The following is a 121325-nucleotide window of genomic DNA, read 5'->3' as shown; positions in this document are numbered from 1 at the left end:
GAGGGGCTGCCACGACACTGCTCTCCTGGCAGGGTGTCATTAACTCTTCTTCTCAGGGAAGCCTCTTTTGTCTTTACAGTTCTTGCTCTGAGTGTTTTTGATCTGGTGTCACTATAAGCATGTTTAGACACTTTCTTGTTTCTCATGCCAAACTCCCAGCCCAATTACAACTGTATTCACAGATTTTCAGTGTGTTACACTAAGTCTATTAAGACCCACCATACAAATGTTGACTTTCGGCACATTTGGTCACTTAGTAGATTCTTGCTTCATTTTGAACCTGTGTACAGTTACCATCTCCATTGCCTTCTCAAAGGAGATTCACTCCTTCCATGAGCAGATGGGCAAACATACTTTGGTCTGAGCCCTTGGGATGCTAATGAACTTTCTCTCCAGGGAGCCTTCCTGTACAGGAAAAGCACACCTTGACAAAGGGATTTTAACACAGATCTCATCTGGTTATAAACCAACAAACACCAAAGTGGAAGGAGTACAATAATTTGCTACACTAGCGTTTTTTCCTCCTTCCAGCCACCTTCCACAATAGTGCTCCACTGGCCCAAATCACGGGGTGCACCTTGGCTGGGTTGTTCTAGAGTGCCCCAGAGGCAGCCTCCAGGTGTTTACCCCCACCCCTGAAGGCTCATCACACCAGAATGAAGAAGAACCCTGCCATGGATTTCAGCAGGAGAAAGACAACACCCCAACATCCTTCCCTTCTGCTGGAGGTAACCACAGGCAGTGTGGAAGAGCAACTTCACAGGGATCTGGTAAAGTACATTCCCTCATTCTTCCATGCCCACTTCCTGCACAGCATAAAGCTGTGAAAAATACCTAAGTATTTTTGGTCAGTCAGTCAGTCTGCTGTTTCCCAGACGCAAGCCATCAGGTCTTGTTGGTACTTTTAACAAACCACCCAGCTACAGCTACAGAGAAAGGACCATACCTGATTCCAGAGGCACTCTTGCCCTTACATACAGTGTAAAGATCTTTTGGTGTGGAGTTTGGATTTACCACAGCTTCAAGCTCTCTCTTCTGGCCTTCGTGCCACAGCTGATGCTCCTCTGCCTGCGGTGAGCTTCTCTGGACACAATCTGCCAACAACTCTTTCTGTTTTTCAGTAGAGCTTGTTTTCTCCTGGATTATCTCCCTAGCCTGGCTCTTAGGTGCAGAAACAACAGGGTTGCAACATGCAGCTGAAAGTATGGCAATAGCATGGGACAGTGGCTCGGATCAGCCAAACTACTGGGAATGTTTCCCAGGCCAAGAAGCCTGCACACTTCTGCCACGCCACCTTGGGCTCTCAAACAAGGACCTGAGCATTGTTTACTTCCTCTGAGCTCAGGGGTGCTCAGCACTCCTGGGAGGAAAGTACTCAGCACTCAGCTGGCTTGGGACTGAGGTGACAGCAGACTGGCAGCAGCAGCTGGAACCTGCACACTGAGACACACAGAATAACTTCATTAAGGGTTTATGCATATGTAGAAACTGCAGTGAGGCGCAGGGACAGCCAGCAGGTGGAGAAGAGCTGCCCCATAAACTGCATTTGCAATGTATATATTTTTTAATTGGCTCAGTGCAGTCCCCTCTCTCAACCTTTTCCCCAATACAGAAACAAACAAAATCCTGGAAATGCTGCAGTACTGTAGTCTGATGTTATCTTCCATTAATCAAAGTGTTTATACTCTGGGTCGATACAATAAGTATCGGACCAAGAATAACTGAACAGAAAGAAAATGTCTCCTAGGTTACCACTCTCTATGTTTGAATCTACAAAGGAATCTCTCAGAGGTAGCTTTTTGTTAGAGTCTGTCATGCTTATCATGACAAACCCACTGTTCTGCAGCTATTTGTTTAGCAACAGGCATGAAATATGGTCTCCTTTCATCCCTGTATAAGTTACCTTAATTCTGCTGTTACAACAGGAAACAGGCAAATAATTTCTTCCTCTTTTCCTCTCTATGTTTGCAATGAGGAAACGAATATTGGAAATAAAATAAATGAAAAACAATGCAAGTCAGAGGCTAGCTAGCATTTGGACATACTCTGAATACACCATGCTACAGATACCTATTTATTTTTGCTGTGAAAGATTGCAGCCCTTTCCTTTGTATTTGCATTCTCAGCTTGTTAACAGTGTGGTCTCTCCTCTTATCTACAATTTATCCCAAGGAACTATTAAAAAGAAGGATTGGAGGAGGCTTCCTGCTGCTCCTGCCCCATTTCATCTCACAGAGACATAAGGAATTGCTGGTCAGGGAGAGGCCACTTGGCCAAAGCAGCCTGTGCCCCATCGGTTTATCTCGGCGCTGCCAGCGCAGCTCCCTCCAGCGCACTGCCCTGTCACGGGAGAGCGATCGCCTCTCAGGAGTGTGAAGATAAACAGATTTGAAGCCTTCAAGGCATGTTCCCAGCACCTCCTCCCCCTCACATGCACACAGGCTCGGCCTGCAAACGCCCCCGTGCACAACATGGCTTTGGGGATGAGACCGGGATGTTTGAAGGGCCACACGAAGCTGTGACTTGCACCAAAACTTTACCAAGAATTCGGGCTGACCCGCTAAAGGCAACACCCCGGTGCAAGGAGAGAGCCGAGGGGGGGTGAACCGAGGGGAGCCAAAAGCTGGGCAGTGCAGGGGGGATTTCTTTTGATGCCCAAATGAGTCCCTCCATCAGCTGCAGTCGCTGGGGTTTTATCTCAGTTGGGCTTCGGGAGTCACTTGGGAGCCCATGGGGGTTTCCCCTCTTTTAAAGGCTCTGGAAGAGCTGTCTGCCCAGTGCTGGGCAGGATCTGAAGGAGACATGGCTGGATCATAGTGTCCTGTGCAGCCCAGGGGACTGTGGGGAATCAGAACAGCCCACACAAACTCCCCCCTGCCCTGCATTGTCACTAACCTGGCTCCCATCTCTACCTGGCCCCTGCCCAGGTGTACCAGAGCAGGAGGAGATCACAGGCTCTGCTGGAAGCACATCCACAGGCACCCTCAGTTTGATGCAGTTCAGCATTTAATGCCAACCCAGCATAGGCACTGGAAGATGCAAAGAGCTTGTGTGGCCATGCAAGGAATCAGAGAATAAATCCTGATGGAAATAACTTGTGGGGTAAAAAACAATTTTTTTCCCCTGGAATAAGTTCCCTGGTTCAATTTAGTATATGGCATACACAGATGTGCCTGCATAATACATCAGGAGACCAACTAGCAGTTAAAGCTGCTCATAGCATAACTTGGTTTCAGCTGTGCTGTTATCCAGCTATCTATGCTGCTGTTCATTAGCCTGGGATTACATTTGCTAAATGCTGAATAACATGTTGCTGTCATTTATGCTCAGATACCTCTATAAGATCACAGTGGCAAACGGCAGCACATGGCAGAACATGTATTGTTTAAATAGTACCCATATGGAATACATACCAGAATGTTCATCCTAAGTAACTAAAGTATGTGGGGGGGCTGGGGGGTGCATGACAAGTCAGTGAGTTAAATTGTCCCAATGTGCTCAACTGAGGACCCAACCAGTGCATGTCACTGAGTGGAAATCCCACCTGGATTGGCTGGGGTAGCATCCCATTCAGCTTCAGCAAGGTGCTGCAGCACTGAGAGATGTTTTGGCCTGGAGAAAACCTTCACCATGCAGACAGCAGACCTGAGTATTAAAATTCCTGTTGGCTTCAGGAAGGGCAGAGATGGACAAATGCCCGTTCCAAGGCATCCCGAGTGAGCTGCAGGCCCCCCGCCCCCCGTTAACACCTCTGGAGCAGGACATCCCGAGTCACATCCTGCAGCTCAGCTCCCCACAGCCCAGCCCTGCTGCAGCTGCAGCCCCAGAGCAACAGATTTCGCTGCTCAGTCTTCAGTTAGATACAGCCTCATCAGGATTAATTTTTTTCTACAGTGAGAGATCAACTGATCCAGCCTGTTTGCACCTTAAGAGTTCATTAGACTTTTTCCAGTAAAAAAATGCATTTACATGACTGAAATGGTTTTCACTTTTCTAATTCAGGTTTATCTAAGTGTGCAAAATTTCAACTTCGCCTCTTACCTTCACACAAGTACGTTTACAGAAATGAAAGTTTGATCTTAGAACGGTTTACAGTCAGACTTTGAATTCTCAGTGTGGAGAATAGCAAAATTAATTATTTTGTAAAATAGGAATTTTTAGCTACATGTTAATAGAGCTCAATTTTATTATTTTTGCCTTGGATGAAGCAGCACCTCATGTTTTGATAGCTAACTTCTAATTATACTATGAAGAGCACTTGTAATATCCTGATAAAGCACAGATAATTACTTTTTACTAACCTGAGAAGTAATTATTCTGCCAGTCTTCAGCACAGGATATAGGATATACATGACTGATTAATACTTCTTGCACAGGATACCTGTAACCATAGGATTAAGACCCAACAAAGGGATGAACAGCCTCTCAGCCCCCTGGTTTTTGGTCCTTTTCTGTTGTCTACATGGAAAGAGAGGCATTTATTTAAAACTCTGCATTACAGCAAGCAATAGTGCATGAACAACTAACTAGGAATAAATCTGTTAAGGATGGACAACTAATTGCTGGGCAGGAATACATATAATAGGGGGCTCATAACTCCATCAAAATTTTCTGAAACTGAATTTATTACAGAATGTATCATAACTAGAAAATAATGTGTTGCAGCTATTCAAAGTAAAGAAGATATTCACAGAAACCATGGCTTCAGCTAGAGAGTAATTTCTAATCTCTTCTATATAGAAACTCCATTACTTGGGCAAAGGAAGAAAGCAGATTTTCCAGACAAAGGGATGACATGGTCTGGCCAGGGTAACTTCTATTAAAGTGGCATAGTTTGTCATATCTGACAACCCACTGAAGAAAGTTATCACTAGTTAAGGGCCTGACCCTGCATTCCTTATGTGGACAAAAATCCCTTTGAAGTCAATGAAGCATCCTGCTCAGATAACTATATCAGGATTTGGCAATTAATGAAAACTTTTAATTTCTTAAGTAGATTATAAAGGGTTTTCCCTGAAAAGCAAACTATTACATGTTACTCACAGCGACTCCTTGGTAGTGAGGGTTTGTTTCCAGCAGCTCTTGCAGCACAGGAACTGTTTCTCACTAACTAGGAATTACAAAAAGTCAAAACCACATTGTTTTCTATTTGCATTGATCTGCCTAAAGTGTTCTTCTCTAGCTGATGTCTAGTTGAAGATTTTGACAGCTTTGCATTCAAAAGGTCAGTAAGCAGTCCTCAGGGCAATTTGATTTAAACCTTTAGCATTTTGCATACTCCTAAGCAGCAGTGCATAGGAGGACATGTGTGTTCACAGCCTCTGAAAGGTCAGGCTTCCCAGCCCTCAAAACAAAACCCCAATCAGACATATTTCAGCTTGTAGAAAATATCAGACAATTATGAAAACATTTTCCGTTAAATTAAACTCAAAAGGGTATAGAAAAACAAATTGTGATGTATGTTTTTAGACTGGTGTATTTCAACAGAAAGTTTTCCATTCTGACCCATTTGGGAAGGCTGCCTTATCTGTCTTTCCTCAAGAGGCAGGCTCACTTACTCAGTGTCTGTTCAGGTTTTCCAAGCAGACTGGCCTCCCCCCCTGCCCGAAATCCCAAGCCTCTCTCTGGGATGAAAACCTGAAACCTACAATGCAAAATTTGTTTGAAGTCTCATTAAGCAAGAAACCTCAAATTAAGGACAGTTCAGCAAACAAAACATTTTTCTACAGAATCACGTGGACATAAACCAAGCATTACATGGAAGTTCTCCCTCATTATCCCCTTTGTGAGCTGTTTGTATTCTGATTAGCGTGCTAATGATATATGTTCCACAGAGAAAAAGCAATTAAGTCTCCACTTCAAAGAAAAATGATTTAGTGTAAGAGTACCAAAGCTTGTGCTTGCATCTCCTACTGATTTTGTGATGCTGCAGAGCAACCTGGCAGCTATTAAATGCTGAATTCCTGTTTCAAACCATGGAAGACAGTAGGTGTTGTTTGCCTTTTAAATATATAGATGTTTCAATAACATGCTTCTGTGACACTACAAGTATGGGTTGGTGGTGCATATGGTTGAACTGCAGATGAATAAGTGAGCTCCTCTCGGTTCACATCACAAGAACTGCACATTGATTCCTTTAAAGAAATAGCTGATTAAAAGGGGGGACATATTAAAATAAACAAACTGCCTGGAAAAAAAGAATCTCATACAAAAAAAAAAAAAGATAAGGCCCTATGTGAAGAACCCCCACAACAAACTAATGAGAAACAGAAAGGAAAACACACAGGAACAGACCATGAAAAACAAGAGAAACAACAGACAGAAGAGTCTGTTCTTCTAACAAGTGACATTATTTTTGACCAGAAGAAATTAGTAAAATGAAAAAACTACACATATTCAGTTTTAGGTGCTTCATGTGTGTTTTAGCATGTTACCATTGCAATGATGCCTACCCTAGAGAATTGATGAGTATCATATATTTGCTAAGTAATGCCAAAGTTGCACCAAAAAAAGTACACAAGAAAAAAGAAAAGGAAATCTGTGCTGATCCAAGACACATTTCACATTGACAGTGTGCCAAAGGCAGCTGTGGATTTCAAGGAGACAAGTGCAGATTTCTGTAAAGACGACACCAATTAGTGAAATAGCACCAAACTGTGCTATAGATTTACAGAACAAATCAAATGTCAAGGCACCAGGCAGCTTAGAAAGTAAGTTTATGTATGAAACAATAGAATAGAAAAGGAAAACGAGCAGTTTACACTCATATATTTTGCTTGGGTTTGATGCAGAAGTACTCAACCCAGTCTCTAGTAAAAAAAAAAATCTGTTTAATATGCTACAGATGTGACTTATTAATAGTAATTAAAAAGAATTTAAGTCATGTGTCCTTCAAGAAGCGTAAGTGAAGACTCAGTTGCACTTTAAAGAAATTATTGGTTTTAACTTCCTCTTAACCCACAGCTCTGCCTCATGATGCAGCAAAAATGTTGAAGAATCAAATCACCTGCATCACCTTGAGAGACTTGATACAAATTAACACCCAACCTAAAAACCTGTCTCTTGAAAGAAATGAACTTTGAATGAAAAAACCACATCCCCCAGTGCCTCAAACCTCCAAATCAGTGTTGAATGTGTCTTGTTCGTGCCTGAAGTCTCATTTCCCTAACACCAGATGGGACAGCACTTCCACATACATGATAACCTTTGGAGTAAAGGAGAAATTTTAGAGAAAGGCGATTTCTTACCAAAACCCTTACCAAACCAAACCAAATTAGTGATATAGACTAAAAACCTAAGAAAGCCTCACCCACAGTAGTCAAAGAACTGAATCACAACTTATTAGAATAAACTTTTATTTACTGCTCTCAGGATCCTTATTTTATACTTTAAAGTATGCAACAAAACCTGCTACATTCAAATCTATACAGATTTACTGATATATATCATTCACGTTTTACAAAACTGCATATAGATTTGGGAAATTTGTATAAGTTACCTTTATTTACATGTAATATTCTCAGTCCTAATGACCTAGTCAAAGAATAAAACAAAAGTGGGATTTTAAATATCCCTTAAGACCCATTAACATTTGTTACATAATTTACATATCTTCAGAGAGAGATGTGCTACACTTTCTTCTTGCATATTTATAAAGACTGTGACTAACAGAAATTTGCTGGCCAAAGCTAGGTACTGTCATTTCCTCAGATCATAATAAAATGTTAATTGGCATCATAATAAAATGTTAAAATTTGAGCAAGCCAGGTATATTAACCAATTTTTTTCTTTTAGAACCAACTTTGCTAATCATTTTAACCAGCACTTGCTCAAAGAAAGTGTTAACATTAATACAAAAAATACCCACATTTACAAAAGAAATCAAACTCATATTTATACGACAAGTTGATCTACAATAAATTGCACATTGTTGGTTATGACTTTGGTTATACTGTATTAACAAATTTGGTTTCTAGACTAACAGTGGAGAAAAAAATATAAAAATGCAGCTGTAGAAACTAGCAACCTGTAAACATATCACAGAACCAAATTCTGCACCTGATCACGTGTGCATGACCTCCATGCAGTTCAGAGAAGTCTGCACACAACAGACTGCTGAATTTGGCCCAGAAAACCCTGTAAACATGTTCTTTATTGTTATGTAGTGCAATACTGCAAGAATGGATAATAAAGGCCTCTAACTATCAGTAACTAATACTGAGTGATATCCATACAAATTCCACTTTAAGATTGATTTGTTGCAAAAGGCTGAATTGAAAATATTATCCATCGTTGAACTACAAATTTATCAAAAAAAGTGATGAACACTCAATAAACCAGCATCAGTATACAAATTCAAACAAAAATTGGACATAATTTCTCATTAAAACTCAGAATTATGCTGCTTATCTGTTTTGTATAAAAATCTTGGGTTTGTTACACTGTTTTAACAAAAGCAAGTTAGAAACAGAAACCTAACAAATGGTCAGCAAGTCAGCGTTCTGCAAACTGATGGCTGATAATGCAAACAAATGCTTCCCAATGTTTTACCTAATATGCTGAATTGTAAAGTGCTTAGAGCAGATCTGTTGCAAACAGCCTGAAGCAGCACAGACTATGATATTGCATTATATGAAGTTTGTTGGGTTTGGTGGGGTTTTTTTGTTTGTTTGTTTGTTTGTTTTTTAAAACAGTTTAACAATTTCAGCTGTTCCTCTTAAAGCAGCAATTCAAATTTAAACCCTCTGCAAAGATTTCTTCACAGCTTTACTTCAGTAGTTTACTGCAGGACAGTCTCAAACATTGTACAAGAGGCAACTGCTTAAAAACATTTTAGTTTTTGACTTAACTTGGCACTGGCCTATCCAATGTGTATATTGTATTTATCAGCAAAGTACGGAAAACTGTGGAAATGACAAAATACATTTTCAAAAGTTAGTGAATTTTTAATACTTACTTATTTTACATGTGATACTATGAAGATTCAATAGCCATGTGACTAAATACAATGGTAGTCCCTGGAAAAGTCAACTTTGTTTGTAAACCCTTAAAATGAAATTGCAGCACTGGACCTATATAATTTCTGTGTCTTAATCGACCCCATCAAAACCCTGAGTGTTTTCAATCGCCAGAAGAAGTTTATCCCATAAATCTTCAAATGAGTCGTATGGAGGCAAATCCAAGCGATTAAAGCTGAAAAACAGATGAGAACTCTTAAGTGTTTTATCACTCTTACTAAAGGTCATGATTTATTTAAATTAAATACTCACCAGGTATGAGCTCTTGGCAGCTTTTCAGGGGTACCCCACTGTTCAACTGTGAACAACTGTGGTCCATTTGAACCTGCAGGAAAGAATACATCAATTTTCACTCTGTTATGAGATCCTTTTATAATCAGAAATTCAAATTAATAAGTATTTTGGTTCTTTCTAATCTAATTCTGAGATTAGTAGGAGCTATCTATACGAATGGAATCAATCTATACTCAGTAACTGTCAATAATCCAAAATCACTTGTATTTTAATTATTGCTTGCTATACCTTAATTTCAAGAGACTTTTACAGCTTAAGCTCAGAAGTCTATGCATATGCATAGTAGTTGGCATTGAAAATTTTATGGAGAAGACAATTTTATGCTGTATAAATTTTGCATGTAAAAAATTAGACATGTTTATCACCATGTGCCAAGTTATTTAACCTCGTAGAAAGTATTCAATGTCCACCTTTACCTACACAGCAACAAAGCTGAGTAACTGAGAACCTTTTGAAACCCAGTGATCATATGTGTGCATCAAGGACCTTCTTATGTACCTGAGAGAACATTTTTGGCTAGCAAGTGCAGCCCCAGCTACCTCTTGCCTTCAACACCTGTCACATCTGAAAGTTTCAGCATGTCATATCTGTAAGTTTCTTGGACTTCTCAACCCTCACCGAGTAGATGCAAAGGGCATTTTGTAACCATTTCCTTCAGCTGTATTTGTGTACGTCTGGAGAAGACTGTGTAGTTTAAAAAAGAAAAAAAAAAAATCACTATCTTGTCAGAGAATGTCTGTTGAGTGTCCCAGTTCTCCAGCTTGGGTGGATTTGCTCCCGGAGTCCAAGCACTGCCGCTTTAGGAGCAGAAATGCCTCTCTGTGCCACGAGAGGGAGATCTCCGCTAGGAAGTCAGATGCAGGGCTGCACAGCAGGGGTGGGAAGGGAACAGCCACGGGGACAGCCCGGCAGCAGCAAAGCACCGCGGACCTGCTCGGAGCACTGAAGAACCACCTACAGTTCTTCAAATAAAAGCTGGTACAGGAAAAGTGATTCTGATCCTCACTGGGGTTTAGTGAGGACGGTAAAACAGAAATAACCACAAGAGAAATAAAGAAAGCACTGTGCAAGACAACTGTTAATTGAATTTTTCATTCATGAGTAAGCCAATAGAATTACTGAAACTGGGACTTGGCCAGAACACTGCCCAAGGATATCCTAAACCCCAGGCAGAAAGAAGCCAAGAGCTTCAGCAGTTTCTTTCTCTGGATCATTCTTTAGTTCTACCTCTAGTAGTGTTTTTAGACAAAAGAGAACTCCTGAGGCAGCAGAATTCCGATTGGGTTTCCCTGTGATGAGCATGTGCTGTAACACCTGCAGTGCCAAGGTTCAGGTGCAAGGCTCAAGTTCACTGAGGGCACTGCCCTCCCCATTGGAACTCACAGCTTATTTACTGAGGGAACACAAAAAAATCAACCAAGTATTTACAACAAAAATGAGGACACAGAGAAATGGGAACACGTGGTGGGTGGTATTTGTTCACAATTCTTTTGTTTTATAAACAAATTAATGTGTTGTTTATAAAGAAGAAAATGCTTAATCACATAGGCAAATCAGGCTGTTCAGTCATTTGCACAGGATCTCAAGCACTTTTAGCCTTAATAAAGTAGTCTAGCAGAAAACATAATAGCTGATGGCAGCTGCAAACAGGCTTCCCATCAGCAGAGCATCCCCACCCTCCTGGGCTGTTCTCTCTGCCCACCCGTGGTCGTTCCACAGTGGCTTTTCTGGCTTTGCCATTGAAGTCACTCCCTGCTGTCATCTGCTTGTTTCAGTCTCTGCCTTGTAGGTTCACAGCTTTTCTTCTGGCATTGTGTTTAACTCGTGTCATTGCAGTGGTCCCCTCTGGAGTATATCCTTACAAACAACTGCATCTGTACAACCGTGGCTTGAGAGCAGATAAAAGCAGTCGGGGAACTGAAGTTAACTGCTGATGCCAGCACGTCTTTGTAATCAGATCTTGGATAACAGAATTTTCTTCAAGCTCAATCATGTGTTAAACAGGATTTTTGCAGCTCTTGAGAACTTGAAAAATCCACATTTGTTTGAGAAGTCCTATACATTTAGAAACTTCCAAAACCAGAATCAAAACAAAGTGTTTATAGAACACGGGACACACGTGTCATCTAAGTGACTCTTCTCTAACTTTGATTCTTCTAACTACCAATATATACTAATTTTCAAAGCAGAATTTGAAAAATAATTTGCCTCTGTCTGAAGTCAAACATCAGGACAATTTTGGTTTCAGGTTCTCTATTACTCAATTGTGAAGATAATCATAAGTACTCACCATACAGCTCAGCAAACCCATTCATGGGAACACGGGATGTGCCAGTGACAAATTGAAGTAATCTTATTCTCTTTTCAGAGTCCATCATTAAGACTGCCTATGTATGATAATGATTACAATTAAAGATTTATTTTTAAATTAGGGGTTTAAGCTAGTAGACTCATGCAACACAATACCTACCTCTAAATCATTTTCTGTGAGATATAAATACATATTTTTAGTGATACCCACAGTATACCTCTCTGCCTATGAAGTCAACAATTTTTTAATGGTACTGTAACAAGAGTATGGTTACTGGCTTAGCAGGCTGTTAAAATACTTCCCTTGAAGATCTGGCCCCTACTTTCTTTGAAGTTTCCTGATGTTATGAACTAGCAGCCAAATTCCTGTAATTTATTAAACAGAAGGGTTTAACACCTCTTTAGTGTAACCATGCCAGAAAAACCTACACGGAAATATTTTTAACCCCAGACAGACACAGATTTTTTTGAAAAAGTAAGCATCAGTATTGTATTTACACTCTTACCATGCATCTCATCTTTAGTTTTCTTACTTCCTCAGGAATTTTAATGGTCAAATAATATTTACCTAATCTATTGTTTAATCACACAATAAACTAGCAGAGCAGAAAGGCAGCAGCTTTTGAACAATTTTTAAGTGAAAAAATATTAGAACTTCATGATACCTTCCAGAACCACTGTATTACTTGATGGTTTATGTTGTAGCCATTTTTGTATTTTGTATGTAGTTTCCAATCAGCCACGTCCACATCTCCCAATCCACACATTAATAACTACAAAGATAGAAAAACCAAACAAACAATACCAAAGTTTAAGTCAGTAAAATTAAGTTTCACTGTGATTTGCTTTCTTTTCCATCATACACTTACCTCTAGCTCATTTTCATCAAAAAGTTTAATCAGATCCTGTGGTATTAGTTCAAAAAAGCCCTAAAAAGATGAGGGAAGTTTTTAAAAATCAAGTCAACATTTTTTAAGCATTTTTATTCATTAAGAATGATATTTAGGAGCTTTAGTAAACAGAGCCAAAGCAATACATCAAATACAGATGTTTGGACATCACTAGTCTGCAGTTTGGTTATAGTGCTTTTAACTCTTGACTTCTCACATCTTTATTGTGCAATACTGAGTGATGAATATGGAAGTCTGAATATCATGTATGTGATACAATTTATATAAATAAGGATAAGCAACCTAGTTTAAATCAAACTAATATACTTAAGTTTCATTTCTGCAAAGGTCATTAAGTAGTTTGCACTACAGCTAAAGCTATCAGCCATGACTGAGAAATCAGCAAGTTTTTCAATATGAATTCAACACCTCAGTAGAAACATATCAGAAAGATTTTTAAGTCTGAAATATTTCACAGCTGACACTACAAAAAGTATCACTGCCTTTTTTTTATACCTTACATTATATACATAACAAAATTATCTGTGGGTCTTCAGGATGTCCAAAAAAGCTTGATATTAGTTGTAACAAATTCTTAGAAGAATTTACTTTGTAATTAAAGCTATACCTCTTTAAAGGCTGTCATTTGTTTCTGTACTCTGCTCACAAATCTCCACTGAATTACAAGACTGTAGGGAAAAAATAAAAGTGATTTATATACAAAAAGCAACAACTTCCTTTTGTAAATCAAGCTAAACCACAGCCCCTGTAGAGGTGGATACAGTACTCACTGAATGTAGTCTCTCTTGTTCTTGTTGGTGACAACTATTTCTGATCCACCACTCTTCAGTTCATGTTGATGGGTCTAAATGGAACAAACAGAATGGGTGTGAAACGAGACAGAATTCCTGGGTTACTATCAGGTAATTCAGGGAACTCTGGAACACTGCAGAATTTGGAAACCATGAGAAACAGATCCAGTCTCCCAGGTCACGTGATAAAGAGAATTTGGTTGATTCTTTTTAGAAAAAATGTATTATTCAGAGATACTAGACTGCAATGGGGAAACCTCCATTTTTCTGACCTGCTACAATACAGCACTCAAGTCAGCACACAAGTTTCCAGTAATGTGGACTTGGCTAACTGCATATTCCATGACACAGCCTTCTTTCCAAATCTCATGGAAAAACAATTACAGAACCACTTCAGCAGTGGTCCCAGTAAGTAAGTGAATCAATATGCATCTCTATTATATAATGATTTATACTGATAGAACCTCAGTAAACAAATATCTGATTTTCAGTTGGTCATGGATGCACATTCTCATTGCTCCTACTTAGGATCACTGCAGTTACACAAGACCACAAAGGTTATTATCCTACTTACATCTAGTTGGTAGCTGTCATTTGGAATTTTTATGTAGAAACACCACAGGTTTTGTATGACTTACCTTCGATAGCTTTCTACAAAATAACAAACTTGTTTATTCTATAGGTTTCTAGTACATATTAGAGAAAAAAAACCTTATCTCCCAGTGATTCCAACCATTTCCAAAACAGCTCATCCTTTCCATCCACTCACATAAAAACAACCTCTACTCCAGATTAAGTAATGAGTCTATAGATACCTTAATCTTGGGTTGCCTTCACAGCAATAGCTACATTTCAATGCAAGTAATATTTAAGAAAAAAGTCTAAGCAGTTTTTTAAAACTCTGCTTATTTCCAAGTCCTTTATCACATCCCAGACAGGTTAAAAGCACTGAATGAGCAAAAAGCAGTTGAGTGAATGAAGGGGTTCTCTTACCACCACACAGGTAAAATCAGCTAATTTCACAGGTCAAATGTTTTCTTTGATGTTTTGTCTATTCTACTTTAAATAAACATACTAACCTGACCAAAAAGTTCTTCATCAACTATAAATCTGAGGTCCAGTTCTGTTGGATCATTTTCAAGAATCCATCTCAGAGAATTGTAATATTCACTATCCTGAGAAAGAATTACAAAATAGTAAATAGAAAATAGAGTAGCCACCTTTTAAGCTGCAAGAGGTTCCACTACAGTCCAGTGAATGCTGCTATCCAGGGTAACCCTCTAGTGGACACAGGGATTCTGGAATTGTACAAGGCTCTAAAGACATTTGAAACCTGAAGACTCAGCAATCTGTGTAAATGTCTCACACAGCAAAATGGTGATAAGATGCCACAGCATTATCTGAAGTAATACATTTTGTGTCTCATCCTTTTATCTTCCTTTTATTATTAGGCATTACTATCACAAGCCTTAGGAAATTAAACGAAAATTAAGATAAAGTCAACTGCATCCAAAGCAGCGTGACCAGCAGCTCAAGGGAGGTGATTCTCCCCTCATCTTCACTCTTGTGAGACCCCACCTGGAGCACTGCATCCAGTTCTGGGACCCGCAGCGTATGAAGGACGTGGACCTGCTGGAGCAAATGCAGAGGAGACCACAAAGATGCTCCCAGGGCTGGAACACCTCTGCTTATGGAGACAGGTTGAGGGAGCTGGGGCTGTTCAGCCTGAGAAGAAAAGGCTCTGGGGAGACCTTAGAGTACCTTCCAGTGCCTATAAAGGGGCTACAAAAAGTATGGCAAAGGGACTTTTTATCAAGGAGTATAGTGACAGGATGAGGGACAATGGTTTTAACCTGAAAGAGGGTATATTTATCTTAGATATTAAGAAGACATTCTTCCCTGTGAGGGTGGTGAGGCCCTGGCACAGGCTGCCCAGAGAGGCTGGGGATGCCCCACCCCTGGCAGTGCTCAAGGCCAGGCTGGATGGGGTTTTGAGCAACCTGGTCTGGTAGAAGATGTCCCTGCCCATGAGGGTTGGAATTGGATGAGCTTTAGGGCCCCTTCCCAACCCAACTATTCCATGATTCCAGAGTACTGAAGAAAAACAAAATCAAAACACAAAAAACCCCACCCCCAAAAAATCAGAACACATCTATTACTCAGAAACAGACATTCTGTAGTTTTAAAGGACAATGAAACCAGCAATAGATTAAAGAGATCAAGTAACAATCACTTTGCCCATGAGTACTCTAGATAAAAACCATTATCAGGCAACCAATCACCAAGAAAATTCTAAGGGCCATGTTTTCCTCTAAAAATGTTACACTGTATCACTCAAATATTTTCAGTCTCTGAAAGTATAAGAATACAACTATTTTGAATAATCAAAGACACAAACTAATTTAAAAAACAGGTTAAGACAAGGATCCTAAAGATATTTATATCCAATTTTAAGAACCCTAGTGTCTAGAAATACTTTAAGAAAACATCATAGAAAGTTTAGAGTCCAGTTTCCAGTACAGTTCAACTGACTTCAACCTGAGTCTAGGTCTTTGATACTCTCTGGAAGTTTCAATTCCTATACAACTTACAGACTTATAAGAGATGCAGCCTAAAATTTCTTTGAATCATGCTTTTTCAACCTTCACAGTGTATTAGACATATATATAGAGAGAAGAATTAAAATGAACATGAAATCTTAACATACATGATAAAGCAAATTACATACCACAGACTCCATGTCATGTAGTGTTATTGGTTTTTGGAGCATCATCTTGTAAAAAGGACGAATAAAAAAGGCTTTAAAGAAGAAGAAATAAATTCAACAGTATGTAACTTGAGATTCAAACCAGCCACAATAGTAATCTAAATATCATATTTCATAAAATTAATACTAACCATCCAAAAGTTTGCCATGGTAAACAGCCATGCCAGCCACACGACCTATAAACTTGAAATAAGAGAGATGATCTTCATTGCAAAGTCCAGAGTTTGGATTGATCTGCAGAGTATAGTTATCTCTGAAGTTGAGGGAGGGAACAGGGAAGAGAAAGAAAAACAATGTTGTACTATTGGAACAGTCTCATATCTGAAAATCTGAAAGACATCACTAGTTAAATCAGTTATTGCTTTTCATGATGTTAATATCTAATATTTAACAATACTCAACAGAAGACAATTAGCATATCAGAAACAACCACCCCAAAACACCTCTGTAAGTTAAAAACATACTAAAGAGAAGGGATTAACTGCTACTAATTTTAAAGTAGTCAGAATAACATACTCTGTATTATTTGTTAAGTGCTGCCTCTTCTGTTAAGCAGGAGATGGCTGCAAGCACACCCTTGTCCATGCAAGGAGGACATGGCTTATGTTAGACCACTGCAAAACCAAAATGCAGGTACTGCCTCCACAGTATTCTGCCCTCAAGCAACGAGATGCAGACTATTGCATTTATTAACAACTAAACCCTCCTGTACAGTTGCAGGTGAGGGGGCAGTAATTCCATTTTTAAAGAAGGTCTGAGAAATACATTTGATCTGCTTTCCACAGGCGAGTCTTCATGTCTTCCAGATCTGTATTACTTACGTAGCTGAATATTCGAACAATCCATAATAAGGATTAAACATTTCTTTAGAGAGAAGGAAGAACCATTCTCTGGCCACTCCTCCATAGTCTAAACCTTTTTCCCCATCAAATTCAATCCAAAGTCTTGCTTTAAGGAAATCTGCTCTCTTTACAGCTATAATTCTTCTATAAGAATCTTCAAGGATTGTTGTGCGATGAATTTTCATTTCAAATCTATTTGGAATATCACTCTACAAAAAAAGAGAATAGGAAAACATAGAATAATAGAACAAAACCCAGCATCTTATAGCAGAGTATGCAAATTCTGTAAAAAGACACTGAAGAGCACACAAATGTTTTTCTTAAACAACTTGGAAACATAACACAGTATGATTGAGAAGACACCCTATCTACCTACAGTTCAACTAGCAAGGGGAATTTCAGATTCTAAGTCCTATTTCATACTAAGAAAGTACAGTTAAAGTAAGTTTTTACCCATAACAGCATATGGGCAGTTGTTCTGCATGCAGCAAGGCATGCAGTCTTTTTTGACAGTGAACATTCATCATATTACAAACTTGATTAAAAAAACCTCACAGTTTTACTCACAATAAAAAAACTCACATAAAATTATTCTGAACCATTTTACCTGCCTTACTTCTCCTTCCAGTTCAATATTCTAACTACAGGGCTAAGTGTCCCATTCTTTTACGTACGACAAAATGTACAGCTGTATTTAATTCTTAAATTACCACAATTATATTGAGTGGCTGAGCTGTATATCATTTCTCAGATTAGCATAATGACATTTGAATGAATGCCAAGCTTGTTTGACTAGGAACACAAAAATGAGGTGCATATATATTTGTGTGCAACTTGCATGTGAGCTCAAAATGCATAGGCAGACCTGGTAGGTAAAAGGTGGATCTAAACTATTTTATTTATTATATATGTAAAATATCTCCCAAGGACACAAAATTTGATTGCACTTGTGCAGAGACTCATTGTTATCTGGCTGTCCAGATGCTATTTACAGTCTTTTATGTTATGTGTTATAAATACACCTGGCACTGCCACTTCAAACTACAATTTGCCAATGAGATTCATAAACTTCAGATTTTAAGGCTGTAACAAGTTATTTCAGTCATCCAGCCTGATCAAAATGGCAGTACAGATTTCTACATGGACAATTTATAATCTATTTGGAGAACTTCCATTTCCATATCCTGAGTTTCAAAAACTACTATATGCTCGATCAGCGATTTCCAACCTTCTCTATTGCCGGTCTACTTTCAGGTTCATGACTTTTGTAAACTTTTGGAACTCCTACTTTTTCAGTTAGATCGCTTGCAGTCTCATCACTGCATCAAGTCACAAACCCTGCTGTTAGATTCAATGCTAGTTGCTACCAAGTTGCTGCTTCACAAATGTATCTGTGATCAGACAGTAAATTTACCTTCCCTGTACCCTAAGTTTTCCCTTGTTCAGGGGTCTAAGTTTCTTAACCTTCTGCTGGACTCCTGCTGATAACTGACCTGTTTCTTTAATTTCTTTCTGAAGAATTCATACTTCCGCTTATAGTCCCTGGAGTAAGGCACGGCCTTGGAGGGGAATAAAAAAAGAAAAAAAAAAGAAAAAGTTTGAGATCATCTAACAATTAATGTCATATAAACTAGTCTACATTTGTGAAACACAGACAATACATTTAAGTTCTGAGATAACAGGAATACATGTTTTACTGAGTGGCAGGGGAGACTTTCAATTTATAAACATCTGGAATAAAAAGCACTTCTCTGCTCAGAGCAGTTCCATAGAGTTTATGCTGCACTTCACCATCAGCTGATGTAACAAGCTGAGATCCCTGCCTGGCCCAGATCAAAGTGACCCAAATGCCTTTGGTGACGTACAGAACGCGGAGTCTTTCCTGCTGTATCATGAGAGACCTGGCTACAAACCCCTCTATTTTCCATGAACAGGGAAGGTTGTTTACATACGTGGGCTATTAATAAACACACATATCAGCTGAACACTAAAACCCATCTATAATTATAATGTGTACCAGCTTTGCAATTAGTCCTGGTGATTTTGCACTTCAGATTAAGTATCAAGGTTAGATAATTATTTTTTCAGTTGGCAATTAATTTCATTCCTTTTAAAGAGATTTTTTTTCTTTTTTCTCGAGTTTAATTCTTGAACTGAGCTAGTGTGGATAAAAAAATATAGTTTTTTATCCACTTTAAATCCCTCCCCCTCAGGGGGAAACTTTTACTACCATGGGAACTGCTTTTTTTTTTTTCTGGTATTTAAAGATCATTTCCACAGAAAGCTTTTTAAATAGTCTTTAAGAAAAAATAAAAATGCTTTGTTCAAAGGCCCTGGAAGTTTCACCTTCTAGACTGAATAACTGATAAATGACAAGAGTTTATTTGGATGCTATTAACAGTATTCTTGAAAAACATGAAAATCTACATAAGGAATGCTTACTGGTCCAGTTATAGCCACATTCTGCAGTCGGGGATCCTCCCATTGTGTTCTCTTTGTATCTGCAAGACATTTCTTGATTAGTTCCATTAAGTTCCATTTAGATAATGTTCAGAAATAAAATGATGAGTGGGGGAGAATACAACGTTGTACATACTGTGGTTTATGAAGAATATTCTTCCATCTGTGTGAGTTCTCTCTTCCCACCCTGGCTGCAAGAATTATAAATTTCTGATTATACAGTTTGCACAGAACTCAACATGATCTGCAGTCGTGGGCATTCCCCCACCCCCAATCTACTGTCAGCACTGGAATTCAAAATAGGGTATTTTTTGTAGGAAAAAGCAGGCTGCATTTTCTCATGTGCAAATGTCAATAATACTAATTTAAATGATTACACTGTTTCATCTGAAAAACAAATACAAAACAGTTTACTTACTGGTAATGGGCCCAGGTCTACTGGATCTAGGGAAGTCTTTCTCCTCGGGTGAGCAGGAATTTTCAGTCTTGGATCTTCCTTTGAAAAGAAAACAAGCAGCATGTTAAAATCCTTTTGTTGTTTTGTTCTGCTTTTAATTTTTTCCTCTTTACTAATGATTGTGTAAATATGCCTAGCACCAACTAGGTAATTGTTGCATATTCTGCAGCCAGGGGAATCCTTGGGGATTCTCACTACTCCAGTAATTTACAATCATCTTCTAGTGTCCTCTCAGTTTATTCTGTTTACATATATATAACTAAAACTCCCTCATTCAACTCAATTTTTGTGTAATTGAGTCGAATTACTCTTTGCATACAGTTTCTGGCACACCTTGTGCATTTTAGGTTTGGTGGGGTTTTTTGTTGTTTAGTCGGGTGGTTGTGTTAAATGAGTTCTTTCCATAAACCTGGAGAAAAGAATCCTCATTTTGAATCCATTCAACGCATTTCTCTCTTTCCCTTTCACCTGTCAGTAATATTGACCTACTCCTGAAATGTTTAAGTCCATCTAATAGCACTGCCAAGTGGTGTGCAGTGCCACTCTGTGGAACTGCAGCTGTACAACTCCCTCATCCATATTGTAGCTGCACCTGGTCTGCTTTCCTAAATATCCACATTGTTCCCTGTGATAAATACAAGGTAATAGATTTCATCCTGAAGGTAAGTTTACAAAACTGATTTCTGTTAACAGCACATACAAGCTATCTCAGTTTTACAATGTCATCTAGGAGGTACTTTACATCTGCAAAACAGATTCGTATTTTCCTCCTTCCAAGCTAAACTTTCAAATACCAATACAAGTAGTAAAACTGATAATCTTCTACTCATTTCACGTATTTTACATTACTTGGCATTACATATGTTCCTTAACAGACACAGCTATCTTGGTACTAAAGATCTATACAGAAGCTTGCTGAAAGTAGCACAGTTTTGATTTGAGAGGAACTAGAATTTCAGTCCCTGAGAGCAGCTGCCCATTACCCATGTTGTGGTTTTGGTATTGTGGTCAATAAAGAATGGTCTCCCATTGGGGGCATGTCGGACTTCCCAGCCTTTAGGGAGGAATCCTTGCTCCACTTCAGGCTGCTGCTGAGAAGACTGTTGTGATGAGTCACTTGATGTTGCTTGTGGCTGTCTTCCTATAGAGACACTTTGTGCAGCCGACACCTGACTTGTTTCTGTAGCAATCTATGGTAAATGACCAAAAAAAAAAATCATATCAAATCAAAGCCCTGTAAAGCAATATAATTTTTCTATTAGCCTGTATTTTTGACTGATGAAAGCAGTTTCATAAAGCAAGTGCCAGACAGTACAGATTTGTTTAGTCTAATATCAACAACATTGACTAAAAATCACTGATCATGCTATCAAGGTTAAAAAAAGACTTTCAGCCTTCTCAGTCAGCTATCACTCCAGAAAACCTCCTTGGTACATTCATAGTAGAGTGACTTGCCATAAATATTACTGTTTCTAACTCTCCTTGAAGTCTCTCAGATATTTTATGCAGTACTTTACTAGCTTATGCCTTTCATAGGCTCTATGTCAAAGAGGTCTCTCAACTTCATTTCTATAACACGAGATGTTTAAAAGGTTAAATGAATAAAAACATCAATATATTAGACAAGACAGTACCTGTACAACTGGTTTTATCCAGGTAGTGGTTCTAGAATTGTGATCTATATAATATGATCTTCCTTTGTCATCTTGTCGTTCTTCCCAGCCTGGGGGTAATCCAGATGAAGTAGGCAGTAACTAAATATTAGTAACAACAGATGAAAAACAATTAAGAAAACCATGAAATTTACTGTGAAAAGGTTTTCCTCTGTCAAATTAAAACAACAAAACTATAATCCAGAAGGTTCATGACTTTTACAAACTGGATAAAATAGATAAGAAGTATTTAGGTCCTTAATGAATAGTTTGAAGTAAGAGGCTTTTATTTGTTTGTTTATTTAAAAGTCAAGCTCCTCATGTAAAATAATTCGTTTATAAACCTGCTTTAGGCATGGCTGATCCAGCCTAGTACTCCTGGCTAGCAGCTCATAGTTTGCAGTGTCACCATGAAAACATAATGTAATGTGGTATAGCTTTTAACTAAAAGTAAACAATTATAAGGCAAACAATCTGAAAAACAAAACTCGTATCTTCATGAGAGCCTTCCTTCTGCAGGTTCTATCCATGCATCAAGCTAATGCTAAACAAAGTTGGAACTTGAAAGCTTTACAACTGAACTAGAGTCATAACTGTCATTTTGTCAGGACAGCTGTTGGACATGGAAGGCCAAATCTCATTTGAAATGTCAGCACATAATACACATAAAAGCCTGTGTTTTTTGGAAAATGACATACCACTGGATGTGCAGGCTGCTCTTCAAGTCTGTATGTTTGCAAACTACCTCTTCTGCCGGAATGGTTCTTGAAGTAGTGAAGAGAAATGACACATTAGCTATTATTATTATTATTAGCAGCTTTAAGGATGGCAGCAAACAGTCAACAATGGTTATTACACTTCAAACTATTACAGTTTTCATCTGGAACAAACTGTTGTATTTGTTTTGAAACAGTGATTTAATATATTTTTGAAACTCCTGTTTTAACACTGCTAGAAACATTAAGTTCACACTGTCTATTATAATCTTAAAACAGAATAATAGAGGCTTGTGAAAGTTCAGAAAACCACAGCAATAGATGTTTTGGCATGTAAAACATTAGAGTTAATTACAACTAGTTACATCACAGTTGAATTTACAGCATAGAACTTACTGTGTTATCTTGTCAGTAGAGTAAAGCCTGTGATACATCACAGCTAACACAACTTTCCAGAGAATAGATTAAGTGAATAATGACAAGATGTGAGAGTCCAACACAGCCAGTTTGAGAAGAGTAATTCAATCCCTGGACTTTGCATAAGCGTTCATCTTTCTGTCTAGTGCCATACTTAGACCTAATTTGCTACAATTAAGCAACTGTAATTCATCTTGCTCCAGGATTTCCCTGATTATTTGAAGGATTTTTCCCTGTCTACATACCCTTTTAGAATACTTCAAAGAAAAACCACAATTAAGGTGTTTTTTTTTTTTTTGTGGGCAGTGGAGGTGAAGAGAGGCAGGAATGTCATTCTATCTGACTCCAGCAAATATTTTGAACATCAGCCTCTATCTTTGCTCAGGCCACCCAAGCAAGCTGAAATAAAAGTTTTCTTGCTACCCACTGGATGCTGAATAGCAGAGATCAAGTAAAGTCTTGTTACTCTCAGTTGGCTATTTCCAGCAACACCAGTGATGCATTTGTACAAACTCAGATGAACACAGTCAATCCCAAATTTACCTTTGGAATGGCATCCTCAACATCACAAAAGCTAATGATTACTTCACTACCCAAATCTAACAGACTGGTCTGGGTCACCTCTATGGGCTTTCCTCAATGGACAGTGGATTTCTCAGGTCATGTATCAGGTTACAGGGCTGTTTGTGGAGCTCGGGTTTCACAAGACAGCTGAGCTTAATTGCTTGCTACCACCAAAAAGACAAGTTTCATCTCTGGCTATGTACTCCTGCTGCTTTCCTTTGCCACCATAGTGTTTGTCAGACAACTCAGCATGCTGTTTCAGCTTGCTACAGCTGCAAAAAAACAGAGTTGGGGAAAAGAGAGAATAGTTTTCTGCTGGTTTAGCAAGCTGAACAGACTCAGCCAGAGGTCAGACAAGTTTCACAACTGGTACAAGGGCTGTGGAATTGTATGGCAAGCTCCCTTTTTCACTGCTATGGAATCAGCAGGTCTGCTCAGCCCAATCATAAAACCTTATCCCAATATTCACAAGGAAAAATTATCTATCTTAAGAGTTGTTGTAGTGGGAAAAATCACCCACATAGCACAACTCCTTTAGAAATAAGCTGTCAGGATATAGGCAGCTTTCTTCATCCCTCGTTTTCAGCAGCCCTATGACACTGGACTAAGAAGTAGATTTACAGACTGAAAAACAGTTCACACAAGCCTGCTTTAACCTCGGGCAGAAATTCATGTAAGCAAAGTAGGGAAGAATAAAATGCTTGTTTAGATGGGTTTCCATAGTAAAAAGACTACTCTTAAAATCTCTGCATTCGAGATAAAATTTAAAAATTGCTAAATGAAATATTTACGGATCTAAATCTACCAGTTGTAACATTTTGTGCAAAATACTGTAGATATTTCTACATTAGAACAACAAGAAAAATAATTTACAGTATAGGCTGCTGACTGGCCAGTAGCTGAACTTCCAGAGGTAGTAAGTCTGTTACTCAATTCTTCTGCAAGATGAGTCTGAATATCACAACTACTCTGCGAGAGAGGTATTTGAAGGTTCTGACTGCTATACATTGTTGCCTCGTCTTCAGTTATGATTTCCCAGCTCTTTAAAAAGAAAATAAAGAAAAAATGCTTTTAGAAAGTAGTTTCAAGTTACAATGAGTTAAGACAAGCTTTTTGAGTAGACTAGATTAAAAAGCCATTTGCATTTCAGGAACACTTAGAGATTTACTCTTTTACCTCAGGGGAATCTCTGTTGTCCACATTTTCTGTCTCCTCTGATATCTGTCGCCGGTGAGTGAACACGTGCTGGGCCTCCAGCTGCACACTGCCCATATCTGCCACAGCCACATTGTCCCTGGTGGGGTGGGAGGGGAGAACTCAGCACACAGCAGCCACATTTTATCTTTCAACAGTAAGCCAGGCTAACAGCTAAAACATACATCACAGTCGTTCTGGCAGAGGAAAAAGGAACAGTCTGGACTATAAAACTTCATGTAAGCTGTTTAAAATGAGCAAGCATTTGTGTCAACGTGAAGTGTAAGTTAAAATAAAGAAACAGGTAGCATTCCAGAGGAAAAAAATAAGGGAAATAATTTAATGAAGTCCCTGACGGGAAGGAAGAACCAGGCTTGAAACTGAAAAATTTCCTTTTCATTACTATAGGTCTTATCTCTTTAATTGCAACCAGTTTCTATCTGGACACATACTTTTAGAGCAAAGGAAGTGCATGGTGCAGTCAAAATGACCTCCAGCCAGTGACCATTACCCGCATAGGCTTGAAAGTTAAGCTACAGAAAGCCCTCCACTAATTCCCCTTGCTTTCAATGTAATTAGAGTGAACCAGCTACAAGACTTGAATTTCCAGGCCAAAACGCATACTGAGCAGTTGGTCTTTTCCACTGTGTCCTTCTGAATTCATGATTGACGTAGTAGGTCCTGCCGAGGATGTCCTGCCTTTCTTCCCAGCCTGCAGGCAGTGGAGGAGATTCCTGCTGCTGCTGTTGTGGCTGGCTAGCAGCATCTGGTTGGTCCAATATAATCCATCCAGGCTAAGAGATATCACATAAGTGCTTTTAATATTACCAAAGCTGAAAAAAGTATCTCAATTTATTAAGCCACTCTCCCCCTTTTTAAGGTGTAGTTCCATTATATCTCAAGCCAGTAAGTTTGGCTTGGCCTGCTCATTTCTCAAAAATGAACAGGGCAAATTATGCATGCAGAAATCTTATTTAAGAAATTTAGAAAACTTGGTTAAGTTCCTCAAACATATTAGTATCAGAAGTCGTTATTCCAGGAAAATAAACAGCATTCACAGAATACATTAAAAAAAGTGAACAAATGTCATTTCATACATATGCTGCCAATGTCCTAGGTGGATGAGGATACCCTTTTGTAACAAAGTTTAATTACAGCAAAGGTGGCGATGCTGAATAGAGGTAAGCCTTTAAAAGATATCCATTAATTTACATTGGATGTGCTTACAAAAGGTTACATATATACAGCAGTTAAAATCAAAATATCTCTACAAATTGGAGAGAGTTGAAATTCTAAAACCAGAAAGAGGTTGTGTCTGTTTGTGGTCAAACAGCATTAAACCTACAACAGAAACTTAGACTTACAATTTTATGCAAGATACAAGCAATCACTTTTAACTGGTTTGTTTCTAAAACACTATTTATAGCTCATTTATATTTAGAGTGATTCCTAACATTTGTTTTTCAGCAATAAACACATTTTTCTCCCACCTCTAATTCTTCAGCCTGTTCTGTGGTTTCTTCTTCCGACCCATTGTTTTTAGGTAAGTAAGTCATTTTTAATCTAAGGTGGCCTTTGACTCTTGATTTATGGCTGCAGAAGAGAAAATAAAATTATCTGATTGTGCACTTGTGAAATTGTTCCCAGGAAATAAAATAGCTGACTAGAGGATTATTATTAAGTTTCTCCACCCAAACTTGCCTTTTTATAATTAATTAATTGAGTTCTATTAATTAATTGAGTTCTATAATGGTATCGAGTTTTTAGATTTCCAGATGCATCTTGATATTATGCACCATAACTGGAAAACTTTCTTTGCAACTCTACTGAAAACTTCCCTAGTATCCAAGGCATAACAATAAAGAACAAGAACATAAAGACAAGTTAATTCATATATTTATAAGAATTCAACTGTGTGCAGATAATCTATCAAGCATTGTGTCAACCTGCAGAACTATTTTTCCTAACACTAAGTTACAGCAAGCTCACACACTTCAGCATCTGCCTCTCTGTATTTAGCATAATACAACATTAGAAGCCTGAAAAAAGCATTTCCCCATGTTGATTTTACTTAGTATTTTGAATTGGTAAAGAAATCTGCCAAATTTTCTCATTTATTTGACTGTTGGTGTAAAATAAAAAAGTAAGAGTCCTGAAAATATCACCAGTCAGTCAACTGGATACTCATCTTATCAAAATGGGAAAAAAACCCAAAAACGGATCACAAAGGTCTAATGTTTATCTAGGTCTGAGAAAAGTCCATATCCATTTGAAAGAGGAAGTCACCAACTCTCTTACTTTCCAATGCAAACAGTAAAAGTCATGCTTTTCAGGTATTGGGAAGGTAGTAACCTCACTATTAATATTCCTCTCTAAGTAAATGCAGATATGAGCAGAATTGAAGAACATGCATTAGCAGCACTAAAGCATCTAAAAATTACCATAAGATTTCAAGGCAGAGAAGTGCCTGAACCTGTGGCAGAACCTCTAACTGTAAAGCACTGCCAAACTCATGTGGCAGCCACTACGAGAAGAGGTCAGGTCCTCGACAAAAAAACAACTGAAGTTCATTCATGGAGAGACAATAAATATTCTTCATTCATTCATAGAATAGGAAATGTTAAATTCAGAAAAATAGGAGATCAAATTGAAGCTTGATATTCGATAACTCTTTTAAAACCATTGATCTACTAAAAATCAAAAAGTGTAAAATACTTTAAAAATACCTCTGGCTGAGGAAGATCTATAGATCCCACCTATTCTGCTGTTATTTCTAAATTGGAACCTACTAACTGAAAAATATTGATGTGTATTTCATGTATTTTATTTCTAAATTGCTAAAAATTGCTCAGATTTAGGTTAAGAAGCTGCCTTTTAAAAACAAACATGAAATGCTTAACATTAATATCAGTGTCCGAATGTTACCCATAATTTAGAAATTCCTTGTCTTTTTTAACATAGGCCTTCCTAAATGTTTAGTTGCTTTTCAGTGTAATTTTTTATAGGTTTATTATAAAGATCACATGAAACTGTTCACATGAAACAGATAAACAAAAGAGACAGGAAGGCAGGAAACAATTTTAAGTTGAAAAGGGATAAATGAGTTAATGCACAATATTGGCCTCCGTTTTCACTGTTAAGTGAAACAGTAAATTGGGCAGATGAAGTTACAATGCAAATTATATCGTGGTCTGAAGAAAAATGATTTATTTTTACCAAACAATCTAGAAGTATTTAAACAAATTCTGACTTTTTAGTAGAACCACAATATCTTACAAATGGACACTCAAATTTCTTTGATGAAAAGAGACAAATTTAGACAATATTTACATATATACAACTAATTACACAACAACACTGTTTAGATATGAAAGTTAGAATTTCCATGTGCTATTTACTAACCTTCTTGGATGAAGAACAAAATCCTTAAATGTATATGGTCTCTCCATACTCGGATTTTCTGTCTGGAATAAGACAAGTTTTTTCAACACAAATCTTTATCAAGCACTTGAAGTTAAAGACAACTATCATAAACTTACAATTAATTTCTTTATAACATTTTAAAATTTAAATTACAGGTTCAGGTACAGTAACAGCAATACCAGTTTTAATCTTAGTAATAAGCCTAACGCTCTGGTTTAAGAAAAAAAGTTACTTCTCAGTGTCTAGAGAACAAAACAACAACTGCTCTTGGAAAGGTTTTGCCATGATTACTATTCTGTCTTTAAAACACTTGCTGATAAACCTCTTAGTATCTACTAATGTTTTGAAACCTCAGAGGATAATGAAAAAAAGCTTATTTGTTTCAATGTTCTTGGTGATTTTTTTTAAAAAAACTAATCACGTGCTTTGCAAAAGGAATATAAAAAACAGAAAAAAAAACATATCCAAAGCAACACTAGCTCTATTTCCCACTTACCTTTTTTTGTATCTGGTTATATGAATAAGAAACATTAAAAGTAAATTTACAGACTTTGAAGAAAATATTTTAAGAAATTACAATAATTACAATCTCTTCTTATCTTTAAAACTGTTAATCTATGAGAAAGCTAAAAGCACTTTTAACTCTTGTAGCAGCAGAAACCAATATCTAAACCCAAGGTAACCTCCATTTTAAAATAAATATCAGCACTGAAAAACCCCTAACAAATCCACAAAATAAAACTAAGAACCCACAGAGCAGGAGAACCTAATCACGTGTATTATCAGTACAGTTAACCTCCTCAGATGACTAACACAGTGCATACAGAAATATTTATTCCCTGTCATAGTCGTAAAACACAAGCAAACAAAAATACAAACCGGTAGCTGATAAAGAGGAATATCCACTTGTCCAAGAAAGTCATCTCGAGTCTACAGAAAATAAAAACAAACAAAAACCACAGGAAGCTGAAAGCTGCAAAGTGTTTTAAAAACCATGTCCCAACACCCTGATAACACAGCAATGCTCTCTAAGAACCTGAAGGTACCTTGAAATTCTAGGCAATAAAAGTTGTTCTGTACAGAACAACTTCTGATTGACCCAACACTCAAAGCCTTGGACAGTTCTGCCTTCTTCAAAATGAATTTTGAGGGAGCTGGGGGTGGAGATTTAGATTGTTTATTAAATAAGACAGACTAATGTTAAGAAAAATGAGGAGAGTTGTTCAGCAGAAAGATCGTCCTAAAAGACCCTCCACCTAAGAGCACCTGACAATGTCTATTAGCCCAGGCAGCTGTTCAAAACAGGCATGTATAAACATGTTTTTCTTTTCCAAATAATACAGCTACTGTCAAAGATAACAAGAAGCAAAAATAAGTTTAATCTGTGATAAGTGCTTTGGAAGTTCCAGAAATTCTGGTGGTCCCAAGCCCGGCACGGGAGCTTCAAGTTTGGCATCAAAATCTGTTATAACTATGAAAAATTACCTCTTGTCTACACACGTGGCAGAGTTTAGTTTTAACAAGTACTATCTGAAAGATTCTGCCCTGACTTAGACATCTGGACTGTCTGACTCCAACCAGAGTATGAATGCAGCAGCTTCACAGCTTGATTCCCTCCAGCCTGTGCTGCTGGGCCAGGGCAGGGACTGACAATACACACTTGTCACTGTACAGTTTACTTCTGATCATTGATTCCTGCTTGCCAAAGAAATTAAGACTTCAGTAATCCACGTAGGTAATTTCAGTATTCAGCAATAACCACCATCAACAAAGTACTTGACTTGACTTCTTGCAGGATTACTGGAGCATGTGCTGAGTTGCTTCAGATCCATTCGTGATTTGAAAACCTTTGCAAACCTCCACAAAAGCAGGAAAATGTATTATATGGGTCATTTAACATGAAGACAAATCCCTGCCTGTGTGCTAAAATCAGGACAGCACACAATATTTTGAAGGTATATATAAACCTACAGTTTTAAAAAAACCTCCCTGTAACAAGACTACACTTTTTTGCATTGACTGAGTAAGGAGCTGTGAGAGTCTTCCACAGTATGGCCTGTGCAGCCTCTGGAATTTTAGGCTTCCTGATTTTTCCAGCTAACAAAAGATTTGGTGCCTATTCTGTCCTAAATGTGTTGCTGTACCACAAGCTTTTATTCAAACTCATCACCCCAGGTGATGGTGCTCGTTCACAAAACTTTCCCACCACAAGGCTCTGCATTTTGCCAACATCTATTCCCTTCACCTCAGGACAAAACCGTGTTTCACCTTCCTTCTAGCACAACTATATTTTAATTTTCAATGCCAGTGTTTTACGGTATTAACAACTCCAGTCCAATTCTATCCATTTTTTGGTCCCATTGACAGCATTCTCCATTCAAACAGCCCTGACATTAAAGGCTATAGGTATTTCCTGAAGCAGTTCTTTCTCCTTTAATGATTCTGGTACCTTTGTTCTTTAGCTCTGTTGCCCTAAGTTTGACCATTTCATCTTCAAATCACACATGTATATGGAGAATCAGTGCCTCATATTTGCCTCTAATTTTTACATCTCCAAAAAGCACAACTAGAGCTGCAGACTTGTCATAGGTGATATCATGCTAGAAATTTAGAGATACATAACTTCAAATTCAATTTGCTGCAGGTATGTCTTATGTTCAGATTTGAAGGGGAGGAAAGCAAAATTAAATACAAAACACCCAACTTTTTGCTTCACAAACTTCTTTGAGATAGAAAGTTACAACAGGTTTTCATACCTGAAGAGTCTGAGACTTCCCTGCACTACTGAAGTAAAGCTTTCTGTGCTATTATAGACCACGGGTTTCTGGAAAAAAATAGCTATCATTTTTGCCTATGAGGTTCTTTTTAAAATGGCACAGCACATACCTTAGACATGCTAAAAGGCTTAGTATTTGTAAAGTTCTTGGCAATCCTCAAGTGGAACATGCCTTCCAAATAAATTATTGGAATGTGGGACAAAAGTTTTCTCTATTTTAGAAAACCTCAGAACACTGTGTTTGTTACCAGCATAATTCGAGTACAGGTTCCTGTTATTCACTTTATTATTCTGCTGTCTTTCCTGCTATTTTTAGCAGAGCTAGCCTCGATAACCAACCCTTTAACACTACTTTCTCCTCCAGCTAGAGAGGAAAATTCTCCAGTGGAGATTTCTGCTGACCTCCGAACAACTAACAGATAAATCAGAGAGCAGGAACGATCTCCAGCAATGTGCCCCACTATGACAAGCTGAGAATCTGCCTTCAAAGAAGTGCCAAAGAAGTTTCAAAACAGACATGGCACACATGAACAACTAAATGCCAGTGGAGCTGAAACTGTTTGGATCTCTGTTTCATGAGAGCAGGCAAGACAGACAAGTGGGTCAGTTGTTCTTGTCAACTTCTGATTTCTTAACAGCCGCAGAACTCAAACTTTTGCTTGCCAAACCATAAGTGCATAAACCTCAATTAATGATACAGTACACTAACAGAGAGGCCTTGTATTTTACTGATTCACTGGTTTAGTCTATAGAAAGTTATTAAAAACATGTGAGGACAGACAGCCGCTGTACACAATACATTTAAAGAACTCCAGTGCAATGCCAAAGCGAGCATTCAGAGAAAAGCACCAAAAGAAAATAACCAAGTCCAAACCCCATTTTCATTTATTTTATTAAAATAGACTTAATAAGCTTTAACAGTTAAGATTTTGGACTTTTTTTTCTGCAATTCCCACCAGAAATTGGATAGAAGCAGATTTTAAACAGACACACTTATCTGGGCCAGATGCTTAAGAGCAGTACTGAGAACACTACCCATAATTTATCAGCTTTGAAGACAGTTAACTGAATTTAATGCCTTTCTTAATTGCTGGATTCACCACACAGCCTTTTGAAACAGTTCTTGCACAAGACCAGGGTGTTGAAATAACAGGTATTTTCCCTACCAACTTTAGTGACACACGTTATGTGGTATTAGTGCATGTATTAGAATTCAAGTATATTCCCAGCCTTTTTCTGACTAAACAGGCAGCTAGTTGTGCATATGTTGGTCTTTGCACAGAAATCTACAGCTGTACTGCAAAATGTGAAAGCACACAGCTTTTATTGGAGGGAATATAAGTATCAATTCAAACTGAAAAAACAAACAGTGATCTGGACTATTGCTGCTTAAGAAAACAAGAGTTCAATAGATCCCTTATAAGACCAACATTCTTCTTGCTTAAACACCCAAACATCAACATTAGTTACAAGTTTGATGAGAATGAAAAAAACTTGCCTGAGCTAGACTAGCAACTTCAAGTATTTTTCTTTTCATGTTGCTCTGAGTATATTATTTGGTTCTCTTGAACTCTAAATCGAGAGAAGTGAGCTTTTTTTCCTTCCAGAAAATACTGCCAGCATATGCTATTCATCATGGGAAAGCAACAGTTTCAAAAAAGCAAAATTCAATTATCACGTTAAGATTGTACCAAATTCGGAGATTCCAAAAGTAATGTTTTTTCTATCTTGCAAAGCAATAAATACTTGGTTGCATGCAATCCATCACAGTCCTAGTCTCTGGTATTTTTAAGGGGGAGAAGTACATGGTGAGGAGATTTATTTTTTTTATATTACACGTAGGCATTTCTTCTGAGTTGGCATCTATGACAATGAGATATAAGACCCCCAGCATTTTCAAAATAGAGAAAATACATACTGTTAGATCAAGGGTTATTATACAACATGTGTTTCTGCAGGACCTTCAGCCCTTCTGGCTGTTTCAACAGCAAGGTATCAGCACAACATGCCTCAGCATTTTTACCATCTGCTTAACAGAGAGAATTTAGAAATCACACTGAAGTTATTTTCACTAATTCTCCCTCATTTCCAAAGATATTTTCAGAGAACTGCTTATCTAAAGATCAGAGCAAAAGCGTCACCTGTTTCTCCATTTATGGCTTACACATTTTACACAGAACAAGAATCTTACAGCTTTCTTAAAAATTCATATTTAGTCTACAGTAGTTTTATAACAACATTCAAACATTCATATATTAGTCTGCTCAATGTGTGCTACTTTGAGAACTTGTGCATAAAAGTTCATTAACAAAGCAATTTAAGACAGCTTTTTTTTATACAAGAATTCATTTTCACATAGGCCACAGGAAGGCAAAAAGTTGTCTAACATAACCAAAGCATACTTCAGCATATTAACAAAGAACATGTCAAAAGTTAATAATGCATTGGTTTTATTCATCAGGAATTTGAGTTCCTTTGGTTTATGTACAGATGTGCCAAATAAGTTACCATATAAAAAGCAGAAATATAAAATTTTATGAAAAGTCAGGAGTCAACCCAGACTTGTCTTGTGTTAAATCTGCCAATACTCACCACAAAAAATTCAGAAAACAGTACCAAATATTTAATTAAGTACTATTTCAACAAGTCATTCCTGACATCAAGTCAGTTATCTTCACAGTAGTTGCATTTACTTGTGAAAGTTTTTGTACCAAATCTTAAGACTTCAAATAAAGTTTGAGAAACAAATTCTTGTAAGTAACAATTCCAGGTGCACTTTTACCTTCACCACTGAACACTGTAAGGCTTAATACACTCAAAAAAAAATGTAAAACCCTATTGAATGTTAAAACTGCATGTGTAATTTGCTTCCCTGAAAAAACAACTGGTAAACCACACTGGCTAATTAATACACTCAGCTGAAGGACTTGATACAGTCAGTCAGTGTTTTGCTTTTCAGAGCAAGAGGGAACAAACAGAATTAAAAAACCCAACAAACTACTTGTCCCCAAAAGGCAGACAGACAATTGCAGCATCTCTGCATCATGGTCTCATTCCTGTGAAGTTAGTTTGATCCGGTACATTGCCACCCAAAGGCACAAAGGTTGAGCTTGGAAGCTCCTTTCCAGCCCTAACTCAAATCAGTCGGCCAAAGTTAGTCCATCTGGTTTTAAAAACATTCTTAAGTCTACTGTTGATCCAAATTCAACATCAACACCAACTCAGGACTTCCCTGTACCCTTGCAGCATCACACACGCCGTGGCCACTGCCAGCCACGCTGCAGTTTTCCACACTCTGCAATAGTCCTCAGCCATCACTGATTGGAACAGGAGCCTCAAGTCCTACCTATTGACCTCTCCCAGCTCCAAGCCTAAACCTGCTGCTGCCAAGCCTAAATGTAGACACATGACCTGGCTAGAGCAGAACTTAGTGGTTTGGTTTGTCTTAAGCTCTGCTATGCCCAAGTTATAAATCCTACCTGTCCAAAACCAGTCTGCGTGAACTGACCTTGGAAGCTCAACCTCTAATGGCACAAGGCAACTACAACACAAATCATCCAACCACAATTACTTTTCCAACAAAACTGTATTACAATTTATTTCAGACATGCTCAATGACATTACTAAACTTACATTACACTTCCCACATTAGACATGGCTTTACTGGCCTATAATCTGCCAAATGTTAGCCACTTTAGTTTTCTCATTTATAAACTAAATATGTGTCCCAAATTGAGCTTACTAAAAACAATGATTAGTACAATAACTGCCTAAGGTAGAAACTCTATTAAAAAATAAGTAACATTCATAATAAATTCTGGAAACCCTTTTCCTTCAAAAAGCCCTTGTGCTTTCACACTACTGAACAGGGCCTTCTCCCTTATCTCAGAAAATCACTGATTGCCAGGGAAATCATCTAGGTCTAAAAGAATCCACATTCCTCTTACTGAGTAGCTGGAATGTGCCATTTGCATTTTAATATGCCCTAACTTCAATGACTGTTTGTATGTAATTTCAGCCAGGAACTTGCCGATGTCCTTCTCTAAATTCTGTTTGCTTACGTTACAGTTGATACAGCTGAAAGCAGCCCAAGGTCTTAAACAATAATTGCATCTATCTGTAGACTTTTCAATTTGTTGTAAACTATCATGACAAGAAAAAAAGAATTATGCATTCTCTTGAAACAGAGATGACTATACACCCATAAACTAACACTGAAATGAGCTACAAATATTTTGCTGGCTGCATTCCCAAATCGGCATGTTCTGTTTATCACAGAGAGTGAGGAAAAAAGTTCACTTGAAACAGAAGACACTTAACAGAAATAACCCCCAGTTTCTAATGAATAAGTGGTCATGGACCTTTTGATCCTGATGTTAAAATATATACTGAGAATGTAATACTCTTTGACAGACCTTCAACTTATCTAAGCTCTTCTTAAAATCCATTTCTTCTTTTGGTACACACATCTTGAGACAGTGAGCTGAGCAACACCTAAGAGCATACTTGTTTTTTAAGAGTGGAGTGAAATCTCTGTTCAAATTCACCTCCCCTGAACTATAGTTTTATAAACTCCCTTTACACCATTTTTTTTTTCAAAGCTGAAAAGCACCTGATCTACTTAGTGTCTCTCCTCACATAAAACTTATCCCAATCTTGTGACCCTTATTGGTATTTTTTGAGTTCTGTTATACATGCTTCCTGAAAAAGGATGACCAGAAATATGCATGCCATGCACCTCTGTGGGTTTGTACAATTCCATAACGGTGGTTTTAAATTTCTTAGTTTATTTCTTCACTAATAAATCCTAACCTTTTATTTGCCTTTCAACTGTCAACAAGATCTGAGCTGACATTTTCAGCGAGTCTCTCCCCACGACACAAACTATTTCCTGACCAGTTTAAGAGACCATCACCACACAAGCATCATCAGCTGTTTTTCCTGTGTGTAATGCTTGGCATTTTTCAACAGTGATTTTCAAATTTTCTACTGTTTAGTCACTCACTAGCATGAGATTTTGTGCAACTTTTGAGGTGACAATTTAATCCTCACTTGTGTTTCTTATAGTTTAGTTGCCACCAATGAGGAAGCCTTTTTCTGCACTCATGAGTGTTTTTCAGTACTTCTGCTAAGGGTTCTTGTAAAATAATTTTAAAAGTTAAGTGTCCTGCATTAATCAGCTCACCTATCTTCACATGTCATTGCTTAGTTTGATTTGTAAGACAAAATTTCCTTTTATAGAAGTAGTGCTCAGTCTCCTCCCTGTAGACATCAAACATGTCATTTACCTACTAGATCTATTCCAGGTACTCTTGCTTCCATACCAGCCTGTTGCAGTAGACTGTAGTTCCCCTTTTGGTCATTTTGAAATATTGCCATAACACTTACAATCTTCCTTCAGTAAGAGAATCTAATAGATTAAAAGATTATTTCTTGTAGTTAGTATTTCAAACATTTTATAGCTGAGCTTTGCAACAATTATTGGGAGAATGCCTGCAGGTACAATTACTTTTGTTAAGGGCTTCTGTTTTATGCTATAATGCCTACAAAGACTACGATTTCTACATCACCATAACATTTTCCAAGAAATGTTTTGTTTAACCTAAAGTGTTGATCTAATTTCTCACAGGAAGCAAAAAGAATGTACCATCCAAAGAAAAACCATCATAGTCTCATATCTGAAAGCCTGCAAGTCCTTTGGCTAGTCAGGAGTAAAGGAAAAATGTCTCTAGCCTGGCTTGTGAAAAAGTTTTACTTGAACACATTCTTATATCTATACTAAGTCTTAAGAGACAGAATAACTATAGCCTGTGGCTCCATTAAAGAAGCCACAGCATCAATGCTTCCCACTCTCTCGTGGTAGATTAAAAAGACATGAATCAGCCTGAAGGCTGGATAATTACATATTTACATAAGCTGTTTCAGGAGGTTTGCTCTGCATGGTTTTGCAGTTTTAGTTTCCCCATTTGCTGGCATGAGAAACGTACCCAGGCTTAGTTCAGCTGCACACTATAAACAGAATGAGGCTCATCATAATTTGTACAGAGCACAATCAAACAAAACTTCTCCTTATTATGTACATGCAGCGTTTCCTGGGGACTGCAAAGTGCTAGAGCATGGATAAGCTGGCTTATTCAAGTATCTGCTGCAGTCCAGACACTGCTCCTTAGAGCATGATCATATTCTGAAAGTTACTTATGGTTAACTATTGTTAAATACAACTTGCTAAAACTGACAATGAAAAATTTTAGGGACAAAACTATTACCAAATAATATTACTTGATTGCTTACTTTGCTAATCCAACCATTCACAGATGAGGTTGTAGAATTTATCACATCCTTTGTGTGCAATCTTTTTATTCCCTGAATAAGATCAAAAGCTAAAGCATGAAAAAAACTAGAGAGGAAGGTGTAACAGAAACTCTGCATTTAAGCAAGATGAAAAATATAAGAAATTACTACAAACTATTAAAGCACTACAGGTGATTGTTACAGAAAGGATGAAAGTAGGAAAGCACCTACAACTACCTATAAGTTGTTTATTATTGTGATTAACACTGTCTTCCCTTAAATGCTTTGATGGATATTTCAACTTGTAAAATTTGTCTGAGACACAACACATATACTCTTATGTGATTGAAGTCTAACATAGTTGTCACCACGATTCCTCAGGAAGATCCCACCTTCTTTTCAACCCCAAGTCTCCCTGAGTGAACTGACAGAGCATGACACAGCAATGTGCCAGAGACACAGTCCTGTAACAAGATCCTTTAAGATATGCAACACTGAACAATATGAGAGTTATAAATGGTGAGGTTATTACAGCACAGCAGCATAAAGCAGTGTCAGTTTGGGCTTTGCCTTGTATTGACTCCATAATCTTTTGCTTTACCAGCCCCTTTTCCACCTCACTTCCCTGCACAGATTTGGGACACTGATACACATGCAGCCCCTTTGCTCAATATGCAAAGATGGAGATAAGCCACAGCTGTCCTTCCCTTCTCTTGGCACTTCTCCCTGCTCAGATCACTATTTTCCATGAAGGAGTTTTGCTAGGAAGGAAGCTCTCAGAAGGTGCAAGAGAGAAGACAACCTCAGGCTACTCAGTGCTAGCTTGTGGTGCAGCATTTATCAAGGGAGTCACAATCTTCCAGACACAGCTTCTGGTCCCCTCAGCATGTTCACATCAGCTGGGAAGTCAGTCAGTCAAGAGAGAAATCTTTGCACAAAGCCCCCTCAAATTACTGTTTTACTAAATTTAAATTTAGTACAGCAAGGTTCAAATAGCACTTCCTTTTATGAATATAAAAGGCAAAGTTCCAGAATCTGGTGAAAAAAGCTCAAGAGTTCCAACTAAGGGTTTCCTTACTGTGGATCTGACAGTAGAAAAGCATTGGGTTGTTTTATACCACCTCTGAAAGTTTTGTTGCTTCAAAATGTGTATTTCAATAACTAGAGACAAAATTTGAGTAAAATTACTTGTCAACAGAAGGACAAGAACAAAACTGATTCCCTTAATTGTATAAGAAATTATTGTAAAGCCACACAGCTGCTGAAACAGATTTGCATATGCATTTACAATACTCACATTATCCAATCAGGAGTGATACTGTAGAGGAAGGAATAGCTGATGTCACCATAGATGTCAGCATGATATTGTACTTGTGGCAGACATTAACACAGCTTTATTTTTCAGAAGGTTGTTTACGGTCTACAAGAACTGGAACTGTAGTCACTGTTTCTGCCTTTCTCTGGACCTCACAGAGGTACATTTACAGATGTACAATGACAAGTAACCTGTTCCCTTGCTCACTCCTACCCTCCTGGGATTGTCAAAGTGCTTTAGCTGCAGATTTATTTCTACCCTAAGCAAGAGAGAGATGCATTTAAAAAAACCAACAAAACACATTAAAAACAGAAATACAAAGTCAAGGACAACCTTCAGTGCTGCAACCATGGACTACCTCTTCCTCCTGCTTCACATAAATGAAATTCCACTCTCTGCCGCAGAACCTATTCAACAAGTTTCCAATGAAGACCAGGAGCAGTACATGGGCCATCACCATTCCCCATTTTTCAACTTAATTAAAAATAATCCAAGGCCAGTTGTCATAGAAATGGTGTTATGATTTTTTTTTTAAGTCAGCCTTTAACAAGCTGTTGATTATGGAAAGCAGGAAATGTGACCCGAGGTGGCTGAAGGCTGGTAGCAAGGCACGTAAGAAAAGAATGCATAGACCTTTTGGCTGCTTCAGCCTCTGGAGGCCCTGACCACAGCACTGATTTGATTTCATGCCTGCTCTGCACAGATAGCTGACATTACTAAATGCTACTCCAGTATCAGCTTGTTAAATTTGAACCCAGACTCAGCATATCAATATACTAGGCCAGACTAACTGGAGTCAAGGGAAATATTTTGGGAGTTGTTTATTTTTAAATGAGTCACAATACACCATGATAATTAACTGCACTATGCAATTAAATGACTGCCATAGAATCTGTTATGTTGGTCACAAAGACTAATAGGAAATACAATGGTATTTCTCTGTTTTATTCCAGGGAATTGCTGAACTGCTATAAGGTCAACTATGGTTTTTGCTTGGTTTGGTGGGGGAAGCTTTTACATTTTTTATAACATATTTCATAGGATATTAAAAAAACTGAAAAAGGCCATTTGAGGACTGAAAGGCTCCTGTACCTGTTGTTGCATAAAAGAATCTCAAACAACTCTACTGCCGTAAAACCTTTAGTGCCCAGTTTCCTGAGGTCAGAGATCTTTTTTATTTGTATGTAGACATGGCATAAATCTAAATACTTACAAATACATGAGAAGTACAAGATAACTACAACAATTTTGGATTCAGACTCTTTTTTTTTTTTCTGTTTTTTATTTTTAAAATTGTCTCTCTCATCTTCTAGTCAAAAGATGAAATCTTAAAGAATTCAGGAGGCTTAAAATACGCTGCCACAATAACACAGTAAAAGTGCCACATGCTATCAAGTGTTTTAAAAAGACAAGTCTAAGATTTTGTGTCAATCCATTGCAAACATCACTCCTGGGAACCAAAACAAACTATTATCAACTCAGTGTCCTGGGAGATTTTCTGGAAATGTCAGCTAAGGTGTCTAATCCTGAACTTGAATTCTATCTGAACAGAATTTATTAAAATTCACCCAGTACTAAAATATAGAATATCTTTTATATCAACTGCCATTAAACATAGAGGCAGTGCAAGTTAATGAGAAATGTACTTGAAGTGCATGACTCAATATTTTTTTCCAACAATATACTTTAAAAATAGTCTTACTAGTTTAGAAGAGGACTGTCATAACTATAGATCTTTGTCATAAAGCCTTTTGCTTAAACAAGCAGGTTAGCTAAATGGTAGTAGTAGTGCCAAATCATAGAGAATGAGATCATCAAATACATTTAGTAACCATCAATTGCTGCACTTTTATCAGCATTCATAATTAAAACTAATATAATATTCAGATTATTTAAGTCTTCACAGTGTTATTTAAACGAGTCTTAAAATCCACCTTTCACGTGGCTTATGCTTTACTAACAAAATAAATTGCCTTAAGAGTTAATAAGAGCAAACACTTCTGTCATGTAGCTGGATATGAATTTCATTACAAAAAAATATGTATTTAATACAAGCCTTCTAGACCCAAGTACTACAATTTGAACAGCAATGTTGTTGGGAGAGGTATTAAGTTACAGTGTACTGCTCAGGCTGGGCTAGTGGTTGGAAGGAGGGAAAAAAAAAAAAAAAAGAGAGGAAACTCTGAAAATTCCTGTGGTTCAGGGTGTATACAGAAACAAATGGTATTTACAGTTTCTCTGCTGAAATATTACTTATCTTTAATTCTACATACAGCAAACTGTTCTGTAAAGTAAAGCCTATATGAAATAAATCTAAAACACTACAGTAATCCACTCATTTTATATGCAAACTTTAGTAATTACTATTCATTTACTGAGAAGTTATGTGTTTAAACCTACAAAACTTAATTTCAAGTTTCAGTAACTCCCACATCTAGGTAACCAGAAAAGAAATCCCTTTGAGTTCAAGTAAACAGGAAATTATTGTTTATCATGTATTAAATACAGGTATTTCACTGTAAGACCTAATCACCTATGCTACTGTATGTATCATATTCTAAGAAACAAATCTAAACCCCAATTTTTACAGATAATATGAAAATTAGCTTCATAATGGTGACAATTTGACACCGATAGGAAATTCTAAAATCATTGCATTTGAGTCTCAATTGCCAACTTTTATTATTTTCCAGCTAAATTTCAGCTGTAAAATTGTGTCACAGTTTCCTATAAACCAGAACACTCACCTTAAGGGGCCTCCACAAAGAAGTGCTAGACATTTCCTTCTTAGAGGTTCCATATCTTTTCCTAACACCAGTTGTTTTTCCTTCATTCCCAGGTTTGAACTGTATGTGCAACTGAGACGTCCTTGCACTGTGACACTTGTATTTAAGGCTGGTTAAGCAGCAAGAAACTTTTTGACGTGATCCTTCCAAGGAAACACTTCTTTGCAAAACATGGTGAGCTTTGCTCATCTGAACGTTCGGTCTTTCTAGTTCATTTATACTAATCTGATAGTCTGAATCTATTTTTGAGGGCAGACATGCAGATGTGCTACGTTCCAGTTTTAAATGAGGGTATTTTGCACCGGAGTTCAGATTTAACTCTGGACTGCAACAGCCATTAACCATTTCACTGCTCGATGCAAACGGCCTTTGATTGAGATGAACTGAAGCGCATGAGAAGCCATCAGACACCTCTTCACAAGCTGTCTGCTCAGAACCACTCAAAGTTTGACTTTTGTCCTGTAATGACGGATTCAAATAAAGTGGTCGGATGTCTCTGACTTCGCCAGAAGAGCAAACTGTTTTAGACAGTTTAAGTCCATTGACTGCTGTTGAAAGGAATCCCTTGGAAGTGGTTGGATCTTCTTTTTGTGCCAGCTCACTAGGAGAAATAATCAGTCTATGAGATGTTTGATACATGCCTCTATGTGGTAGCTGACCTGAGCTTACTGGAGAAGCTGGAGGAGTGCTGGAAGGACTCCTGGGGAAAATAACCAGTGATGAACAACGCCGCAATGGAATTTTAGATTTCTTCCTCACTGACAAAGCATCTTGGTCAAAAGTAGTGCTACTTCTACACAGAGTTTCCTGAGATGAGGTACTCCTGTAGGGGTTACATTTGTTTGCAGTGCTTCTATATGAAGAATCACCATGTACAACACCACTACAGAACGTGCTGTCACTTGTCCAAAGGGTGCCACTGCCACTGTCACTGATGACACTGTTACTATAGGAACCTCCATCACTTGTGGTACTTGCACATGATCCATAGTCACTGCCAGCACTGCTGAAGGATCCGCTGTCACTTGCTGCAATACTGCTGAGGCTGCCTTTGTAGAGAGCAGCACTGCTCAGGAGGCTGTCATTAGATCGGTGATCGACCACGATCCGAGCACAATTCCCTTCATTATCAATTCCAATGAATGGAGTGTCTTCTCCAGCAGCTAAGGCATCACCAAACCGAGAACATCCACTGTGCTTTCTAGACTGCAGGGAAATGTGCAGTGAACTGCTCTTTTTTATTTGCAATGAAGAAACAGTTGGTTTTTTCTCCTGATTAATGACTTGTTGCACTACAGGTGCATAAGCAACTCGCCTGGGAGTCAGCTTCACTTGGGTAACATTAGGTGCAGAATTCTGCGATTTTTTGAAGTATATACAACTATTACTGTCCAAAACATCTTCAGAGGTTTCTGATAATGGATCTGTGTTGCTTCTTTGGGTAGCAAAATGCAATCTTAACCGCCGTGCCATTTGTTCTTATTTCCACGCATGTTAGCAAACAAAAACCACAAAGATCCTTCACCAGAAAGGCTACAGCCAGCTGCACGGAACCCAGAGCTAGTACATCCCAACAGTAAAAGCCCATAAAAGTTGCAGTCTTTGTCCTAATTTCTACAAGATACTAGCATTCAAAAAAAAAAAAAAAAAAAGTACCTCTTGAAATGTCAGCCATTCCTTGAACTGCAGTTTCTGGACTGTCGTTGATTGCTGGCAGTCAGAGAGCACTCATTTAAAAAGCACTTACGTTCCAAGGACCTCAGCTGCGACACACTGACAAACACCACCGACCTTCTTTCAACTATACCTTCTGTAATTTGCATAAAGGAACACAAATAATAAGCTTCCAGAACTTCCAAGTTTAAAACAGCAACGCCTGCTGCGGCTGCATGAGCTGAGTCAATGTGTCCGTACTTTCCTAGCAGCGTATGACTACTAATATTTTTACCCATAGGTTTAGAATTACAGGAAGTTGGTAGGAATGAAGTCCCATATAATTGAGTATCAAGTCCAGGATTGAATTTCCAAATAGTAACCATGCTAGCAAACTGCTGAAGTCTGAATTATGCATAAACCAGCAAAATAAGCCTCCTCCTCCCCTTAAGAAAAAGTTTTTCTGCACTCTTTAAGTAAAACTCGAAAAGAATCTGGCATTATCTCACAATCCACATGCTGCTAAGCAATCGCACTTTCTACAGATTTGCACATAGCAGAACCCTCTCCTGTCTATTAACTCATAATTTTCAACGAGGTGCAACTGAACTGGAGCAACAAAAAGTTATTTTGGTTAATAATTTGGCATTTATTTTCAGCCAACCATGTTAACCTTCTCTTTCTATTTTGACCTTTTCAAACTACAGCTGTTAAAGGTAGAAAAAACCCAGTTACTCCTACAAAGTGAACTACCTCATCCTGTTTGCTGGAAGCCCACAATAAGGAGACATTCATTAGAGTTCAGTATGGTTTGCAGATATATGACCAGCTACACAAACTTTAGAACACTGAGCTAAGTATGCACAGAGATAAATAGCATTACCAAACACTATTACAGAAGAAAGTTATTCTGTATAATTATACACAAACTGTCTCAAACACTCATAGCTAATTAGTATTTTTTAATTTTTATTTTTTAAATAAAACGATCAGCATGTCAAGAAGTTAATATGTACTGTCAACTCTCACAGAAGTAATGGGATTGAGAATTCCTACAAAACGTTTCACTGGCTCACATAACTGAAAAGGTCCTTTGCTGGCACCTAGTGGGACTTTTGAAAAAAGACAAATCTCGAATCTTATTGTTGAGTGGGATTTTTTGTTGTGGGTTTTATTTTAAAAAACACAAACATTTGGCTATGAATGTACTTTTGAATCCATAAGCCACATATGATGCAGCACTGAACATGACTGCACTGACATGAAATTACTTAGTGCTGCTGAAAAAGTACAAACAGAAGAGAACAGTAGGCCATTTATACTTTTATAGGTCATACTACTTGGAGTTTTTTCTGCTTCATATTTATTTAACCTTTACTGTATTTTAAGCTAGAAGGCAGTAAAATTAACATTTATACCTCCTTCTCAAGAAAGAGCCAAGAATCAAATTCACAGTACCTTGTTTGCAAGCAACAAATTTGTTTTCTAATTATACCCCAGGGCTTACTTAACCTCCGTTACCTGAATTCCATTATTAGAATGCAGTAATAAATGAATACTGGCTTATTCATAAAAAGCCAACAAATACAACACTTCATTTATTTCATTATGCTTAACCAACAGGACTACTTCTAATATTATAGTTTGGTGGCAGACTGGGATGGGGAAAGAAGAGGAAAGGAAAAATCCATAAAAGATTCTTTTGATCAGTTTCAAAAAGTTACATTTTTACCTCAAGCAATATATTTAAACAAACAAACAAAAAAACCCCACAAAAAACAGCAAGAAGCCACCCTAAGATATGTGAGGGCATTTTACTGTAGAATTATACAGTGACTGATGAGGTCATGATGCTTTGACCTCTAAATACAATCATACATGGGAAACAAAGCACCATTTCCTAGCTGATGCCAAAAAAATGTTTAGTTGCTTCTTCTCCCATAAGGAAAACAGTCAAACAGCTTATCTACTCCAGATTAGAGGAAGAATGCAAAGGAGTTCTCCTGGTGGAAACCACAAAGTAAACAGTGCCCTTCTTCCAAAAAAAATGAGGAATCTGGCTTTCTAATCATGCCTTGTGGCTTCCAGGCAGTGGCAGTAACGTTCCAGAGAGGTGTCCCAATGGACAAAGCACTTGGACCTCCTGAGGGACACACTGCACCCCATAACGTCGAGATGAAAATCTGAGCATCCTGACAAATCATATTTAATCATCTGTGTAAGCCACAAATGCTGGTGATTCCTTTTAACATTGCTTTTAAATAAACCAAAGAGACACCATATTTGAAATATGTGGGACAGGTAATACCACCAGCTAAGAAGCAAAAGAGTTCGGGGACTGTGTAATGCCTATGAACGAGAAACAAGCCTCCTCTTTCTTGAATCTAATAATTCTAGACAGTTTGTACTTATGTTTACATACATTTTCACTCTTCCCAATTTTAGCAGAGCAGCACCTCCACAAAAGATACAATGGATTACTGAACATATGCAGAAAGCTTTAGGGAAAAAAATAATGTTTTTCATGGCCAACACACTACTCAAGCACAAAGCACAAAGAGACCCTTTATAACAGTTATTCAGAACGAAACTGTGTTAGGAGTGCAAGAGCACTCAATCCCTCCTATAAGTTTCAAACTACTGCAGAAGGAAAAGGAATATATTCCAGTGAGAAGCAATGCCTGTGAAATGGATACAAGTGTCATGATTGTACTGCTACAAGTTTAGTCATTAGCAATAAAACACACAGATAGAAGGACAGGTAAGTAGACACCTTCACAGAGAAAATGAGAGCTTGCTCAGAGGAGGAATTTGGATTTTGCTGAGATAAATGCCCAAGCTATTCCTGCCTCACCAACGTCCTGCCATTCAGAGACACCTATTCACAGGATTACAATCCACTTCTTGAGTATTCCAAAGAAAATACAGACATGTTTTCTCTTGTGCTACTCCTCACACACTGAAGAAGCTTCTCACACCATGCAGAGATACCTACATTACCAATACTGCTTTGTTTGTGGGGAAAAAATAAACATCTAAAGCGGAGCTTTCAATATCACCAACGAATTTGGCCATGCCAAGTGAACTACAACACACCATAACTATAAAAGAATGATGCTCTCATGAATTAAAACACATTAGAAGTTTAGAGTAATAATGTAACTGCTTCAGAACTGCACAAAGTGTGGTAACATCAGATAAGTAAATGAACCAGGTCTGCCTTCAGCATTAGGTTTCACTATAAAGGCTGTTTGGTGTGCGTTTTTTATCCATGTCAAAGCCTGGTGAACTTACTTTCATTCAAGTCTTTAATACATGGCAATATTAACATGAAAAGACCTACCAAACGGTTTTCATCAAATACTTCAAAAAGGAGTCTGTGTTTCTGAGGATTAACCTAGGAAAAAGAAGTACAGTAACAGTCAATATATATACTGAATTCCAGCATTTTTCTTCAGTAAAATCTCCGTGTTTATGCAGGAGGAAAGAAACACCTAAGACCAATATTAAACAGCAAATCTACACCTTGCTGCCATTTTACTGGGCAACACATTTCTATATCAGAACCAATAAACCATGACTGGTGTTATCCCAAACTCTTTCAACATTCCATGTTCAGGAAGAACACAACATTAGGACTGAAAATGTAACATTTTTATTAGTGCAAGAGTTAACAACTTTATTCCTAAGAAAAGTAGTTTGTGAGCCTTTTAGAACATTAATTACAGACTTATTTCTGAATTAGGGAAGGTGTTCTGAAGTAGGGAAAGTAGTTAGTAGTTTTTTCTCAATGTATTATTATAATATCCAACAGGTAAAAAGTCTGTAAACAAAATCACTTACTCTAAATAAGAGTTCTTCATTCCACTTTGGATTTATGGACTATGCAGGAAGGAAGAAAAAAGAAAAAAGGAAGAGAGCATTAGTTTCACTGACAATTCCATATTGCTGCCTGTTTTGATATTTTACACATTTTATCCCATGTAACAATCCAGTTTAGAAGAAAATACAAAAGCTTTAACTTTGATATTGCAGGTAAAAGTCAGAGGAGTCTTGTGCTGTTTAATACAGTGCAGAATGGAGCCACTTTATGCAAGTATTCTCAGATTTTTCCTATGCCATGGATGCACAAAAGGTGCATGAGACAGTCGAAAAAAAGTTAATTTATGGTATGTCCCTTCAGTAATAATCACTGCCTTCCTCTCAGTCCAATACCCACACTACTTACATGCAAACATACGTTAATCCTCAGATTATGAACTCTTAGCAAATGCCAAATCTCTACCCAATATAATCTAGACAGACCAGGCACAGGCAGGTCAAACACATCAGAATCTGCTCAACTAAACACATCTTTCAACTGTGATTATTTTTAAAAATACTAGAGCTAGTTTAGCTATGATGAGAGTTTAATGTAACCATTGTCAACGTGAAGGGAAAAATGTATGAGTGATCTCATTACATAAATCACAGACACTATACTAAAGCAACAATTTGGAAGAGTGCTTTTCCCCTCATGTATACAGATTTTCATTTTTAGTTAATCTAAGATAAATTAGTAGTACTAAGACTGACCGTTTTCCAGCAGCTTTGAATCAGTACTCACCTTATATTCCTTAGTTTTTCCTCTACCTTTCAACAAATTTATTAAAGAGAAAATACCACAACAATGCCACAAACAGAGAAACAGAGCAGGTCATGGAACATTTCTTTCCCTATGTCCATTCCCTTGAATGACATATTAATTCTCATATCTCCTGTAGTGTTAACTTCTCCTTTAGAGAGTGATTTAAAAAAAAAAACAACAACACAATATCACAAACCCCAAACCCACCACACCCACAAAAATAACTAACCTTTCTGATTGTTTTTGTCTGAACACTGGTAAGGACTCCATTCCCTGGTTCATAGGCTGTCACCTTCACATATGGGTCACTGAGAAGGGGGGGAAAGAAAAAAGATAAGCATGGTGCTGTATGTCCTTTTAGGTCAGCATTATTAGCAGTCAAGTTTTAAAAGGCTTAAATTAATAGAAGCTATGAAACTGTAGCTATGAAGCTACAATTACTTTATGAACACCATATGCATTTGTAATTACAATTATTTCCTAAACAGTTTTAGAGATAAAACTAATCTAAACACTGTTACTGCTTATAACTATACCAGCTATGCCATTTCATATTCTATATATCACTACAATTTGATTCTCTGTCCTCTTTCACAGTTATTTCAGGAGAACAGATTTAATAAATTTTTTTGCATTTCAACAAGACATGCACGAAAAAAATCAGTTGTGATTGAAAAAGTTTGAAGTATTAAATATCTTGTTTTTAACACTTTAGAACACCTGGAATTTGAGGTACTTCCTTGAACATGTAATATTTTTACTAAATGTTCTATCAGTTTCACAGAGCTTTTCTGTTACTGAAGATGTCCTAATATGATTGCTTAAATGTCATACTGCCTTTTCCCTTCCTGTGGTACAAAAAAACCAATAGATTATATGAATATCTACTTTTCATAAACAGAGTTAAGGCATAATTGCTCAAACAGACTAGTAACAAAAGGTGACCAAACTGTCTGCCATACAGCAAAAGAGCTGTATGGTTTTCACAGATTGAAGTTATGATGAGAAGACCTGACCTATTTTTGTTTGAAGTAAAAAAAAAAAAGAAAAAAAAAAAAAAAAGAGAAATTGCACATGAACAAAAAAAATTGGAGAGAGACTGTCTGGCTTTGAGGAAAATATGAATATCAGAAGAGACTTTTTTCTAATGCTAAACTGATGTCACACGTAGTAATTTTGTAAGTGCTAAAATAACAACATTCCTGCACATAGGCCAAAGCAGGGACAGAACTAGCACTAAACCCATCAGTACTTCTCCAGACCCTCTGTACAGGGGCCAGAAGCAAAAGTGGCTTTAGTACAAACTGCATTTTCCCACTTGCCAACTCTAAAAGATCAAGCATTTCAGCTCCCAGTTCAGAAGCCTGATCTTTCCTTTGCTAAATGTTAACCCACTTTATTTCTTTTCTTATATGGATTAACTTTTTAATCAGTGCATATCCAGAACCTGCAGTCAGTCCTGAGTCTACCACATCTCTAGAACTGGTGGATGCTGTTCCTCTGCACACAAATTGAGTTGAAATAGTCCTGTTGCTGCCAGTGTTTAGTGTTGTGCTCATTCCAAGTCTTTAAAACACAGCTGAGAAAATTCTGACTATAAACTCCTGTTATTTTAGCTGTAGTCCACATGAAGTAAAATACATACATGGATCCATCCTCCATGGCAAAACTGTTTTACCATGCAGAGAATGAAACATTCCCACACTTTGTTTTGCCAAAGCATAAGATCTGTCCAAACGACTCTTGGACAAGAAAATTGGTATCTTCATGTTTATATAATCTCCAATAATTTTATAAAGTTACCAGTTAAAACAGTTCTGATTTTTTTTTAAGAGGTACAGCAGGATTTACTAAGAACTAAAAAGCAGTAGAAAGAAAAGAAAGAAGCAGCTGTCCCTTAATACATTAACAAGATTTTCTTACCTGGCTCCTAAGAGATCCTTCTTGGCCAGGCCAATGCCAGCTATAACCTTCACTCTGACGATTCGTGTGTTCTCCTTAAACACAAAGTAACATATTCAAGTTGCATTCAGATTTATTTTTCAGATCTATTTTTAATTTATAAAGCTAAAAGCAACTATTGGTATAATTTTGAATTTGCACTGAAAACTATAGACTAAGTAATGCAGTTACTTTGTCTGATAGAAACAGCTTTATCAGTAGCAAATTTAGTCTGATCACCATCATATCCACACCTGATAGTAGACACAGAATTCAAAAAAATGTCAATACAGTAGGGTTTTGGGTTTTTTAAATAATTTAGCTTCTTGGCACTCTATAGGAGTGGGTTTTTGTTTTGAGTTAAAATCCCACAGGACAGCTGACCTAGCAAACAGCTGTTCCTGCCAGCCTTCTTTCCCAAACTCCCAATTGCTCCAGCAGTGGCAGCCATTCCTTTCCCCAGGGAGCCCTGCACTGGCTGCAGCATTCACACACTGCAGGGCACACCCAGGGCATTGGTAAGGACAAGCTGCTGTTGCCAAAGCCAGAGAGCCCAGCAACTTCCACTGCTCCAGGTGCCACCAGGAACGCGATCACTTGGGAACAATGAGCAGCTCCCATGTTTCTCAGCTGGCAATTCCTACCTGTCCTTTCTACAGAGCAAGCAAAGACCTTTGTGAGAACACACTCTGAACAGTGTAACAGCTTTTGGGGCATGACCTATGGGACTGCAAGGAACAGGCTGCCATTTACACCCCACCGGCCAGTCACGCCAGTGGCACTGAACACTCACACAAATGCACAGGGCCCAGGCAAGTTTGCAACTAATGGTACCTTGGCATCCATCAGAGAGTGGGAAATAGATTCTGACTATATTTATTTCCTGGGTAGAATGAAAAGGGTATTGAATTTATCAGAATAGATTAATAAAGAAATAAAGATCTCTGGCAGAAAAAAAAGGCATGAATAAAGAATTCTTGCATCTATTTTTCTTTAACACCACAGAGAGGTCACACTCAAAATATCAGGATTTCTAATATGACCTGTCAGTAGGGTATGAGATTTTTAAGGCACCAAAGAGTATTTCAATTACACATCATAGAAATTAGCCTCACAGGAGTGAGATAAGTGATTGCACTCCTCCTGTTAATTAATACAGCTGTACAGTCCTCCATGGCTCATCTGATAAGATACTGAATTCGGGGGGAGGGGGAGGGAATCCCAACAGCTGTGACCATGTCAAAGGAAGAAGACAAATGAGCACTGTTTCTCTGAAAAGCAAAAAGCTTCCCAGATGAAGGGCTGTTTGTAGGCCATGGAGAGCCAGAGGCACTTGTGAGGAAAGCTGATCCAGTCTGGGTGGTTAAGGAGTTAAACAGATACCAAGAGCAATGGCTGAAGCAGCAGATGTTGCCCCTGGGGCCTTCCTGAATTCCTCACACTACTGAAAGCCCTTTCTAAAGGAGACTCCTGGGAAGCACTAAGGATGCTTTATCTCTGGTCTCCTATTCAACCACAAGGCTGGATTCCCTAACCAATCCCAAGTGGAGTGGTTCTTAAACTAATGGAGGGAACTGCATGCTAATCCTGAGGCAAAAACTACTGGGTAACAACATAAAACTGAAAGCACACCACTAAATTAAAATAAAATAATAAAAAAGTAAGCAAGTTTCTCCCACACTCTTTAGATGGAGGTGATTGCATGGGAACTGAGATGAACATCTACAATGTCCACTTACTGACAAAACAGTCAATTGTCCAAGACAATTCCAGCCAAATCACAAGTCTATCTTCTCCCTTCACCTCCAAGAACATTGTCTCCTACTAGAAAATGTAATGTTTCAGAAAAGAAAGACCTAACAACCAACCTCACCCAGCACTGACCACTAATACATGGCCTAAGCTTTCAAAATTCCACACTCCTGAGATTTTAAAGTTGGCTTAATCACATGGTTTATTTACTTGTATCACGTTAGAGATATGAAAGCTATTTTATAAAAAGACAAATTGCTCTGTACATTGCCTCAGGAAACCAGAAGCCAAAAACCCAGTGCTGGCATGCTGAAGGTTGATTTAAACACGCCTTACTGAAAGCAAGGCTGTTATTTATTTGGGGTCAGCGCCAAACTAGGACAGCTACAGGATTTTAGTTAGCCCAGCAGAACAACTAAGCAAGCCAACATCCACATATGAGCTGCCTTGTAGAAATACCCTTCTAGATTAACAAAAACAGTTTAAAAAAATTCCAGAATTGTTCACAACAATCGTTCCTACAGCAATCCTGTTTTCACTTTCACTTTTTTGACTAACTGCTCTCACTGTCAAAAGCCACCTCACACCTTTTTGTATTTTTCAAACTGATAGATGATACTGAGGGATCCACTTCTTCCTTTTCTAAGCTATGGAGACCAGAACCTTCAGAAAAAAAACCCACGCTAAGTGAAAGGGCAACACATAATCCCAAGAGATGAGGTTCCCCATTCTCTGGTCCCAGCAGTGTCCAAGGCACATCAGGATAAATTCAGACAGTTCGATCCAAACGCAGAAGTGCCTGACAGTGGAAGGACCCACAGTGCTGTGACCTCGCACATCCTGAAGAGGCAGAGTCCTGCCGACAGGATACCGGGCTGTGCTGTGACCAGCTGACCTCTCCTCCCCACTCACTGATGACAGGCAGGATTGCTGAGCAACTGCTGCCACAGCTCAACAAAGCTGCCCCAAACACACTGATCCCAGAAAAGAAACGAACAGCCAAAGAGCTCCAGGACTGTTTGAAGCTCTTTACATGCAGACACAAAGCAGGTGATGCAAACTCCACATGGAGATAAAGCGTGATTCTGGCATCCACAGGGAATAGATTCAAAATGAAAAATTTATTGTTTCAAAGGCAATTTTTAACCTTTTCCTCTTCAATCACCCTGCTTAGGAGATCCTTATTTGCCTCCTTCGTAGCCACACATACAATAAATTCTGGATCAGTAACTCCTGTAGATCCACAGGCAGCTGCAACACGAGTGGTTCTGTGGTCAAAAAAATACACAGGCTGCAGCCTGTACCTCTTCTACTCTTCCATATTGACTGTAGACATCCTCCAGCTCCTCTTGCTACTCCTTTACACCACTGCTGTGCTCCCAGTGGTTCTGGTGACATAGCAGGGGACAGGCACCCAGCCAGTAACCAAAAACACACTATCTATGTCCAGCAGCACTGCAGCTTTTCTAAGAAACTGCTCTCTCAGCCCAGTTTATCTCCCCAAGAGTCTCTTCCTGGATATAAATGTCTACCCACGCTTTTGCAGTCCTGACATTAAGTTGAAGGGGTCAGTTAGAATTAATTCCATCTGTACAGGCAAGGAGATGGAGCATTTCCCTGCTGCTCTGCATAGATGGGGAGTCTCCCAGGTTTAGTGCCCCGGTGCCCAGCTGCCCTGTGACACAGACGGGCACACACAGCCCATCAAAGGCAGCAGCTCTGGGCACAGAATTGTTCTGGGATTGTTTTTATAGATGGAACAAAGACATTCAGCTTCTTTTGACAACTTCTGACTGCCAGCCACTCCGGAGGCTGGAAGCAAAAACAAACAAACAAAAGAACACAATAATGTTACAACTGAGCTGTTAAGCTGCTCCCTCCGAGAATACAAGCAACTCAACATAAACCAGGTAAAAACTGTGCGCCAAAAAGAAACATTTCTTAAAACTGCTGAATCTGCCAGGGAGCGGCTGCACACAATGTTTATATCAGTTAGTCTGCTCCCAATAAATTCGAGCTTCAATTGTTTGTAGGGGTTATGTAATGTTTTAAAGCTAAGGGGTGGGGGAAAAAGGCTGTGACGTGTTACAGAGACTGAACTATCCAAAACTTCTTGGTCTAATTAAGTCAGACAAAACATCCTTTACAGAGCTGAGTCAGCAAGATAGTTATCTTATTATCAACTTCCAGGTTTTATCGTTATTCTATTGTTAATCATATTAGTATATTCTAACAGTACACATTCAAGATGAACTGGTCAAAATAGCTGGGACTGCTAAAACATGCCATTTTCATAATCTCTACTAATTTATTTACTAACAGATACCATGTCACAAGATGATGAAATAGGTTTCTGAGCCAGTATGTAGACAATCAATAACTTAAAGCTGTAAAGGCAATGCTTGCCAGTTTGTGATTCTGTGAACTGATCATAAAACAGAAATCCTTTTTATGTATGCTTATTAAAATAGTTTAAAACGTTCTCAGAACAGCAAAGCAAGCGTCAAACTAATAAAGTGGCACTTCCAGAAGTGGATAGTGTTTCATTTCCACAAAAGTCACTATGAATCTACCTATATTCAATGAATATATATTAAGGTTAGAAGTTCTTGACCTGTTCATTTTGGGCAAGAAAACAGCACTTGGAAAGAAATTTCAAGCTTATAAGGAGTTTAAAACTTCCTCACAACTTAGATCTTGCTTGGGCTAAACCGTTTGCAGTCAATAATTACTGTTGGAAGGACAACTATTAACACTGTCCATTCTCACCCCCATTCCTTCCAAACTCACATGGCAGGAAAATAACACTAATGACAACTGGGAGAAAAACTCCTGCTTTAGTGATAGACGTCCAAGACAGCAGAAGACAGAAGAAAAGGCATAAGCAGGAAAAAAGGGTGAGAAAGAAGGCACAAATTAAGAAATGGTGACATGTTGATGACCATAGCACAAGACACTGGACAAGCAAGTGTGATCCTCCTCTGCACCCCCAAAGGCAGGCTCTGGTCTGTGAGGGTGTACAGGCAGGTACAGACACCTGTATGTGCAACCTGGAACTGATGCAAATGACAAAATATTTCCTATACAAACTAAATGTGATAAGATTCACAACAAGATTACAACATGTTTAAGCTGATGCCTACACCTGAGTCAGGGGAGGGCGAGAAAAGCCTGACGTTTTTCATGTTGTGCATCACAATGCTACAATTTTACATCAGCAGGAGGCATTTACCTTTGCCAGCAGTTCCTATCTTCAACATCCAATAATTCAAGTGGGAACATACTGCACTTCCAGCTCTTCTCCTTCACTTTAAGCAGTAAGACAAAACACATAACGTACTATGATCTAACTTGGTGGCTAGAAAGGCTCTCTCTGATGTTACTGTAGACACTTCAAGTCCAAACACCTTTACAGGAGTGTCCAGCAAGTTGCAATCCATTTCTGAGGTTGAACTATGATTCTTGACACACCTCAGCCAGCAGCAGACGACTGATTAGGGTCAGATGAACAACTACCATACAGAAAAAGCAGCTTAACATGTGTAAGACACATACAAAAGTCAGAAAAAGTAAAATAATTGCTAGTAATAAAAGAGAAAGCTTTTATTTAGTGGAAGGGTTATTCAGAGTACAGATTTGATTAGTACTGAAAAATTAATTTTATTGGCTTTCTTATTTTAATATTTGGTTCTAGTTTTGGCTTCAGTTTTTCGATTTCATTTTTTGAAACGACTCACACAGGATGTAAGGAAACACTAAGACCAGGATGGTTAATCTAATGTAAAACACAAAATGGCAGTATCTCCTGGACTACTAGAGAGCTTTTTTTTGAGGAAGCCAATATAAAAATGACTGAGTACTCTAACAGAGAACACTCGGTTGTAAACAACTCCTCTAGGCAATAACATCCTGTTATTCTTTTGTTCCAGTTAGACAGGTCAAGAATCAAGTACCACTAAAGTCAAGAAAAAAGCATCAAAGCTTATTACAACGATAAAACAGTACAGCAGCATCACCTTTTAAGATTCAGGCAGCATCAGGAACCATATTTTAAGGCTTTCTTAAGCTTCATATCATGTCTGCACATAGTTCTCATTTGAAAGAAAGTATTTCCCACAGAATGGGAAGCCTTAGCTGGAGAAAAGTAATTCCTGCAATAATCAGACCTTGCAAGTGAGGCAGACATATATGTTAGGGTACATCTAAATGATAATAAATCTTTTTCAGCATCATCAATTCAGTTTACCAGGAGATGGAAAACAGGAAGGAGACTTTGCTGTCTTGACCACTGCTTCACAACCCAGCAAGCACTCTCTTCCCTCTACAGTTTTGTGTCCATAAATAAGAAAGTCTCATCCTTCAAGAAATGCTGGCTGTTACTACAGGTTGTATTTAACACCTGCATTTGATTGCAAATTAAGGAAAAGATTCAAGAAGACAAAAGTTCACTAATGCAGTTATCCATTTGTCAACAGAATTAAAAAAACACAAACAACAAAAAGCAACACAACAAATAAACCCCCAACCAACCACCAAGCAATTTTTCAACATGTGCAACCCAATATCCATAACACTCCCACTTAGTGTTTGTTAGTTAAGCGTGAAAGAAAGGCTTTAAAAAAACAACACAAAGCATACCTAGGTACATAAAACAGCTTCTGGAAACCACCAGATCTACACAAATTATATTGCTGTTCAAAAAAACCCAACCACACACCAACCAAACCCAAAACAAACCCAGAAAACCTCTCAAGACTTCAAGCCAGCAAGCACCACTATTTCTACAAGTGTCTTCACTAATCAAGACACGCTGGATTCCAGAACATGCCTTGCAATGGTGAAGTCCTTCACAGCCTAGAAAAAATGGAGAGCATTTCTGAAGCACAGAGTTGTGCATGTCTGTGGTTGTCAGTTTGAGTGCCTGTACAAGAACAGTCACAGGGAACAGACACCTCATGCAGAGGCACTGGGGACACCCTGGGCTTTGAACAGAACAGAAGCACTGGGCTGCCTCAAGGTCAGGCACAAACAAGCCAAACAAAACTACTGTTTTTGTCAGAAGCAAACCAGAGGAAGACTAGCCCATGCCAGTCTCTGAAGTAATGTTTGAAAGATTTCTGATCGTCAGCATCACCTCCAAGACAGCATCATGAGAAGGGCTGGAGGGTAATGTGTGCAGAGGTAGAGAAGACAAACCATATATCTCAGACGTTCAATTAACCAGCTGAAAGCTAAATAACCATAAACAACCTACTCCTGTAGTAGATCCTAAAGGAATATAAAAATATACCTAAAGCTTTTCAGAATGAAATACCATATGTTTATGAGAAATCTTGACCTGTTGCAAACAAAAACACTTGTTCTACACAGGACAGCTCTCAAGTGACTGAGAAAGCTGAAGTGGAAAATGTATTCAAGTGGGAAGTGTACTTTCGCCTGTGAGAAGTTTCCATTTCTGGTTTGATCCCTGAAACCGATTAAACATAACAGACACAACAGGTCTGAAAAGCTATCTAATTTGGAATGTTATTTAGGCAACATTAAAAGAGCTAAGCAAAATAAGAAGTTCTTAATTCAGGCTGGGAGAGTAAGAACTCTGACATATAGAAATTTTTTAATCAAACCGATTATCAAATACATGTGTAAAGCAGTGTCATTTTACTGAATGCCATTCCACAGTGCAAACAGGTATTCTAATAGAAAACAGAAATAAACACTGAACAACTCTTTAGCAATTATATTTTTAACATGGCAAACCACTCAAAAAACATAATTCCTTCTGTAACCAAGGAAATAATTGTGCATTAGCTGAGATATCAACAACTCTTCCTTCAGTCTTTGAAAGATCATTCCACAATTACTGTTGGAAAATGCTGCATTTAGTATTGCAGTCAACAGTCACAGAAACACAGTAAGTGGAAGTGAATACTTCATTAGGAAATGCTTGATTGAAGTGTTTAATCTACAGAAATCCAAGTCTTAACAACCCGAAAGTTTTGTATGAGGAAGCCCTTCAACGAAACCCTGTAGGTACACACACTCCATCTCAGCAGGGACATCTAAAAGCACCAGCAAAGAGCACTGTGAGAGAAGTCTGACCTGGAGGTGGGAAGAACACTTTATGGCACTTCTTTCCACTCTAACAGAAGTTTATAAGAGGATAAAAAGTAACTTGTTTTTCATATTATTAGAAATTTTCATTTTTCTATAGCTAAGACCCTGCTCTGAATACAGAACTATCAGGTTTTTCCCCATTGACCTTACTAGTGCTCATGACTTCAATACTCACCTAAGCCATAAAAAGTCCTATGAGTGACACAAGGATACTTTTACAGAAGAAAAACTGAACAAGAGAAATTAAGGACAACTGCATCTGCTTGATTCAGGCACTGCAACTCAGATACCTACATACAGCACACACAATAATCCACTGGATACAGAATAACCTCAATTACAGGTTCCTTTTTATGCCAGCTTCTTTTTCTTTGTATCAGAAACATCATATTAGCAATCCTTCATTAAGTCCAAGTGATTAATACACCATTAACCAAGTCATCTGTCATAAATGCCTAACTCTCATGGTGGTGGGGGAATCCACACTCTAATACTGCATTCGACTGTCTCAACAATTACACCAACTTCTCCTCACCCGCCTTATTTTATTAACCATTTATTTATAATTATTATATTTACCACATGATCATACCCAAAAGCTGCAACAAGTGAAACATGGCTTTTGTTTAACCAGACAATTTTAATTCATACCCCAAGTAAATCCATCTTGGAGAAGAGCCCCGGAGCAGCCCTGGGAAGCAGCAGTGTGCAGACATAAACTATAACAAGTCTGCAAAACAAGGCAAGGGATGGAGAACTCCTTGATGATACTCTCAGTATGACTTGGGGTTCTGACTGTGCAAACACACAATCACAACCAACATGATCTTCCAGATTTAAACTCTCAGAAGACAGAAAAAGACCATCCAGGGAGGGAGAACTCTTGTTTTCCATTCTAGTACCCTAAGGCAAAAGCAGCTGGCAGAGCAATTCTCCTATAACCCTAAGATCATTTGTTTTGCCATTTGTGCATGCAGAATCTCACACGAAAACTATGAAGAAAACTAAGCAAGCTCTTCATCAGTAAGTACCACTGAATATTAAAGTCTATGATCATAAACAAACTGCATTTTTTCACATTTGTAACTTGAAAAGGTTTGGCTAAGCTTTTGAATTACAGAAAAAGTTGGATGTGATAGATTTATTACATGCTCAAACTTCCTCTCCCTTCCCCTAGCTGTTCCAAACGAACGTATTTATGCTCAAAAGGATAGAGGGAATATCAGAATTGTTCCATTTTAAGCAGATTTCAGAATATTTTCCCCACAGCAAGAGAGGCTAAGAAGCAGCTAAACTGAACAAAGCTTAATAAAGTTAAAATAGAGAGCCTAAGGCATGGAATGTTTTAGTCCAACTACACAGTCTCAAAAAGTTACTAGCAAATGAAAACAGGATCTTGCAATAGGAAGTGTTATGCAACCCTTGAAGCATTCAGTGCTTATTTTCTACTAGAAATCCTATGTAACTCAAGTATTAGGATGAAGAAAAAATTAATTTAAGAGCTTTTTAGTTAATTCTCCAGAAGTGAAGCACAACTTGAGAAAAAAAGCCATGCTAACAGACCAGGAATACCATTTCAGAGCTTTAACAAACTGAATTCCTGTTAAGGCAACAAGTGTGCATTGACACAGAGATAATCACTGCCTGAACACAAAAAAGAGCTGATCAAAGACAGTCTTGGTAAAATACCCTGTTGGCTCAAAGACAATATTACTGACATTTCACACAGGTCACCAAACACCTTTCAGACAGATACAGATTTCAGTCTTCCTTCACCTGCAATTAAAAAAGTGGGTTTCTTTCTTCTTGGTTAAGTTAACTATCCCATAACATCCTGCCCTATGCACAAGCCACAGTTAGGATGCGAAATCCACATCACCTGTCCACAACGTACACCCAGTAACAGGTACCTCAGCCCCAGCCACCTAATAAAGATCCACACGCTCAGGACCTACGACCTCAGGACAGAGGCCGCCGCAGGAGTCACTTCCAGTCACCCACGGGTTTGTTGCCAAAAACTCTGAACCGCACCCAGGATTTCCCCCTGCCGCTCGCGGCAATGCCGGGATGAGCCCCATCGCTCGGGCACCCAGCTACATTTTGTACCGCTCCAATGCACGCACCGCTCCTGTGACACCACCTGCCACAAAACCTCGAACAAAGCCTCGATTCTTCGGTGCCGGGGAGGGCGCGGGGGGGGACAAGAAACGCCGCTTGGCCCCGTCACGCGGAAGTTGGGAGCACACGCGGATCCCTCCCGTCCACGGGGGAGGCTCCACAGCTCCCACCGGGAGGAGCCGGGAATGCCGGTGCTAGGCGACACGGCAGCCGCCAGCTCACCGCGCTCCCCCCTCCGCGGCGGAGGGGAACCAGCCCCGGGGCTCCGGCCCCGCCGGGACCCCCCTCACCGCTTCACCCGCTCCCCCGCCCCGCGCCGCGCCGCAGCGGGCCCGCAGGAAACCCCCGCCCCTAGCGGAGACCCGCCTGGCCCGGCCCCGCAGAGAAGCCGTCGCCCGCCCGCGCTCCGCGCAGAAGGGAACGGGGAGCGCCGGGGGCGGCCGGGGCCTCGCTCACCTCGTCGGCCGGCAGCCCCAGCACCTCCGCGGGAGACGCCGCCATGGCCGCGCCGCCCGCCGCCGTGTTTACCCGGGCCCCGCCCCCGGACCTGCCTCGCGCCCGGACCCGCCCCGCCCCGCTCCGGTTCCCGCCCCCGCCTCGTCTGATTGGCGCAGGGGGCCGAGGTACCGCCCACCCGCCAGGCGGCGGCGCCTTCCGATTGGCTCCCGCCCCGCGCCCCGCCTAGAGACACGCGCGGCGCGGGCAGCCGGAGGGGGCGCGCGGGCCCCGCCCCCGGCCCCGCCCTCGGCCCCACCGCCCCTCAGGGCGCCGCGGGAACAGCGCTGAGCTCCGCCCTGCCCTCCGCCAGGTCCGGGGGGAATAACGTAGGCGGTCTGACATTGCTCCCGCTGGTTTACATTGTCGAGGTATTTTCTCACAGATATACAGAGTCAATTAGATTGGGAAAGACCCCTGAGATCATCGAGTCCAACCTGCGACCGAACACCACCATGTCAATCAGACCATGGCACCGAGTGCCACGTCCAGTCTTAAACACCTCCAGGACAGCCCATTCCAATATCTAATCATCCTTGTCTGTGAAGAAATTCTTTCTAATGTCCTCCCCTGCCGCAGCTTAAGACTTAAGGCTATTTTTGCATCTCTGAGAGCCAGGCCCAAGCCGTGGAGCTCTTGCCTAAACCCCTGGCACCCAGGGAACCTGGAATTGCCCTGAGCCAAACTCCCCTAGGCACTGCACAGTCTGCAAGTGCAGAGAACATACCTTCATCTTAGGATGAACACGTGGAAAATCACGTCACTAACAATGAACAAATGTAGCAGTACCTGTACTGGCAGGGAACCAGAGTCTTTTGTCATCTTTCAACTTATCCAACCTGGCTCCTCACGACCTGGGTGACCTACCTCTGTCATCATCTGATGAGAAACTCTTCCCTTTCTAAAGCAAACAAAGACCCCTCAGCCCTTTGGACTGTGACCCGGGCAGATCACTAAACACCCAGGTAGCACCTCCTCAGCAGGGCTCAGACAAGCCCGTGCCCGTTACCACACACACTCCCGCTCTCCTCCCACAGGTGAACTGGGTGCTCCAAGGAAAGGCAATCTCAGCAGCAACATCAGCTTGTGCATGTCTAAAAACCATTGTAGGGTATTAGCTATGAAAAGTCAGATGAGTGTCTGACAAATAGACAAAGTGGCACTGGGCAAGTGTCTTCATATGAACAGGTAGGTTTACGTGGGAAAACAATGTCTGTTATAAGATCAACTGAGAAAGTTTAGGAAAAAAAACCCAGATCAACTTTGGGGTTATTTCAAAAGAAACAACCCTATTCTGTTTCTGGATTGACCCTCTGAAAACCCAACATTTTGACTCCTTTCACTCAGCCTTGCCTATAGCATTCTTCCAGCACAAGTTTAGAAGCTTGTCCAAATTTCAGTTCCTGAGTGACAGCCAAGCAAGGAAAATCTGCCAAAGTTACAGCAGCCATGATTTCTAGGTCCAGTTGTTTCTGGGATTGAGCATAACAATGATTAGTAAATTGTTCTCAGAGCTTGCTAGAAAAAGCGTGTGCGTTTGTGGCTGTCAAGCACGAATACCTGGTTTTGCAGTGCTGTCTCTCATACTCTGCTACAGTGTTCAAACCATGACAGACAGAAAGCATCAAAGCCCCAAAAGCTCATGTGTCTTATCTTTGCTGTAGAGTCTTTAAGAAGAACTATCCTAAAGTCCTGTTTAACAAAGGCTTTGTGTGAATATTTTATTAGCACATTACTTATTATGCTTTTTTGCGAGACATGAAAACTCATTAAATTCCAACTAATGTGCCATTTCAATAACTTTGAAATTTAAAATAATGCCCTTTTGAAATATACAACAGGACATTGACATAATCAATTTGTTATATCATGATTTTTAAGTAGCAGAGTGTAACACAGCACTGACTCATTTTTTGTGTGGAAAGACCACTGACTGTCCAGAACAGCAGTTACAACACAGTCAATGCCCAAATCCATAAATACATGACCTGCTATGAACAGATCTGAAAGACAGAATTTGTGTTTTTAGGTTTGTTACCCAGAGGCATCCATACAGTAAGGTAAGGTCTATGTGCATTTTCAGTGGGATCAATAGTTATCTTCAATATTCCAGCAAGATATCTAGCAATTCACTCAAAATAGAATAATTTTAAATTAAAGTATTCTTTTACTTAAAAACAGAGGAACATAAATCACAACCTGTTTGCTAACAAACATTCCATTCTTATGCTAGATATATATCTCCACCATTTAATATTTTATGGTCTTACGCCATTACAAACTACTAGTGGAAAACAACTCCTCTGAAAGCAAACAATTGATTTCTAGTTGCAGAGAATAACTTGCATTTGAATCATCTGAGTGCAATGGAACACTTTGTATAGCCAGACCATTAAAAAGATATTAATATTTTATCTCATTATTCCATCCCAATAGTGAGTTCTCATCTGGTAACAAAGACATTTGACTTCTCTTGCCATCTAAATTAACCTTCAGTCTCATGTAAGATCAAAAATTTACAAACTTTAAACATATTTTCCATCTCTTAGCTTTTGGCATTCATCCTGTTGGACCCAATTTATGGTTTGAATTTTATATACATTTCCAATATTTGCTTTGTGTCTTCATCACAGATGCTTTTTAGGCCAAAGAGAATCCATACACCATAATACTTTGAAAAAAACCCAAAGCCATATTTCTTCTTAAAGGAGGAAATTATGGAGATTTGTTTCAGAATTCCGAAGGGTTATCATAATAATTTTTAGTTTAGGAATATATATTAACTATAGTCATGGTTAAGTGACAAAAGCTAGGACATCAAGTGACATCAAAGGATGTTTTATGTTACTAAATATAGGATGTGCTTTTGCTACAGAGGATTTTAAATTGAATTGGATACATTATCTTCACTGGTCTTCCTTTAAACGAGAGGAATCACAAGTCATTTTAACTGCAGTTAAACAAAAAAATGGATGCAAATGGAGGAAACAGATTTTTGTCCTATTGTCTTTTGTTCTACTGAGTCATACAATAGAAAATGTTGTGAAGCCTTCACAATGTCACAGTGACAGGTAAATGGAAAACTGCATACAATGGTGAATTAATGGAAAAAAATTGTATTTCTAGTGAGTCACTGCTATGACTAAGAGAAGTAAACACCTATTGGTAGCCCAGTAATCTCAATTTCTCTACTATCATGACAGTGACTCACTAATGAGACTAATAATTAAAAGCCCAAGACTTAACACTCTTCTTGGTTCTACTGTTATGTCCAAATACATGCTAGATCCTTTTCTTAGTACTAGATTTCAAACACCACAGTAACAAGATGCAAAACTGAGACAAAGATGAAGGCCTAACTTTTGGAAGCAAGAACTTCAGTCTGGTAAAAGCCACAGAGCCTGGCAGCTGTCTCTGCATTGCATTGCAACTGGGCTGGGTTAGCTCACACTCAGGTTTTCAACAGCCCCTTCCTGCTCCTTTTCATTCTCAATTCTCCAAGGTCACAGCTTCTGTTTTCCTCAACTTTTCTTCTTTCCCTTAAAAGCAACATCTCTTCTGTTTGGATATGTGTGCTTTGTGCGTTGCCTGCAGCCAAGCCGCTGCCTCCAGCTGTCTCAAAGCCTGCAGCTCTACCTGTCCCTTCAGGATGACAGCAAGGTGTGACCATCACCCAGGGACAGACCAGATGTCCATCAGAAATTCTCCACTCAAGTAGCTTATTTTCAGGGCAAACTGCAGACAAAATTTAACACTGCTCTCCAAGCGAGGGTCTGTGTTCCCAAGGCATTAACACCTGCCCTGGGCCAGCTCCCTAGTCCCTGTCTCCCAGGAAAGCTGCTGAGATTTTCAGCTCTCCCAAAGGAAAGCTGTGAGAAGGGGAAGATATAAAAAATGTTTTTTCCTAATTTCTGTGACTGGTATAACAGTTTACAAGCAATTTCTTTTGGAAATTTCTCTGTCTTGATGAGCAAACTTGCATAGTAAGAAGAGCAACTGAAGTGGAGGTGGAAAGTCACACTCATGTTGTGCATATGCATTTGAATGAAGTGGTAAACACTTGTCTGAATCACCACCGCTCAGATGTCATCTTTCTCTCCCTATTTTCAGCTTGAGGGGGAGGAGAGCTGCCAGAACAGAAACCCGGAGGTGCTGAGCTCCAGTCAACTGCTGTCATGCTGTTCCCAGATTAATTATCCACCAGTGATCCCATGGTTAACACGGTAATTGTGGATATTTTTGCTAACAGCTCAACCCATCACAATGTTACAGAAGTAAGATCTTTCCGGGGATGACTCAATTGGGTTTTTCTTCTTTAAATACCTTGAAATTTTCATTCTCCATATGTGTATGAAGTAGTACGTGCTATTTGCTTTTTGCCAGTGCCTAAAACATCAATAAGACCAGTGGAAGCTACTGTTCTGACTTGGAGCATCCCTCATGCACTCCCATCTTTCCACATCTCATTTTCACACAAGATGCTCCTTCTTATAGTGTGTCTCTCTTATTTCATTAGGAAACTGGGAATAGTAAATAGTTGTCATTATTGGTTGGTTTGAACTACTTCTGAGGGTTTTTTAATATTCAAATACTTTTGAGCCCACAGATTTCCAATGTGTCATCTTTGGTCCATTGATTGGCTTCCAGTGATCTTGAAAGTGTTGTCACTGGAAAATAATTACTGATAAGGCCAAACTACACTTAATAGCACACCATCCAAGAAGTGTCCACACATCTTCAGGTCTGGCTGGCATAGAAAGTAATCTCATAAGAAAGTACTCCTAATAAACAGGATGACTGTCAAGGATGTACAGCTGTAAAAGGATACTTATTAGTGATGAGTAAATTGTTCTTACAGCTTGCTAGAAGAAGTGTGTGGGTTTGTGGCTGAAAATTTTCTTCTAACAGGCATCACCTAAATAGGTAGTGTGGATAGGCAAACTTCCAGTGATACATAACTTACCCTAATCCATAGAAAAGCAGGTTATTTAAAAAGAAGCTGACAGCAGAGAAAAGATGAGCCACAGAGACAAAAATGAACCTTTTTAATGATTACAGAGCTGAGGTATTACCAGATATAGAAATGGGTAGGCAGGCCCAGGAAGAACAGACTCAGGAGGAGGCATGACAATAGATATGCAAATGTTCCAACACATCTGAGTATTTACATCACTAGTAGGATATCTCCTAAAGCACATAGGATATATCCAAAGCACATAGCAGGAATGTTGTGAGCTATCAGGAACTATAATCACTTGGTTATGTATTCTGCATTGTATCAAGGTGGTCTTTTATTTGGGGTATTTAAACACTGTAATCTGCATGAAACTGCTGTCTTTTCACCTTTCTAAACAAATTTTTCCATGTCCTCAGTTCACCTCTGACTTACTTGATCTGGTCTTGCTTAGTTTATATTTCACCCTTTTCTCCTTTTTTACCAAGCTGAGTAGGAAGAGCAAAAGAGACTGAAAGATTTGCAATTTCATCAGCTAATGTTAACAATGCACTAGGAGGTGCTGGTTTGTTATAACAGCAGTAACAAAGGTGCTCAGATTCTGTGAAGTAATGCACAAAATGCCCTTTGCTAGAGTGAGCACTACAAAGCAAGAGAGGACAGTGTAGACAGTCTGACATCCCTTCAGATCCCCCAACTGTGCAGCACTGAATGGGCCTCAGAGCTACAGGCAGATGTTGCCTGTGGAAGGCATTTCAGTCCTTTGAGCTATTACAGGATTTTCTCACAAGAAAACAACTCTGCTCATCACTTCAAAGCTCAAGCAGAAGGGATGTTCACACGAGAACTTCTTGCTGCCCTTTCAGATAAAGGCACGGACACTCAAGTGGCATCACCGCTGGCAGTGAGTGGGAGCTGCCTGCAGGCTCCTCTGTTTTGGTGACCTGGCCAAGGTTTCCCTGCAGCAAGGGGATAAACACAACACAACACAGGGACAGCACAGGCCTGGGCACATGCAAGGTAATTTTTAACTGTTATGTGGCTCCCCAACTCAGAAAAACCTTAAGCATACAGTCAGGTCACTGCTCATTCATTAAGTCTGGAATCACTTTCCAGAGTTTCTCCACAATTTGTAAGCCTCACTATACATTTTTTTTTCCTATTTTGTCTCCTTACCCAAGCTTAACTTGTATCATTTTTAAGAAAGGGATGAGGGCAGCAAGATCCAAGCACTGGTTAACTCTGACCTAACACATCAGAGGACGCCTAGATAATTACAAGTTTGCTGTCAAATGAATCTGATAGCCATCAAATATTATGCTTAAACTTTACCTGAATGAGAGCAGCCATGCTACATAGTCAGATCCAGTTAGGTTTACTCAACCCTCCAGCCTTGCTGCACATGCTGCCAAAGTGAGGTTGTAAGGGAGCTCCAGGGGTGTCCTAACCCAGCTCCCTGTACTCCCTCTACTGCTCCAGCTTCAGACAGAGCTTCTACTTCTTGGGTCTAGCAGAAAACCTTCACAGAGGCAGTTTACTCTGCAACCACCTAATAATGCAGGGCTTCTTTCTCTGGAGAAGACAGTGGTACCAATTACCTGAAACAACACAAACCACCAGCTAATTTGACACAAGAATCCCTTTCACATTAGAAGTGCAATTCTGTTACAAGAGTACCAGCTGCATTCATATATACAGATTTGTATTTCTGGAGATGTAAAAATATTTCAAAGCAATTGTTTAGAATTTCCTCTGGATGTCTTTATTAAGGAAGTAAGAGTCTAATCTTTAGAAACCTACAAAGCTCACGAATTGAACATTTTGAAGCCTTTAGTTCCAACATTCCTACCTTCTTAAGTCTTTCCTGCTAGGACATTCCCATTTACAGATTTGTTTGCTCTTTTGACCGTTTTTATTAAACATTAAGGCAAATTCTTTCCAGCCTGCAGCTGAGAGGTTCCAATTAAAACCCGTTATTATTTCAGATGAACAATAAATTTCTAATATAGCCTTTTATATCTCCTACATTATATTCCATCTCATTCCTTGGGAGTTTTTAATTTGCATTTTTTGTGACTGTGGAACATGAAGAAATTGTGTTTCTGAATTTTTCACTGAGAACTCTTTGTAAAGCATGTTAATTTAGAATCCAGTGAGATATATTAATAGCATTTCCTCCAAATTAATGTCTGATTCTCTTTCACTTATGTTATCTCATGTCTCCCTGAGAATTCTTTTTCTTTGTTGATGAACCTAAGTGATTTTGTGCCACCATCAAATCTGCCAGCTCATCTCAGCACCTCTGTAGTCTGGGATGTAATCTGTTAAACAGTGCTACCTTTTTGGTATGAAAACCTGAATATTTATCCTCACCCATTTTCTCGTGGCCAGTTTCTGCTCTGTGGCAATGCTTTTCCATCACTGGAAAATCCCATCCACACAGACTGTGCTGGCAACAGTGCTGGGTTCACATACAATTTTACAATCCAAACAAAGGACTCCACAGATCAAAACATAGATTTTCCCCTTTATGTCAGCAAGCCAAGCCACATTGTAACACTGCAGTTTAAGAATGCCTTACTAGTATGGGAAAGCAAAACCAGGCAACACCAGCAGTGGGTTGTTGTGTCACAAGAGCAAGAGCCATCACAAGGCATGGAACCAACACCTGGACCCTAAGACAGACCACCCAAGGCACCCCAGCCAGGAAGATTCACCTTCACGCTCAGCTTGAAGTGTGTGACTTGGCTCAGCAACTGCAGGAAGTTGGTTTAACTGGGCAGCTCTCATCTGTCATCACACAAACTAGAGAACTGTGTGTTTTAGGTCAGACTTAAAAGCACATTTTCCATGTAAAGAAAAAACTCCAGAAATAATTTTAATATAAAATGTTTTTATTGTTTTTGAAAACATTTAAAAAACAATTTTTGAGCACTTTCAATAAAAAAAATAACTGAAATGCTACTGCAATATTCAACTACTGTAGTTTCAGCAGTACAACAGACAACAAAACACCGGGGAAGAGGGGAGAAACTGGATTTCCTGCACTAAATGAAAATGTGGAACAGGGATTTTTCTTTCCTTACGGTGCAGTAAATAAAGCACAGTATAGTACAAGACTATTATATGAACCTCAGATGCACTGCACAAGAAACGCTTTCCTTCTTTTCAGTTCAGAAGTCAGTGCTTATTGCAATTATTTGCAAATTATTTACTTCATGAATTCTTATCATGATAAAATGATGCAAAAATGTTTTTCAACACCAGAACAATAAAAAATAATCCAAGAAAGGAACATATTCAACAATAACTAAGCTGAATTAGTTAACATAAAAAAGTAAATAACTTGTGAATAACTATGCTCACCTGGTTAACACTGAACCAGCTTCAATACAGCAAAAGAATAAAAAAAATAAAAGTGGTTACAGGAATATATCTAGTACTGTACAAGATTAAGTCATTAACACTCATGCACGTTTTGTGATCATGTATTAACATGGTGAAGCAAACTAAACTTAATTTTTCCTGCTGCAATATTCTCATGTAAGAGAATCAAAAATAGAAATATCTCATTGAGATCAATGCACATTGCTACATAAGACAATTTCACCTGTCACTTTTAATGACATTTTGCCTTTTAATAATGAAACACATTAAAAAGTTTTTTTTTTGTTTTGCCTTTTTTTTTTTTAATCTGTGGGCCGTATTTGTTGCATTTATCCTAAGGAATGTGCCTGCCACAGGTTCAACAGAATTTTAGTGCAATATATGAACCCAGAAAGTTTGCTGGACTAACCAAGCAACCAAATTTAAAGTGTTTGCTGCAATACTGTACACAGGGTACAAATTCACTAGTTTGTATACTTTAGCAAAAACTGCTATCAAAATAATTTATTTCTCATGTTAGTAGGAAGCCAATAATGTAAACAAGGGGTCAGAACTGTCTCAAATTCTTAAGTTTTGGAGTATCTGACAAAGACAGGCTTCCATTTGTTAGAATCACAGAATTTTCCTTTGGGTATTGCATACTTTGGTGTGCAGTAGTGCTCTGTCTCAATGTACTGTAAAGAACTAACTAGCACTAAGTACAGGGACCTAACATTAATTATAACACCAACACACAAACATCTCTAGAATGATACATACCAATGTACAAAGCTGTGCCTGTGCCTTGGATTTTACTTGAAACAATTCTTATAGAATTTAATACTTTTTAAACTAAACGTATTTTTGCTTTAAACCCACTGATTATAGAGTATTTCTGCTAATTAAGTCACGTTAGGCCCAATGTAACGCTTGTATTTAAAAATCATTTTAAACGCACTTTTAAAAACCTTTGGTGATGGCTGCATAATTTAGAACGCATCAGCTTTAAATCTACTCTCGCTTTTCTGAGAAATCTTTGTGAAAAAAACTAGTAGTTGGGCAAAACCCTTCTTCCCCCAGGCCCCCCTCAGTCTCGGTGTGAGTGAGCCGAGGTGGGGCTGAGCAGCACCTGTGCAGCTTCTCCCCACAGCGCAGGGCTCGGGTCACGGAATCAGAGAATCTGCTGAGCTGGAAGGGACCCTCCCCCCTCCATCAGAGTAGGTTTCACCTATTCACAGTAGTGCTGGCACTTCACACAGGGTCAGGAAACAGAAACAAAATGGTGCTGAGTGTCTCTCAGACCCATCCTCTCAACCAGGGAGAGAGGATGTTCAGCACAGCTCTGGCAAAAGGCCATGGGCGGGTCCAGTACTCCAGCCCTGCCTTCAGCAACTTCAGTCTACAAGAAAAATGGTTCAAGTCTCACTGACAGACACCTGGCAGGATAACAAGCAGAAGGCTACCACACAGCTTTTAGTCTCCTCCCCATTTCTTTAACAAAACTTAAAAGAGTCACTTGGTCTTAAAGTAACACACACTATCACACATCCCTGCACTTCCAGGAGGGATCGGAACTCTCCGAGTTTGTTTCCGATGAAGTGGCAAAACTTCTGATGCGAGCACAGTGAAATCAGGCCCTCAATAAGGTGCTATAGCTTGGCACAACTGTTTGTCCCTGCAGAAGAGGCCACGGACTGGTGATGAACTGAGGCAAGAGCAAGAGCACCTCCAGTGCCAATGCAGCAGCACAAGTTGTATCAGCACCGCCCAAAAACCTGACCAGTACTGGGATCTCGAGTCATTCACAAAAACTGAAGAAACAGAAGACCACCAAGACAGTTGTAGGAAAACACTAATCACATGAAAAATATGAACATCATTCCCTTAAGGAAATCTATGGTGGGGTTACTGAACCTCCCCTTCACAAATTCATGATCACTCATTCAAAGTAATGCAAATGAGGAAAATTTTTCCTGCTCGGTTTTCTGCTTAAGGGATGGTATTGTGGCATACTCAGTGCACCACTTCTTTTGTAAAAACCTGCCTCTGCAAGTCCTCTTTCTAGCATCAGGGCCATGGCTGGTTAAGTACCTCTCTTTTGATCATCAGAGAGATCCACACCATGCTGATAAAATAAAAGGTCTTTTTTGGTTCAAGTGAACTAGTGAGGCAGAAGTCTAATTCTCATTTTCCAGAGGGGCAGCTAAGGACTTAAAAAAAAAATTAGATTCACCAACCCTGTCAAATCACTTTTGAAAATGGAGTTCAGGCTTCTAAAACAGCAAGCACTTTTAAAAGAAGTTTTACCAAAAGAAAAAACACGTCTTACTGTGTATCTGTAAAGTGCCTGGCAGTATTATGGCTCTGTATGAAATATTTTTAGATCAACCACATTTTCTAATATTTTAATAATCTTTTGTTTGAGGGAGAGTGAGCAAGAAGGACAGAAAGGCTCAACCTACTGAAACACAGAGAAAATAACATCTTCCTACACCCTCCACTAGGTGAGGAAAGAGCAAACGTGAATAAACCAATCTTTAAAAACAATATTTTAATGAGCTCCAGCAGCTCTTTATTTAAAAAAAAAGAGGGAAAATATGTTCCTTCTCTAGCATTGATAAACAGTACCTATCACTTTAAAATAGGGTGTTATGCCTAGATTAAATCTCAGTGCTTAAAGTCTTTTTGCATGAATTTTACCTACTATAAAAACACTGATGTAAGAACTAAAATATCAAGTATGTAATGGATATTAATGGATAAAATAACTACATAGATTTATTTCTCTTAAATAAAAAAATTTAGTGCATCTTTCTTTCCTTGATCATCCCCGTTAGCTTTTCCCATCCCTGTGTTTTACGAGAGATGCCAATGGCACCAGTGCTACAGAGATTTCCCACAGTTCACCACTGAGCAGTGCTCCAGACAGCTACACAATGATGAGGCACCTGCAAGTCACCTGGTCCACTTGTACCCACTCCCCACCCCTACCTACCTGCAGGCACCCTGCATTTCAAACCTGAACAACAAAGGTCAGTAAGGATCATCTACTAAGAAGTAACAACCAGTACAAGGTATGGAAAGCCTACTAAAGAGCTTGACTTCAAACCCTCCCAGAGCATCAACCATAGCTGTCATTGCTGGCTGGCCATTAACCACTTCTTTATTTGCTAAAACGAGAAATGTTGAATGGGAAACACTATAAAGTTCAAATTTTAATACTGGCTCTTTGATAGCCCATCACCTTCAGAGATTTGTTTAAAATTGGTAAGACTGCCTTTTCCTTGCTGAAGAATGAGCAACAGGTACAGCAAACTTTTTTTAAAATGCCATAATACATAGCAAGTGTTTCTGCTGCGGGAGGCACTTCCATTAAGACAAATACAATACGTCTGTCTTTTAGATACAGTGTGCTACATACATATTATAAAACAAGATTAACCCAACATTTCAACAGCAGGATGATCCTTACTCTCCATCCACTCAAAACCTGATGCAGTCATTGAGTTAATGGATTCATTGCAGATTTGTTGAAACAAGGGGTCATTTTTTAATTCCTCCAGTGTAGCATCATCGTCTTGTCCCTGCTGACGACCTGGATCAAACAGTAGATTTGTGTCTAAAGTGTTCAGATCGTTAATGCTGCCTGAGAGCTCGGAAGACAACCTGATGTCGCTGGGAAAGACAGATGCAACGTTATTGAGATCTGATGCCACCTGATTCACCAGCTGCTGGTTTGTTGGCAGACTGTCCTCCCCTAAAAGGTCTTTTACAGTGCTGCTAAAATCTAATTGCTGCTCTCCGATGTCTGATTGTGCTTGGTTATCTCCAGAAGAAAAACTGATCTGATCGGTGCTGCTGTTTTTTGTGAGGTAATTTGGTGTTTGGAATTCATAAACTGAAGTGCTGGAATTGATCATACTTTGTGGGTTGGCACTAGGAAAAGCGGCGGATGTCTCCAAAATCTGAGTGAGATTCATCCTGGCTGTGTAATTTGAGGGCATGTTGTTCATTCCCAAACCTCTCACTGCATCATCGCTATCAGAATCAAGTTTGTTTAACAACACATTTGTTATTTTTTTAGTGTTTGTTTGTTTCTGAAGAGACGGGAAGGCCGTCTGCATCATCACAGTCAAGGGGACTGACTGGCTTCTCTGTGCTATGTTATTGGCACTGGTGTCTGCATGGATATTAGCAAATACATTGTGAACTTCAGGAGTTACTGGACTTCCAAAGGGTGTCATATTAGAGCGTGGTATATTTGACACGGGATAAACAGTGCTCCCGCTGAGATTGCGCTGGCGATGGACAGCAGGGCTCACACTCCGGCATCTCAGGCTGTTGTTGAGAGAGGAACCGGTTCCTTTGTTGTCCAAGGGAGCAGGCACAGCAAAGCCCTCCTGCTTAGTGGTGCTGCTGACAGGGGCTGCCTGGTGCTGCACAGGTGACACCGGAGTCACGCGGCCGAAGTGAGTGTCGTGGTGGCGCGGCTGGGACTGGTAGGACTGGCCGGGGACGGCGAAGGCGTGAGGTTTCCTGAAGCGATCTTCCACCAGCTCCTGGTAGCTCGTGAGGATGCCGTGGTTTGCGACCGAGGAATTGCTCACACCGCTGTAGCCGTTGTTCATCCACTCCAGCTTGGTTTTGTCGGGATGGGTCGCCATAGGCCGCTGCATTGGCTTCACGGGACTGCTTGATATAATGCTGGCATCGTGGTAAGCCATGCTGGAGCTGATGGGAGTAAATGCAAACGGGTTTCGGCATTCCACAGGACTGGGAGGGACACTGCTGCTGCAGTTTGAGTGTGGTGTGCCAATGGGCGTGTGCCGGCTGCTCCCTAGAGCACTGTCCACGGGAGTCGTCTGAGCCAGCCTCGAACAAGGGCTCTCTCTCGACATGTTCTGAGATCCAGCAATCATTTCAGAGGTGGGTGTTGGAGTCGGAGTGGGGGTGGGAGTGGGGGTGGGGGTGGGTGTGGGAGTGTGAATTGGAGTGCTGTTGTTGTGGATCGAATGGTAAAAGTGCGTGTTGCTTGGGTGAGATGACACGGGAGCTCCTTGAGCTGCAGTCTGACTCTGAATTGCCATTCCTAGACAACCACCATAAGGATGGGAATTATTCATGGACATTTGCTCCTCCATGAGCACCAGCTCCTCCACAATGCTGTCCTGGGTAAGGTCATCATCAAATGAAAAGAAGTTTTCATTTGACTGAGGGACTGTATGCTCAAACTCTTTCAGCTCAGACTGCAGAGGTAACTGATTTGAAGACTGTGCTTGTATTTGACTCAAGGAGTCCTGGATCTGGCTCTGTAGCTGCTGGCTGTACACATCCTGCTGTATCCCTTCGCAGTGCACCGGCTCCCACGCAGATTCCTGCAAGTCACTGGAGCCAGAGTGCCCAGCCATAGTCATAACACTGATATCTTGCTGCTGATCACAATTCACAGATGCAAAGTCAGAGGTTTTGGTGATATGGTGCCATGTATTTGGGTTAAAGCTGCCATCAGATTTTGAATCATTTTCTATGATAAATAAGTTTCCTTCCAATTTTACTTTTATATCTGGAGATGATGCTGATGCAAGCTGCTGTTCTAAAGTAGGATCACTCGTATTTAAACTGGTGCTGCTTAAGGAAAGGTCTGTTGCTAAGTTTGCTGCAGCTGCAGAAGGTACAGGTACTGTCACAGGTACCGTGCTGGGGACTTGAGCAAGTGTTGCTGTACTGTCACTGTTAGCTAGTGATCCAACCTTCAGAGCCTTCTTAACACTGTTTGCTTTTTGACTCTCCACAGCGTTACCAGCTGAAAACTGCTCCACTAGTGGTTTCTTTACAGGTGGTACCTGGGAATCCTGAACTGTGGAAGGTTGTCTCTTTCTTGGACTTTTAGTGCATGTTTTATCTTTAATCGTAGACTCACCAGAAGGAGGTGAACTGATGCTGGTGCTGGACAAGTTTTGACTGGCAACTGTGAGCTTAAGAGTGCTTTGATTATTGCCTGCTGAAGAAACTGGTGTGATCTCATTAGGTTGTGTTTTATATTTGGTCCCTGCTTCTTCAGCTCCCTGATCACAGCCCTTACCTGGTTTTGCCTCCATGACATCATCAGTTGAAACCTTCAAGGCTGCAACCTCAAAATTAATTAGCTGTGCAGGAGGCAGGTCAGGGGTTGCCTTTATGGATTTAGACACATCGGAACTCTCTTGGCCCTGTACTGAGTTCTCATCCAGCAATGCTTCCGGTTCCATTTTGATCTTGACTGCAGGAGCAGCTACAACAGTACTAGGCTTGGATCCTGGAGACTGAAGTGAAACCACAGACCCATTTTTGATCTGAGGACCAGTCCTCCCTTCTTCCGCTGCTCCCGCACTACCGCTGACCGAAGGCGTCTGTTTGACGGGTACGCTGCTGCTGCTCGGGGCGAGAGATATTGCTGTCATTTTCACCACGTTTAAGGAATTCACGTGTGGAGCTGGCACAACAGTCTTGATTGGGCTACTGGTGAAGAGCACCGTGGTGGGAGAGCGGATGGTGAGAGCACTGGTGTTTGCTGGCTTCGGTAGGATCTGCGGGTAGCGATGCCGGGCAGAGCGGTCCCCGACGGGGCTGGCGGGAACGTTCTGGGGAGTCTTTGGTGGCTGCTTGACTGATTGCATGTGCTGAGTGACCACCTGAACGTTGAGCGGTAGGACCTTGCTATCAGACGATCCCATAGGACTTGGAGACGTCACCAACTGCCTGGTCCTTGGCACCTGGACAGAGGAAAAAAGAACAGGTGTGGCATTGAAGCAGCAAGTCCCCAAAGCCCATGGACCACCTCGGCCCCAAGCATTTCAAAGGTGAAGGACCACATAGCTCAATCACCCAAGCCAGTGAATGTCAGCTCGAAACAAAATAAGCTCTTCTGCTACATACAAGACATTTTCTACTTGTCTGCCTAAAGACTGGTAGATATGTAACCTCTATTTTTAAGGCACAGGGCATTGGTCTACACACTACTCTGCACTTCTTCCAATGAAAGGGGCATTCTCATAAAATCCTTTACCACGTGGGACAAAAAGACAGACATACAAAGGCTGAAGAGGAAAGGATGTGTTCAAAACACTGCTCATTGTTAAGGTTTCAAAAGTGAGTTAAATACAAACTATCAGGCAGAAAAACTGGCTTACCTGTGGAAATCAACAGCAGAGTGAACATCTGAAAAACAACCAAGCTTCCCCCACTGCCCAGCCCAGTTTTGTATGGCCGAAAGACAAAAATGTTCCATACTACAGACATTCACTCAAAAATAAAATTGTAGCTGTCAATAAATGCAGTGGGCCAATAAAAGGCAATTTAGATTCCATATTAAGACCTCAGTGACTCACACAACTGGTGTCAGCTCTCTCACCTGGTTAAACTTCATCTGGCTTAAATCCCCCTGTCACAATGACTTCAAAGACAAACTTGGCCTTTGCTATGTGATCACAATTCTGATGCCTCCATATCCATCCTGTGACTCATGTGTATAACACAGCCAGGACAGAAAAGCATCAAGGGACCCTTTGAACAGAAACTGTTCTTCTAGCCCTCTGACACCACTTAGTTACTGTCAGTGTACAACCTTCTCATCAGGTGGTTTCTCTAGAGAATTGCTGGAGAGCATTACCGGAATGGGGCTGGGGACAGCTGCCACAACAATGCCAATAGGTGGAGGAGACAGGATGGCGGGACTTCCATTAGATATACTGGTCACACCGTTGGTTGTGGCACCTTCAGTTTTCTTTGCTGGAGACTCTCCTGGCAAAGGAGACTGCAGTTTCTGTTCCTGCTGCTTCTTCTGGATCTTACGCTGCAGCTGCTGCTTGGCATCAACAGGAGATGGCAGAGTTTTCACTTGTGGTTGAAAGGAATTACTTTCAGCAGTAGGTATAAAAGCTGAGGGCTGGGGGATCCCTTTTATTCCTGAATAGAAAAGAAGAAGGATGAATTAGAACCAAACATACCCTGTCTGCTGTGTTGCCACTTCTGTATTTAACAACATAGAATACATGGCAGGCACCTCCACAACCTTTCTGGGAACATCTCCTTCATGAGGTACTCCCACCCACAGTTTACTTCCACATTTGTGGCAAAGTCTGTTAGACAAGCTGGGCATTAGCTGCTAAAATACTAAAGTACCGGCCTTTTGTTTCTAGTAATCCCAAATGGCAACTTCTGTGTCAGCAAAATCTCAACCCAGTGCACTTCACTAAACTGGCAGCAGAGGGCGGCGGGTACGTTTCAGATAAATCTTTAAAATCCATTATCTGCTGCGGTTTTGTTTTGTTACTTGTGTCTAAGGCATCTTTAAATGAAAAATGTTTCCAGAAAGTCACAGAGGAGCAGCTCTGAGCAGATGATACTATCTAATGGCCAAGGCATTAAATACAATGCATCTAATATCAGAATGGATCAAAACCTCTGTGTGGTCAGGGATAGTGGTGAAAGAAGGGCAAGAAGAGAAGTGTCCAGGGAAAAAAAAAAAAAAGAGAAGAAGGGAAAGTTGAAAGAACTATGGAAATTAGAATGGGAGAACATTTTTTTCTGGAGAAATTACTTTGCTGATCACAAGCAAGTGGTGCTTCCAGGGAGAAAAACAGTGCAGCTGGTACTAGTTTCTTTTACAAAATCACATCACAATTATGATCTTTGTTTGTTAACAGTCAAAAGGAATAGCATGCTCTTTCAATGACCAAATAACCTTGCTGAACTGCCCCTCTAAAAATTCTTTAACATTGTTTCATTTACACTTTGAGGTTACACAGTTTTAAAATACCTCCTAATTATAAATTAATCAGCATCATTTTACTACGTTACTAATTTTACTAATGCTAATCCCAAGTATTTGGTTTTAGATGCTCAGCACTGCTTAGGAACTGTGATCTGAACATATTTTGCTTGATAGGCCTAGGCAGTACTTTCCAGAGGCAAGTCTGGGGGCATGTTGTGCCCCTGCATTTCCCTTCTCATCCTTTATTTTTGTCATTTACTTCATCCACAGCCACCAAAACACACTTAAGATGATTAGGTGACTCATTCTGAGCATGCAGAAGGAAACAAACCACACAAAAAAAAATCTGCTCTTGACAGAAAATTAAGACAGACAATTGTTTCCAAATTAGGGCAAGGTATCAGACAGAAACACAGCTACACCAGCAGTCTGTCTACAAACCAGCACTGTAGCAGCACCAAACTCCTGATCTAGCCAGGTACATAAATTCAGCAAGTACTCACACGCCCCAAAGTGCTTTAAAAAACCAGGTTCCTCATGGGAGAAATGGGAAAATCACAGACTAAACCTGAGACCGCTGCTGATTTTCACATCTTTACCCAGAGTACCAGCAAGAAGAGTGATTTGCAGCAATGTGACCAAAATCACGTAACTGCATGCTCAACGCTCAGTCATGTTTAAAGTTTGCCCTGAAGAGAAGCCCCTCCTCAAACCAAGATGTTTCTACTGTTAATAGAAAGATCCCCCATCTCAACAATTGAGCATTATCTCATTACCTGCTGGTGCCCCTGCCATTACTGTTAAAGCTGCCATGGACTTGGTACCGATATAGTGACTTTTTACAAGGAAACGAGCCAGTTCCAAGACTGTGTCAAAAGGCTGGCTCAGCACTTTCTGGGCCCATTCACAAACAAGCCGGCAGGCCGCAGAGATGACTTCCTCATCAGCACTCTGCAGCTGCCCAGATGGCTCTGCTCCATCCAACTAAAACAAACAAACAAAGGAGGAAAGGTTACTTTGATTATTAAGGGTCATTGAGGCACAAAAACAAAAACAGAGCAAACAATCATCAGAATCACAGAAAAAGTTAAGTATGTTCACGGTTTTTCATGAAGTTGAGAGAATGAGATCACATCAATGTAATACAAAATTAAATGTCTCAGTGTTAAATCTAGTGGTTGTTTCCAAAGACATCAGATGGAGCTGACATCTCTGGAAGAAACCGCAAACAGAGTCCCAGTATCTGGACCACCAACAGTTGATGCTCCCTGTATCCAGAGTCTTGTCAACTCAGCAGTCACTGCTACCCAGGATCTGCTTCTTTCACTGGGATATCTCTTCCCTAGCATTGACTTGAAAAAATAAAAAAAAACAACAGTAAAATCAAAACAGAATCATGTCTTATGGGTGGCAAAACTGTGGAAGTCTGCTTCACCTCCTGAATTAGTTTAATAGCACTGTAATTCATTATGAACTTTACAGAAAAAACAGCAAACAATGATTCAGAATATAAGGATCATAAAGAAAAATCTTAAAAGCTACACAGCTCTTCACTTTGTTTTGAAAACATCAGAAAGAAAAACAGTGTAATAAATGTTAATTTTCAGAAATATACATATATATATAGAAAGAAGCAAATATGTATCATACCCCATCTCCAGTCTTATGAAAGTCAAGGTTGGGCAGTGTTGGCATATGCACAAAAGCCTTCTTCCTCAGTCCACTGTAGCAATATGTGAACAACAATTAAGGTTTAAATTGTGTCCTTGTTAACTGGGGGATGAGAGGGAAGGGCAGTAATTTCTCTGATAACTCTCATAAGCTTTATAAGCAAACTCAACACAGAACTAAGAATTACTGTCACTAACATGGTCTCACAGCCAGAATCAAAGGCCTGTCAGTGGCTGTGTTCTGGGCAGGTCCTTGGGTTTCTCCATCTGTGCAGAGGTGCTGGGTGTGATGAACTGCACCTGATCACACAGAACAACGACTAAACCAGGCCAAGCAGTTTCAATTAGCTACTCAATATTCAAATCATTAACATAAATTTGGACTAAGCTCTCTTCCTAAAACAGGATGGGAGAATCAATTTCCAAAAGTTAATCACTATTAAAATACGCAGTCCCAAATTTAGGACCTACTTTATTTCCTTCTCCTAAAGGACTACTTCCACATGAAGTTCCCCATGACAAGGATAAAGTGTCTGATGAGGGCATGTCTTCCTAAGATTTCACACAATGTTTGAGGCACTCTCTCCCCGTGATAATTTTTCTTCTGTAAAAATATGAACACAAAGACCCAGACTGATCCCATCAAATCAGTACACAAAAATACACTCCCTCCATTCTTTGCACTCGTTTATAGGTCTAAATATCAAATCAGCCTTTTTCTAACTCTCCACAGAACTACTCTGGGAGTTCACATATGGTGTCTCTTCTCTGTGACACACAAATCCTTTTCAGAATCACTAATTTTTCACATTCTGTAAAGATGTTTGTATTTCTCTTTCCTAGACCATGGAGTTTGCATTTGCTTGCATTAACCTGGATGGAGCATGATTACAGTAAAAGAAATGTAAGGAGCCTGGGTATTACAGTAAGTGTGAGACAAGGTCATATTTTAATCATTCTATATTAGAAACTTAGGAAACAGAACTTAAAGAGATCCCTTGGGTCAAGCTACAATTACATCATATGATTTCTCCCTTAACACTTCTCTAGCTTTATCCAGAACATGACTACTAAGTTTCGGATTCCACTGCTTGATAATCCAACACTGTATTTTAGGCAACAGTTTAACTGACACACATCTTCTCCATTTACTACAACATGGAAGGTTTTCTTCCTCTATAGAAGACAAGTAACTCTGGGTTGCCTTCTAGCATTCAATTCTCTCTATAAGCACATGCTTCAAGTGAGACCTGGCAAAGGGCAGTATTGCAGCACATCCCTATCATCACTGTTAGTTCTTTGGAGTGGTTTTTAATCAGAGCCTACAAGCACCTCAGTGCCTTTTAGTCTTTTCATGCTCTCCCTTCCCTGCTTTACTGCAGTGGCTTTGCCTGCCCAACACGTCAGGACCCAGCAAGAGCTGACCCTGGGGAATGCAGCAGGTATTACATTACTGCACAAGGGTTTCTAAGGACTCTCAAGGGAAGGTGTAATTCTCAACTTGGAAAAGACAAAATTGGTGCTGATGAAAAAACTGCTTTGAAAATCACTAACAGTTCTGGTTCCTTTATTCCAATATCTCTCTTTGCACTAAATTATAAAACTTCTTTGATTCCTTGCTGCTGTGACAACTGAGCGTCAGAACCTAAATTTAAGTACTTGTTTCCAAAGTTATATCTTGCAACACAACACTGCCACAATTAATAATTTTTAAAGAACGTTGGAAAAGTGTCTGCATTTTTTATTTAACATTACTTCCACATTTAGCTGGTAGTTAAGCCATAACGACAGATGTTCCCCAGGCAAGTGCAGAACAAGTCACTGAGAAGTGTTCTAGCAAAGGATATTTTGATTTGCCTCTTGTGCCCAGACGACGGGCCTTCATGTTTGGAAAGACATTTTTCATGATCTTTCCAAAGTCAGCAGCGCTTAATGGGTGGTAGCCAAGATTGTCACAATAGCTCCTGCAACAAAGAGAAAGAAAGCGTGAATGGAATCAAAGTTAATACAAGAGGCCAGCCTACATGCTAGACCCCATCAAAGGTTTTCAAAAGAAAACACTTATATCCATCCATAGTTAGAATCACATTTAACATTAATGAAGCTATCCACAACGAATTGAATGCATTAAAAATGTATAAACAAGAGCTATTAATACCATAGTTTTTGCCTTGTTCTCTACTGAGTTCAAAGACAAGTCATGTGGAGACATAACAAGCACTGGCATTATCTAGAGCACAGTTAAGATTTACTCCACAACTTAGTTTGAAGCATATGTTTCAGTTCACTTATTTTAGGACATAATAGAAACAGAGATGCTGTTCTAGCAAGAAGCACAGCTTGAGTGTAGTAAGGCCTGAAGTCCTGCAAGAATATTTGAAAAGTAGTGCAAGTGCAGATATGTCAGTGTCCAGAGAAAGATTCTGCCCATACAACCTCAATTAATTAGACCTTAAGAGAACTACATTTAAAACAGACTTTCCCAGGGAACCAGCTTCACCTTTATAGATGTAACACAAGCATGTACTGAGGACCTAGTCTTCCTACCTCTGTACCACTACTGAACTATGAGAATGTTTGATAACAGACACCCCTATATAAGTCCTTATATTACTAACAGAGATTCCAACTGCTGCTGCCAATGAAGATGATCATGTGGCTCAGAATACCACCTGATGATACAGGGGAATAAAGAAACAAAAGGTAATTATTTTGCCAAGTTTACTTATTCTAGTAAAATGAGTTTATCTGCCTTCAGTTCTAAAAAATAGTAGAAGGAATTTTGTTTCAACATCTGAGACATTTAAAAAATATGTCCATGAGGCAGAGAACAAAAATCATTGATTTTGCTGCAAAAGGTGAATGTTCCGGAAAATCACAAACCTATAAAACAAAAGAGGAAACCAGGAACTGCCCTGGAAGGTTTACCTGCACCACAAGGGCTTGAGGCTGCACAAAGACAGGAACGCCCTGCGCTGTGGCACAGACATTGATGTGCTCTGCCCTGAACCGCACCGTTAAACCCTTCCCAGCCACAGAGCCAGCACCAGACAGCAATGACCTCCTTTCCCATGAGAAGTCCTACCAGCAACACACAGAAACAACCTGCCTCTAAAAAGAAGAGGTGACTGCACACGATCCACTGTGGGTATCAGCAGGAGTGCAGAAAAACAATGACTTCATACCCCACAGTTGTCTGCTATAATCAGGTACACACACGCAAACAAACCTCTGGAAGGTCAGGCAGACAAAGAAAAAGCAGCAGTCTGAAACAGATGCTTCATCCCCAGCATCACCCAGCAACAATCTGCATCCAAGTAGGCCAGTCAAAATGTCTTCTCTGCAAGCTGTAGCTCTACAGAAAGCTGTATGTATTTCTTGAGATACTTCCACTGCATTTACTTTCTGCAAAAATGCTAGTTACTACAGAGCAAGTATCTGCTGCTTTTACCCTGGCTGTATGTTGGTATCCTCCCCTTGAAAAGCACCACCACAGATGTAATGATTGTGATGATGATCAGCAGGAACATTTATGCTTTTTGGTTCTGACACCCCCTGCAGAGCCTGTGTGCACCCAGCCACCCCAGTAACCAAGGCCACTGTCCAAACCAGGACACGTTGCCTACAACACAGTCCGGCATCGGTCTAGTTTCTATATGGGACATCAAGAAGCTTCATATCCAATTTATATACCAACACATTTCATTTCAACATATGTCAGTCACAGAAGCTGGATTCTGGATTATGTCCCTTTGAAGTTATTACAAAGGAATTCTTCTCCCGCCTCACTGTACCCTCTTAGGAATCAGATGTTGATTTATGTGTGATAAATAGATCTCTGTGCGCTTTTTGTCCCTTGCATCTTGCCAAGCCTCAGTGGATTTAAACTCTACTCTGAAAATTCCTAAAAGGTGGTCTTTGTTGCTCACTGATGCTGATTACAAGACTTTAAGTCTCAACTAGCATGCAAAGGAGAGCTCTCTGAATTTCTCTGCCAGGGTCAGCAGAATCTTTGACTGAAACTCAACAATGTCAGCAAAATAAATTAAAAAAACCCAAAAAACAACCCAGCAAAACAACAGGATTAGGGACCTACCAATCTATCAACTTCAAAGTTAAAATTACTGCCTCCCTTGGAGAAAATAAATAAATAAAATAGGAATAAAATTATCTGCTCCTCAAGTCTAGCACATCTGGTGTAAGACAATCACTTGCTAGCAGCAAAAACAGTTACACGGTCCCCTCGTATCCATACTGGCAGCTCCTGCAAGCTTGTGATTTCTGGGCTATCAGTATTATCCTGGAATTTCAGTTTCCAGACAGATCATCCCACATGGCCCCTCCCCCTCCTGGCTTGGCCGAGAACCCTCCATGTCCATCTGTGGTCTCTCATTGACTTGACAACATAAACCAGGAGTCTCTCCCCTGGAGCTCTTCTCTCTGCTCCTTGCACTCTTGGCACATCGCTGAGCCCAGGAGCTGTCTCGCTGTTGGAAGGGTGGGTGGCAAACAGACGGGGGGGAGGGAAGGTCTACACAGAGACAGGAATGACAACGGACACGCGGTCGCTTTGTTCCTTTGTACAGAGCTCCCCTACACAATAACCAGAAAAGGCTTATTTTTTTTTTGTAAGATCTATGAATTGAATGTACTCCAGACCTAAAAAACACTAGAAGTGCACCTGAATTAAACCACGAAAAAAAAAATTAACCCAAAAGCTAATGAAGATGGTCAGGGTATACAGCCCAGCTTACAGCTTCCTGGGCATTAAAAAAAACCATCAGGAATAGCAAATGATAAAAAACCTACAGAATGAAACAAAAAGTTCTTGGTTTATCCACTCTAACCAAAACAAGTGATCCCCAAAAGAAACCAAGAACCTTAGGAAGAGGTAGGCTCTCATTAAGCTGACGAACAACACTGGCACAGAAATGAGCCCTAATAATCAGGTAGGATGGAAACCGGATGTCTGAAAACCAACAGAGAAATGAAACTGCAGGTCAGACTGCCAAGAGCGGGGGGCAGAGGTGGGAACAACTGCTTTAGCTGAAGTTTGATTGGTTTTCAAAGGAATATATAGGTAGTTGCTTATGACCTAAGACTAGACTTTGCTACACAAGAGAGCCCATCCTGTTCCTATCAGGGAATTTTATATAAAAACACTGGATAAGCACTATCAAACAATATTTGTATGTACCTTGTGTCCTTTAGGTGCCTAGTAGACGTGGTATTCCTATACCTACTGCCCTCTTCTGTGTTAGCTTCTGAGTATTCCTCTAAGTTGCTGGTTAATATTCCTGACACTTAGTGTACATAATCTATGCATCAGGTGGCATCAAGTGGCCCAGCAGCCAGTAAAGCAAGGATTAATGATTTACAGACTAAAGGAAAGAGATACGGGATGACTCCAAGACCTCCTAATCCATATTAAGCGTATCAAGTGAATCTTCAGGGCACCAAACTTAAATATGAATGACTTTCTTCCCTTGCGTCACAGCAGCAGAAGCAAGATAAGAGGACTCGAGTGTTTACTGAAGGCTCAACAAATCGTTTTATGGGCAAATAGGGATTTTGCCTGCATAAAGACTGCAGGACTGCACTTGGACTTGAAATCTTAAATCTCTAAACTCTAAAGACAAATCTACACCTGGCTGTGTCCAGAAGGGTGTTTACTAATAGGGACAAGATATCCAAGTAAAACTGACTGACAAGAAAACACTGAAAGGATGTGATGGGAAGCAGCGTCCATCCACTGCAGGCTAGATAACATGTTAGGCAGCTCCCCTTGAGCTCCCATACTTTCCAGCCTGTATTCCTCCCTCCCAGAGGAAGCTGGCAGAAGAACTGTGTGTGCCCAACAGAAACACAGCTTCTTGCAGGTCACTGTATTCTGTCAGTGTAAGTGGCATCACAGCAACAACAAGAGGTGAACCAGCTCTCATCTACCTCCTTTCTGAAATTCAGCTGCAAGCTCTCAGCCTCCTCAAGTGCTACTGCCTTATATTAATGATGCATTTTCAATTTATTTTATCCCTTTCAAAAGAAAGATGAATCCATTCACTTTTATCCAGTTGGAGACATGAATTCACAATTAAACTGAAGAGTAGCTAAGCAGAAAGAGGAGTCACTGTCTTGAATAAGCTTAGTGAGAACAGGCTACTGAGACATGGCGGAGCTGAAAACACTCAACATCTGCCAACTTGGGTGGAGTGCAAGCTTCTGACTCTCCCTCTTCACAGAAAAAAATCATGAAAGGTGATGCAGAAGGCCAGTAGTTTTGCAAGATTTATTTTGACCAAAATTTACAGCAGGACTGAAGATGCTGGTATGATGCAGCATCTTCTGAAGCCTTGCACTTTTGATTTATGCATGCAGAGTGCATAAGCTTGCTCACTGTGAGCTCATGCAACATCCATCTCTGCACATAGAAGAGAGAAATTGTAACCTGTTAATATAATGGAATAAGGTTTGAGAGATCTTAACACCCTTAGGTAAAGAAAAATGACTTATAACTAACTCTTATGTATTTATATGCCTGTTCCCTACATCCCACTCCAAGACTACTTTTCCTTTGGTGTGCAAGAATAGCTCATGAAAATATTCAAAGAAACTGAATGTTTTAAAAACAGAACAGAAGCTTTCAAAGGAGAACAGATTCCAAACATTTGATATTTTCCTGAATATTTGCTTACCACCCTTATTTTGTTAGGGGGGAAGAAAAAAATACAATATACAAATACTAGATGCAGCTACATACAAAGCCATCCAAATTTCACACTCCGCAATCTGTAGATGATGATTTTTCCGGGCATCTGCAGCTTGGCACAGCAAGGAAGCCAAGCAGATTTGTTGCTGAAGCAGGCCATAAATTATTTAATAAGAAATATATTTAAGAATAACGCTCCCATCTCCCTCTCTCCCGCACAGCAGCTGCCGCTGTTGCCGTGTCTGCGCGAGCGGCTGCTGCTCCGGGATTGGCCATCCCGGCACGTCGGTGCCATTGGCTGCACTTCCCGGCTGCGTCACCGCTCCAGTCCATGGCAAGATCCTCAGAAATAGGTGTGTGCATGTTTATCAACCCCAGGCAAGCGAATGCCATCATGCTTCAGCTCAATCAGGGTAAAAACACTTGAGCAGAGAGAGTTAATTAAAAGGAGGTATTTGCAGAAGGCAGCCCTGCAATAACAATTACTGCGGGGTGAGTCCTGTAGGCACTCAGGAGGTGAAGGGACTCAGCTCGCTGCAAATTACTGTAATCGTTCAGATTATGGAAATATTCATACTAGATCATAAATCTGCTATTCATCTTCAGGCAACTGGGCTGAGGATGATTATTTTTTCCCCCTCCCCCGTGGGGTATGTTCTGTAAATGAATTCAAATCCAACTTTCATCAGACAGCTCCCTCTCCCTTGCTTCTAATCGCTTTCTCATTACATGGTAGCTTTGAGACTTGACAACACAGACTCGCAGTGGCCTTGGTTACTGGTTTCATACATATTCAGATATATTGTGCCTCTGTAGAAATCAGGTTTGCTGCAGGAAGGTCCAATATTTATGCATTATTCTGGAAAGAAAGGTGTAATGGGCAAGACCCTGTGTGCAAAATAGCTGCATTTCCAGAGGGAACAATTCAGCCCCTCATCCTTGTTAAGGCAGTCATGTATGTATGTAAACACAGGCAGACCAAAATGTATTCTAAGATAGTAACTGATGCTTTTTACCTGTGCTGCTCTGTCCACAAAACAAAACCAATATTCATACAGATATTTACTTGCTAAGAAGTACTTGTACCTTTCCTTCAGTACATACAATGCACAATTTAAACAGCACAGCCTTATCTCCAGTGGTAGAAGCAACAAACACAGTTTGCCCCACTGCAGCTCATGTGTTCTCAGGCACAGCAGCGTGGAACACCAGGCCCTGGCCGTGTAAACCAGTGGGGGACCTGCAGGGTCAGTGCCACAGAACACTCTACACTTGCTAAAAAGCCATATGCACGGATCCAGTCTGGGAGCACTCACTTGTATTCATCATAAACCTCCTGCTTGGGAAGGGACGTCTCAGGGTGCTCTTCCAGGGTGTTCCGTATCCACGAGAAGGCGTGCATCTGCTGGGCACGGCTGGATGACATGGAGATCTGATCACTGGGGAAAGAAGAAGCAGTGCTGATGAAGATTCTATAGTTCCTCCTCAGTTACAAGACTTAATAACTGTCTGCCTACACAGGTGGAGACACACCAGAGACAACAAGGGCCAGCACACCTCTCACGTTCAGCTATTTCTTGAGCCACAGGCAGCAGTTATCCCCTTTCATCCAAGATTTAAGGAAGAGACTCCATGCTCCAGTGGAGTACAGATATGAGTACACAGTGGCAGGCAAGGGTTCTACTTCCCCTCTTAACTTTATTATTCCTTACTGACCACCTCTAAGCTTTTGCCCACTTAGTTTGCCGGCTGCCCTTTGGAAACACCCAGCTTTCCCAGCAGATACTTAGAGTGCTTCCTATAGGCACTTGCCTGCCTATAACCATCCTACTGGGAACATATGCTAATTTTGTGATGCAAGTTGGCTTTGTAGACCTTCCTTTAGTCAAACAAATGTTACCAGAAATACTACTAGTTTTTTCTTTCACCCCCCATGACATTTGTGTTGCTATTTTATCACTTCACACATAAATAGCGAAGGAACGATTACACTTGGACTGTGAAACACTTTCTGTGATGACTCTTGCATTTTAGGAGATTCATATTTACAAGCTATTCAAGCAATAAGGATTTTAAAGTTTAAAAAACCCACAACTAATCTTCAGGAAGAGTCCTTAATGTTTAATAAAGGCTGCTTCTGCTACCAGCCACATGATGTGAATGAATCCTCAGCAGTTAAGTGCCACAGGAAGTAAAGCCAGTTTTCAGTACTAGCTGCTCACATTTACAGTCACACACATACCTTTTGTCTCCATTGTTGGGACCCGAAGGCAGTTGAAGGTAGAGGTAGAGTTTCTCTAGGTCTGTAAACTTCTCAACTTCTTGCTAGATAACAAAGGTGTTTTGGTTTGCAAAATATGGGGTGGGGGAAAAGAAGAAAAAGCAAACAATAAGAGTTGAGCTAAACAGCTAAAAACTGTCATCTGACAATGTATTCCTAAATAATACAATTTTAAACAAGAAAATATTTACTTAAGTGAAAGAATGTGACTGAGCACTCTGGGACTAGAAACATGATTGCCTATTTTAAATACATTTGTTACAATTACAAGATTCACATGCAACAAAAGCAGAATCTGGAAAAATGTCAACAACAGATCACTTCTGCAACCAGACACAAAACATGAAAACTTTGTCTTCTCCAAGCACACATGAAGCACCTCTGAGCATCCAGCAGCACAACCAGCTGTGCTGTAACAACCCAGGATGTCAGCTCTGATCCTGTGATCCACTATACATGTTAACAGTTAAGTGCCACAGACTTCAGCAAAGACATTTTAAAACCTATCTGTGTACATATTGTATTTTTTGTTGCCTTTGGGAATCAGTTTATGAACTTGTTACTGCAGACAAACCATTCTGTTACATGAATCTCAGTGATGCCAGACTCCTCCAGCTGAGGATCAGACACCAGAGGGAGTTTTACCTGGTGTTTGCAAACAGTGATTGCTACACACAAACTAGGTTTTGATCACCTGAAACCAGCTATGTAGACTTAGAATATCAGGAAAATCAGTTGTGGTAACGTGCTCAGGCCTGCTCAGCAGCAGCAGTGAGAGTAAAGCCATGCAACCAGGAGCAGAGGGGTTCTCCTTCAGGAAGATGTTGCAGGAGGAGTGCTTGAGGTGGGGCACCATCAATACTGAGTCAGAGACTCACAGGATTCCCTTTTAAGTCAGAACGCAGCTTTTGGATTACTGTTAATTCTCTTTCTCTCTACTGGTGTCTTACTGCCAATGTAACCTTTTCCAAAAGGAAGAGAAGAGAGAGGGATCAACAGGCAGTGAGGCCTGGTTGTTAACTTCAGCAATGAGCAGAATGAAGAGTGAGGAAATTAAAAACCTGAACTTCACTTCAAACCCCTCCCTGTCCCCAGACTTTAGGCAAGGACCAGCAGGACATGCTGTCCAGGGAAGGGTCTGGGAGAGTCCAAGGGCTGGATAATCCCTGCCAGCTAAACCCACCACAGCACTGCCGCACAGAACTGGGCCACCAACGATGGAGAGACATTCTCAGAGCCAAGACAAACATTTCCAGCAGCACACAGGTAACAGACATTGGATTTGTTGCTTTTATAAGCAGCAAACCACAACATTTGGTTGGATTTTTTTTCCTCTGACAAACTTCTGAAATTTGCTGACACTGACTTCTGTGTGGCTCTACAGCAGCTTACACAGCAGTGGTGCTCAGACCACCAAATATCCAGAGAGGTATTTCTTAATAATGGGTGCATTCTGTCAAATTCTCTGTTCTTCCTTTCCTGCATGAATCACAGCATTTGAACTGGCGGGTTTTCCTATAGCAAACCCATTACTGAAAATACCAATGTTCTTCAAAGAAGTTACAGCAAATTAACCATTTTTGAGGAGACTGAAATTTAACAACTACAAGAAAAGTTGTACTTCTTTATTAGACATCCCCTCGTTCAAGGAATTTAGCTCTTTTTGTTTGAAATGGCAAAAGCCCAATCAGCACACCAAAGGAGCCGGTTAGGGTGGGATTACCTTGCACAGTAAGCACTAATCCATGAGACAAAAGCATCCCATGCAAAACAAAAAACCCCTGATGACTCTGACACCAAAGCAGAAGACAAGTTCTGTCTTCCAAATCTAATGTGCCCGCGTGCAGCATAAAACGTGAAGTTTTAAAAGAAATATTAAACCTTTCATCAAAATACACTCAGTGCCCACTGCAGCTGAAGCAACTTCTGACACAGCAGGATGAAGGGGCTGTGTGGAAGGGCCCTGTCTGAGCTGCTCTGCTACACAGGCCCTGCTTGTCAACCCCCCAAATTCAAGAAAAACAAAAAAACCCCCCAACAACATATGGGTAAAGAAAAAATTTGAATGGGACTATGTTAGCAGAACCTTTTCCAAAGGATGCCAGTGAGCCAGCCACTCTCAACAGCAAGATTCCATCCCTACAGCTGAGGCAGCTGAGGATTAGGGCTTCCTCACATCCTCAGCAGAGGCAGCTGGACAGTGATGTTATCTCACTGTTTGCACCCAAACTCACTCCTGCCCATGCACTTTCCTAGGCAGCAGTTTTAGCACAACTCCTCCAGCTTCCAGCAATGGCTGCAGGGAAGCCCTGGGAAGGCAGGACCTCCTCAGAGCAGGAGAGTTAACAGGAGTCACAGGCAGTTCACAGAGGTAAATCCTACCTGGGTGGTAATTAGATAAACCTAAGCTTATTAGATGAGACTGAATCTATTTAGAGAAAATCATCTTAAAACTGAAGAAGTGGCAGCGAAGAGATAGAGTGTGACAGTCAGTGCAAGTAGATTCAGGAAAGACTGCATTTTGTTTAGTTTAAAGATTTGTTAAACACTGTTAAACATTGTTTTGTTTAGTCTGTTTTCTCTAAAAATTTCTAAAACCCTCAAGACCTGGTTTACAGTCTCAGTAAGTACAGTCTCTTCTTCAGTCTCAGCTGTCATTCACTAGTTCTCAGTGCTGAAGGTCCGGTGAATTCAGTAAAAATTGCAATTACTGTTACTGTGACTGTTCAAAGCATCAAAACTTTCAAATTTTTTAATGCAATCAGCATCACAGAATTTGGGGAAGTGGAGGAACCTTTCAGCTGGCCTAGTAACTACTGACCAAGAAGAAAAAGATTCATTTATTCTCAGTTTTTCTTTGTGCTAATTTGGATACATATGGAAAGAAATAAGAAGAAACAGGAACACAAAATATACTATAAGTTCCCACCCCCGAAATAGGTCAATAGTGTGGAAAAAATAGGTCATTAGAGTGGAAGAGAGTCACAGCATCAAAAGGAAGAATGTGATGCTGGCATCATCTTGGACAAATTCCCCTTTGTGCAGCCTGTCAAAGCTTATGCTACTGTTGTTCTAAAAACCATACAGCAACTACAGTGTCTGGGGAATCCTTTTCTGCTACTTAAAAGGATCTAAATAAAAATCCTGCTTGAAGTTTCTTGACCTTGATTGACTGGTTCTATCAAATCAGATGAAGACTGCCTAATTCTCCAAAGGCTATTTATAAATCATATTTCTTGAAGCTGCATTAGAGACATGCATAAGCATGTAAACTGCTTGCAGGACTGAGGTGGAAAGCCAGCACAAAGCATTGCCTCTGGTACTCCTGCTCTTCACTCATTGCCTTTATTTTCTGTAACTAGAACCATATGAAACAAAGGAAGATGCAATGAAGACGGGGAGCAAGCAGTGTTCATACTTATTTTCACCACTTGGCTTCAATTTAGCCAAAAATCTATCAAGTACTCAAAATATCTGAGTGAACTTACATTGTGAGGCAGAAAAACTAAGGACAAAGAATTAGGAACCTCAAGTCACAGCTAAGTAAAGACTTTCAGTAACATATAAGGGAGCAGAAATCTCTGATATTTCTGTTTTGACAGTTACCAAATATAGACAGTTCACTACAGAAATGCACAAAATATGTAGCAAACAAATTAAACCAGAGATCAGTGGCCACAGAGATCTGCTCCAAATGGATCTGTCCTTTTGCTGCCTCAGACAGACACAGAACAAGATTCTCATAGAAACAGATGCAACTTTTTCAAGCATTTTGATTAAGCAAATAAACAGCTATGATATAAACCAAGATGGCCAAAATGTTGTGGGGTTGGGTAGTTTTTAAACAAAAATAGCAGGTTTTGATATCTGGTTCCACTCTGGGAGACACTGACTAAACACTGCAAAATTTTCACAGCACAAAGATCTGTTCAACACGGAGTGTGGTTTAAGACTTAATCTGTGTTATAGGAACCATGAGTTTATTCATGTTTCTGCTTGAACCAGAGAACCTAGAGAGTTGAACACAGTCCCCAGAATCACAAATCTTTCAGGTTTCCTGACCTTGGTGGATTGGTTCTCTCTGCTCATCTACTGTCAGGTCACAAACGTTAGTCAAGTTTCATCCTAAAGTTGCCAATAGGGATTGCCATAGGAATACTCCAGGGCATGTGCTTTTTCTGGATTGTTTATAGAAGAAAATACCTAGTCAGGCCAAACTTTAAATAAGATAGAGGAAGAATATACTAACGAACAATCAGAAGAGCTGCAACTTCTGTAACGTATACAGTGCAAATGTCATTCAAATTTGAACTATTTCCAATTTCCACAATGAAAGCAGAATTACAGGTTATTTCTGTCCTCCAATTCTGATGAAGGGGGGCTGAAGGCCAGGGGTACTCTGCAAGCTTTGTGCAAGACTACTAGTTTAGAGAGCATGGACTGCTCTTAATATTTCTTTCCATATTTTGAGTATTTATAGATAACTATACTCTAATCAAAGTAAAAAAGGCTGTGCCAATGGCAATGTAACGTGTACCAACTGGCAGAATGGTCCTAAAACTTGCCATACTTCAGCAGAACAAACATCTATTATTTAACAACCAGAACTAAAAATAGCAAAGCAGTCAAGCAATCATCTCTCCACTTTATGAACAGAGAAATAAGAAGCAAAGCTTAAGTAAGTTGCTCAAGGTCAGATGGTTTGTTGGAAATATCATCAAGACAGACATATAATATAGTAATACTGGAAACAGAACCCATTATTCTAGAAAGCAGTTAATAAATACATTTGATGTGCTTTATCTGAACAGAAGCAGGAGCATATTTCAGGTGCTAAACATTCCAAACAAGCCCTAAAAGCACATGGCAGCTTTGTTGTGACAGTGGCCAAGCACAGCTGCCAAAGCTTCACAGAGCTTCTGCCTGTGTCCTGTAGGGCCCAACAGACAAGTGGCACCTCCTCTGCAGGACTGACACCCTCTCACACCTCACACACTGCTGCTGCTCCAGATATCAGCAGCTCTGGTTTTCATGGCCATTGATTCATCATTCTCACCAGCACTGACCTCTTCTCAGAGGATTAAGGAAAGAAACCTTGACTGTCTTGCTGAGTGATTATATGGAGGATACCATTTTAAAAATCAGGTTCAAAAGTTCATTTAGTATGTGGCTACAAATATAACAAGCGAAGTCATAAGAGAATCTACTGCTAGACATGTTTACTACAGTTAAAAAGATGTTATAATGAATTTTTAATGACTGTTTACACCACAATTCTTGCTAATTATCTTTTTTTTGGATTGCACAGTATACAATGATTTTCTTATGATCTTCCAGAAAATGACAGTGTGTCAGAATGTAAGTGGTGCAGTATCACATGGAAGAGGCAGATAACTCTGGACTCTTGCATGAGCAACTGCAGTCCCAGTGCCCTTACAGTGGCTGCTTTCCACAGCCCTCTGCTACTGGAGACCTCCACAACAGACTACTGCCATCACCTCTGCTTCTTCTTCCCACTTCTCTCTTTCTCACTGAACTGTGTTGAACTAGGCAGCCCTAAACATTTGTGTGTGGCTCTGCAGGCTGTGGCTGTGACTGGTGCTACCAAACAAGTCATTCAGAGCTATAAAGCCACGGCCTTTCAGTTTACTGTGCTCTCAGATTCTGCCTTGCAGCTCACAGCTTTCCAACAGCACATAAAAACACAGAATGCATTTTGCCACAATTCAGCTTAATTTTGATTCATTTCCTCAAACTATTCTGATCTTGGATTTTTCTTTTTTAAACTACCTGAACAGCATTAAATCTACCTTTGCTAACCTAGAGTGGCTTTTCCACTGTTGACACGACTCCTCTGAACTCATCAGCAGGACAGACAAGGAGGTATCTGGAACAAAAAATCAGACCATCAGGACACTGCTGCTCTGTTCCAGGTCAAGCCATGGAGACTGCTTTGCATCCAAGACTTCTTTGTCAATCCAGTGGGTGAGACCTGACCTTCATACAAACTGATAATCCCTACCTCAGTACACAAAGTCCACCAATCTGCAGAATTTAATGCAAAAATAGTACTAGTTTAATTCAATTTTCTTAAAATGGATTTCCAAAAGCAGATGACTGGTTAACCTCCTACTTCTTTACTCTCTTCTCCAATGATACTCAGAAACACCTACCCCAACTCCCATTTTTTCGCCACAGAAATATCTGGTGTTAAGAGTTTTACAAGTGCAATTTTGCAATGTGCCCTTTTGCCACTGAAGACTCACATACAAAACAGTGAAGACCTTAACACACTTGCTTTGTATCCACTAACATCAATGAGGAATAAAGTGGACAAAAATGTCATTTTGCATTGCTATTTCAGTTGGGTGCATCCAAAACATTTAAAAAGAGGTAAAATGGAGTCCCAAGGTTTTTTGCAATATAACACAACTTTAAGCCTCATACAACAACAAAGATATTTTAAGGCAAGAGAATCCAGTGCCATTTGAATTAGCCTTTGATAATGTGACTTTAAGGAGTACCCTTAGTCAGCTCAGCCATACAGTTGGACAGATTCTATTTGACAGAGTCCAGATGGTTGTCTATGTCGTCCTTTTATCTTACCCACTGGTACTTCTGGATGAAATGCTGAAGGTAGAAAGTCAAGATAAGCACTCCCTTCCAGTTTTAAGATTTATGAGCTCAAGACTCTGATTTAAAGAAACTCCCAACCTGCTCACTATTAAAAACAAACAAAATCTCTTTCTGAGTTAGTGCTCCCCAGAAATAATCTCTTATCACTGCCTAGATCTTGTTATTTTAATGCACAAAGGAAGACAATGTTTTTGCATTTCAAAGGCTTTTCCTTCTTCAAAAAATGATCTCTCGGTCCTAAGCAGTACAGCAGAGCTAACAGGACCTGTAGTGTTGCACATTTCTGGGAAGGTATGCAACTTTTGAGGTTAGCAAGACTTTAAAGAAAACCAAAACCAAACCGAGCAAAAATCTGATGATTTTCACAGACCAGGAAAAAAACGTGACATTTGTCTGCCAGGTTTTGTGCAAATATGCACTTCAATCTAGTTCCTTCCTTAAAATGTAATGCTGGCCATGAACTAGCTGTTCCAAGGAAACAACAATAAAAGCAATTATCATTGTCATTAAAGGCCTAAAGAGCAGTGGAACTTGAAGGCAAAATAAGTTTCTTGTATAGTCTGATCTGGGCAATACATAATCCTATATTTAATAAAATCCTGCTTACAAAAACACTCAGTCACCCTTCCGTGCCATACCACCTATACTGACAGTTCTACAAAGGGCAGTCACAGCCACTTGCTGCTGGAAACAGGAGGTCAATATTCCATGGAAAACAAACATCAAACCCACATCATGTATTTTTTTTTGCAATGGCAACTAACTGTGATTGCATTTAGTGTCAGTACCTGAAAGCACTGCTAAGGAAAGGCTTCATAATAGCTGTTAGTCTCTAGAGCCACCTATTTTGGTCTTGCAGTTTATTAAATATTGAAAACCATTCTGGAGTTGTACTTACCAAAATGCAGTCCACTTTAGATTGTACAGTTTTGCTAGATGTGAGGGAAGAGAGAGAGAAAAGAAATATTGAATTAATCTAAACAGCAATGACAAAGCCATTACATATTAGAATCTCTATCACTATACTACATGCTTTATGTCTTACAGTTAAATACCCTTCTAGTTTATGGAATAATACTCATCCAGCTATTTTTATGTTGAAAGTCACCCAAACTTAACTACTTGTTAAAATTCTTGCTGTTTTGTTCTTTTCTATAAGAACTGTATTTTTTAATGAAATACCATTGCAACTGGGAGCTATTACCCAAGCTGTAATGCAGCCAGGATGGATGGCACTACTTTTATTGTAAGCTCTTCAACAATTCAGATGCATTGTTTACCTGTAAACACAACTAACATCCCCCTCTCCCCACACTTCAGTAAATCCCACCATTTCAAGGCATTTATTTCTAGCTTTCCAAAGAGCTGCTACAAAGCAGAGAACTGTTATTCTACTGGCAACTTTGGAGTTTTCCAAGTTAGTCTCTCTACCTCCCAGCTGGCTTATTAAGATGACATTGGGTGGGGACTGAATTGAAGTATGTCAGAAATGACCCCAGCGTATGTGCCAAGGCCAGCAAACCGTGTGGAATTTATTAAACTTCATATAAACACACTCATAAGCAGCTTTCATGTTTCTTAAGGGTGCTGTACTTCACATGCCTGGTCTGACTGCATCAGTTGAAGGCATTTTATCTCTGCTCTCAAGAGGAATAGAAGCTTTCACACACAGAAAGCCCCAGTCTTTACTGCTGGACACCTACTGAACAGGCACCAAAAAACCACTGTTTCAAGTTCAGAGAGCAATTCTTTTCCCCAGAGAATAAAACATAATTCAATATCCTATTAACACAACAAAATATCTCACTGGCAGTTATTTTACTTTTGTACAGATGCCACCACAAACAAAGCTAAACCCAGCCAGTCATCTGATGGATGTATTAAAACCATAAGTAAGAAACAAACTAAACAAATGGCTCTGATGTCTGGTGGTGACAGGAACCAGCACCTACCATTGCATCACATGCTCAAAGGAGGCAGGGGTTTGGTTGTCCTGCTCATTACACCACTTCATTTTGATACTAGACAGTCTCAAAATCTGTTTCACAAAGGCTGCTAATACTGATGCCCCTTCCCATACAAGAACTGCTCATGTTATAGTGACAGAATACAACAAAATATTTGACAAGTCCACTGAGGAGATACATAAGCAGAAATCTGCTTCAGCTGACTTCATGTAGGGGAAGCCAATGGATGGGTAGATACTCAGGAACACCAAGGAGACACTAAAGCAGGACTACTGGGGATCTGTAAGAACAAGGAATGCTAAGGACAGTAAAATGGGAGCTTTCCTTGCCTTGGGAAAGATGCTTACATATACTGTAGCATCTGAAGAAGGGAACTTAAATGTCATCTCACCCATCAAAACCCACCATCTTACCAGAAAAGTCAAAGGACACCAAGCATGGAAACCTGCTGCTGCTGCTGCTGAACACTGTCACTGTGTCTGACCCAAAGCTGAGCCAAGTCTGCTGACACAGCTGCTCCAGCAGCTACCCTGGACTCCACCTCACCCACTGCCTCTGACCTCTGCAAGGTCCCACAATCCCTGTGCTGCTACAGATCCACAACCTCTCCTACAAAGCATTAGGCAGCAGGAATCAGGCATATATGCCAATTTTTGTATATAAACCTTTTCTATGGCTTCACATGACAGCTTATGCAGAAAAGGAGCATGGAGTGTAAGGGAATGCAGGGTATTGACATAATAAACTTAGTCCAAGTACAGCCTCTGCTCTACAGACTTGCAGACAACATCATGTTCTGGGCTTTTCAGGAGAACACATTCCAGCCAGCTCGGCTTCCGTCCTGTTATAGGTTCTGCCAAACAGAGCATCAACACACCCAACTGCATTAACATTTTCTTCTCGCAAAGAGAAAGAGGCAAGTTGCCAGGAGGCAGCTGGGCAGGAGATCCCTAGAGCTGTCCTTTTATCTCCAAATATCAGTCTGAGTCAGGAAACGTAAACTCTCAAATTTAGTTCAGGCTCTTCCCACTGTGACCTCTGCTCCTCCAGCCCCGATCAGCAGCGCCAAGGAGCCACAGCAGAGGAGCAAGGACAAGGCCAGTAAATGCAGCTTCGCTGTGTTTCCTTTTCGCCAACTGGTGGCACAAAAAGGACAGTCAAGTTCATGTCCTCCAATCTGCAAGCAGATGTTGTGACATTTTAAAAGGCAAAGGTCCCATGGCTTCAGCAGGGATAAGCAGGATCTCTATTTAAACAGCAATTGTTTTTCATCTCCTGCCCCATACTCTGAGAACGCCGGGAGGACATCATTAAAACTTGTTAGTGGTAAACTGAGGCTTCTTTCTTCCTAACCAGAGAACAGCTTAATGTGCCCTAATTCTAGAAAGCCTGTGCCTAATGACAGAAACGCTTCTTGTTTCCCCTCCAGTGAAGGTGATGCACATCCAAGTCAAGCAATGACAACCCTGAAGAACGAGCCCTTTGACCAGGAAGCTACTGGGACAGTGACCTTCTCATGGTCCTGAGCACTGCACAGAAATGCTCCATCTGGTGACACTGCAGAACACATCTCCACCGTATCAGGAGGTAAAAGGACAGGTGGCAAAGGGACAGCCATCCCAGTTACACCAGCCACCTGTGTTTACTTCATCCCCACTTCTTCCTTCACTAACAGGACAGATATGCTTTGAAAGCTGAAGTTTCATTTACCAACGAATAAGTCTGCTTCTGTCTCTGTCAAACTCATCCCTTATCTAATTACTACTGCAATTACAGTCCCTGCAAACAGCAATTCCTACAACAAGGCAGAATCAGGCCCTACACAGAGCCACTTCTAACATCTGGAGGCCACTACCCACACACTTTGCTACAAGTCCAGGAATAGCTGCAGGAGAGCAGCAGGAACGACAGATGTTCTTTCTAATGAAAATAAGCATTTGAATCTATTACAGACCTGAGCCCATTAGAAACTAAACTCAGAAACTGTACCTTAAGCCCTCAGCCAGAACTGCTTCTCCTAGAGAGCTGCTCCTGGGAGCTCATTGTGACTCACCCCCACCCAGAATCACAGTTGATGTTACTCTCTCTTTCACAGCTCTTCATGCTGACAGTCTCCCTGAAGTGAAACTAGTTCATTTACTTGATCTAAAACTTAATTCAGGTTACTCCAAGCAGTTTCATCCAGGACAAGACTTCTGATTCTGGGAGCAGTTGTCTCTTATGAGCAATAACAAAGGTGGCTGCTTTTACAGCTGCCTTGGATTTACCAGCTTGAGCCCAATGACCCAACAAAAGAACCTTAGAGTATAAAACTTTTTATCAAAATTTTGCCCCCCTCCAAAAAACCCTCCCAAAAATTAATGACACTACCACAACCAACAATGAGATGTTTGCTCAAGGGGTACCATTGTACTGACTGTTTCAAAGTTCAGTCTCTCAGTCACAGAGTAACCCAAGAGCCTGTTGCACTGTCTACAGCGATGCTCCTCAAAATGCCAGCACTGCTCCAAACGCCACCAGTCTGGATCAATTTGGTCACCTACCAACAGCCACTCAAAAACATGAGCCCAGCTGCTACTAATGAGTAAAACAGCAGAGAAAAGAAGGTTTCTCAGTCTGTGTTTGGAGAAGCAGCACAGGGCTGCTTGCTGCAGAAGCTGCTGTGTTTGGAGACCTTTGGTCCCACAAACTGCCCAGAAAACACGTGTTGGCTGCTTTGGGTCTGCAGCAAAAAGCCTTATGGGAGAGCCTCCATCTTAACAGCCTCAGCTTTTGACTTAACCTTTAGGGGCAAGATCTTTGAGAGATTTTTGAAGGTAACTTTTGAAGGCTGTAGCAATTAAAGCTCCGAAATGCTGAAGTCACGTTGACAAACTCCTGAAATTATCTCCAAGATAATAAAAAAGGGAGAAATCAGACTATTTCCTCAAACTGCCCTTCTATCTTATGCCAAAGTATGCATTTCTGTTTTCCCTGACCTATTTATGTATTTCTACTCAGAGAAAACCCATTTAACAGCCCCAACTTGGCATGGGCAGAATGAGGAGTGTGTTCTCTCCCCAGGTGAGCAGCTGGGTTTACTTTACCCTGAGGGAGAGGCAGAAGGGGAAAAAAGCAGGAGGAAAAGGCAAAAAGATGCAACTTTTTTCCAAGTGGCATAAAACCAGATGCTGCCAACCTTCCCCTAATTAAGCAATACTCTACTTTCAGCAATAGGTAGCTGAACTGCATGGAGCAATATGGGAATATCGTATTACAAGAGGTGGCAGAATTCAGTTGCTCTGAGCACATCAAGTACTTCCTTTAATGCTGCAAATAGTAGAAGCCATATAACCACAAGGGATAAGAGAAGCCTTATGTCTGTGAGACCAGAAAGAGGGAAGTTTTTGGGAGGAGTAAAAGAAAGCCCTTAAATTTATTAGCTACTGCCTACTTAACTCTGAGCCTTCTCAAAGCCTACACAGCACTGAAACTAAACCCCAAGCTTTCTAGCTGAGAGCATTCAGTCCCTGTGAAAGGTAGCAGCATCATAAACACCGTGGGAGCACCCACATGTGCACAGTGAGCACACATGAACACCCACCCCTGCAGTCACAGCTCCTGCCCTGGGACACACTGTGCAGCAGAGGATGCTGGAAAGGGGGCTCCCGAGTTGAGTCCCTGGTAGAAGTGGGACAGCAGCACTTCCAGGACACTGTAGTTCTGCAGGGGAGACATCCCAGCCACAGAAGTTACACAGGGCATGGCTCTCAAGTGGACTCATTCCTCCAACGGAGGAAGATGTCAACAACAGCAACAGATCCAGTTCAGCCAAACTCAGTGGACAAGTGGAGCCACAATTTATTGTGCCAAATACAGTAATGGTTTGACTCAGTGGTCAAACGTGGGAAGCCCAGAGTGATTTTTTTTCATTAAAAGTTTGGTGCCGTCAAGGAAATTGCCACAGATATTCTGTGTCCCTTTCATCTCAAGACTGCAAGTATTTGCCTAAAGTGGAACACCCTCCCAAAACCAGCCTCTGTAGCTGCATTTTATGTGCTTGGCGCATTTTGGGCAGCCTGGAGAAAACATTATTTCTGCCAAACCATAATGCAATTGATGAAAAGGAACCATTTTCCATCACTGCCAATAGCTGTGCTGCACATCAGGAAGGCAGGGTATAGTTCCTGACTGGACAGCAAGGGTTCCCCACTGCTGGGCTCCCAGTTTTGAGCAGGGGTGTGTTATGTTACATAATTACCCAAGATGTAGGACTCAGTAGGAAAAGTAGTAACTAGAATAAAAAACTCCAGTGTACAGTTACTTACCATCAGCACCAGTACCTAGTAGTTATCACCTCAGACGGCAAGCCACTTACCCTCTCAGACAACTAACAGAGAGAGAAAGGAGGTTTATAAAGTTCTAAAATAAGCATTCTCTGGAAAAGGAGAAAAAACAAAAAACCTCTGAAGCCAAAAGAACCCCAGCAGGGGCTGTTCAGGGCCACAGGAAACCCCCAGTGGCTCACGTGCAGCCTCCATTTCCCACTGCATCAGTGGCTCTCCCACAGCATCTCTGAAGGGTGTTTGTCAAACTGTTTAACAACAGGGTCGAAGGGTAGTCTGGAACAGTGACAGTTTTGGCAACGTCATCTTTCTGAAAGCCATGTTAAAATAGAGAGGGTCATTATTAAACTGACCATATATCCTTTTGGAAAGATTCAATCTCAATTCCACAACTCTGACGACATCAGGTGACATTAAAAAAAAAATAAAAAAATCTCTATTTACTCTGCAAGCTGTGAGAAACCACTCAATAAAAGGATTACCAACCCCATTACAGTAAGTGGTACTATCAGAAAGGTACTATTATCACATCCTTACCACGACAGCCACTGTGTCCCAGCAGTGCCTGCAGGATTCAGCCCTTAATTCTTAATCTTACTGAATTAATGTTTCTCTTTCTTAGACTAACAGCTCTAAATATATCTTTATATAACCTTCCGCTCAGAAGCACAAAGAAATGTTAAACTGGAGCCAAGGATCATCTAAGGAGAAAATTATGAAACAGCCGCCTATGTGTGCTGCTACTCAATTAACATCTTAACATATGCCATGTTACATTGTCTGGCTTGGCTCACGGTGATAAAGAAGTAAAATGGCTGTAAAAGCATTTCAATTAAATATTTAGAAAGCAGAGCTGCACAAGGTTGGAACATGTTTGAATTAGCAAAATGACGACTATCTATACTGCTCAGCTAATGTGTAAGAGCTTTAGCACAGGGTGCCAAGAAAGGAAAGCACACCCAGGCCGGGCAGGACTCCCCTCCCATCACCCCTCTCACCCTCGGGTGTGCAGCAGCCAAAAATCAGGTGGCTTCTGATGCCACCTAGGGGCTCTGTCCCTGCCTGCACTGCTCCCTCCCCGGGGAGAATCCAATGTCATGCCCCAGACACCAGGCACTTGAGCCCAGCACTAACACAGGCAATCAGAGGCAAAACATTTAATACAAGACAGATCAGGTCTTTCACGATTCAAATGTAGATTCTTATTCCAGAAAAAAAATCTACAGGGACCATAATTACATCCTGGAAGCACATGAAGTATTATTATTTCCCTAAAGGATAAAAATAGCGGGAGTTGTGTCCACTAGCAAAGTGTCCAAGTCTCAGGCCCCGAAAAGTAAACCAAGCAAGTATTCAACAATTGGTAAATATTGGCTCTTCAGCTCGAAGGCAGATTGCTCCTCAGTCCCAGCCAAACCACCCTTCTCAGCGAAATCAGGAAGGAACAAGCACAGCAGAACGATAAAACAGTGCAACCAGGCAGGGCGAGCTGCAACGATTCATCCTCCCTGTAACCTAATCCACCCCCTTCCACTCGCCAGGGAGAATAAGCCAGACCGGTTTTCCATCAGCCATAAGGAGCAGCAATGCTGCATCACAGCACTGAAAAACACAGTGGCTCAGCACGCCTTGAAGTTAATGCAGGTTAAAATGTGTCAAACACATGACTTCACTTGCTACTGAAATAAATGCCATTAAAATATTTCATATAGGATAAAAATTTAATCCCTTCACCATTTGTGACACTATGATCATTTTATGAGTATAATTAATGCCAAATATACAAACAGCTGAACAAAGAAGGAAGATAAGGCTGCTAATGAAATGCCCAAGACTCAAATGTAGTCCATTGTAATGAACTGCCAAGAAATAATTAGCCAGGAGACATCAGAATACCTCCATCTGAAATTCAGGTCTATAAACATCTTTTAGCTCTCTGAAGAAATCTGTTGTATTCAGTGCTAAAGGTTTGTTCCACTATTCTTAAAATAACAGAGAAGAACTTGCAACAACCACACGCAGACAGGTGCTCTATTCCAACAAGACAGTCATTTAACTACCTGGTTGGGTTTTATTATATTTATATAAATTCAGTATTTTGCCACAAGTTATTTTAATGAACTCTGAGAAGAGACAAAGAAAATGCTTTTACACAGCTCTCACCCTGGTTCGTTCAGCACTGCTCTGAATTAAAATCAGTGCATATTGTTATATTCAAGCAGGAGCCTGTTCCAAGGATGCTATGCCCTCTGTACAGGATGTGGGAAGATCATATGACTTTAGAGGAGCTGCATCCTATATTTAATACTAACAATCTCTGATCTCAACAAAGCATCATGAAAAAAGATGGTCTGAGTAGGAACTTCATCTCAAGGATATCCCACTGAAAGCAGAAAGGTGGGTGCAAGTCACCAGACAGGCAGGTTTGCGGCTAAACAGCAAATCATCCATTGAAATGGCTCACATATTCCACAATAAAAACTTCTGGGTTTAAAACTAACTATGAAAAACCAAATAAATCTTTGGTTGCTTCTGAATCCAGTCTATAGATAGCTAAAAGATCTGCTGGGCTATTTTCAGCCATCATCAGCAGAAGAGAATCACGTTATTACTTAGGGGTCTGAAATGGAGATGCTGTAAAGCACATGGAGATTTTTCTCCAGCCTTTGTCCTATAAGGCTCTAAGAAAGGATGCCCTGAAACTAAGAGGGTGACAGTCCTCAGCAGCACTTAAAAAACAAAACCAAAAGCAAACAGGAAAAAAGTGCACCCACAAAACACATGTGCACAGAATAGTTTCCCTTCTGTGCCTGCAGGGCCAACAAGCTGAGGAGGAGGAAGAAGCCTCCAACAGGGCATAGACTTTGTCTTCCACTGCCCTTCCCTTGGGAAAGGGTGGGTACAGACAGCTGATGGCAAAGCAAAACAATACTCATATAAGCAAATAGAAACAGTTCCACGCTCTGCTTACAGGTAACACACACCCATAAACATACAGATTGTATAGGGCTGTGTTTACTGCACAGAGCTCTGAGCTCAGGTGAATCCAGTGTAACAGCTCCCAGTGTCAGCAGCTCTACAGCAAGGTCTTCCTACCATATGTGTTTCCCAATGCTGGTGCAGGTACCTGGATGGCAGATTTAAGCCTGCTATAAAAGCTGTGTTTCTTCTTCTTTATTTCGCATTATTTCCTTCAACATTTTCATGACCCACACCTATCCTAGTTATGTCCTATTAAAAGAGAGACTTGCTACTGGTTGTACCTCTTCATTTCCCTATTCATTTGGTGCCCAGGGAGGTACTGTCTGGTTCACAGTCCCACAACCCAGTCCTATCCAAGCTCTTCTGTGGCCTTACCCTGAGGGAGCAGAGCACACCCTCTGCACTGCTGAGCTGTGACAAGCCAGCACTCAGACACCTGACAGAGCCACCCCCTCTCCAAAACCCTCAGGGCCAACAGCTGCACATGTCCCACTGTCAGCCTGGACAGGAGCCCCAGCCTTCATGCCATGCTGCCATCTCAGTACTACTTGGCCTGGCACGTGGTGGGAAGTGGAGAAGCATTCCCTGAGCTGCACTTCACAGGCACTTCACAGACACTGCGCTGGGGAGGTCCAGCTTAACCCACAGTGTTTCCCTGGCACACTCTTCATCCTTCCTCCATGCCACACATACCCATCACTCCTCTCCATACTGACCAGCTCCCCCATAGCCATCAGCCTGTCTTTCCGCAAACAAATGCAGCTTTAATCCAGCCCTCTCCTCTTGATGCTGCCTGCAACATCCTATTACCTCTGCTTCTGCCCTGATCTCTGGACATGTGCACTCCTCCTTCTCCTTGCTCCCTTTCCTCTCACGGCTGCCCACCATGCAGCTCCTCTGCTCCCTTTTTTCCACTTGAGGAACCTGTACCCGATTGCTGACTCCTAGGGAATGCAATCCTTGCAACCTCTTAGGTTTCCCTGTGCTGAGTAATGCCCTGAGTATCTACATGCACCCTCCAAGCATCTGCCTACTAAAAGGGTCACTTGCTTCCTCGTGCTAGATGGGCATGGCTTCACTGCCACAGGAAAGTTAACTTCTCTCCCTGACCCGTGCCACACTGCTCACTGGCACATTGCAAAACTCATCCTTGACTATTTTGTAGAGGTGAGAATCTAAAGCTGAACTTAGTCAGGATGAACATGGCACTGCTGCCCGATGGTGACCATACAACATGCCATCACAAAAAACTCCCTGTTCAGCTCCCACAGGTTCTTTCAGGCCTCCATCCCTCAGCCCTGCATCTGCACACTGGGGCATTTCTCCCTCACCTCTGCCTATCAGCTATGACCCACTCCAGGCACAGAAACTGTCTGGTCTCTGCAAATAAAAAGTTGTGAGTAGCCAGAAGTCTCCTGCCTACCTCAAAGGTCAGGTCACTGAACGCTAGAGCAGTGTAACCCATCAGTTTTCCATCCTCTGCCTCAGGGTGTAAAAAAAAAATAAAGTTTGTAGCATCTTTTAAAATTGTTTTAAACCCTAAAGTAGGATCTTCGGAAAAGTTACAAACACGTGCTACTCCAATTCTCAAGGATTTTTTTTTAAACATTTGAGTTCCCCTCACCTACAACCCAGGTGAACTTCAGTTTACTTGCAGACTCAAAAACTTGTCTAAACCTGTAAGCTGCACTTGCTTAAAATTAAACCTGCACAAAATTTAATTAAGTTAATCTTGTTTAAGTTCATACCTGCATGTATCTATTTCATTTTGCACCTACAAAGCTGGGTCTAAACACAATTGCACTCACTCCTAAGTGGTACCTTAACTGTGTCCAATGAGCACTTTACATGGGCCTGCACTGCAGAAGGGCTGCTCCCACCTGGATCAGGTTCCCAGCTCCCAGGTTGCAGCACCACCAGGCCTGCCTGGCCCAGCATCACCCACTCAGCACCTCCACTCCACCCTCCCTGCCAGGCTGCCTCTGCAGCCACGACAAATGAGCAAGCAGGGCTATCAGAGTATTGCTTTCATCTAAACCCTGATTTATGAATGGAAACCATGAACAGCAGGCATCTGACCAGTATTCAATACCCCACAACTTTAAGGTTCAGTACTCTGTCCCCTTGGAACAATTTGCTGCAGGCAGGCTATGCTATGCCTGGCTCTGCCACACCATCCTACCCTAGGCAACCAAGGGGATGGGACCCAAAAAAATGGGAACTTAGCCATTTTCTTCTCAAGTAACACACCTGCTTTGCAGGCAAAGAGTTGCCCATAAGCATTTTGATATCTATTTCGGAAGTTTTCACACTGTCATGGTTTTCTTTTGAAAATATAGCACAGGGCACATGATCTGTCTTAGTACAAAGTACTGAAGCTAAAACCCCACAGGTCACTGAGTTTAGCACCCTGTTAAGACCATTTGCAGAACACCTGCAGAAATTCATCATTCATAACATGTATATTCCAAACATCCCAGGAAACTGCACAGTTACACCACAACTTACTTAGCAGAACAGTCAGAAACAGAAAAGGCTGTCCTTGGTTAAATCTAGATCAGACTTAGGAAAAGCTGCATTAAACTTCTGACTTTGCAAAAATCATAGCACCAGAGAATTATATTTAAGAGTGATGCAGACAGAGATTCTAAAGCAATACTCACCGAGCTAACTGTGCTGTTGAGATTCACCTGTAGGCTGCAGCACGTGGCTGACTAACATCTCCCAGCATCAAACAATTCACTGAACTGTGCTTCTGTAGAAGTGTCACACTAATGTTACCCACAATTACAATTCTGATAGGTCCTTCCAGAAGGAGACATTGTCTAAGAGCACCACAGAACTGACTGGTCTGGATTTTCATTCCTGTGAACCACATCATGCGTAAACATTGCAGTGGGAGAGCAGATGTCTGCGCTAAGGGAATGAAAATGTCCTTATGTGATTATTAACAATTTAATTTCAATTTTCAAGGTGAACTACATGCTGCTTTGCCACTCCTGTGCTCAGCCATTGAACTCATCAAACCAAAACTCACTTTTCTGAGTTTGACAATTCCAGAAGAATACAAGGTACTCGAGCTACCTCCTGATCCTACGCTGGGCCTCATTTACCACAAAGCTACTGGTATTTAAAGTATTCAGTGGTAACTAAGAACTTCACTAAAGCAACAAGAACCCCTGGGAAGTGACAAATAGCAATTAATAGGTTCTGCCCTGCACACGCTTACCCATTGCAAATATTTTCCCTCTGAACAGCTGGAGCTGTTGACTGACAACATCCCAGTATGTGCGTGTGTGACCAAGTGTTCACAGAGGGGCTTCTGCACACTGAACCATGGTTCACATTACCTGTATTTTGTTTTTCAATCAAGTTGCAAGTTTCACCAACTTGATTGTACAAACCATGGTGATAGATGAACTCACTCTCTTAATCCCTCCAAGAAAACTAAATTGCTAGCAAGAAAAAGATGCAGTCCATGGGAATATGCTCCATGAAAGCTAAATGGGAACTGCTTTAACTCATAGGTATTAAACAAAACAAAGCATCTTGTGTTTCGTTCTCATTCTTAGCCTGCAAGATCAAGACCATTGCCTTTTTTTAGCCATTATTAACCAGGAAAATCGGCTACTCAAAGTACATTCAGGCATGGATCTACAGGGTAATCAGACACCTGGCTTCTACTCGGAAGTAATCAATAAGGGATAGGTGTTTGAATATCCTCATGGATCACAGGCTTAATTACATAGGTTACCAAATCTTCAGGGTCAGCACTGGCATTTTTTGCATGATCAAATGATGCACAAGATTAATTGCATTTAGACAAACCTTTGTTCAACATAATTAAACACATACAAACCACCAGCATTTCCAAACTGCTGTAAAAGGCAAAATAAATGCTTTTTCTTATGTCTTCAGCACATTTGTTCATTATTTGAGATTTGTTTCTTTGAATCAGTAAGCCACCTCCAGATGTTAAATACAACTGATAGATTCTGTTCAAAATTTCCCAGGGATATTTTAGATCTTTAAAACTACATCTGCCAATCCCATTTCATTCACTTGTTGAATGGAAGAGGCAAATACACTTTTCTCTCAGCTGCCAATTCATTTCTCAACTTTTTAGGAGTCAGTGATTGAACTATACCACTGGAATCAAGCATAATGAAAGTGATGCTGCAGAGCAGGCTCCTGGAGCCAAAAGCTGGCTTAGCTCTTCAGCAAACTGTGGTTCCAGGTGTGCAGCTTCCAATTACTGCCAGTGAGTAATCTGACTGTCTTTTAAATATCAACTAATTTATTTAGTCTACATGACCACTAATAGCAACTGTAGGCTTTCCTAATTTATAATGCCAAAAGGCTTAATAAATAAATAAATAAATAAATCAAACCATAAAGAAAATAGACCAAGTTTTTATACACCTTATATCAGAGGGACTTTGTCATACTATGTCAGAGCTTGGATAAAACAGGTTTCTGTAGCACTGTCTGACTTCTGCAAGATTATTCCAAAATGAATTTTGGCCTTTGCTTCAGTCCACCCCATCACAGCAGAAAGAGCTACAGCCTTCAGCAAGGGCTGGGCACTGTCCAGCCTCGCAGATGCCTCACCCACAGCTCCCAACTTCCATAGAACCAGTGCATGGATCACAGTAATCACTGACCTTGCACTGAGAAACACCAGGAGAAGCACAAAGCACCTGAATCCCAACACAGAGAGGGACATGGAAGCTATAAGAGGATGATGCCAAGTACCAACAGGCACAGCTCACTGCGGCAGGGAACCCATCCTGCATGGAGCTTCCCGAGAGCACAGGCATCCACCACCTGCCTGCTCTTCCCAAGAAACTACTGCCTGCACGCCTCCAGCACAGACAACAGACTGGTCTTGCCAGAGGATGTCCAGCCCTGAAGCAGAAGCCTTGAGTCTCAATTTCAAATGGCCTCCAGACACAGCATTCACACAGGATCCAGAATCCCCTTGTAGGATTCTTGCCCCTGGCTTAATAAGCACCCAAGCTTCTCCAGTAGTTTCCTCCACTGAATAAGCATTAAAACTAATATGTGGTTCTAGAGGTAGGAGTTGTCACCATTTTTCAAAGAAGATTAAAAACAAAGACTAAAATTCCATCCACGAAAAAATACTGAATAAATGTTAAAGCTTTTCAATTTACTGGCCTTCAAAGAGTTACCATTTGTGGTACTGAGTAGCTGCCTTTCCAGTCTGTATTTTCATGTGGCAATGGTCACACAGGAGTATTTTTACTGCAGTCACAAAGACTTCTCCAAGTATTAACAAGTGATTTCTAAAGAAAGGCAAGAAGGTGACAAGGAAGATGCAAGAGAATAAATTGTCCATCCTACTATCCAGCACACCTTGCTCACAAACTAATTCTTGTTTGTCCAAGGGATACTTGACAGACACTTCCAGGCAACCTTGTACTAAGAAAAAGATGCAACAGTTTTTAAAGCTGATTGGTTTAAAAATAGTTTAATTCACTGCTTTAAAGGCAACCGAAGTAATGAACTGTAATTCCTTCTGTCCAGTGCAATCCAATTTTTTTACTCGCAGGTGCCCCAACAACCTTATAATGGCACTTAGGAACTTCTGCGTAAGAAATACATGTTGCCTGCATGCCTGTGAGGCCATCAAACAGAGAGGACAGCCACTGATCACGGACCTTGACATTTAACCACAAACTTCCTCTCAGGAGGGGATATGAATACGCCTCATTTCATAAACAAGTTCTTCCCCGGAACAAGATTTTCTTCCCAAACTTGAAGTACCTGACAATCAGTAGGTGATAGCATCCCCAGGCAGCTCCTGGGAAAGGCTAAGCAGGACTTGTTGCTGTGGAGGAACACAGGTTCACCCCAAGAAACCCACATCCATAGACACAACCCCTGTCCCAGCACCAGCATGTGCTGCACCATGCAGAGTGTTTGGGGTCACAGCCAGGAAAACACAACAGCTCATGTAGCCCGAGCAAGAGACAAAGACTGGACCACTCACCAGGTGGAAGACCAGTTAGGTCCACAAAAAAGAGCCTGGCAGCTCTGCCACCCACGGGAGGCCCCTCCACCACAGCCCCACGTGCAAGTCCCACCACCCAGAGCCATCCCCATCCCCGCCGGCAGCAACACCCGGGCTCCTCACCCTTTGATGGGTACAATGTCACTGCAGCAACCACAAGCAATTAAAAACAAGCAACAAGGAAAATATTTGGGAAGTTTTGAATGTTTTTTTTCCACTGTCTTAATGATTAAACATTCAACAATACAAAACACTTGGCAGCTTACTGAAACCCTGTTGATGGCACAGCAGCCGATAACGAGCATCCTACTTGATGGGAGATAATCCTTTTTCCATTAAATCAAGAAAGCATTAAAATTGAGATACTGGCTAACTCCATTTAGAAAAAAACAAAACAAACCCTTGAAATGCCCAAAGATCCAACAGAACACCACAAAACATGCCACCAGTTCCAGAATTTTAAATTTAGGGGACTCTTCTCACTTGCTTAAAAGTACCAATGTGTGCTGGCCTTTTGCTTGGGTTCTTTCTGGGTGACAGAGCACCCACTGCTTTTTCATCTATTCAATTCACCTTTTGAATCACCTGCTGCTAACTTTTCAAACATACAGTCCAGCATTCTACCTCTATTGCTTCAGAGGCAAGCTGGAAAGCCACCTCCATCTCCTCATGGCAGTTTAAAAATAAAGAGTTCCCTATTTATATATGAGGCTTTGTAATATTAGATATTAGAAAAGCTTGAACCAAAAATCCAAGTTTGGATCCTGATCTGAATTTTGCAGCTCTGGCCCTTCTCCAAATACTTCTGTTTGGCAAGCAGCAGAGTAGAGTAACAAGAGAAGGCAACATACATAAGTTATGGGATCTGTGTAAAAACATTAAGCTCAACCCCTGCTCTCAAAACTACACACACACACACAAAGACTAACAAAATCACCCCAACTGCAATTAATTAAAAGATTAATCAGTGCTTCAATACAAATCTGATCAGCCAAACCCAAGGAGTACCATCATCTCACCCAATTACAGTACTTTTTCTGAGTAATTTATACATCCAGGAACTTTTAGGGGGGGGTCCAAGTGTTCCTTTCAGGAGAAATTTGGATTCCTACTCACCAATGGCACACAGACATATGTGAATCAAACAGAATTGCCCCAGATGGCAAGCAACCCAGCTATGGAAGCCTGGGATGACAATCTTGAAATTCTGTGCTTATTAAGAACTCATTAGAAATGCTGCTCTGAATCACAATGTCACACAATCTGACTTGCTTCGATGAAGAAACTCCAGCAGTAGAAAGTAAAATGTTTATGAAACAAAGAATTGTGTATGTTTGATGCTGTGAAGTCAACAATTTAATGCACTCTAATGCATTTTAAATGAACAGCTGTAAAACTTATCCAAATCTTTTATTACTTGAATATTGTTTCCCCCCACATACTTTATTAGATTCAATTGTTTCAAGAAATGAAGACATACAAAACCCATGAGCAAGAATGAAAAATCCACTCTTCCTACATGCAGATTTATAAAGATCTTTTTTTTTCCTGCAAAGCTATTTCATCCAACTCAGAGCCAGGATATTCAATAAAACCTCAACTCCATTCTCAAAAGGTTACATAAAGGTCACCATTCATTTTATTCAGGTTTATTTTCTAACCTTGTAAAAATGCCTCCAGACCAAATTGGCTTCCACACCTGCTGACCCAGAAACTCCACCACCGTGGTGGCCATGCCCCTTTTGGAAAGCTGCTTCTCCTCCCACGCCGACCTGGCACGGATTCCTGCCGCTGACCTGCCCGCTCCCACAGCCAGTGGCACAGGGGAAGGCTTTCCCAACAGCACAGGGATGTACTTGCAGAAGAGTAAATGCTCTTGAAGGAATTCTTCTGGAGGGGCTTCCCCACAAAAGATGGGTTTCCTCTTTACAGGAACGTGTAGTAACAGATAAAGGGCGTACCTGGACCTTGTTCAGGGGAATGGAAGGTCTCCAAACAACCTCCCAGAGGCCACCTCCAGGAGAAGTCAAGTTGAAAAAGTGACAAATGGTGTGGGATTTACTTTGCCCAAATTCATGAGATATGCACCACAGATGGTTACACCCTGGCACATAGTTTAAAATTTGTTGACAGTCAAAGACAAATAGGCACATGAACTGATCAGATGAATTGTTTTATGGAAACATCTTCCCTAAGAGCTGGCCCTCACCAGAGAGGATATTTTTTTGTCCACAACTTGCACAGAACCAGGTGGAGTGAAATGAAACAAATTCCACTTTCTCTTCCTATCCATTTGGGGAAGCAGAATGTGAAGGAGAATGACATGCTGCTAAATCCTTTGCCCAAGGAGGCCTGACCTTCCCTGAAATCATCAGGAACTCTAAAATATGGTCCACAGTTCAATTTTTTCCTATGTATTTGACTACTTATACACCCTATCAGGAAATACATTCGGGACAGACAAGTCTTAGCATCACCTGCAAACAATGGAACCAAAAACCCTGGGAAAACCAAGTTAGTAACAAGAAATCTTTGCAGTTTTACATACATATCTTAGCTGAGGGACTCAAGGTACTTTTTCAAAAGATGTAAACACACTTCTGATGTTGCACAGATTTAGTGAAATGAGTGCAGCCCATACACCTGCCAATGATAATTATTTGCCTTTCCCCACAGAAATCCGTAATCTGTAATTGAAGAATTATAAACTATGTTTCCCACTTCTAACAATGAATTAACCAGGGTGAAGGAGGGAATGATGGTGCATTTTGGGCTGAGGCACAGAATAACCACAAAGAATCTGCAATCAGTTAGAGGAAATTTTAAGTTCTCCACTCAATTTTACAGGCCATGTAACAAAATACTGAGTTATGTTGGGCTTTTTTCTCTTATTTCCTGCCTCCTTTTCCCAAGCTACAGGAAACAAAAAGAGAGAAAATGCAGATGGACTGGTCTCCAGACTAGTCCAACCTTACTAAAGAAACGTATGTTTTAAAAAAATACATATAGGGTCTTACAGTAATTCCAACTGCAGAAGAAAACCACCAAAAAGGTGTATCCACCTGCTTTGCTAAGAGCCTGAAACACGTGCTCCTTGAGCTTCCCCCTTCATTGCCAGGCATTTTATTAAAAATATCAAGACTGTCAATCATTTTTTCTGCTGACCTAACTATACAAGTAAGTAACAATTCCTATAATGAAAAACCTCAATGGCATTTCCCAAGTTGCAGAACATTTGCTCTGCCAACAGCTAAGTGATGATCCACGCTTGCTGACAATGCCTAATGAGGAGTGATGGATGCAACTGCAGGAGGGAGCAGGAATGATGTAAGTCCAAGAAAGAATGGAGCCTTCCAAAGATTAGAAAACACTGGTGTTACAATCAGCTAATCTGGTTTTCTAGCACGATACCCAGAGCCCAAAACTAACAAAGGCACAATTCACCTCCTACTCCTCCTTCAACACGAGACAAACTGGGCCTTAGGACATATAATTTCAGCACTGCCCGGCCTAGCTCATGTGGTTTTCCATTACAACTTCTAGCTAGAAGAGTGATTTGAGGACAAAAATTATGGGTCTGAAACCCACACCCACGTCCAGCTGAAATGGCTGCAAATGCAATGCTTTGTGTTTGCCACTCCACACTGCCTGGTCCTCAGCCTGGTTTACACACGAGACTGGGGAGGGGAAGGAGAGAAATTAATCTCTCGAGCAGAATTACTATATTCAAATCCTAACAGATGCCTCTAGGACAAAAAGAGCTGAGATGCAGGCAAGGTGAAAGAGGCTGGGGCCAACCCATGCACAGATGCAAGCACCAGATTACTATTTACAACAGTAAACAAGTGCTTATTGAAGAATCATCACCAGTTATTCGCAACAGTGAACAAGAAAACAAACCTGTCCGTTCCTTCAACGTTCGCAGCTACTGGATTTTGGATTAATACACTGAGCGGGGGGATTAAATTGCCTAAAACTGTTGGTCTTTTTCTTTCACACCATCGAGACAGACCCTCAGCTCACACCATCCTCCCCTGGCCACCTCCCCATCTCAATCCTTGTGCCACGCTGCTTTTACATCCCTACTTCGCTGTCTTCGGCGATAAGATATTCTCTGGCAACTCAACGGGATATTGAGTAGACTGTCTTCCCCACCATATGTTTGGGTACAGAAACATCGTATACAAATAACACACATTCAGTAATACCCTCACCCGAAGAAAATAATTGAAACCCCATTAGTCTATATGCTCAGACAGCTGACTAGGGAGGTTTTCCCGCCTCGGGCTCCAACGTCTGGACAAAAAGCTATTAATAAATATGAAAGCTTTAACGAATCTAAAAGGAAATAAAACCAGGCAGATTAAGGCCCAGTGTCCAGCGAAGACCAGGGCAATTTAGAAACCCGCCCATCCCGACACTAATCAGCCAGGCTGGGCTCCCAAAGACGTGTTCTCCCCGTCTAGACTCCTAATCCGTCAGTGGGAAAAGACATCCAGTATTATTTCTGCCCACTTCACCCGCACCGTAAGAACATCCAACCGCCTCAGCAACTCAGATACGCAGCACCAAACAAAACCAGACACCACTTTGCTGGATGTGTTCAAGTGGGGCGGGCAGGACACAAACACAGTGAGACAGTGATGAGCTTCAATTACTGGAACCAAACAGCAGTTAAATACCTGTAGGTGATGTTGCAGTGCAAATAAATACTTCCAGATTTGTTTTTAAGCACAGCTAAGTCACTCTTTTATCTTCCCCTCCTCAGTTCAAACTTCATATGCAAAAAAAAATAATCATTCAAAACACCCCAAACAAACAAAGAACAAGAAAAACCAACAACAAAAAATCCCAAAACAGACTAGACTCCTAGCAAGCACATTTTTAAGTCTTCAGTATATATACTGACTGTGACTGCAAATATAACCAGCAGGACTTAACCTATTGTTTCAATTTAAGGGGCTCCACATGTACACAATTACCTAAGATGTTTTTGTCAAATTACATTTTAATTTAATAAACAGAATAAAATAAGTATAAGTTGAGGTACTGAATACCTCATTGTCCCACTCGTGGCCTGCATCACACTCTATATTTATATTTGTCTGTACAGGGGAGGGACAAGCACAGACTTGTTTGTGATCCTCAAGTCCAGTATTTCAGTAGCTGCTATATTTTGCTATACTACTATTTTCATTGACAATATAATTTGAAGACTGAAACCCTTAAAATAAAAAACAAAACAAAACAAAACAACAAAACAATAACAAACACAGCCAACTAAAAACCTCCATCCACTATGCACAAACATGTGTAGGAAAAAAGGAGGTGTGGGGAAAACAACAGAGAAGAGTACTAATCTGGATGTGCTAAACCCCTCGGGAAGGAAAGAGGGAATTGAATGCACCAGCCTGCCAGCACATGCAACTGGCACGGCAGGGGAAGAGGGGAGGAAGAGGAGGGAAGGAGAAAAGAGGAAGCTCTCCTCTGCACATTACACTTAAGTTCTGTTAACAGCAGTGCACTGCCATTTTCACAACCAGCGTTCCACAACCTCTCCTGCTGTTTACCCATCACCAGCACCCACTGAACAGAGTAGCAGACCCAAGGCTTTCCACTGTTTACCCGGGTGCAGTGTGCACGACATCCCTGGCAATGCTCCTCATCCTTGCTGTTCCAAAACAACCACCATATCTACAGGAAGATGCAAATTAACGTGAAACTCCAGCCTCAAATGAAGACTGCTTGATCACAATAGCGAAACACGAGGTTTGAAGACATCAAAGAAAAGGTTTTCTTATTAAAAAAAATAACCTTAACTTCAAATACTGCATTTCAACAGCAAAACCCACAGGGAACGGATGCTGCCTGAAAGCAGCAGGGAAGTTGAAGCCCGGTGCAGGAAACAGGTAGGCAGGAGGAACACCCGTGTTGAGGTGAGGAACGCCTGTGAAAGTACCAGGAGACAGGGCTGCAAGGTGCTGGCGAAACCTCTGCTGGTCACAGGCACTTGGCACCAGGAGAGCCACTCACATCGGGAAAAACGCTGCATTCCTTTGTACCAAACGTGGGTTTGGGCTATTCATCAAGTTTACCTGAATCAAACAAGCAGCTTTCATTTCAGAGGCTAACATTTTGTGCTCTTTTCCCTTGAAAAGAAAACCCACAATAAAAGCAGAGGTTTTACTTAGTAGCCATTTTGTCTTCAACTTGGACATGATACCTAATCTGAATGCAATGTAAACATGCTCTCCCAGGCTCATTTCCAAACAGCCCGTTCATGCAAAGAGAAGAAAATATGAAAAGGCCATCAACTAAATACCATAATAAATTAGGAAGGCGTGAAGATTTTGTGATCCAAACAGACAGGAAATTCTGCAGTTCATATTCCTTCTCTAGGTCACATTGCAGAGAAAACCAAAACAAAAGGTAGCAAGTGTGGATTAAGCAGAATGAACAGTTATTTACTGCTTAAATAAGTAAAAACCACCACCATGCCAATAATAATTACAATGTCAGTGTGCCATACAATAAAGGAATCGGAAGGTAAAATTATATTTAGATTCTCTTTCTTTTCCAGCTATATCCATTCAAACCACACAATCTAACTGTAATATGACGTAATATGCAAGCTAGATCAGTATGTTTTTATTGGGATGAGTACATGTATAAAATATACACTGTGTGTGTATATAAATGAAAACATTATATGAGTAACCTGTATTTACAACTCCCAACTTTCACTATACTTTATCAGCACCCTCACCCAAAGGCAGCTTTTAAAAACATACATAAAATACAAATGCTGCAGGTGACAGCCTCTTGCAGATATTTTTTTATAAAAAACACAAAGTGCTTTATTTGCAGTAAACTGAACTCAGTTCACACAAATGCACACAAAATAAAATTTTTAAGTCAAATGCCGGTTTACTAGGAATTTTCTTTTAATTTTTAGGGGGAAAAAAAAACCCAAAACAACCTGGATTCCTATGCAGGAACTTGCAAACCATCACAAGTTCCAGCCAAAACTGCACTCGAACAGCCCGACTGGGACCTCGGGAGAGCAGAGGGTTTCCAGGGCGGCTGGACAATCGCACCGTGCCCGCCGGGCTCCGCATCCCCCGCCGCCCCAGCGCCGCGCCGGGGGCTCCCGAGCGCGGTCCAAACGCGGCCGTGCGGGAGCTGCGCCCGCGGCAGGTGCCCCGCGCCCCGCACACGGGGCCGTCCCTGCCCCGCGGGCCCCGCCGCGTACACGCGTGTGCCCCGCGCCGCCCGCACAAAGGGGCCGCGCCCCCCCCGGCCCTGCCCCGGCCCCGCGGGGCCCGGCCCTTACCAGATGGAGCTGCGGATCTTGTGCTGCAGCGCGCTGGCCTCGCCGCCCTGCAGCCCCGGCACCAGGGCCGGCAGGGCCCCGCCGGGCGCGGGGGTGCCGGCGAGGCGCCGCGGCGGCTGCCCGCCCTCCGGCTGCTGCTCCTCGGCCATGGGGACGCGAGCGGCGCTGCCCGCACTAGGCCTCTGCCGCAGCGCTCGAGTGAGTCGCCTTCCCCCGCCGCCCGGGGGACATCACGGGCGGAACCCGTCCCGCCGCTACGCCGCAGGATGGCGAGCCCGGCCCGCGGCTCGGCGCATGGCGGCCCGGCCCCCGCCGCCCCCGCGCAGGGTCGCTCGGCGCTCCCCCCGCCCCGCAGCGGCAGCGGCAGCACCTGGCCCGGCCCGCCCCGCCGCTCCTCGCCCCGCGGCCGCCGTGCCCGCCCGGCCGCGCAGTGCGCAGGCTCGGCGTGCCCCACACACGGGCCGCCCCGCGGAGGGGCCGGGGCCGGGGGCGGCGAGCGCGGCCGGGGCGGGGGTGGCGGCCCCGCCGGCAGCACCGGGACCCCCGCCCTGGGGAGGGGGCGCTGCGCCCGGAGCGGCCCGGCGGCGGGAGTAACACATACACGCGTGTCTGTGTGTGATGTGTGTGTCTGTGTGTGTTCCACAGCGGGTACGGCACACGCAGCCGCCCCGGTGTCCGGGCGCGCCGCAGACACGTGAAGCCGCTGCGGCGGCAGCAGCATTGCATTACATCAGCTGCGGCACCGCGGCCGGGAGCGCCCCGCAGCCGCGGCTGATAACAAAATAACAAGTGCCTGCCGTGTCCCTGGGGGAGCCCAGGCCGGGCCATGTGTGCCCTTAGCCTGCCCGTGCGTCCCCCGCACATGAATGGGGCCGGGCTGCCATAAATGCCGTCGGCCTTTACTCACAACCTTCCTGTGATCAACGTTTTCCCAAAAAAATTTAAGATGCTCAGGTACCACAACTGTACTCTGTGAACTACACGCACAAGCTGTATTTTGGCTCCTGGCATCGTGGCTTTTCATGAAAAAGCCAGAGGAACTGCAAAACCTGGGGCAATGGGGGAATAAATACCCAAATTCGAGGACTATGATACAAGGTGGAAGTTATTATAGTCATGATTAGGAGTTGGACTGAATGATCCATGTGGGTCCCTTCCAACTCTGGATATTCTATGGTTATTGTTTCTTTTCCCACCATGGTCATGGTAACAAAGACAGCCCAAGCTGCCCCTGTGTTGCCCCTCTTTTCCCAGTCACTCCAATTCTGGTAGTGTTCCCACTTGAATTCACAGCTTCAGCCCACTGGGCAGGGGCAAGGACACCCAAGTGCCCTCTCTGACAGTGGTACACAAGGATGAAGGAGTGACTTCCAAGCCTGTGCTGATCACAGAAAACGTGGGCCTAAAGGTGACTAATAATGTAAATATACACATGGAGACACAGCATTGCTAAATTTAGGAGGTGAGTATTTTGTCATCAACCAAAGCGAGGCCTTTCAAAAATAAATCTTTGCTTACGTTTCCACTGCTCCAAAATCAGAACGTTAATAGCGATGACGATGACGGTGATCTTCCCCTTATAAAACCTCTCATCAGATCCACGAAAAATAAGGTCTTTTGTTCCTCCCTCTTATTAAAAACATTTTTTAACATCAATTGGAAATTTCTGAAGGTCATCCAAAAAATAAAGAAGAGAAAAATACAAGTAAAAATTGTAGTCAGAAGTAAACTGTGAACTACCCAGTCTGACAACAATTTAAAATCCCGAACTGCTACGCTTTTTGCAAGAAAACTACATCAGTATGCAGGTAAACTGTCACGGGAAGACAAAGGTGAATGTCCTGGGTGATATCTTCTAGTTTTGTGGCAATTTCCACTTATTATCAATTGTATTAACAGAGCCAGGGTTGCCTCTGTTGAGATCTTTTGTTGGACCCTGTCACATCTGCCTGGCCAAAACTTAACCCGCAGAGCCATTAAAGAATTCTGAATATCTGTCAGTCCCAGATTGAAATCGCTGGCCCCACACATCAGAATAAAGTTCAACAGATGTGCATCATGTTTGCAGGATCACAGACTATTACAATACATAGCAAAAATACGTATCATTTCATTGTTGCTTGCAGTCTAAACCACCAGCTAGAAGACCAGTTTATTATTTAGTTCTTCATGAATTTAGTTCCCCATGAATTTAGTTCCCAGCCATGTCAGCTTGTAATCACGTTTATTTACAGCTGTGTGGGCATCACAGGACAAAAAAAAAAAATTAATTAGTGACTTCTCTTCTGCAAAATCTGCTGTGCCATGCCAGGCTGGCACCAGAGGGTTGCCACCCTGAAATCACACCAGGTGTTTAAGGCAGAATGAGATTAAACTGAGAGAGATTAACCAAGAGGGCCAGATTCCCAGGTTGCATTTTTGTGGTGAAAGTGGGCCGTGGGCCTCAGAAGCTACGTCTGTGCTCCCATATCTCATCATCAATCCATCTTTAAAAAAAAGCAACTTTTTTTTTCTGTGCCTTTTGGGTGTGAAGCCCTTCAACTGTAAGCCTGTTCCTAGCAGGCTTAAAATAAGATTCCACAAAGGCCTAAAATAAGACTGGGGTCCCATTTTGTCTAAAGAAGAGATTTCCTTCTCAGGCGTAGCAGTAAAGTAGAATTTAACATTTTTTTCACAGCCTGATACTTGGAAGAAATGGGTCTGTGTTGTGTTTAACTACAGCACAGAAGCCCACACTCTATATTTCCCTTTATGCAGCAGGCAGGCCCATAAATGGAGGCCACATTGGCTGACTCCTACACAACCACCTGAACTTGCCTTGTTTTGTAGTTTCTGCACCTGTGCAAAATGGGCAAAAAAAGTGGCAATTTATATGCAGATTATGTCATCATACATAACTCTAGCAAAGAACAAACAGATCCAGAATTATTGTGTAAACAGAGAACTAGTGCTGACGGAACTAACTTGAAGATACTGAGGGGAATTATTTAACAGCTGTGAGATGAACCTGAACTCAGATGGACTGAGTGGACATCTCCAGGGAATATCATCCAAGGAATATCATTCAAGGACCCTGTTGCAGTTCTTGTACCTAATGGCTCTGAAAACCTTCGTTTGACGCAGAGATTGAGCTCCTTGTCAGCAGTGTATAAGAAACACACCTAAAGTAATACACAGGAGTTAATTTTAAGTCCCATTACTCTTAATGAAGGCATGTGTGAAAGTTTAAGCATGTCAGAAACATGACCAGTATTGGCAGGACTGAGATCTTTCTCGTTCTTTCCCATTTTCCAAACGTCTGTCCTTATTGGAGAGCGCAGCAGCTGAGCTCAGAGCAGGTAGGTTGGGGGCTTCCTCTCCCCTTCTGCAGACAGACTGTGCATGTCTAGAAACTGATGTTGCTGCATTAGTGCTAAAATTCCTGTCTTTTCTAACTCAAAAACATTGGAAGTCTCCTGTGCCAGACAGATACATTCCTTCGAGGATGATCTTCAACAGGATGGAAGAGGTGTTTAGGGGAAAGAAAGGCCTGGCTGCCTGCACGAGGACAATCTCCACTGTGTCGTCCTGTGACAGGTGGGAGCCAACTCCATTTTGCCAGGTCAATTCTAAAAAACTGTGTTCATTTTTCCTCCATTTCTGGAGCATGGGATCTAACACAAGCAGGGAAGAAGTTGTGCTTAAATACCGTCTAACCTATTTTCCAGGATTTTCCCTACTGTGCTTTAGCGTGGCTTTGTTTTGTTTTTTCTTCCATTATGAATTGTGTTTGACAGTCGGGCAATACGGTGTCTCCTGCTTCCAAGGGGGAATGCCTCGCTGCCCTTTCTCCAGCTCACAGCCAGCACTGAGGGGAAGGTGCTTTTCCCACTCTCCTGTCAATGGAGAGGCATCTGCTGCCTCTTGTCTAGCACAGGGCCAGGGACCTGCATGCTCAGAGGCCAAGCTGAGGTATGAGGCAGATAAATAATGAAATCTCACTGTCTTTATCCTGAAGACAAACATGAAACACATTCTGGGAGGATAATTGACTTTAAAGGCTTGCTAAAAAAAGACACTTCCAAAAGCTTTAAAAGGCAGTTCAGTGAACTCCATTTTGATGCCTTTTTGCAACTCTCCTTCCCTAGGGATGTCTGTCTCTGTGTATCCTGAGCTATGCCCAAGACATTTCCCTCTGGTTCTCTTTGTTTTGTTATCTCCATTCATGTGTAGCACCTGTAAAATGAAAGTGCAATAACTAGTAATTCACCCAACAAATTTTGATGAATACTTCAGCTTTTATGGTTTCAGTTCTTAAAAAAAAAAAAAAAAAGGCAGTTTACCTGGGAAACCTTCAAACTGACAGTCATCCCAACTGACAGGAGAAACTGGGCTGTGTTCAAACTGGGCAGTGAGAAGGGGCTACTTTAAGCATAATGAAAACCTGCTTGACCAGAAATTTGCCAAGCTTTGCTGGGTCTGGCAACATCTGTTTGGAGCGGGTACAAGGTTGTGTGGTGGGCAGTATGGCCACTTGGCAAATAACAGGAAATGTTAAAAAACTGCCAGGGAAGTGTGGGTAGGCCCCATTATCATGAGTCCTTCTCCAGCAAAGAAAGAGCATTAACCACCACTCTGACTAGTGACAGAAACAGTC

General features: G+C 40.8%; 2 protein-coding genes across 4 annotated transcripts; both read right to left on the bottom strand.

Moving 5' to 3' along the window:
• Positions 1-7338: 7338 nt before the first annotated feature.
• Positions 7339-59738, bottom strand: NEDD4 (NEDD4 E3 ubiquitin protein ligase). 3 transcript variants are annotated; one of them, XM_051796533.1, is made up of 29 exons: positions 59645-59738; positions 49187-49260; positions 47493-47571; positions 46480-46518; positions 45980-46033; positions 28695-28745; positions 27795-27856; positions 25883-25985; positions 25017-25186; positions 24375-24492; positions 24072-24239; positions 22200-22265; positions 21484-21603; positions 20833-21039; positions 19811-19888; positions 19529-19583; positions 19375-19433; positions 18426-18491; positions 16912-17141; positions 16222-16343; positions 16052-16122; positions 14403-14498; positions 13303-13376; positions 13140-13200; positions 12491-12550; positions 12287-12394; positions 11602-11698; positions 9270-9342; positions 7339-9192 (listed from the first exon to the last, which is right to left on the bottom strand). In XM_051796533.1, exons 1-29 carry the CDS (start codon positions 59687-59689, stop codon positions 9090-9092), a joined length of 2709 nt encoding a protein of 902 aa, XP_051652493.1. In that variant the 5' UTR covers positions 59690-59738; the 3' UTR covers positions 7339-9089. The 3 variants fall into 3 exon arrangements, with proteins under 3 accessions (XP_051652493.1, XP_051652491.1, XP_051652492.1); XM_051796531.1 differs by lacking the exons at positions 45980-46033; positions 46480-46518; positions 47493-47571; positions 49187-49260; positions 59645-59738 and adding an exon at positions 40945-44188; XM_051796532.1 differs by lacking the exons at positions 28695-28745; positions 45980-46033; positions 46480-46518; ... (1 more) ...; positions 49187-49260; positions 59645-59738 and adding an exon at positions 40945-44188.
• Positions 59739-67513: 7775 nt separating this feature from the next.
• RFX7 (regulatory factor X7) lies at positions 67514-117004 on the bottom strand. Its single transcript, XM_051797058.1, has 9 exons — positions 116690-117004; positions 94947-94980; positions 87374-87456; positions 86448-86570; positions 80273-80389; positions 78406-78490; positions 77532-77739; positions 75652-75947; positions 67514-74755 (listed from the first exon to the last, which is right to left on the bottom strand). The coding sequence occupies exons 1-9, from the start codon at positions 116836-116838 to the stop codon at positions 71441-71443; spliced, it is 4410 nt and encodes a 1469-aa protein (XP_051653018.1). The 5' UTR covers positions 116839-117004; the 3' UTR covers positions 67514-71440.
• Between the last annotated feature and the right edge of the window lie 4321 nt (positions 117005-121325).

The sequence above is a fragment of the Manacus candei genome, unplaced genomic scaffold, assembly GCF_025592945.1.
Source record: "Manacus candei isolate 608988 ecotype Guabito, Panama unplaced genomic scaffold, ASM2559294v1 h1tg000046l, whole genome shotgun sequence".
In the NCBI taxonomy this organism is placed as follows: domain Eukaryota; kingdom Metazoa; phylum Chordata; class Aves; order Passeriformes; family Pipridae; genus Manacus; species Manacus candei.
The sequence above is the reverse complement of the archived record's forward strand: the minus strand, read 5'-3'. Positions and strand labels throughout refer to the sequence as shown.

Coding starts and splice junctions, on each gene's coding strand:
- NEDD4 (XM_051796531.1), bottom strand. CDS start 42,456: ATGGCACGGCGGTTAAGATTGCATTTTGCTACCCAAAGAAGCAACACA. Junction 22,266..24,071: donor GCCAGTCAGCAGCCTATACT/GTAAATTATTTT, acceptor CACTACTTCAAG/AACCATTCCGGCAGAAGAGG. Junction 16,123..16,221: donor CCATGGCAAACTTTTGGATG/GTTAGTATTAAT, acceptor TCTTCTTTAAAG/CCTTTTTTATTCGTCCTTTT.
- RFX7 (XM_051797058.1), bottom strand. CDS start 116,838: ATGGCCGAGGAGCAGCAGCCGGAGGGCGGGCAGCCGCCGCGGCGCCTC. Junction 94,981..116,689: donor AAGATCCGCAGCTCCATCTG/GTAAGGGCCGGG, acceptor CCTCACATCTAG/CAAAACTGTACAATCTAAAG. Junction 74,756..75,651: donor CTGTCCCCAGCCCCATTCCG/GTAATGCTCTCC, acceptor TCCTCTGTCCAG/GTGCCAAGGACCAGGCAGTT.